This window comes from Candoia aspera, chromosome 5 (genome assembly GCF_035149785.1).
Source record: "Candoia aspera isolate rCanAsp1 chromosome 5, rCanAsp1.hap2, whole genome shotgun sequence".
In the NCBI taxonomy this organism is placed as follows: domain Eukaryota; kingdom Metazoa; phylum Chordata; class Lepidosauria; order Squamata; family Boidae; genus Candoia; species Candoia aspera.
The window spans coordinates 108,816,027-108,960,205 of NC_086157.1; the positions used below are offsets into that span (position 1 = coordinate 108,816,027).

General features: G+C 42.0%; 2 protein-coding genes across 2 annotated transcripts in view; both read left to right on the forward strand.

Annotated features, from left to right (window-relative positions):
- The first annotated feature begins 6,630 nt into the window (after positions 1 to 6,630).
- Positions 6,631 to 93,247, forward strand: LOC134498587 (protocadherin Fat 3-like). The gene is made up of 14 exons (XM_063304744.1): positions 6,631 to 6,699; positions 14,717 to 15,031; positions 18,440 to 18,650; positions 23,500 to 23,749; positions 29,069 to 29,139; positions 30,260 to 30,399; positions 42,185 to 42,460; positions 43,524 to 43,734; positions 59,354 to 63,427; positions 74,455 to 74,651; positions 76,806 to 76,959; positions 82,771 to 83,004; positions 90,511 to 90,900; positions 93,234 to 93,247. Exons 1-14 carry the CDS (start codon positions 6,631 to 6,633, stop codon positions 93,245 to 93,247), a joined length of 6,606 nt encoding a protein of 2,201 aa, XP_063160814.1.
- Positions 93,248 to 95,041: 1,794 nt separating this feature from the next.
- Positions 95,042 to 144,179, forward strand: part of LOC134499267 (protocadherin Fat 3-like) — a 65,247-nt gene continuing 16,109 nt past the window's right edge. The window contains exons 1-8 of the mRNA XM_063305918.1: positions 95,042 to 95,249; positions 96,084 to 96,221; positions 102,773 to 102,916; positions 104,879 to 105,076; positions 106,702 to 107,500; positions 124,063 to 124,197; positions 126,922 to 127,079; positions 139,805 to 140,273. Coding sequence (XP_063161988.1) covers positions 95,247 to 95,249; positions 96,084 to 96,221; positions 102,773 to 102,916; positions 104,879 to 105,076; positions 106,702 to 107,500; positions 124,063 to 124,197; positions 126,922 to 127,079; positions 139,805 to 140,273 — 2,044 coding nt within the window. The 5' untranslated portion in view covers positions 95,042 to 95,246. The remainder of the gene's footprint in view (positions 95,250 to 96,083; positions 96,222 to 102,772; positions 102,917 to 104,878; positions 105,077 to 106,701; positions 107,501 to 124,062; positions 124,198 to 126,921; positions 127,080 to 139,804; positions 140,274 to 144,179) is intronic.

Below are 144,179 nucleotides of genomic sequence, written 5' to 3' on the forward strand. Positions count from 1 at the left end.
AAGCAGGGGGAACTTTTCAGAAATAAGAGAACCGTAAGGGGATTGCAGTTGAATGCAAAGTATTGAACACAGGAGGCTGGGTTACATCACATCTGATCAACAGTCCATCTAGCTCAGGGACGGTCCAGTTGAGGCCTTGGGGACATTTGTGGCCCTTGAAATCTCCCTTTTTCCTAGGAACCTCCATTCCATTTTTTTTTTTTTTACTTCCAAAATCCATGTTAAAATATCAAAAGCATGAGTCCCAACTGTTTGGGGGCCAATGGACACAACTGAAATTTTGAGGATGTTTTGTAGATACTATGAACAAAGCAGATCAGAATTCAGTATACAATATCTTGTGTTCTATAATGGAACAAAGCTGGATTTAACTTCAGGGACCAGCCATAAGTCCATTTTTTCAGCACCGTCGTAACTTTGAATGGTTGCTGAACAAATGGTTGTAAGTCAAGGATTACCTGTAGAGGAACTTTTGCTGTAAAAGGAATTCCAAAGGACATAAAACACTCAATTGCTCTGTTGTATAGAGAAAATAAATACCAAAGACAAAATAGTCAGGGGCACACAGTAACCAAAATTAAATGTAATACATAATTTCTAAATACACTTGTTATTTATTTCTTAGAAAGTTCTGATGACTGATGCTAAAGTCCTTTGCTTGCTTTCCTGGACCTTTTCCAGCTTAATGTAGATTTTCCTTTCAACAGGATTCATCAGGACATGACTTTTCTCCTTTTCCTAGCCACAATATTAAGCTTCAGCCTTTGTTCTAAGGGGACCAAACCCTTTTTTTTTTCCTATTCTGCCTAAAGATTGGAGTTTCCCTGACTATGTTGCCCCAAGCCATGCCTTAGTTGGGGAGATCCTGTCTGAAACAGAGCCATGCATATTCCTTATTTCAGAAGCAAGCTGGATAGCATCATAACAGAGGCATTCCCGTCCTCCTCAAAAGGAAAAATGCATTTTTTGGATGTTCTGATATCTTTGTGTGTTATCTAAAACCAAAGCATTAGATACAGTATTGGGAGAGTTCTTACTCCCCTCTATCCTGCTACTCTTAAACAAAGAGTTGTGTGTAGGTTCATAGATGGCTAAGTGTGTTTGTCCCTAAGTGTGTTTCCTCGCACCTGTTGACAACATTTGTGCATTCATGCACGGTGATGTGTGTTTGTACACAAGAGTATCCCCCCTCCTCAGGATTCAAAAGATTGTACACCCCTTGTTTACACTAAGTATTTGGTGGCAGTACTTTGGAGTGACTGTTTTTAGTACATTTTTATAAATTACTGGATTTTGAACTTAGAACAAAGACTTTATGTGTATACCCATTTTGAGTGTGTTTGTGGGTACATGTATTTTGTTTTCCATTTTTTGTTGTATTCTTTTTCTCTGGGTTTGGTGCACCTTTTGATTTTTATGCTTTGGATTAGATACCTTCAGGGAGGTCCATGGGAGGTCAAAAAAGGCAATATGGCAGGCACAACTGCACAATCAAAGTACTGCCCTCTCTTTAAGCACTTTACATACATGACACAGGCAAAAAGAGGCAGAACCTCAATCACATGGGTATGGCTGCCATCTTGACTTTTTTGACCCCAACCCAACCCTGTTGGGTACCTTGCACCACTTTAGTTGGTGCTACAGTTTTATTCTGCCATTTTTTTCTGACTTGAAAGATGGAATAACTTCTGCTTATTTATTGTTTATTTTTGCCATGCTACATCCTTTAAATTCTTGAACTTTGTCTGTCTTTAAAGGATATGTCACCTCAGTTTCCTCTTGATTAATGACAGAGACATGAGAACAGCAAGAAATGTCCTTATCAATTAAAAAAAAAACCTTGTTGAGCATGTTATAATTTTGAGGATGAAATTCACACAGCAGTTTATAAGCTTCCATTTGGGTGCTTGGTCTATGTGTACAATATATATATAGTCTGTATTAAATTTTATGCAGGAGGTAGGGCTAATAGGAAATCCTCACCTGAAAAGCTTTGGGAAATGACTTCCTGTAAAAGTCATTTAAATTTACAGATGTTCCCTGTGTTACAAAAGGCCTTGTGATCTTTATAAGGTTTTGCTTTTCATTAAAAAAGGAAAGTCATGGTCAGCTAATAGCTTTGCCAGAGCAAATGCTGGTCAGGATGCCCATGGGTGCCCACTCTGGGAGGGGATTGATGAAATATGGGACATGGCGCAAAACCCACAATTATGAAGCAAGTATATGAAGATGGATTTTGCACCGTGACATCACTGTGCACGTGTCATCATTCTGACACAGTCTCAACATGTTGTGGATGTCTATGTGCTAAGTTCTTCCCATCTTCAGAATGATCTTCCGCCCATTCCTGTTATGATAAAGGTCACTTTCCCACTTTCATTTTGCCATGGGCCAAGCACTGGTTCCCCAGGAGACCACATTTGTCCTGGAAGTTTACAGGTACAGATTTCTAATCTAGGGTCACTTCCTAACTAGGCAATGAAATCAGCTTCAGCTTTCAAAATTTTTATTGGTTAGATTTTTATCCTGACTTTTATTCAAGAGCCCAAGGTGGACATCAGCCTTGCAAGGTAGACCAGGCAGGAGACATGGCCAGATATGCTAATTCTACTTTATTGTAAGGTTACATTAACAGAATCTTGCAAGTCTGAAAGCATCTCTCCCCTCCCTTACTTTTACTCTCCAGAAACTAGGGAGGGTCCCTTCTGAGATGCTTTCTCCACCCCCATCACTCCTTTGGACTCAGATTTCATTTATCAGACTATTGTCTAGGCTGCAGCTCTTCCTCCTGTCTCCCAAGGTCACTCCCCCCATCCCTTTTACTTCCCAAGAAACTAGGGAGGATCTCTTCTAAGCCACTTTCCCCACCCACATTCCTGCTGTGGGCTCAGCTGCCTTTTATCTGACTGTTCCTTTGGCTGCATCTCTTCACCCTGCCTCCCAAGGTCATTCCCACATACCATTACAGTGACATATGTAGCACTTTCTCCTGCTGCTGTTTTCCATTATAGCAACCCTGTGAGTTAGATTGGGCTGAAAAAGTGACTGGCCCAAAGTAATCCAGTGAACACTTATGGCTGTGAGAGGACAACTATCTGATCTCACTCCTTGTCCAACAATTAACCAGGGGAAAATGTATAGAGTCTCACTATACTATAGCAGCAGCCTAGATCCATGGTGGACCATCTGCAGGCCTCCATGTGTTCCTGAATTTCATGCCATTCCTCAATTTGATGCCTGACTTCCCACTTTCAGTTGGAATTCTGGAAGTCTAGACCCAGCATGTCTGAAGAGCATCATGTTGCAGAAGCTGGTCTGAGGTATTCTTACATTAATTCTTAAGACTTTTCCCTACCCTTATTTGATAGTTCTCTGTATATCATATTGGACAAGGGTCACCGCTCACACATTAGCCGGAGAAAACATTTAGCACTGAAGATGTAACATTTTTTTCATTTCATTTCATTTTTCTGGTAAATAAAATAACTCCTTCATGGTTTGGGAGAAGCTAAAGAGTAGAACTGGGCTTCATTCAGTTCACTAACCTCTGTTTTTGAATCCACTATTTCCCAAGATTCATTCAGCAGGAAATCACTGAATTATGGTAGTGCAATTTCCCTCTTTTAATTCTCTTCTTTAAAAAAAACTATAAATCCAACTTCATTTTTTTTAATGGGAAAATACTCCACCCCTGATCCATGGTTTCACTGCCTTGTTCCCTGTCATTTTAACCCCGTCAAGGTAGACCAGACATAGAAACCAAAGCCATATATGTAGGTCAGGCCTACCCTCATTGTAACAGCTATAGTAACCAAATCTTGCAAATCTGAAAGTGTTTCCCCTTCTCCCACACTTCTCTCACTTTGTGTGAACTAGGAAGGGGCTTATCTGAGATGTTTTCTCACATGATTTTCTTGGCCTGGGCTCAAGCTCCACTACTCGGACACTCGGCTTGGCAGCATCTCTTCCTCCTGTCCTTCAAAACCATTCCCTGTGCCCTCTACAGCCATCCTCAACCTCCAAAAAAAATGAAAAAGTTGCTCATCCCTGTCATTGAGAGAAAAGGTGAGATTTTGTTGTTGTCTCCCTTCTCCAGCATAGGCTGAATCAGACTTTTTTAAAAGGAGAGAGAGTCCTTATTTAAGCTTATTATTTAAAAATGTGTCAACTCTTACTTTGTTTGACCTTGAGTTGGGCAACATGGAATGTACTCAAGTTTAGACATGGAAACCAAGCTCAAAAAGTATCTCTTGATTAGCACTGTGCATCATAATGATCTTTATGCACACACATATGGACACAAATATTACATCTCACTGTGCTTCCTGCAGTGATACACATTTTGCAATTAATGAACTGTCAGATTCCGAGTCCTTAAAAAGAAATATGTTAGACTTTCTGTGTATGCTAAAAGCATAACATTCCTTGGTCTGTTGATTCATTGGCACGAATACTCCTACCCCATCAGAAATTTATCAAATAAAAAAAATACTACCTTATGTTCTTGGCTTGGCCAGAATTCTTCAGCTTAGCCTCTAATTTTCTATATGCAGAGGATTTGTTTGTAGGAATAATCTGAATTCTCACCTGCAAATTAAAAACTAACCAGATAATTTTTTTCTACCTCTATGAAGTCTAGACCAGATGATTTTTTTAAATAGCTTCACTTTCTATGATTATACATAATAAAGTTTGGCAAATACTCAATAAGTATTATTTGTTGGCAGATGCTGGGAAAGCCTTTAGCCCAGGAGAGGTCAAAAAAGTCACACACCAAGCATTTCTATAAAAATAATTTATTTACAGAAAGCAAAACAAAAACAAAACATATTTAAAGGACTTAGCTCCCTTTGGAGCAAGCCTTGCTTGCCTACATTGCCGGCAGAGAAAAAAAAAAGAGGAAGTAAGAACAAGTCCGGGCAGGTTTCCTCCCCCAGGCTATTTTGCATGAAGCACGTGAGAGGAGACAATCTAATACAACCCCTTCACCTGGCCAAAATGATTTGGCACAATAGCAGCTTAATCTATTAGTAGGAAAACCTCAACATTATTCTCCATGATTTCTCTGGTTTGCATGTATGAGTTATTCACCTGCACAGACCCTGATCAGAATGAAAGAGTTGGAATGGTCTTTGTAGCCACCACCTTCAGTTCTGTGGTCAGTGCAGGAATCCAAATGCAAGCATCCCAGACAGATGGCTGTCTAGCTTCTGTTTGAGCACATCCTGTGAAGGGGAGCCCACCACTTATTATTAATTGATTCCACTTTTGAACAGCTTTCACTGTTAGGAATCATTGCCTAATATTCGTCTGGATCTTGCCTTCCTATTACTTAAATTCAATATTTCATGTCCTGAATTCCTGAGCAAGAGGGACAAGTTATGACCTTCTGTGAGTCACACTTTGAGATATTTAAAGAATATGGTCATGTACCCCCTCAGTCTTCTCTTCTGAAAGCTATCCACCCAGTTCTGCAATCTCTCTTTATTAGAGTTAGTTTCTTGTTTTCTGATCTTTTTCATTGCCCTTCTCTGAATTCGTTCCGGTATCTCTGTGTTCTTCTTAAACTGTGGTGTCCAAAACTGGACACTGTACTTGAGCTGGTTTTTGAGCAAAGGAGAACTTAGTGGAACTAATATTTCCATTATTTCAGAATCTTCTAAGATTTACACAATTCTTGGCAGGACTCCTGCCTTCTATGAATACCATGGCATCACTGTGACAGGTCTGGCTCACAAAACACAACTGTATCCAAATAGAGAAACACATAAGATTCCAAGAACTCCTGCTAAGTAGTTATACTGTAGAAAAGTCATACAGCCATAATGAAAGAATTCCAACAATCAAGTGTTTCAAGTTCAAAACTTATTTTGGTAAGCTATTCAGTCTCTCTTGTTTTGTTTTTTTTTCTTTCTCTTGGCCGGCCTATATAACACACCAGTTGGCCTCCACTTCTGGAAAGGCCCTTGTTTAAAAACTGGTCTGATAGGTTGTCTGACTGAGAATTAACTCTCAAAGATCAGAAAGGGTTCACGCTGTATCTCCTCAGTTCATTTTTAATTGCCACAGCAATACACTGTGAGCCTACAATATTTCTTCTTTTCCTTAAAATATTTGTTCATTTTCCTTTATCTATTTTATTATTTTATTTTATTTTATTTTATTTTATTTTATTTTAATTTAATCATTTACTTTTAGTTTCCCCGCTGAAGAGGTTTGAATAAGGCCTTACTGTTCCTCTTTAATTTAATTTAATCATTTACTTTTAGTTTCCCCACTGAAGAGGTTTGAATAAGGCCTTACTGTTCCTCTGTAATTTAATTTAATCATTTACTTTTAGTTGTAAGCCATCTTACAGCTTCAGTGACCCCATCCTGTAAGTGCCAGCACTAGGAAAGCAAACTTCCCCTCTTGAATGGGCATAATCTTTGCTTTTTTCTGTCTGAAGGTAGGTCTCTTATAAGCACTTCCAAGTGTCTCCTAAACAGGTGGCATACAGGATGCAGGCATACATCCTGTTTGCCACTGTTTGAGGACCAGTTCTTACAGAAACAGACCCTGAAACTATTATAGGTCCTTCGTCATCTTCTAAAGCTTTGTGGGAACTCTCATCTCTTCTCAAGTGTCTTTATGGTCCATGTCTCCTATGGGAAATACCTCTACGATACCGCTGCTAGCATCAAGGGAAATCACTCTGTGGTATGCTGCTAAATGTTTAAGAACTCGTTAACCAGCTCCATTGCCATTACCACATCACTAGCTGCAGAACAGCTGATTGGTGCCCTAGGCATCAAGGCTCACCTCTGCTGTCAACTGGCTTACAGAATTCCAGAAAATTTAACAATCAGCTCTTTTAAGCTGGTGTGAGCTGGCTCCAGTGCACAACTGAAATCACTTAATAAACACCATAGCCTTCTTAAGGCCTATCCAGTCAGGGCAAAAATAAGGGGGACAAAAAGGAAAAAAAACTCTGTGGTGTCCCTGCTATTAGCTCAGTCACCTGTGACTCCTTCTCCAGACTATTTGTCTCCATCTCCACTATCATTGGTTCCATGTTGCTCAATTGACTGATGAGGACCATCCTGTCTCATATGGGCCAGTTCCTTTTGTTTGATGTCAAGGAACCTCAACATTATTTCTTGGCCCGACTGTATTGGTCTCAGGAACTGAAATGATATAGTAGAAGCTGAGCCTGATCACATATGGGATGCAAGGAGGATAGGACACCCACTATAATTTCTCTAAACCAGGGTTTCTCAACCTTAGCAACTTTAAGATGTGTGGACTTCAACTCCCAGAATCCCCCAGCCAGCATGGGGAATAACATCTTTAACATCTGAAAGTTGCCAAGGTTGAGAAACACTGCTCTAAACTCTGGAAGATTCCAGAGAGGCTCTGTGCAAGCAAATTTTCTTTTTTCCTTTCTCCATACGTGGGAAATCCTACACATTATTTCTCAGATTTGGAAAGGTTCCCTGTAGTTTTACTTCGAATCTGGCAAGTCATTAATTGCAAAATTGCTTTTCAGGTTTCATGAGCCATGTTGATACGTTGATCAAAACAGAAAAAAGAAAAGAAAAATCATGGTATAGAACAGAGCAAATAATTTGAATAGGGCTAAAAGAGCTGAATAAGTTAAATTAATAACTGAACTACTGCCTAACATGGAATTGCTGATCATTTATCTGTGGATGGTACCATGGAAATAAATGCAAGATGAGGAGAGAAATAATAAAATCCATATATTTGTCAAAGTTTTTCTTTCTTATTTCAACTTAACATTATACCATTACAGAGGAGAGGCAGATACAGATTTTTACTAGCTTGAAAGTAGCTTAGGTTCTGCTTTTGCAAAAAGCTGCTTATATACCAATTCCCACAGTGACAGTGTTTGATGGTTTCAAGCCAAGATCTTGTATTTTGTTCTGTCTGGCTCTGTTGACCTCCCATTTTATATTGATCGTTTTGTTGGTTAACTGCTGTGTTGGTTTATTTAGTCGGTACTTTCCACACATTTTCTTTTCACTCTTGTAAAAAAAAAATGAAACTGATGGTTCAGAGAGAGAGAGAGAATATCTTTAGGCATATAGTCAGCATGACTGTCATGAGTAAGGATGGCGAGCAGGGGGCTCCCATCCAGACTGTCAAGCGCATGCGTAGCACTGAGGAATTGTTCAGCCATTCAAAGAGACACAGATCGGGACCGCCTTAACCCTTGGGGGTTATATGTCTGGGTTTTTCCCACACTTCTTCAGTTTGTTAGGATTCCTGTTAAGTACTAGCAATAAATATTAGAGACCAGTTCCTTGTCTCAGTGTGTTTCCTGGTTGTTAGGACAATGACTGATCCCAGACATCTAGGGGAGACAATTCCTTCACTCTACAAAGCAGAATGACCATTTTTCCCTGTGATGTGGCCAACCCCCCTGAATGGCCTCCCATTGGAGGTCTGCTTGTCTCTGACATTATCCACCTTCTGGAAGAAATTGAAAACAGAGCTCTTCTGGAGGACTTTGGGATCTGATGCGCTAAATTGTTATGGAATGTATTAATGCTATGTAAGATTTTTTTTATTACTATCATTGTGTTTTGTTTATTACTGTAAGTCACTGAGAGTCTTCTATGATTGCAGCAGGATATAAATGTAATTAATAAAGTCAATAAATAAACATACAAATCAAATTCACAACATAGTCTCCTTTCCTTCCTTAACATAATTCTAAGTAGGAGAGGCTGATCCAAATTAGTAGGGTAGAATTGTCCAGGTACTCTTACAAAGAGCCCATGCATATTCTCTAACATTTTTTCTTCCATTTAAAACAGGGATAGGAAGAGCCCCTGTGAGCTCCTATGTAGCCAACGAAGCCTCCTTTTGCATCTGCTGGTGGTTATTGCCGCTAAATTTATATACACTTATAACACAGACATACAGGGGAGTGAAAGAAAGGGCAAGTGGCAAAGCATACCTTACAGTGGAAAAAAATGTGATTAACATATTTGCATCAGACATCAGCATATATGTATGTAATGGTGGAATTTGCACTGTTATGTTATCTTACAGGTTGTCGTTTTGATATAATTCCAGTTTGCTACAGCCACATATGAATCCGGCATCCTGCAAAGCAAATTTGCATTGTTTGGGGCATACGTGTTATTTTCTGCAAAGCTTTTGGAGCCCATTTAGGCCCCATAAGCAATCTTGGGGGGGGAAGGGGGAGGCAGATGACTGAAAGCCAGTTCTTTGGAAAGTGCACTCTTTGCCCAGGTTGGCGGAGAACCAGGAACAAAGTCATCTGGAATAATAGAGAGTATTTTAAGGCTAAGGGGATGAACAATCTTATTTTGAGTAAACAGGTGTTTTTTAGACCTATCAAAAACCTGTCTTGAATTTGAAAGACCATTCTATTTTACAAGTAAAATGGTTGTTTAAAGCATGAGGCTTTCCTGAGAACTCCACAATGTGCACTTCAGACTCTAAATAGGGTCTTCAAATTTGAGGAGGTCTGAAGTCAAATCATTAGGGAACTGCACATCCCTAATGTTTTTTGAGTGACTATGTTGAGAGCCAACTCTTGAATAGGCGGTCATTTCCTCATTGGTGGAAAGGCCTGCAAAATATCAACATTTCCCCCACCGGCTCAAATGTTTGTAAAATAAACATATGGTTTATATCCTACCTACTTTCTGATAGCATGAATGGAATTCCCAAAGGATCTTTAATTGAAGTGACTGACTAGAGCTAAGCCAGTTTAGATTCAACCATGTTACAGCCTTCATACTTCATTATGACAAAAATACTGAATGCAGTATCCTATAAAAATAATAATGCATTTTTATAAAGAATTGATTTAAATGCACCTTAGGGAGTGCTTTTTCATACCAAAAAATGGAAGGGGCTTGAGTAGTACACAATAAAAAAATTAGAAATGCATGCCTTAAAACATATTGTCAAACTCACATCATTTAGATTTCAGCTGTTTTCATGATTTACCCAAACTTGCATCCTGGTAATGTAGCCAGGCAAATAACAAATGCCAGGCAAGCCAGAACTGGGCTAGTAAACAGGGTTAATTTAATCTACATCTGGAAGACAAATTTAAACCTTAGGTTCTAATAAGTTCACATCATAGTTTGCTGGCCCAAAATAAGCCATAGTTAGTTGTCATATGTCGCTTCAGGCATGCAATTAAATTCAATCCAACTGTGCAAACCATGACATGCTTAGAACACAGTACATAAATCCACTTTCTTAACATGTGTCCAGGGAGACCTAGGGGGAAAAAAATGAATTAACCCAATGCTCCATTTCTTCTTTAACTTCCCCTCTCATATTCTGCCCAGTCAGAAGTTATTGTTTTACTTGGCCTTAAAAAAATAGTCAAAGAATAAAGATTTACAAAAATATATGTAGCACGTAACTTTACCATCAGGTATTAGGACAACAGAAAATTACCTGTTGAAAGACCAGATATTTAGAAGTTGTTGGGAGGTGCCTAAACTGAATGAATGAATGAATGAATGAATGAGATGCAGTAGTGAAGTATGGGTGTAGCTTCATTCGTTACATGTGAAATAACAAGAAACAGGTATATACAAATCAAGCAGATATTCTCTCTTGCTGTGCTACATTATAAATGTTTGCTAGAATCTGTGTCCTTGTGCTGTGAGATAAAGGTCAACTCCACCCTGAGAGCCCTTACCCATTCCCAGCTCATTCAGATCTTTCGCCCTCATCCTTACCCTTTAAGTATTGGTGGATAGATGCAAAGTAAAAAGGAGAGAGATTATGCTTCTGGAGAAATCTCACTTTTGCAGATATCTTTCTAGGACTTGCATAAGAAAAGAACAGTTAACCACATTGTTTGCATTACACAGTTCACAATGGGATAGGGAAAGAAATTAGATTAGCCCCAAACTAACCTGGAACTCTTTGGGGCTAAAACTAATCCTCTCTGAATTAATTGTGGGGGGTAAAGTGACTGGGTTAGGATTTTCACATATCCCAAACCAGGTATGTGTGTCTTGCAAACAAGGCCATTGTTTGTTATTTTATTGGTTTATATGTACAGTCATGGACCATGTTGTTGTTTATTCGTTTAGTCGCTTCCGACTCTTCGTGACTTCATGGACCAGCCCACGCCAGAGCTTCCTGTCGGTCGTCAACACCCCCAGCTCCCCCAGGGACGAGTCCGTCACCTCTAGAATATCATCCATCCATCTTGCCCTTGGTCGGCCCCTCTTCCTTTTGCCCTCCACTCTCCCTAGCATCAGCATCTTCTCCAGGGTGTCCTGTCTTCTCATTATGTGGCCAAAGTATTTCAGTTTTGCCTTTAATATCATTCCCTCAAGTGAGCAGTCTGGCTTTATTTCCTGGAGGATGGACTGGTTGGATCTTCTTGCAGTCCAAGGCACTCTCAGAATTTTCCTCCAACACCACAGTTCAAAAGCATCGATCTTCCTTCGCTCAGCCTTCCTTATGGTCCAGCTCTCGCAGCCATATGTTACTACAGGGAACACCATTGCTTTAACTATGCGGGCCTTTGTTGTCAGTGTGATGTCTCTGCTCTTCACTATTTTATCAAGATTTGTCATTGCTCTTCTTCCAAGGATTAAGCGTCTTCTGATTTCCTGACTGCAATCAGCATCTGCAGTAATCTTTGCACCTAGGAATACAAAGTCTTTCACTGCTTCTACATTTTCTCCCTCTATTTGCCAGTTATCAATCAAGCTGGTTGCCATAATCTTGGTTTTTTTGAGGTTTAGCTGCAAGCCAGCTTTTGCACTTTCTTCTTTCACCTTCATCATAAGGCTCCTCAGTTCCTCTTCACTTTCAGCCATCAAAGTGGTATCATCTGCATATCTGAGATTGTTAATGTTTCTTCCAGAGATTTTAACTCCAGCCTTGGATTCCTCAAGGCCAGCTTGTCGCATGATGTGTTCTGCATACAAGTTGAATAGGTAGGGTGAGAGTATACAGCCCTGCCGTACTCCTTTCCCAATCTTAAACCAGTCCGTTGTTCCGTGGTCTGTTCTTACTGTTGCTACTTGGTCGTTATACAGATTCTTCAGGAGGCAGACAAGATGACTTGGTATCCCCATACCACTAAGAACTTGCCACAATTTGTTATGGTCCACACAGTCAAAGGCTTTAGAATAGTCAATAAAACAGAAATAGATGTTTTTCTGAAACTCCCTGGCTTTTTCCATTATCCAGCGGATATTGGCAATTTGGTCTCTAGTTCCTCTGCCTTTTCTAAACCCAGCTTGTACATCTGGCAATTCTCGCTCCATGAATTGCTGAAGTCTACCTTGCAGGATCTTGAGCATTACCTTACTGGCATGTGAAATGAGTGCCACTGTTCGATAGTTTGAACATTCTTTAGTGTTTCCCTTTTTTGGTATGGGGATATAAGTTGATTTTTTCCAGTCTGATGGCCATTCTTGTGTTTTCCAAATTTGCTGGCATATAGCATGCATTACCTTGACAGCATCATCTTGCAAGATTTTGAACAGTTCAGCTGGGATGCCGTCGTCTCCTGTTGCCTTGTTATTAGCAATGCTTCTTAAGGCCCACTCAACCTCACTCTTCAGGATGTCTGGCTCTAGCTCACCGACCACACTGTCAAAGCTATCCCCGATATTGTTATCCTTCCTATACAGGTCTTCTGTATATTCTTGCCACCTTTTCTTGATCTCTTCTTCTTCTGTTAGGTCCTTGCCATCTTTGTTTTTGATCATACCCATTTTGGCCTGGAATTTACCTCCAATGTTTCTAATTTTCTGGAAGAGGTCTCTTGTCCTTCCTATTCTATTGTCTTCTTCCACTTCCGCGCATTGCTTGTTTAAAAATAATTCCTTATCTCTTCTGGCTAACCTCTGGAATTTTGCATTTAATTGGGCATATCTCCCCCTATCACTGTTGCCTTTTGCTTTCCTTCTTTCTTGGGCTACTTCTAGTGTCTCAGCAGACAGCCATTTTGCCTTCTTGGTTTTCTCTTTCTTTGGGATGTATTTTGTTGCCGCCTCCTGAACAATGCTGCCAACTTCTGTCCAGAGTTCTTCCGGGACCCTATCTACTAAGTCCAGTCCCTTAAATCGATTCTTCACCTCCACTGCATATTCCTTAGGAATATTAGTGAGCTCATATCTAGCTGATCTGTGGGTCTTCCCTAATCTCTTTAGTCTGATCCTAAATTGTGCAAGAAGAAGTTCGTGATCTGAACTACAGTCAGCTCCAGGCCTTGTTTTTACCGACTGTACAGATGTCCGCCACCTTTGGCTGCAAAGGATGTAATCAATCTGATTTCGGTGTTGTCCATCTGGTGAAGTCCATGTATAAAGCCGTCTCTTAGGTTGTTGGAAGAGAGTGTTTGTTATGCAGAGTGAATTGTCTTGGCAAAATTCTATCAGCCTGTGTCCTGCTTCGTTTTGTTCTCCCAGGCCATACTTACCTGTAATTCGAGGTGTCATTTGACTGCCCACCTTAGCATTCCAGTCTCCTGTGATGAAAACAACATCTCTTTTAGGCGTGTTGTCCAGTAGTTGCTGCAGATCCTCATAGAACTGCTCTACTTCAGCTTCTTCAGCATTTGTGGTTGGGGCGTATATTTGGATCACTGTGATGTTAGATGGCTTGCCCTGAATTCGAATTGAGATCATTCTGTCATTTTTTGGGTTGTATCCAAGCACTGCTTTAGCCACTTTACTATTAATTATGAAGGCTACTCCATTTCTTCTGTGGTCCTCTTGTCCGCAGTAGTAGATCTGGTGGTCATTTGATGTGAAGTGGCCCATTCCAGTCCATTTCAGTTCACTGACGCCCAGAATGTCTATCTTTAATCTTGACATCTCACCAATAACCACATCCAATTTGCCCTGGCTCATAGATCTGTTTTACCTTGTTTTTCCAAAGAGGGATGTTGACAGCTGTGAACTCTGTCCTACCACCTCAAATCTTCACAATTTTATTCCCATCGTGCTTTTCCACAAATTAAACCAGGTTAAATCTCCTAGGTGGATATTTTTTAAACGGGTTGTTATTTCCATTAAGGGAAATCTACAAAGCAAGCCTGCATCCCCTTAAAGAATAATAATTAAAATGTTATTTCACAGCTTGTTATAGTCTCAGAGCAGTTTACTAGAGCCAAATTAATAAAACTTATTAAAATAACTGTTGAAAATTAAGTTTTAAGCCAACCTTAAAAGCTGTTTAGGGGGAAGGATGTCTTTAAAATCTTTTTGAATGCTAGCAAGGTAGTCAAATCTCTCAGTTTGACAGGGAGGGAATTCTAGAGAAGGGATGAGTATAGAAAAGGCCGCAACTGTCTTAAGAAAGGATTGTTCTGTATTGGACAGCAAACATTTGATTCATCCCTTGGAACCTAATGTCCTGTCCTAACCTGTAGCTATAACAATAAAGTTGTATATAAAGTTATCTAAGAAAAGTTAATGGAAGGAATTATAGTAGGCTGGACAATATACAGTATGTGGATGTGCAAAATATTTTGAATTCTAAGCATCTCAAATTTGAACCACCCTGCTTTGAGTTCAGATCGCCCCGTCTTGAGGTTCAAAGGTTTTCTCTTGAAGCCCAGACAGGGCATTTGAGGTGGTTTACTGTTTTGTTCATATTTATTTATATTCCGTTAACCTTTTTACTAGAAATGCTCTGCACAGCTCTAACTTTTTTGTTGCTATTGTTACTCTTTCCATTTCAGGTTACAGTAACCGATGGAGGGGTCTCTCCCAAACAGTCTACAGTATGGCTAGTGGTCCAGGTTCTCGATGAAAACGATAACAAGCCTCAGTTCCCAGAGAAGGTCTATCAGATCAAGTTGCCAGAGAGGGACCGAAAGAAGAGAGGAGAGCCCATATATCGAGCCTTTGCCTTTGACAAGGATGAAGGCCCCAATGCAGAGATTGCCTACAGCATTGTGGATGGCAACGAGGATGGCAAGTTCTTCATTGACCCAAAGACGGGCATGGTTTCTTCGCGAAAGCAGTTCACTGCTGGGAGCTATGATATCTTAACTGTAAGCATTCATTATCGGAATGAGCCCGTGCTTCATTTCTCTGTTTTAAGAGCAGGTTTTATTGTTTTTAAGTAGCTTTATACAAGTTCATTCAGTCAGAAAGCTTCCTCAAGCATTTAATGAGGGGAGGCATCTGCACACAGCTCACAACAAATGGATTAAATGGGTCCTCCAACTTCTCAAAAGTAAATGTAGGGTGTTGTTTGTTTGCCCTCCTCTCCCTCCCTCTTTTCTTCCTCTCTCCTTCTTTCCCTCCCTCCCTTCTTCTCTCCCTCCCTCCCTCCTCCCTCCTCCCTCCTTTCTTCCTCCTTCTCTCCCTACCTCCTTTCTTCCTCTCCTTTTTTCTTCCCTCTCTCTTCCTTCCTCCCTCCCTTTCTCCCTCCCTGCCTCTTTTCTTCTTCCCTCCCTTCCTCTCTCCTTCCTTTTTCCCTCCCTCTTTTCTCCCTCCCTCCATCCCTCCTTTCCTTCCTTCTTGTGGCAAGAGAATTTTATTTCCATCTTCACTCTTGCTGGGAATGTGGGGATTTCTAAAAATATTCTTGGCTCTGCCAGTGCAGCTTTCCATTTTGCAACTTTTTCATAGATGTTTAATTTTTAAGAAATCTGTGATAAAAATGTGTGGTATGGAAATGAAACTCCACTGGGTGGCAAATGGGGAATAACCGTAATCTCTTAGCTAACCATATGAGATGGTGGAGGGATTTTTGCTTTTTACATTTTAAGTGTCCTGTATCTCAATCATGGTGTGTAGCACTGTGTTGAGAAATACTTCCCAAGTCATCTAGGTGACCGTTGTTGCCTAAAACAGTCCCTGGAATGGCCATATTTGTTCTTGAGCAGGCTTCAAATGCAAGCTTCATGCTTGGGCATCACTTCCTGGATGTAGGAATGTAGCCATATTATGTGGTCATATGACCATTCTAGGGAGGACAGATAGGAAGAAGACATCTTGAGGATAAGCACGATGCCATTTTAAGCATGTGGTACATCTTAAAAGAAACAAGAATAAAAGATTTGGCCACTGTGTACATTTATAAGTGATTCCACCACTGCTCATTTACTCTTTTTTTTTTCTTTTCTTTCTTGGAGAACAAAAAGCCGGCCTCTGTGGAAAGTATTTTGCTGCCATGAATTCTGCTCAGAGCAGATTGCCAAAATTTGCTCCCGGTAGAATCCATGGCCAAATTCTTAGACGGGCTTTGTATGGACTTGGCAAAAATGAGGAGCAGCAATCTGCAGTGGGGTAGCCTTGCTGCACTGTTGCATCACAAGCAATAAGAAACCTTGAGCCCGTCAGCCTTGAAAGGTAGTCCAGACAAGAAGCACACCCAGGAGTATTTACTCTACTTTATCACAAGGTTACATTAACAGAATCTTGCAAGTCTGAAAGGACATCTCTTCCCCCTCACCTTTACAGTCGAAGAAACTAAGAAGGTTCCCTTCTGAGACATTTGCCACGCCCCCATTCCTTCTGCAGACTCAGATGCCGCTTGTCTGACCATTGTCTACTCTGCAGCTCTTCCTCCTGTCTCCCAAGGTCATTCCCGCACACCATTACAGAGTCACATATTTATGAATCCACAAGTTTTTGTGAATGGATGAATAAATTATTATCTACAGAGGTTTCTGCTGTAATAATTTTTTTTTTTGAAGAAGAAGATTCTTAATTGTTGTCACCATTGTTTGTGTATTGCTTCCTTATGTATTCCACCATTGTTTTTGTTGAGTTACTTAGTGCCCCGACTGGAAAATCTGTATAACTTCCCACCCTTTGTCCTGACTTGGCATTAAGAAGAGTCCCTTGTGCTTTGCTTCAGTGTTTATTATATCAATATATGAATCCAACTCATTTCTCATGAGTCAGACATCTTTCTATTTCAGTTACTTTTGATTGGAAACCCAAGGATTGGTGTACAGCTTGTATACATGAAATAGTGAGCAAATTATCTGACTCACTCTGTAGCTGCTTTCTTTCCTATGAGTAAGGCAGCTTAAAGTCTTGTGTTGCTTGAATTAAATAGCACAAGTTTTCATTAGCAATAGCGTGCTTGCCTTAAACCTCAAATTAAGAACTGGATTTTCAGCTAAATTGAATTCAGGTATCTCCATTCAAATCAAACGTATGTAGGACTCCGCATTGTCTGACTCTTACTGAATATAAAAAATACTTGGCAGGGTGGCCTATACATGAAAGATTAATTGGAATCCATCTTCTTCATTATTGGAAGGAATTCATGGGGCTTGGAAAAGATTCAGTGGAGGAGGAATTTAATTGGATGGCAAACGGTGAAGGGTTGAATGGGCACAGGTGTCTGGTGGTGTGCCGTGCAGGTCGATAGCAGGCCTCCTCTGGCGCATCTGATTTAAAAGCCATAATAGTGGTTGCATGGTGGCAGCAAATTACAGTATAAGCAGGTGGCTTTTCACAACTCACTCTATGCAATGAATGAACTTTGCTTCTTGGGAACTAGTTTAATGGAAAACAACAGACTGTCTGCACAAAGTGCTCAACCAGGTCTGATGAATACTTAGTTGCTGCTTCACACAACACGTGAAGTATGGCTAGTGTTAACCTTGATTAGGTTTTTGGGGTTCTTTTCCTAAGTTAGTAAATTGTGCATACCTAGCCTATTTATGAGCTTAAGGTTGAGTATGTTGTAGGAACCCCCAAAATGGATTATTTCTAAGTTAAACGACTTGTAAAGAAGTTTAGTGGAGATCTGTCCTCCAGCCTTGATTCCTATAAAAAATCAACTTTTAAACAGATTTTTGGTTACAGACAATTCAGTGTCTTCCAGGTCTGTTTTATTCAGAGATATCTTTGTGGTGGGATAGAAGGCTTGTTAAACAGAATAATACCAACAAAGGAAAGAAAACAAAGTTTGGCACTCCCCAAATCTTTATCATTGGTTGGGCTCAGTCTCAAGTTTTAAAAGGTAATAACGTAGATAGGTCTGAAGGGCAATGCATTGTGCAGAAGCGTTTTGCAGTCAAATATCCTTGTTCCCCCTTCAGCAGAAAAATAAAAAAAACACAAACTAGTGGTCTTTGATTAGGTTTAAATACCAACTATATCTTCCAAAATTACTTACCCTGGGAGTCCAGATTCTACACACTTTGGGACCTCATCAACATTTGTTACCCATTGTTTCATCCAAAAACGTTTTAAGAAGAAATTCCATATTCCCCTCTTTCACTACCCAGTGGTCACCCACCCCCTGCTTTAAACGTTTTAGCCAAAAATACAAAATATTATGCTTACAGTGTAATGCAGAAAAACACTGCTCATCTCAGGATTCTAGGAATTCAAAACCAGGGACTATTTTGAAAGCAAAATGGTGGTGAAAGCTTTGCACAAAGAAGTGTGCTAAAGTGTCCTGTCTGTTCTCTCTCTCCTGCTTATAACAGATCAAAGCAGTTGACAATGGCCGGCCCCAGAAGTCTTCTACTGCACGCCTCCACATTGAATGGATCAAGAAACCACCTCCATCGCTCATCCCTCTGACTTTTGATGAACCCTTCTATAACTTCACCATCATGGAAAGTGACCGAGTGACTGAAATTGTTGGCGTGGTCTCTGTGCAACCTGCTAACATCCCCTTGTGGTTTGACATAGTTGGTATGTTGGACCCATATGCAATCTTGCCAAGAGAAGAAAGGAGCATTGTGTAGATTTGGGTTAGGGAAAACTAACAAGGGATTAACTCTCTGGCATTGAAACTGCTGTAACAGTGCTGTACTGAACGTGGCTAATTTAATATAACTACTTTTTCACGCTTTGGTTTTGATGCCTTAGCTAAGCTATATGGCTGGATTGTTTCCTTCTCTTCCATAATACGTGATCGACTTGCAATCCTAATGTTGTCTGTCATTTAAATTCTCTGGCCATTATTTGCTAATCTCATTTCTAAATGTATTTTGATGGTGACTTAATCCAGCTGTCCCTCATTTCTCTCTCTCTTTCTCTTTTCTCCTGGTGCTTTTTATTTCCTTTTGCATTCTGTTACCTTGGTTGTTTTCTTTTTTCTGCTTCCGACTGCTCTGCTTCAAGGTGGCAAGCATGCTCGAGAGATGTTCTATATCCTACAGACAGCTTGTGGGCAGAACTGCTCAGCAGAAGGTACCTTCAGTGCAAACACATTTGCTACAGTTTTATCAACTGCCTTTCTGAGTGGTCTTTTTAATATATATAAGGAGATCGGTGAAGTCAACTGCATTTGTATCTTTCCTAGCATTCCAGGAGAAATCACATGGACTTTGAGCATCCATTTATCAGTGGTTTGCATACTTGTGCCTAATTTCAATCTTCCTTTGTGACCTTCGGTGTTTTATCCTCCAGAATAGCTTTCAAATGATTTGGCAGGGCCTTGCAAAATGTCCAGAAACATTGCCAATTTGGAAATGTTATGGTCCATGTAATGTCAGTCTTTGCAGTGTACTCAGAAATTGCCTATGATTCAAGATGCAGCAATTAGAATGTTACCTAATCCTGGACAGGTGGATTACATCATACCACTTCTGCAGCTGGCTTTGACCTTTAAAGCTCTAACTTGGCCTTGCTCAGTCTGGTGTCCTCCAAAAGTATTGGAGCTGCAACCACAAGAATTCCATGTTGAGAAGGCCATCATGCTGACTGGAAATTCAGGGAGTTGCAGTTCCAAAGTTGTTGCAAGGTGATCAGTTGGGAAAACTGAATAATTTCTCAAGACCTTCTGCCCTTCTATGAATGTATTCTGTGTGCTGAGGTCTCTTCATCTGGTTTGAGGTCTAAAAAAATGATGAGTGGTGGGGCAAGACGGGACCTTCTCTGCGGAAGTACCTACTCCTTGGAACTCCTCTCCAAGAGAGTTTGTCTCATTTCATCCTTACTAGTTTTGAGTTGCCAAACAAAGGTAGAGTTCTTCTGAAGGATATTTCGATTACTCTAGTTAGCCTCCCTTCTAAGTTAGTATTCCTTTTTGCTGATAACTAGTATACATACAGTGCTTAATTTTGAAAGTTTTGCGAGACATGTAATTATTTTAGTATTAGCCATCTTAGAGATAATTGGTTGATAGGCAATTTGTATTTATACACACACACACCCTAAACAGTAGTGTGCATCTGTTAGCAAATTGTACTACAGGTAGAATTGAATTAAATCTTTTACGTGAGCAGAATTCCTTTGGCTCCCTGGAATTCAGCTTAAATCAATTCTGTCAGTCCCAATGATCAAGAAAGTTTCTTTTAACAGTCAAATTGAAAACCACAGGGTGGGTTTTTTAAACAAAGAAGGAAAATGATGGGAGAGGAATCACATTGTATGCCAGATTGGCAGGTGTGTTATAGATGATGGAGGCTGCCAATAGGAAAGATTTGTACACCCATGAATCTTTCTTACTGCTGTGTGTCTCAGCAAGCACTCAAATGCACTGAGAACAGCAGCAGATAATTGCTAAATTGTCTGCTCTTGAATGGATGCTGCATCAGAGAACCAAGTAGGTGTATCTCTGCTTTCTATCTACTGAATGCAAAATCAGCCAAAAAGAGACAAGAATGCCAGATCAGAGAACAGCAATCAGTAGCTTGTATAGATCTTTCCTTCTATAATGTTTTGCAGTCAATCTCTGAATGAACCATAGCTGAGGAACAGAGCATCTTCAGTGTAGAAGGTCCTAGACTGAAACTCCACACCTCCTTAGGTTACTGAAATTAATTTCTAGCATCCCTCACCATTGGTCATATTGACCATGGATACACAGAGTTTAGGTTTAGCAACACAAAGAGGTCCATATATTCCCTATCCTGGCTTTAAATCTTCCGCTTTAGGTCCCAAATAATGTGATCAGGAAGTTTCCCGGGTCAATATGAGTCATTTCTTAAAACAGCTTCACTGGCTATTGATATGTGTCTGGGAATGATACATTTAGACCTATAAAGCTGTATCAGAACTTTGGATCAGGCAATTGAGTGCATGCCAGGCCTTTCCTCAACAGCAGATGTGTCTACATAGACCAGCTTCTGCAGCTATCTTGTCGCATGGAAACAACTATGCACTGCTATTGCACCATAATGTTAATGATGTGTCGACATTTTGCAGTTTTCATCTGCAAAACAGGCTTCTGTTTTTCTAACTTATTCTCAGGAAGCTTGAGATTGGTTGGTTGGTTGACTGATTTGCTTTTTAAAATTTCTCTTGCTGGACTTTTTGAGCTGACATTGTTGGAAGTAGCAGAGAGTATGCTACTGTAATAGTGCCGTTTTCTCCTGCACATCTCTCTGAGTTCCCCACATTGTCCAGTCTGGGAGGAAAAAAAACAATGAAAGAGGTGTTCCCTTGGGATTTCACGGAAAGGAGGCTTTCAAAGTGAAAGATGATTTCACAGTGAAAGAAGTCTGTTCATACATACACACCGACACACACACAGCTCTTGATCATTTCTAAACTCAGTAAGTGAAAGAATACCACACCACTCCCGTGAGAATTTCTCTGCAGTTCTCTTTTCCTTTAAAGGAAATGTTGAAAGCAAATTCTGTTTCAACAAATTGAGTAAGAAATTGTAGAATAAAAAATAGGGGTGGGGTGGGGTTTCTCCACAGCACTAGTAGGTCACACTGTGCAAACTTCATACATCAGGATCTTCTGGAGAGAAGAAACCACAGAGTATTTCCCTGGCATGTGTTCAGTTTGCTTATGGTACCCTGTTCAACTATCAAACACTTGCACTTATTCCATATGCTAGTAAAATAATACTCAAGATTTTATAAGTCAGAGTTCAGCAATACACAGGACAAGAATTGCCAGATGTACAAGCTGGATTCAGGAGAGATCGTATTGTTAACTTCCAATAGATGATGGAGAAAGCAATGGAGTTCCAAAAGGATATATATCTTTGCTTTATTGATTACACTAAGGCTTTTGCCTGCATAAACCACAATAAGTTGTGGATAGTTATTAAAGTGGTGGGTGTATCAGGTGATCTCACCCACCTATTGCAGAATTTGTCTGATGACCTGGAAGTGACAGGATGGAATATGGAGCAATTAAATGGTTTAAAATGGAGAAAGGAGTATGCCAAGGTTATATACTATCACTTTATTTATTTAACTTAGATGTACAACATATGGGAAATATTGGATTAGAAGAAATAAAAATTGGTATTAAAATTGCTGGAAGAACCATTAATAACCTCGGATATGCTGCTGATACCCTTTTGATGGCTAGAATCAAGGAAGACTTAAGGAATCTCTTGTTGAAGGTGAAAGAAGAAAGTGAAAAGGCAGCTCATTTTTAGAAAACCTAAGATTATGTTAACAGGCAGTGCCAACCTAATGCAAATAGGTGGAGAAGAAGCTGAAGTAGTAACAGACCTTATCTTCAAAAATTCACAGGGATGGTGACTGTAGCCATGAAATAAGGTGATGTCTGCTGCCTTTGGAGAAAGATTATGACCAGTCTAGTGCAGAGACATCAAACTGACCACAAGGTCAATGCTATGATTTTCCCAGTTCTACCATGGGGCTTTGAAAGCTGGGACCATCAGAAATTATGCTGGAGAAAATTGTTGTGAATGCCTTGTACTGCATGACGAAACAATCATTCAGTTCTAGATGAAATAAAACCAGACTTCTCATTGGAAGTACAAAGAATGAAGCTAAAGCTTAAGTGTTTTGGACACATAATACAAAGGTGAACCCACCCACCCCAATGTTTAGAAGTATTTAAGAAAACACAATAACAGTGGGTTCCGCCATCTCTGAGGCTCATTCCACCCTTACAAGGTGCAAGAACTTCCAGACAAGTCCTGCTCCTTCTGAGTACCTTTGGATCACAGCACTTTCACAGTTGTGGATTGAGGAGATCCTTCCAAAATTCAGCTCATCCTCATTTCTCCCCAGAATATTGTCTTTCTGGATGACTGGCTTCTGTTCATTCACTCTAGAATTTCAGAAGGCTGCCGTTGCTCTTTTTGTCTCTAAAGTCCTGCACGGGAGCAGTTTGCTGCAGCTTTGATTTTATTTGAAATGCCTGCGGCTACATTGCCTGTGCAGAGATACACTAATAAAAATTCTGCCAAAGAGCAAAAACGAGGAAAAAAGACTATCTTGCATGCATGGCTAGCTCTACTAAATGAATCCTGATGAAGTTCCAAATGCTGTCGATATCCTTCAGTCAAGCTTTGTTTCAGCAAACCTTCCATCCCAGCTGATTGAGAGGTGGCATCTGCTCTGGTTATTAGAAATCTGTACTGTTGGTTTTAAATTTTAGTTTTTCAGCTTTGATAACTCCCAGCATTCTTCAGGATTGGGAGCAGGTTCTAAATATTGTTCATAAGTGAAATACATTAAATAAATTTAAAAAAAACACCTGGAGACTGCATGGGTATAACAATACAGTTTTCTAGACAACAGGAAAGGAATTGTTTGCCGTTGCATTTTTCCAAGGAAAAGATTTTGTTTTAATTTCCCAGTCTATCCTGCACACCTAGATTTCCTGGTGGTCTCCAATCCAAGTACTAATGCCTGGCTGAGGCAACTGCTGGCCCTTCGGGAGGCTGCATGGAAGCCTCACAAGCTTCGGGGAGGCCTCGCAAAGGACCAGCGGCTGCCTAGGCCAGGTGCGCCTCAGCAGCAGCAGCAGGAAGAAGACGGCGAAGGGCAGCTGAGGGCAGCAAGGGTAGACAGCGACCAAAGGCGGAGAAGAGGGGAGATAGCTGGGTGGGAGGAGTTGAAGTGGAGGTGAGCCGGGCAGGGCAGGGCAGGGCAGGAGAAGCGTGAGGTCCTGACCTAACAACGGCGCAATCCTGGTCTAACAACCACAACTAAACTACCGGGACTGCTTTGCTAAGCGGTGTGGTCACATGATGTTTTGCCTAATGACCGCTTCACTTAGGGAGAGAATTTCTAGTCCCAATTAGGGTCATAACCCAAGGACTACCTGTATTACTGTTTTGCCTTCAGTATACCTTTATTCACTCTGAAAGCATTGATTGTAGTTTCTTCTTCAAAAGGTCATTGCTTTGTACAGTTTTGGAAAAGTGATCCATGTCCTATCCTAGATCAAGATTAGGTTCTGGAAAAGGGAAAGGCACAGCTGTAGGATGTGAACTCTAGTTACCAGGAGGATGTCTCATAGCCAGAGAGACCTACAGAAAAGTAAATATAACACGAGAGGGCAACGACAAACTAGTCAGAGTCCAGGGAGCAAAGCAAGACAGCAAAAGCAAAGCAAGGCAGAGAAAGTCATAGCCAGGGTGATTAGTGGTTAAAATGTTGATCTAGGATGGGGAAAAACCCGGGTTCAAGACCAATCTTAGTCATGGAAGCTCACTGCATGACTTTGGATCAGTTTCTTCCTCTTACCCCAGCTTGTCTCACTCAGTTGTTTTGGGGAAAAAGAATTGAAGGAGGAAGTATTCTATAGACTGCTTTGAGCTCCTAAGGAAAGGAGGGATATTTATTTATTTATTAAATTTATACACTGCCCATCTCACTCTACAAATATAACTCTCACAAGTCCAAGTAAGCAGGGTTTCAGTGTACCAGGGAAATCTCTCCAGTGGCCAAGATCCAAGATGCAGAAGTAAAAGTCACACAGGCTTAAAAAGGAGAGCACGATGACCTGACCTATCTTCTTCCCCTGAGGAGCCACCCTGAGACAAGATCATGGCAATCCTTTATGAGAGCTGCTGATGGTCTATCCCAAATGACACGTTGAAATGAACCCAGAGAAGCTCATTAAAAAAAAAACTTGACCCAAATCGTTGAAAGGGGCACCTAGTGAAGCATGTTGGCCCACGATTGAAGCATTTGTCCTCGAAACAGTAAAGCAGCCACATCCTTGGAAGGACTTAGTACACCTTTTCCAAAGTCTTTCCCCGGTTGTCCGCTTCTGTATGTCCGTGCAACGGCTCTACTGCTGCTGGGACCATCATGAAGCAGAGTGGCTGCTCATGCACACCCATCGGCGGATAACCAGGGACAGCCTTTGATGCAGCTGCACTGAACCTTCAGGAGGATGTGGCTGTTTTAATACTCTCAAGAGAGAGATTCCACACTGACCGACCAGCACACTCTGCAAAGTGCTCCGTGCAAATAGTTTGGCCTCGGAAAAGATTTAAAATGATACTTGGGTTTAATTCAAGCTAATCTATGCTTTAATTACTAAGGAAAGGTGCATTTAAGAAGCACCAGCTTGCTTTTTAATTTCTTCTCACTTTTAACTGCTTCTAATTTTTAAACTGCCAAGTTTTCCATGCTGCTGCTTTTACTATTAAGCCAAAGAATACCCAGATACTCTTCCTGTCTTCTGATTTCTCATTATGATTCCAATGAAGCACCTTCAATTAGTACCCCCTCCTCCTTTCCCTCTCAGGGTTATCAGTTAAAACACTATCTTCAAGAAAGCACCCTGTGTCCCAAGGCTAGCCTCATTTTATCACTAATTTCTGCATGAGGAATAAAAGAACCATCAAATCTCTTCTTTGGAAAGGTTCTCCTCAGTTGAAATTAGTGTGAGATGGTCTTCCTTGTCCCCCTAGAAAGCAAAGGGCAGGGTCTGCTTTGAAAAAATGCAATAATGAAAAGCGTATAATCCAATAGAAATATTTTAATGCATTAATACCATTGTGGCTTTAATTAAATGTCAAGAACAGTTATGCTGTTGCTCACCACTGAATGCTATTAAGTGTGCGTGGAGCATTTCAGAAAGAGATAAGTTGCGAAGACATGCGTAGAAGGTTATAAGGAATAAATAAATTTTGGGCGTAAAATAAAATTATGGTGAGGTTTAAAGAGCAATATTCTTTTAAAGGTGGAGGTGGACCTTTGGGGAAAGCTTGACCAGCAGAGGGGACGTGGCTCTTCATTAGAACATCTGTTTGCATTCTTGGCCATCTACAGTCAAACCCTCACCTCTCAGTTTGAAACAAATCAAATTGTGCAGTACAAAGAGGTGGTTGCAGAGACTATAACATCAATCTGCAGATGAAGGAAAACACATTATTGAATGCTCCCCTGTATATACAATCTGCCGGTCTGTGTGTGTGTGTATGTGTGTAAATAAAAAAAAAAGATATTTTTGTATAGAGCAAATCACCACTTTGGGGAAAAGCTGAAGCTATACTTCTTGCAAACATCCTGATTTTTATTCTCTACGAAAGCTTAGAGGGCCCATTTGAGACCCAGAGTCATTCCTGCAAATGCAGATGAGGCCAGAGGCTTGTTCTCTTAGTTTAGTTGCACATCTTTTTTTCTTTTTCAATAAGAATAATTTTTAATCATGAGAAGCCAAGTGTCACATGGAGCCTGATGGTGCTATGGGGTGAATTGAGGGGCTCTTTATGTACATTGGCTTTTTCATACCTCATGTGGCTGATCCCAGTTTCAGCTGCTGGCCTCTAGCTCATGAAAAGGGAAACGTTTAATGTGTATTTAGTTCTTAGTTTCAGAAGCCCAACATCATACAGAAATTCCAAGTTTGACTTAATCACATTTGGTCATTAGAGCTGTATCATTTAATGATGGAATAGACGTATTTCTTGGTATTAAAGCTTATGAATCGTGCATCTGGTAGAACTTAATCAGCCTGCCAAATGTCCAGTTACTAACCTGGGATGCGTGGTATACTACCATTTCCCATGTTTCATTATTAGTGTGCCGTACATCATGGATTCTTACTGTGTCATGCATACTGGTGGATGCCACCCTTAAGACCCATTCTACTTTAGATTTGAAATGTAAACAAATTGCAAAGTAAAATGGCATGTTGTAAAGCAATGTTTCTCAACCTCAGCAACTTTAAGATATGTGGACTTCAACTCCCGGAATTCCCCAGCCAGCTGTGCTGACTTCCAAGAATGCCATTAGATTCCACATAAGCATTCCTAGAAAATTAAAATGGAGAGTGGCTGTGATCCAATGCTTTGTTAAGATGCATGCCCACCTGCCCAGAAGAGGAGGAGGAGGAAGGAGAAGGAGAAATGATAATGCTGTGGATGACATAGTGACTACCTTGGAGGACTAGAGAAGATGGCAGGGACCAACTATGCCAGTTTGCTTTCTGATAAATTGGTAGTTTCCTGGTCATACCAAATATGGTAGCTATTTAGTGAATGAACAATACCCCCTTCCCCACAGCCATTTTTGTGAAGCACACAAGATCTTCTGTGTGCCCAGGACCTCAAACTTTGAAGAGCTCTGTGTCACTTTTTGAAAGGAGAAATAGCTCACAAGAAAAGAACAAGTCTTCTTGCCATAGCAGTTTCTCCACTGGAAGCAATATGTGGTCACTTTGTAGAAGTGTGCAGGGAACGGTCCATAAGTTCCATCACTCTGTTTCAAGCTGGACATTTTTTGGACATCATCCCAAGCGCCATCAACCTATCCCAAGCGCCATCAACCTAGAATCTGGAGCAAATTCAGATTTAGCAAACAGTAAGAAGCTGCAGGGTTCAATGAGGACCACTAGTGGGCAATGGAGAGAGAGACAAGGGAAAAAACCCCTCTAACTCTTTGCTGCCATCTACTGATCATTGAAAGGAAAAAGCTGGGTTCTTTAAAACACCCCAATATTTAAAGGAAGAGGATACTCTGCACCCACTTCTGCAGAGGTAGCACTAGCTAGCTGTCCCTCCAACACACCCCACAAAATGGATTTACAGTTTCTACCCAAAAAAAAAATATGAGAAGACAGATCACCCTGAGAAACATACAACATGTTTGAAAACAATTATGCCTTGATGTCACTGATCACTGTGTTGAACCAGGGTGTTAGGAAATTATTCTTTCTACTTATATAGGAGAAAGGAACTATGCAGTATAATTAGAGGATATCTGGAAGTTGAAAGCCAGTTGGTTTGTTAAGTTCCAGGAGTGCTGGATCTCCTAGGATTGAAGCCATTTTGTGATTTCCTCATTATAGCAAGGAGATTTAAAACCAATCGTGTTTTTCCCATGCCCTAAAAATGTTCAGGATAATTGTTTGGGGGGCACAGGACAGGCAATAAAATTAATCAATTAAAATCTCCCACCCCTTGCTCATTCTTGACAACGTTGTGAGCATCCTGGCACACCATTACCACCTTCTGTGGAACCTGAAGATACCTTGGCTCACTCATTAATCTTCTTGACTTCTTCAGTTAAAATTGGACAGAAACCTTTAGGCAGCCACTGCCCTCTTCCTTTTCCGATCTCCAGAAAGATTTTCTGTAAATTGCAATTAAAATGGATTTAGTTCATTGGAAGGCAGAAAGAGGCAAGCAGGGCAAGCGCGGTTCCTTTTGATCGATGGCATTTTTGAACATAATGACCAATTTATTTAGTCACAAATTATTTATGACTCTCTCATACCAGGAGGGGGGACATCCCTAGTCTTACCAAACCTGTATCTTTTAATAAAGCAGTAACTGGAGAGAATCATCGTACTGAAGAAATGTTTAATTTAGGATAGGTGCATAAAAAGGTGCAAAGCACCTGAGATGGCAGAGAGTTTATGGTAAAATATGAAATAGGACAGCTGGGGTTTTACTCAGAGATGAATAATTTGAATCACAAATATCTGGAAGACAGTGGTGCTTCTAAGAGTCGTATGTTTTGAACTTTCTGGTTCAGTATATGCGACTAGCAACTGTTTTGTCATTGTCGTGGGTATTACATAAACAAGGTTTTGTATTTTGCAAAGACTGGCTGTGCAAATCTTTTGATTCTTGCCCAGAGAGAGTCACTGTCTCTCCCTTAAGTGATCCCTGCCAACCATAAATGGAAGACAGGTTTTGCTTTCCAAAGAACCTTCATCGGTTAGACTACTGATAGACACGTCCCAGGAAGTCAGGGGCTCATGACTTTTGGATGACCTCAGAAGGCCAACTGTTGATTCGCTTAAGGGTCACAGAGGTTTTTGAAGGGGGGAGAGGTAGAAGGCCAACCCTCCCCCAAAGCCAAGACTAGGCCATTTTGCAGTTGAGTTTTGGCAGTGCAATCTTGGGGTGCTGGGGGACTGCGACAATCCACACACCGCTTGTTTCTGACCCTGAGTTAGATCCTGTCTGTGTCTGCAAGGGCAGGAGAAATCTTTGTTATCCACCAGCACCACTGGAGACAGCACCAACCAAGTAAAACGGATATCCTTGGTATGAGTAGTTGATAATCAGGAAAGGAAGCGTTTTCTGCCAATAGCTTCCAGAACATAATTGGAGAACAGAATACTCTCCTTTTGCACTATCAAGGCAAAATATAAAAAGCTTACAGTCGTAACAGTGAATGAGAAATAAGCTAAGGACAGCCACCAGCACTTTCCCTTTGAGAAACCCCATGTGATGCTCACCCCACCCTTCCCTCTTTTCCAAGAGCTTGACACTGCCCTACAGATTTTCCTCTCCTGTATCTGCAGGAGAAAGCTCTTTTCTCCAGTCAGAAGAACTTCTCTCTCCCAGATCAATGGAGGCTCTCTTAAAGCATGGGAGGTGTTTCTGAGCAAAGTTGCCCACTAATTGAAAGAAAGCAAAGATTTGCCTTCAGATATACTGCCATGGAGAGAGTGGGGGCTGTATGCATAAGACTGCCTTTGTGCTTTTGGTGATCCTAACACATGCTTTGCAAACAGAAGATCCTGGGTTCATTGCTAGGCCACCCTAAGTAAACAAGGGGAGGTGGGAGTGGGAAAGTTCTCAACTTGGGGAGCCTGGGCTAGTTAACCAACCAGTTGGACCTGGTTTAAAGCAGCTTTCTATGAGAAATGGTATTTCTTTCGGGAAGTGGATTGTTCATTAAAGGAATCAATGATCTTTAAAAACACGCCAATAACCCTGCTGGTGCTGCTGGAGAAGTGTGACACAGAAATGATACTCAAATCTTGATCCCAAAGGCATATGCAATGAAGATTTGGGAGGGGGGCAGGGTTTCATACTAACAAGGCCATGCATCTTTGTAGGTTAATCGCCTGATAAAACATTTTTGAGAAATCAGTTACGCTCCGCTTGGATGCATTGCTGAGCCTTTTGTCTGCAGTATTGATTGTTGTTTCCTTCTCCCCATCATGTCCCTTGTTATGACATCTGTTTTAAAATAAAGAAATGATGCTCGAAAGGGAAAAATTAGCTTAGAACAAAGACTGCTCAGTGATTACTGCATGTTTTGTGCAGCGCCTCTTTGTAAATCATATCCTGGTCTGTGGTTGGATTGGGAATTTTATTGCCTTGAATAAAAACATTCTGGGAATGTAATTGTGCCTTCTGTTGTAACGACAACTAGGGGGAAATTTCGAGAGCTCTTTCGATGCTGACAAAGGTGTGGGGACCATTGTCGTCGCAAAACCCTTGGATGCGGAGCAGAGGTCGGTGTACAACATGACGGTGGAAGTCACCGATGGAACCAATGTGGCCAGCACTCAGGTAGCATCTGTTATCATGTCTGTCCCAATTCACACGTAGCATTTATTAAAATGTGCTTCTAGTTCATGAATGAGTTCATCTTGTTCTAGTGAACAGAATCTCTGAGAGTAAATCAGCTAAATCATGTATTTGCTTCTTACGTGCAGTTATTACATGTATATCTTGCCTTTCTCTTCCAAGGAATGGGGTTCAGTGTGACAAGTCCCTCTCGTTTTTCTATTCACTAGTCCCATGAAGGAGGTTGGGTTCCAACAGTCTTCTCCATTTGTTGAGACTGCAACATTTAGACATGCAGGGTGGGTGATCTGGAGTTTACAATCTCCACTTACCCAGGGAGTGCCACGTTGAAGAACACTGAGCTGAGAGATAGGAACAAGGTGAAATTCACAAGGCTGAGTGGGTATTGAATCTAGGTCTCCCCAATCCTACTCATAATCATGGAGGATTGCGGTTGCATCAGAGCATGGATGCATTGCTGAGTTTTCTGTCTGCAGTATGCTGTTGCTACATTGGCTCTGGGTTGAGTTTTGTGAAAGACTGTGGTTGCAACAGAGCTTTGTTATCAACATCGCCACTCCTCCACCTCTGCCATGCTGTGTACCTCATACATTGCGTCATCTGCTGTGGCACGGGCAAAAGAGATCAGCAACAATTCACTATTAGGGACTGCATACTCAAGAGTAGTGAATAGATCTCTTATAAATGCATGTCTTTCCATGCTTCCAAACATTTCCGTGACTGGAACACACAAAAGAAAGGGGAAGCATGCTAAAGTAAGTCCTGGCTCTCTTGAATTAGTGGAGGAGGTAGAGAATACTGAAGGTTAGGAGAAGATATCCAGGTCCAAACACATAAGGCTGAGGTCCTATGCCGCCCAGAGTCATGGTCTTGTGAGATGGGCGGCCATACAAATATGATGGATGGATGGATGGATGGATTTTTTTTTCATGTCAGAAGCACCTACCAAGGCACTTCTGTATTGAAAGGATTTGCCAGTGACATCACCATTACCTGGGGGATGCCCAAGGGGCTCCTTTCATGTCCCTGTTATTTTCCCACTGAAGTGGTACCTGTTTATCTACTTGCATTTGCATGCTTTCGAACTGCTAAGTTAGCAGGAGCTGGGACAAGTTGACAGGAGCTCTCTCCATCACACAGCTCACGTTCTCATTGTTTTGAGCTGCCGACCTTAATGGTCCTCTGACTCAGTGTCTTAACCACTGAGCCACTGCAGCCCCTGATGGATGGATGGATAGATGGATTATGTTGTTGTTGTTTATTCATTTAGTTGCTTCTGACTCTTCGTGACTTCATGGACCAGCCCACGGCGGAGCTTCCTGTCGGTCGTCAACACCCCCAGCTCCCCCAGGGACGAGTCCGTCACCTCTAGATGGATGATAGATAGAATATTCTCATTATTAAGTGCATCTTTAAAAATGCCCAGACTCACGGGATTGCCAAATCTTTTTGAACTTGTCAAATCTTGTGAGATTTCAGGCTAAAACAGATAAAATGTCACCATACTTATGTGAGATCAGATTATGTTTTGCTGAAATAGGACATTTGACAATCTCAGAAGATCTTGGTTAAAGGGGGGAAAAAAATAGAACAGAGGGTGTATACTTGGACTGTTGTGCAAAATTGTCAAATGTGAAAAGACATTCAGTCCTTCAATTAATCTTGCCTGGATGAGGGAGGGGAAGTTGGTCAGTCTGACCATCTGTTTCTCCATTCACGCCCAGTATAAAGTACCTACTGTCTGGCCAGCTGATCTTGGATTTTTACTTACTGACTTGTACTTTCTGAGGATGATCCCCATAGCGCCTGTGCATTCCAAATAATATGTTGCTGTGACCAAAATCATTGTTCCGTTGGTTTTTTCCCCCAATAGATTCATGCTACGATTAGAAACAATGCCAGAGAAGAGATTAGCCATTTCCTTATGACCCTTACAATATCTCATTTCCCATCCTAGCAATGTAGCCTTTTGCTTTTTATGCTCAAATGCACCTGCATTTTTTTGTGATACTTGCCAGACAGAGTGTTGGGTGGGGGGATTCTGGAAAAATGGGTAGCAGTTAAAAAAAAAAAGATCCAATAAGTCAATAGGTTTGTAAAGCCTTAAATTATCCTCCTGTGGCATTTTGAATGTTGGCCACCAAGCAACTGAGCTCCAATTTGTGGAATGAAACTACATATATATAATTGGATAGCATTTGCTGATCCTTTTCTTTTTTGCCCTGGCAGTGCGTTTGCTATGCTGTTGGAGGAGGCAAAAGATATTGTCAAAATGCCAGAAATGTTTTCCTACAGTAATGTGATCAGTGAGGTGGATCTGCTAAACAGTTTTAGTTTCTGTAATGAGATGGCTGCCACTCAATTACAGGTTTTGGTTTTCTTTTCTGCCTGAAAACCATGATGATTTCCTTTTCCCCTTTGAGCCTCTGCATATGGCCCATTACTAGTCTAGTAAAGGGAATCAAATGTCGGTGGTTTACAATTCACACAAGGGTTAAGTTACTGGTGTATTAGCTTTGATGGCAGCTAACCAAAAGAACTTAAGGGATCTGAGTGGGCTCTGAGCCCTCCTCAGTAAATTCAGGGAGTTATTTCAGGCATTTTGGGCTAGGAAAATGTGGAATAAAAAAAAATGGATCCAAGCTGACTCCCAAAGCAACTGCTTTGCAATATTGCAGTGTTTGTCCTCACCAGCCATCCTCAACACTCTCAATGTCTTGGAGGGTGGAAAGCCACCAGTAATGCTTTAACGCTGGCAAAGTTCCATTTTAATGCCTCTTTGCAAGGACTTCAAGCGGAATGGTGGTGGTGGTAGTCATGGGGAGAATGTTGATTTATTATCTGAGAATTAGAATGAAGGAACCTGTCGGGTTGATTAACTTCAACAAAGGTTGAGCCAGGGAGCCAACCGAGGCTTTGTCTGCTTCCTCTGCTTAATTTTTCCCTTCTTTTAGTCACGTGGCAGTTTACCACTTTGTATATGCCATCTTTTTTACGATTCCCCCGGTATGTTTGTATTAATCTTTCCCCCACCTGAAAATTCTGGAAATGGAGCATCTCCTCTGCTTAAATTTAACTCATGGATTGTGAACACTGTGGTGCATTCACACATGATACTTGATTGTGCCTCTTTCTAACCTCATGCATTCTTCTCCTTCCTTCCCATACCCAAGAGAGCAATTTAGAAGCCACTAGTCATAGTGTCTCAACCTCTGTGGTTAATACAAATCATGGCTTATTAAGCCACCTTTACAAACTACTTGGCTTGTTTTAAATTAAGTGTAGTAACCATAATCAAACTTTGCAGTTTGAATTAGGGAACAAACCACAATGAATCAACGGTAGAAGCTTGTGTACTTTTCTGCCCTTTTTGCAAAGGAGAAGAAAGGTGCATAGTATACTTCAGAGCTGATAAACATACCTTATCATGATAAACATACCTCATTGTCATGAGTAAGGATGGCGAGCAGGGGGCTCCTTTCCAGACTGTCAAGCGCATGCGTAGCACTGAGGAATTGGTGAGCCATTCCAAGAGGCACAGATTGGGACCGCCTTAACCTGCGGGGTTTATATGGCTGGGTTTTTCCCACGCTTGTTCAGTTTGTTAGGATTACTGTTATGTATTAGCAATAAAACATTAGAGAACAGTTCCCTGTCTCAGAGTGTTTCCTGGGAGTCAGGACACTCATCATGATAAACATACCTCATCATGATAAACATACATTATCATGATAAACATACATTATCTAACTGGAATGATTCTAATGAGAATCACATCGCCAGACACTGCGTGTGCATGTATGGATATACTCCAACATTTTGGGGTCTATATATTACAGGTAAAGGTAAAGGTTTCCCTTGACGTTAAGCCCAGTCATGTCCGACTCTAGGGGGCGGTGCTCATCTCCGTTTCAAAGCCGAAGAGCCGGCGTTTGTCCGTAGACACTTCCGTGGTCATGTGGCCGGCATGACTACACAGAACGCCGTTACCTGCCCGCCGAAGCGGTACCTATTAATCTACTCACAATCATAATCTAGAGCAAACTAAGACATTTTTGATGGACACCATGGGTTTCAGCTTCGGAAGAAACTTGCTTGCCTTCTATTTGTATCTGCTTGGATTTAATTGTATTTCTTCAGGTCTCTCAAAGTGGAGATTTTTTTTTTCAATTCAGTACATCACACTTAGAAATGCCCTGAAAGTTGTTGCCAAATTTAGAAGCCAAAAAGGTTCAAAGGGTCTTTACTGAGATTGCTTTAACCGTGTGAAATGGGAATTATGCAGGGAGAAGGAAATACTTCAAATTGTGGCAGTGTCTCTTGGCTGTAAATGTGATTGATTAGGTCTGATGCCCAGAAGGAGGCAATGAGGTGACAAACCTATATCATGACTACTTCACTTGTTTTTCTGTGGGTGGCCTGGGGAAGAATGGAAAAGAGAATGCCAGTGAAAGGGAAATGTTACAACAACAAAACACAAGTCAGCAACAGGGAGGTGCTCAAACCCTTATTTCTGGCATTTATTTTCTGTGTGTAAGACAGTAACCTGGGTTGAGGAGTCCTTGGTGCTCTCTGAGCCTTGTTGTTTTCTTGCAGACGTTTCATTGCCAGACTAGGCAACATCTTCAGGTGGCACTGAAGGTGTTGCCTAGTCTGGCAATGAAACGTCTGCAAGAAAACCACCAGGCTCAGAGAGCACCAAGGACTCCACAGTTCAACCCTGAGCTACGAGTACTGTCTTTGATTAGTAACCTGGGTGCCCACCAAGGAGTCCAAAGTGGCATAAGACATCTTTATAGTAGGGTACAAAAGGAACAAAAAGTATAAAACAGATCACTATTCACCTTAGAAAAAGTCTGTGATTTAATAGACATCTTCACAGCATTGCTTATTAAGAGTGTGTGAATGGGAAAAGGTTCCAGGTGTCAAAGCAAACCCCCAACCCCTTCATTTATATTTTTCCCCGCTAAGGGAAGGTTCCCAGCAGACCTTTCTCCCAGGGGCATTTGTGATGACGTTGTTCTACAGCCCTATTCTTTTTTCTTCCTTTCCTTGATGTTTAAACCTTCCGGACACCAAGTGGCAAGCTGCAAAATCAGTCCTGTGATTTGGTGTCCATCTCTTTAAACCAGGGCAGTCCCTTTGGCCAAGAGTTGTGCAATAGGATTTTGTGAGCTGAACCTTTCACGTCCTTCTGAGGTACAACAGATGTCTTTTTGTATCATTTATAATAATATGGCAGAACCTCAGATATACAGAATGTAGAGCTGCAGGCAAGTGAATTCATTATCCAAAACACCCACTGCTTGATGGGTTACCCTTCTAGTACAGTCTGATCTTAACCCCCTTGCAATTTACCAATAAAATATATAAGCCAGATACAGTTATTTTTATTACTCGATTTATTGCCAGCTCTTCTCAGTCATGGAAGCTTGACGTGGGTCTCAAATCCACACAGCAATGCTAATATTAATAGAATTATAAATCTATTATAAAAAAATAAATTGGCTTGCCGAGGGCCATGATGTCTGGCTAGGATTTTTTCTCCAGGCTTCTTCAAATCCAACTGTCTAATTGATCACTGTGACTCTTTTGCTGCCACTGGTTTATCTCTTCAGGTTTATAGGGCAGTCCCCCTTAAGGTTTGTGTAATGTGATGAAAGTAGGACAAGAACAACAAGAAAGTTCTGTGGAGTCCTTGGTGCTCTCTGAGCCTTGTTTTCTTGCAGACGTTTCATTGCCGGAATAGGCAACATCTTCAGTGTGAAAAGGGAGAGGGCCTTGCTCTCAGTTTATATACCGTGGCTTGCCCTGCTTGTGTTGGTGGGAGTGTTGTTCTTTCCTTGGGAGTTCCTTGATTGGGCTGTTGTTTGCTGCTGGGTTGACTGACTGAGTTAATAGTTCTTTGATTGAGATATAATGTACTGTTTAATTGTTCATCTGGAGTTAATCCTAGTGTTGATTTTTACATATCTGGGTGTTGATTGCTGGCGAGGAGGTGCTCTCGTCTTCTGGCTTTTCTACTGTCTCTTCTGAATGGCATGTAAATGTTGTTTACCTCTGTGTGACTTCTGATGGCTGCTTTGTCTGAGTGCCAGGCTTCCAGAAATTCTATATACTATGGTATATAAACAGAGAGCAAGGCCCACTCCCTCTTCGCACTGAAGATGTTGCCTAGTCTGGCAATGAAATGTCTGCAAGAAAACAACAAGGCTCAGAGAGCACCAAGGACTCCACAGTTCAACCCTGAGCTACAATTATTCGCTTCGATTGGTAACAGTAAAGATCTACTTGCAATCCCTCACTCTTTCCCCTACAGATTGTCAAGCCAATCACAGCAATATGTCATCAGATTAGAACGTAACTGAGATGTTGCTGACTTGTTTCTGAACCCAGGCCATGACCCAAACAGGCAAGGCTTCCAAAGTTTCAATTGTTCAAAGGGAAGGATCATCTAACGAGATCAAACCTATATCCGCCTAGCCAATACATAACAGAGTTTATTGCCAGGAACAACAATTCCCTCCTACAGAAAAATAGCTTTAGGGTAAGTTATATACTTTAGAACCTAGAGGGGAAAAGATAATGGGAAAAAATTGCTGGGATTTCACAAATTTGGCTGACTTGAATTGTCAAGGTCATTAGCTGTGGATGGTGTCCCCTGGGTCATTAGCTGTGGATGGTGTCCCCTGTTTTCCTCGTGCAAAGACCTTCAGCTCTAACGAAGGGTTTGTTCTTGCATATAGTTTGTGTAAATAGTATTCTCAGCATTTTCTTCCTGATGTCTTTTGCAGAAGCCCAAGGAGAGAGAGTTTCTTTTTTCCAGTAAGAATAATGGGAGGGAAAGGGTTTTCTTTCCCATTTTTCCTCCCCTAAAACACAGGACAATCTCAGCATCTTGTTCCATTTGGCTTCTGCTACCTTTTGCAAAAACCCAACAGGAAGGAAGAGAAACCAAGTTCTCAATGGGAAGAATCAAGCCATTTTTCTTTCCTTTCCTTTTCTGCCAGATATTTGTGAAATAATGTGATAGCTAGCATGTTCAACAAATAAATAATTCAAGAAAAAAACAAATTATGAAAAGCAGCTATTTCCCCTTTCTCTATTTAGTGATTAGAGAGGAAGGAAATAGACTTCTTTTTTCCTCCCAAGAGAAGGGAGAAGGAGATAGTCTCCTGTCCAAGAGCTGGGATTTCAATAAGAGGACATCTACCATCATAGAAGGAAGGTATTATGATACCTTCCCTCTATGACGGGGTCCAAGAGGCAGGCCTTCTCTGTAGTGGCGCCTGCCATTTGGAATATCTTGCCCCTAGAGTTGAGATGGGTTTCCTCGCTCCCGGCCTTCTGGAAGAAATTGAAGACTGGTTCTGCCACCTTGCTTGGGATGGGGAGGGTAACAGCTCCACCTGGGGGTGGTTAGCGCCATAGCACCCCCTATCAATTGCTATTCCATCTCCTCTTGGATTTTATACAGTATTCATTATCCTATTTATGTTTTTAGATTGTGATTGAGGTTTAGATGTTTTTATTATTGCTTTTATTGTAAACCGCCCAGAGTCCCCCATTGGGGGAGATGGGCGGTAATATAAATTTAACTAACAAATAAATAAATACCTTGCAGAAGAAAGTAGGCTTTATTACTATGCAAAACAGAGTGAGAAGAATGTTTTTATATCCCATAGAAACCAACACACACACACACACACACATACACCTTCTCCCTGGCAGTCTGACTCCCCGACTCCTTTCCTCTTGGGCCAAAGCAATGCATGAAAAATTGGAATTCTTGAATTTTTCTTCAAGGGCACCTGAAGCATTTAAGCGATGCCTTAAGGCATGAGTTCTGATGTCCGTCCCTAAAGTCACCATGAGCTGTTAACCCCACATTTAACTAAAATCCTTGGTCATTCTGGTCAATTTTATTTACAGATTTTAATTTCTGACTGAGATGGCTCTGTTTCTTTTAGTGTGGCCAAATTTTGTCATATGATATGTAAGATGCATAGCAGTTTGATCAATATGCCCACACAATTAACAAACTAATCAGTATTAGTGTTCTGTGTGCAATGTGTTTTATGGAGTGGACATTGACCATAAGATGACTGATTGATAGATAGATAGATAGATAGATAGATAGATAGATAGATAGATAGATAGATATTTCAGAGGCATGCGCACACATGCACACACACACACACATACACATCAGAGGGAAATATATATTGAATATAAATGTGAGGAATGAATGAATGAATGAATGAGTAGTGAATCAAAATTATCTTGCCCTCACAATGGTAAATAATTAGGGGGGGGGAACTAATTTTTCTTCCAGATAAATTTCTGAGCCAATCCACTATGTCTTCTCCCTCGCATACAGTGAGTCTGGGACTCAGTTTTTAAAGAAAATCTTTTCTCTAGGAATGATGTGTCATATTGCCTTTGATTCCAGACTTCAAGATTCAGTGAATTTTAATAAAAGACATTGTGGCCAACCTTGTATAAACTCCATAATGGAAAATGCACACACATCCCTCCCCCAGAAGACCATTGGTACTTGGCAGAACTCATTGCATTAATCCGATTTTGAGAACTCATTGCCTGCCCTTACTGAGACCCAAGAGAATTCTTCAATCTGTTTGGGCATCAGAATGTTTTCTCCTGGAGAAGCATGTGCCATGCCCCTGAGAATTCACAACTCCAATTGTTGTCATTATATAGGGAAGTTACGATCTTGGATGGTATAGTAAACTGCCAGTTTGTCTAATATTTGGACAACAAATAATCCAATGTGAACATGTGTTGGGGTTTTTATTTTCCTGTATATTGATAGCATTTTTTTTTGCAAAATACAGGAAGAAGAAAATTCAGAAGGGTGTGAGAAATGCCATTCAAAAAGGCAAAAGAGAAATAAGGGTTTGGTTGCAGTGGTATAATACTGTATATAAAATATTCCTTTTTTTTTCTGCCGAAAGTTACTTTCTGGGTGGTGGGAGACCCTTTGCCAAGTCCCCTGTGATTTTAAGAAGTAGTCTATACCATAACATGAGCAGCTGCTACTCATTCTGTGTTGCATAAACCATGATGTTTGAGTGCACAGATCCTTTGACAACTTTCAGTTTATAGTCTGCAGCTTTTAGATTACAGTCTGCAGCTGCTGCATATTGGGGACACATATGCGTCCATGACAAGGTGTCTACTAAAAAGTGAAGCCTTTTACATACAGAGAGGGACTGTATTCAGTGTTTAACTCAACGTTACTCCATTCAGGGTTTCTTTGGGGGAAGAAATCCTTACCTCCTTAAACAGTGTTCCTCAACCTTGGCAGCTTTAAGCTGTGTGGACTTCAACTCCCAGAATTCCCCAGCCACCCATGCTGGTTGGAGAGTTCTGGGATTTGAAGTCCACACACCTTAAAGTTGCCAAGGTTGAGGAACACTGTCCTTGAAGAAGCAGAAGGGAAGGTGACTTCTTATGGGAAAGCAAGCTAAATCCCTAACGTTATTCTCAATTTTGGGGAATTACACTTCAGTTATTTTTCTTAGTAAGCAATCATAAGCAAAGACCATCCACTTTGGCGCTATAGATTTTGCAGGATAGCTGTACTCTGCTTTTAACAGATCTCGGTATCACTTCTTTCCATTCCCCCAGCCTGACAAAACAACTTCTCCCTAAGGCTACCCCAGCTTCTTAAGTAACATATAAGAACCTTAGCTCAGAGCTTTATTATGTCTGCCTTCTAGACTGTTCCCAAGATGGATCATTACAGACAGGCATGGAGAGGGGCAATTGTTTGTGTATTTTCTGGTAAAATATTCAACAGATGTCATGAAATTTTGCTAATGTCATGGAAAGCTAATGTTTCATGTTTCTTGGAGGACTACCTCTTCATAGAATATTGCTGTATTAGAACATACGGTAAGTAATTTCTTAGGTAGCTGCCCTGCTTCTCCTTGCACTTGTCCATTGTAAGGGACTGACTACTCACATCTCACCAAGCAGAGCCTGCTGGCTTGTTCTACTTGGGAACAAAGGACAAACACAGCCTTTAGTTGATATAAACAAGGTACAGATAATCCTCACTTAACAACCATTAGTTTAGTGATGGTTTGGACTTACGACAGTGCTGAAAAATCTGACCTGCAGCCAGTCCTCACACTCATGACCATTACAGCATCTCTGCAGGCACACGATCACAATTTGGGGGCTTGGCAACTGGTTCTCATTTATGACTGTCACAGAGATTCACAATCACATGATCGCCATTTTCAACCTTGATTCACTTAACAACCACATGGGTTGCTTAATGCCCACAGTGATTCACTTAATGACCGCCACAAAAGGTCGTAAAATCAGGTCAGATTCACTTAATGATCGCTTTGCTTAGCAACAAAAATTCCAGTCCCAATTGTTGAGGTTAAGCAAGGACTACCTGTAGTGGCAGACAGAGCAACCCTCCTTCATTTTTCCCTAATAGTTCAATAAAAGGGAAAATGCCCTAGAAACCTTTTCAAAGGACATGAAAAATTTGAAGAAATGTTCATGGGTGGATTGTGATGCTGTACTGGTTATATGGTTAAGGGGTGTGGGTGAATCTCCTATCCTTTGTTGTTCATTCATTTTTCCAATGATGGTCAGCTACTTGGGTTCCCACTCTTGAGTTAAATCCCAACAGAAGACACCAGGAAAAAAACTGCTCCTGTGGAGATTTTCCAGTCATCATTAAGTCCTATTCCTGAGAATTTCTACTTCTGGAGAAATTCATAGGAATCATCCATCCAATTTCTCTGTTCTCAGTTAGATGGAGAATGTTGAAAGCCAGGCCTTTGTGTTTTACCTAGCTCAGTGTTTCTCAACCTTCAGAACATTAAGAAGTGTGGACTTCAACTCCCAGAATTCTCCAGCCAGTATGGCTGGCTGGAGAATTCTGGGAGTTGAAGTCCACACATCTTAAAGTTCCCAAGGTTGAGAAATACTGAGCTAGCTACTAGAGCTGTCCCAGGAAATATCTGGAATGATCATCTTGCATATGATTTATTGAGCCAAAGAATTGGAAATGTTATACTTGGTTTAACCCCTCTGTTTAATTAATGAAATCCAAGGTTACAGCATCTTCAGCAGATGGTTGTTCAGCCTTTTCATTAAGGTTTCCACTCAGAGAGGAGGGGAAAGGAAAGATCCCTACCCCTCTAGGTCAGAAATGGGTCACTGGATTCCTCTCAGGATCATGAGTAGCGCCTTAACTTTTATTTTCTGCCTTTTAAAACTCTCTGTCAGCCATCGTCTTAAATACCTCCATGGTTTCCTGCTATTTTGAGGCACAAAATCATAGTGTAACAAATACCCTGTAATAGGATTAATGTTCGATATAAATCTAACCTAACTTAAGCCCAACAAATTGAGACTTGCTCTCAAGTCTTTTCCCTTTTCTGATGGACTATCCCCTTTCAGATATTTGAAGAATAGTATCACATCCATCGTCAGTTGTCTTTTCTTTAGGCTATACGTGCACAGATCTTTCCATAGAAGCAGTGCAAGACCTTTTTGGAAGAAGGAATAGAAGATGGGGATAGTTCAGTGGACAGTTAAGTTCAGCAGACCTCTTTCAGTTTTAGATAAGTATGAAAAGGCAAGTGACTTTCACACATACATCAGAAGCTCTAAATCTGGTAATTAACTACTGTTTTGATGCAATCGTATGCCCTTTCGACAAGAGTCAGTATATGTTTATCTTGTTCTCTTTTTTTCCTTTGATCCTTAACTGAAGGTATTGATCAAAGTTTTGGACAACAACGATAACGGTCCAGAATTTTCCCACCCAAGCTATGATGTAATGATTTCTGAGGACATCCTTCCTGACACTGAGATCCTTCAAGTAGAAGCTATAGACAGAGATGAAAAGCACAAGCTCATCTACATCATTCACAGCAGCCTTGATTCCATCAGCATTAGAAAATTCAGGATGGACCCCAACTCAGGAGTGCTGTACACTGCTGAGCGTTTAGACCATGAAGCTCAAGATAAGCACATCCTCAACATAATGGTAAGCACAGAATATTAAGCTGTGCTCTCCAACACAATTGCCAGCTTCAGTAGGTGCATGCTATAGTCTTCTGATAAGGGAAAAGGCTTTAAATTTGGTAAGGAAGCAGTAATTATTTTTCTTCCTTGCACGGCAATGCATTTCTTCATTGTGGAGGGTTTGTGAGGTTTAAAACGAAAGAAGGATTTTTATCTTACAAAATGCTTGTGCCATCTTGAAGGCAAACATGGTGGAAACCTATCATCTCCCAGTGTCTGGGCCCTTTTATCAGAAGTAACTTTTTAAAGTGTTTCTTCAGAGTCTTAAAATTATTTTGGAAACTGTTAACGAAGCGCCTATCACTTTTCTTGCTGTGCTCAGTTCTTGAAAGCCAAGTGGTCTGCCTTATCGTATATTTCTGCTGGATCCTTTAAAGGCAGAAGATAACTGATTTGCTGGTGCCTAAATTACATGGTAGAAATTGTCCCACTGTGAAGTGTGTGCTGATTGTTAATGGGACAATAACTTTTTTTTCAAATTTGATCTTTAAGAATTTCCAAACTCATGTTGAATTTCACCTCTGGTGCCAGAAGCCCTAAGAAATGTTATCAGATTACTGGAATTGGATTCACTCTAGTGACTAAAAGGCACCTACCACTTAAAATTTCCCATAATGCCCTGGAGTGATGATGTGTAAGAGCATTCTCAGAAATTGAACATGATGAGCACCTTGAAGCGGCCAACTATAGATGATGGAACTGCTGCCCACCATCATTTACCTGGTAGAGTGAGGAGTAATCATGATCTTTCTGGGAGCAACCACACAACACTCCTCAAACTAGGAGGCATGCTTGTAGTTCAACTTGCAGGACAATGTTCTCCTGTATCCAGAGCTCTTCACTCTGTAACAGGGCATATTTAACATATTAATTGCGTACTTGCACAAGAGTCCTAAGACTTACAAATGTCCTGGAGCACATTAGGAATTTTAAGAAAAACAAGAGATGCAAACTTAAAAACTAATCCACATTCCACTTGGGCAAAAGAATGACATACTCAAGAAATTATTTCTTCTTTCCTCCAGGTGCGAGACCAGGAGTTCCCCTATCGACGTAACTTGGCCAGGATCATTGTAAATGTGGAGGATTCCAATGATCACAGTCCCTACTTCACGAGTCCTTTGTATGAAGCCTCTGTGTTTGAATCAGCTGCCATTGGATCTGCAGTTTTGCAGGTCACTGCCCTGGACAAAGATAAAGGAGAGAATGCAGAGTTGATATACACCATAGAAGCAGGTTAGCAGGCAGAGAGTTAAACAACCTCTACAACTTTTTGTGCTCCAAAGTTTCATGCTGTAAGGCACTGTGATGTAATGCAATTTTTTAACTTTATAGAGTTAAAGTTTAGAGAAATGTAATCTTAAAGGAGGTAGGTGTGCTCAGGTCCCATAGAAATCAATGAATTGCAGTAACTTAATTAGCCCTAATAATTAACTCATTGGCTTTTATCTATTTTGCCTTCAAGACAGGATGCTTTATTAAGCAGCTGCCTTTATTTGCCTTGTGGTGCATATTATCCTTCTAAAAATTGTTAGCATTATTTTTGTTGCTGATATGGCTGCCTTCCTAAAGCTAATTTAGTAAGAAATAAGCCATCTGGAATGCAATGGGGTTTTAGATTAAACTATCTTATGAGTCACTTCTGAGATGATAGCTCCCTGCTTGCTTCTAAAGCAGCAGATAAAGAAATGGCCAGGATAGAGTCAAGGCTTGTATTTATTTAGAAATCTTAAGCCAGATGGACAGTCTTTTCTGTCCACTTGGCCCCTAGGCCCATCCACATTGGACAGATAGACAGACAGAGACGTATATATTGTGCATGTCTGCGGTGAGTCCTCTGACATTTGATGGCTGATCTGGTAGTTTTGGATTCTTAGAAAGAACCCCCTTTGGAGAGTGGACTTAGAACTATGATCAGGTGGGCATGGAGTTCTTTTTATTTGATATTATTATTTGATCCCAGGGTGAGCTGCTACCGCATTCTAAATCTCATTAAAACCATTTTTAAGACTGTCTTACAAGTTGCAGCAGAAATGAGCTAAGTAAGCAAGGAACGCTTTATCATTCCCTACCTGATACTTCCATCCTTCAGTTTCCTCCTCTAACCCACCGGTCCTATGATTTGGGCAAGTATGTATTTCCCAGGCAACTTGGAGAAAAGTAGTTGGTATAGGTGGAGTAGGGATTAAAGAGAACTCCACTAAAGATACTTCTGGGGGTGATTTGGGTATTTTGCTGCTAGTGATTCCATACTGATGAATTACGTGTATCTAACTTTCTCACTTGAAAAAAAAAAGTAGAGTGATTATGTTTACTTTTCTCATTATATGTGGTGTCCAAGGGGATCTGTATTATTTTATTAACTTTTTAAAAGTTTGGTGTACTACAATGATATTACTCTGGGCTCTCTGAAAAATAGAGACTTCTTTCCTGGGATTTCCTGGAATAATCATGTGAAGACTTTATGATTAGCAAGCTGGTTAAGTAATCTGAATGGGACAATTATTAGGTAAACCCATAGCTGGCCTCAAAACTAGCACTCATGAGGATTTATCCAACTGAAAGAGCCTCATTAATGTCTTTAATGATGAGATTATTTGGGTAGGATATCTACTATACCAGAAGACAAAAAGTGAAAACACTATCTTGATGAGTTGGAAAGATAGGCTGAAAAACAGAGCGGCATGATAGATTCAGATGCAAAGTTTTTTGCATAGGAAACTAAAACCAAATGTGCTTCATAAGAAGGGGATGTACCTGTTTTAGCAATGATGTGTGTAAAAGAATATTGGAATCCTAACTGATCACGAAGTGCAATTTTACAATACCTCCATGGAATAATATTTTTTTCAAGGCACAGGAAGTAGCATTGTACTCAGCTTTGGTCAGGTCTCACCTCAAGTACTGGCATTGGACTTTTAAAATATTCCCCCAAAATGAAGCAGGTTCAAAGGAGAGAGCCAGGGTCAGGGCACTGAAAGAGACACCGAGGGAACTACAGTAGGTATAGGTTAGAAGGCTGGGGATGATATATGATAGCACTCTTCACATAATGTAAGAGCATTCTTATGAAAGAGATCAAGCTCCAGAGTACAGGACAAAAATTGCAGAGAACAGATACTGATTAAAATTGAGGAAAATGTTCCTAACGTTAAGACACTGGAACAATTAGGCAAAGAAGTGGTGAGCTTTATTTCACCAAATGTCATGAGTACTGATGGCTAGCAGGAGGGGGCCTCTATCCAGGGGAGAAAACGCATGCGTAGTACTGAGGAATTAAGCAGCCATTCAAAGAGACAGAGATCAGACCCGCCTTAACTTTCGGGGTTTATCTGTCTGGGTTTTTCCCACGCTTCTTCAGTTTGTTAGGATTCTGTTTAATGTAGCAGTAATAAACACTAGAGACCTACTCCTCGTCTCAGCGTGATTTCTGACTGTTAGGACACCAAATGTGTTTAGTAAAAGGCTGAACAGGCATCTATCAGGGATGCTTTAAACTGAATCCCTGCAGTAAACAGGAATAGCCTCTTCCAACTCACTGGCTCCTCCAACCCATGATTCTGTAGATCAGGAAGACATTGGACACCTGGCCCTTCCAGGAAGCTCCAAAAAAAGTTCCTCAGTGCTTCAAGGAACTTAGCGGCATTACAGATTGTTGATTTAAAAAAATAAAATAAAGAAAAAGATTGTTGATCTTCTGGCTATTTCATACAATTTAGAAAATGAATGCACTTTCATCTTCCCAAGTCTGAGCTGCAGAACTTTTAAAACAGATTTTTAATTTTATAAAACAGAATGAAGGTTTGCCCAATTAGAAATCTCTTTTAAAAGGAGACAAAGAACTAGATCAGTCCCACCTTGACCCACTAATCCTGGTGGTTTGGAATTACAGACATTTAAGCTCTCCCCTCTGACCTCTTGTGAGATGTCCCCCCTGCTGCTTGGCCTCTGAGGGCTTTGCAGCCGAATGACTTGCTCATCTTTGTGGTGAACGGACAGAGCGATGCCATGGCATCAGTTCAACATGGTAGAAAGAAATAATAAAATGGTTCTAATAATGAAGGATGGAGGCACAGGACAGCAGCCAGGAAGTGGGACGGTGTGAGGCTTTCCTCCAGCGCAATTGTGCAGAAGCTTGAAACCTTTTAATGAGACTTTATCACTCCATGACTATCACTGATTTCTTTTTCATCCCTCTCTCTGCCAGCAATTTGAAGCTTCAAGCCTCTGTTTCAGATAAGAATATGAATTCCCACTGTTCCATTATCCACAGATGCTCCTGGATGCGCTGTAATATAGCTTTTTAAGGCTGGCGTTTCTCTGATCCATGAAAGAATGTGCAGAGAAGATGTTAATTTTAACTGATGTGTTCAGCTTATATGCATGGCTTTTTACTTCTCAGGACATTCAGTTAACATGAACACTGCACTGGATAATAGAAACCAATAATTTCACACTTAATAACCTCGGAGAGGCCCCATCTTTTATAAATGCATGATTCCATGGGCTGGCTCAAACATCCTATCTGAGAAGTACTATACATGCAGTGCAGTAGTCCCATTGACAATATGGAGCATACATTCTCTCTTTTCCCTTTTAACTCAATCCATTGTTAACACTTTTTAATTTGTAATTCAAGTGCAGACCTTTGAGGGGAGCATCAAGGACTAATATGCTGTAATGGTATGTGGGAATGACCTTGGGAGACAGGAGGAGGAGCCACAGTCTAGACAAAGGTCTGATAAATGAAATTTTAGTGCAGAGGAAGATGGGTGGGTGACGAAAGTGTCTCAGAAGGGACCCTCCCTAGTTCTGGGGAGAGTGAAAGTAAGGGATGGGAGGGCTACTTTCAGATTTGCTGTTAATGTAACCTTACAATAAAGATAGAGCTAGTGCTCCTGGGTGTGCTTCTTGTCTGGACTACCTTGCAAGGCTGACATTTGCTCTTTGAATGGCATATCGGTTTCTGCATTGCAAAAAGTAAGTGGGATCAAGATAAAAGCTAAATTGGATTGAGTTTAAATCTAATTAAAATTAAATTTGCTTCATTCTAAATGGCTAGTATGTTGGTATGACATATTTTGTTCTTCTGTCCTATTAAGAATTCAAATTTGGTGTCAACTTTCAGAGAGGTCCTGGAGAGTCAAATCAACTCTGGAACCTCATTATTACCCCCACCCCCATCATCGCCACATGGCAAGAAACAGGATGAGTTTGACTATAAAGGCAATCCTCGTTATTCACAGGTTCCGTATTTGCAAATTCACTTCCTTGCATTCGCGACATTTTCACGGTTATTCGCAGACATGTGCAGAGCAGCAAAACTTTTGCATCATCGCTCTGGGGCACATCTGCCTTCTCTCAGTGATCTCACTGATTAAAATGGCCATCAGAAGGAAGATTTTTTTTATATAAAACTTACATGCTTCATCTTTGTTTTTGTTTTTTTTCAGGACTTTATTTGTTATACACACACACACACGTACATGCATACATACAAACACTTTTAAAAAGGTGTCTTTAAATGGAAATACACATAAAACAAGGTTATGTATCGATTGGTTGATGATAGAGGTATGACCAGAAGTAGTACGAACCTAACCGTGTTTCCTTAGCAGCAATGGTTCAGTGTTCGCTAATTCAGTATTTGCATCAATTTTATAGAACTTAACTACAACAAATAATGAGAATTTAGCCTACCTGTAAAAGAGAATAGGGTTATGCCTCTCTGAGTGCGTAGTTTCCAGCAGGAACCTTTAAATCTCTTGCATAATTCATGATCCTCCAGTGCCTTTTGTTGGAGCAGAGTTTTGTTCCAAATTTGTTGTTTTATCTGTGTAACCCATACAGTGTCATGAGTGCTGTTGAGCTAAAGTCATCAGCGCAATGGCACTCATGACAATGACAAGGAAATAGGTGAAGGGGTACAAGTTAAGTAGCCATCAACCTACAACGACTAACGGCCAACAAACAATAGCCAAATGAATCACGGAGCCACCCAAACCATCAGCGGCAATACAACGGGGATCGCCCAGCTGAAAGCAATCAGCAGAAGAATGGAAACCTGATGATGGGCGATCCCGGAAACCCTCACCCACCGGCAGGGCAACGCATGGGACAAAGGGGGGTGACGTGACCGTGAGCGAGGGGGCGCTGACCGGCGCGGGGTATTTAAACCCCGCACCGGCGCGCTCCTGTCACTCTCAGCTTTTTTCTACCAACGCTGTACCTGCCCTGCAATAAACCAGAGCCTGATTCGCAAACCAGTGTCTGATTGTTATTCAGGGGGAGGCAGCGCATGACATAAAGCTGAGAGTCATAAACTCAGCCTCGCCGAGCCCCACCGGACGACAACGAGCCGCGGGAGGAGTAGACGGCGAGAAGACCAGCAAGATGAGGCCGGAACGGCGCGGGCAAGGAGGGCAAGCCGCGCGGCAAGAGACAGAGGAGGACCGACCAAGGCCAGAGGCACCGCGGACTCCCGGAGCCATGGACGCCCACCCAACCCGACCCGAGCCTCAGCTCCAACCCCAAGGGGAGATGGCGACGGAGGCAACCCGACCGCGGGAGGGAGCAGCACGACTTCCGAAACCAGCGGAGGACCCCGCGCCCCACATCGCACCCCAGCAACGGGCGTGGAGCGACAGCCCCACGGCGCTCGACACGGAGGAGGACGACGGAGACACCCATCAGACGGCGGAGGAAGCGAACCCGCGGCAGAGGGACGATGAACCCCGCCGGCAACCCACCCCCGAGGACGCGCCAACGGAACCGGCCCCAGCGGCGGCGCGGGCTGTGGACGAGGAGGCACGAGCTGAACTCGCGGCCATGCGGGCTCAGCTGACGGAACTCCGGACCATGCTCCAGGCGCTTATGCCCCCCGCGCCACCCAACGACGTCCCCGCACAAGCCCACACCCCGAGCGAAGCATCGAACCCACACGGGCCAGCGGAGGGCCAGCAGACGGCACAGGCGGCCGACACCACACCCCGAGAAGTGAGAGGCGGGGCCGCACAAAACGCCCGGGCCCCAAAGGACTTCCCCATCTTCTTCGATGGGACCCCCACAAAACTCTCGTTTTTTGTGACCAACGCTAGGGAGTTCATGGGGAGGCATGGACACTCCTATGACTCCGAGGCCGACAAGATCGCCGCCGTGGCGATCAAACTCCAAGACAGGGCGGCGGACTGGTACGTCCAACTGTACGAGTCCAGCTCCCCCGCCCTCGCCACCTTCCCTGCTTTCATCAAAGAGATGAAAGACTACTTCGAAGACCCCCTAGCCAAAGTGCGGGCGAAAAGTGCACTCCAAAGACTTAAACAGGGCACCCGCACGGTCCCTGACTACGCCCTGGAGTTCAAAGCCCTCGCGGGGAAGGTCAGCGACTGGTCCGAGACCACCCTGCTGGAAATCTTCAAAAGGGGGCTCAACCGCGACGTTCTCCAATGGGCCCTCTACCGCGACGACCCAGAAACGTTACACGGGTGGATCCACCTCGCGGGGAAAGCCGAACACGCGCACCGCACCTTCCTCATGACCACCACGGAAGACACAAACGATGCCGGGAAAAAGGTACCCGCACCACACGGGGGGATGGCCGGCCCCATATACCCTAAAAAGAAGTTCAACCGGGAGCCCTGTGGGAGGTGTGGCAAATTAGGGCACAAGACGGCGGATTGCTTCGCCAACCGACCGCCGACCAGCGCGCCCAAGCCCACCCCGAAAATTAGCCCCAAACCACCCAACCCGGGGCTGCCGCCTCACCGCCGAATGACCGTGGCCACAGCGACACCGAAAGAGAGCTGGGACGCTTACTGGGGGGAAGAGGACAATACCGACCCCGACCAGCCGGCGGGAAATGCTCCCCGCCTGCTCTGAGACGCGTGGCGAGGCAGGCGGTGGGACAGCAACGCGAACCACCCCAACGAAACGACAAAAGCTCCGTAATATTGGCAGCAATTCAACTCTCTACCGGAAACGGAGCCACCACGGCCGCGGCACTAGTGGACTCGGGGTGCTCAAAAAACCTCATCCACCCCGACCTAGTCGCCAAACTCGAACTCCGCTGCTTCCCCCTCCCCACGCCGCTGGCATTCCACCAGCTGGACGGCTCTACAGCGGGAGGGAAACCAGCCACGCTACAAACCGAGCCGGTCACCCTGCAAATGGGCACTCACACTGAGCGCACATCGTTCGTAGTCACGCACATCGGACGGCCCATTGCAGTCCTGGGGATGCCATGGCTCGCGAAAAACAACCCGCGGATCAACTGGGCGACCCGCACCTTCACATTCGGCGACGGCGAGTATCGAGCACCAGTTCCAGCCGGCAAAAGCAACCCCACGGTAGGACGAGCGGAGGCGACCACACAAGACAACGCCGCTAACCCAGCAGACCTACCAGAACAATACGCCGACTTCTCCGAGGTCTTCGGAGAGGCAGAGGCTGACCAACTACCCCCTCACCGCAAGACGGATTGCCGGATCGACCTACTGCCCGACGTCCCCTTACCTCGACCAAAAATCTATTCGATGACCCCGAAGGAGATGGCAACCCTCCGGGAGTTCATCGATAAAAACCTAGACAGGGGATTCATAGAGCCAGCATGCTCACCGGTCGGAGCCCCCGTCTTATTCCGGGAGAAGAAAGACGGGACCCTACGGCTCTGTACCGACTACCGGGGCCTAAACGCGGCTTCCCTGTCCAACAAATATCCCTTACCCCTGGTGAAGGACATGCTCGCCCACCTGTCCACGGGCAAAGTCTTTTCCAAATTGGACCTTCGCGAGGCGTACTATCGCATCCGAATCAGGGAGGGGGACGAATGGAAGACGGCGTTTAACTGCCCCCTAGGCGCTTTCCAGTACAAGGTACTGCCCTTCGGACTCGCGGGGGCCCCTGGGGTGTTCATGCAGCTCATCAATGAGGTACTGCATGAACATCTGTTTAAAGGGGTCCTGGTCTACATCGACGACGTCCTTATTTACACAAAAACACACGAGGAACACGTAACCTTAGTCAGGCAAGTCCTCGACAAGCTCAGAAGGGCGCAGCTCTATGCGAAGCCTACAAAGTGCGAGTTTCACAAAGAGCGCCTAGACTATTTGGGGTATCGAATCTCCGGGGACGGCATCGAAATGGACCCCGCAAAAGTCGAAGCGGTGCTAAACTGGGAGCGGCCCCGCAACAGACGGCAACTACAGAGCTTCCTGGGATTCGCGAATTTCTACAGGTCATTCGCCCGGGGGTTCGCTGAGATAGCCCTCCCCTTAACGGACCTCCTCAAAACCAAAGGGGTGGGGGACACCCGACGCGCCAAGAACCCAGGCACAGTGCTGAATTGGACTCCCGCGTGCCAGACCGCATTCGACAAGCTGAAAGCGCTGTTCACTACGGAGCCAATCCTCGCGCACCCGGACCCAGAACGGCCGTTCGTGGTCCAAGCCGACGCCTCAGACTTCTCCCTGGGAGCCATCCTACTACAGAAAGACTCCACGGGGCTCCTGAAACCATGCGCCTACCTGTCAAGGAAGTTCTCCGAGACAGAGAGGCGATGGCACGTCTGGGAGAAAGAAGCCTTCGCGGTGAAATCGGCACTAGAGACATGGCGACACCTACTCGAGGGAGCCACCCAACCATTCGAGGTCTGGACGGACCACCGGAACCTCGAGGCCCTACGAACGCCTAGACGCCTTAGCCCAAAACAGGTCCGATGGGCCCAATTCTTCAGCCGCTTTGATTTCCAGCTGAAGTTCATGCCGGGCAAGAAGAACTTCCTGGCCGACGCCCTCTCCCGACTGCCCCAAGACGAAGAGCCCGCCCCAGACACCATTGGGACGGTCCTATCCGCCTCGCAACTGGGGATGGCCGTGACCACCCGAAGCGGCGCACGGAGGCAGCTCGACGCTACGGCGCAGCCGACGGCGGGACAACCGGCGACGGAAAGAAGCCAACCGCAACTACCAGGGGGAATGCGCACGGACCTCGCCGCCGCCCTCAAAACCGACCCCTGGTTCCTGGCGAACCCCGACAAGGTAACGATGGCGCAAGACCTGGCATGGGGGGAAGGCAGAATCTACGTCCCGGACTCGCAACGCCAGGCGATCTTGCATAGGTCACACGACGCCAAGCAAGCGGGACACTTTGGGTTCCTCAAGACCCTACACCTAACACGGCGCCAATTCTGGTGGCCCGCGCTCAGGCGAGACGTAAAAACCTACGTGGCGTCCTGCCCAACGTGCGCTAGGGCCAAACGGGCACCAGGCAAACCCGCGGGGCTATTGCAACGGGTGGCAGAACCCTCCCGCCCATGGGAGGAAATCTCTATGGATTTTATAGTGGACCTCCCACCCAGCCAGAAGAAAACGGCCATTTGGGTGGTGAAGGACTACTTCTCAAAGCAGGCCCACTTCATCCCCTGCACGTCGGTCCCATCCTCACAACAACTAGCCAAACTCTTCCTCATCCACGTGTACAGGCTACACGGATGTCCCGCACGTGTGGTGACCGACAGGGGCACACAGTTCACCTCCAAATTCTGGCGGGCCTTCCTGAAGCTGACGGGGACCCAACAGGCCCTATCTACGGCTTGGCATCCGCAGACGGACGGAGCCACTGAGGTTCTTAATGCCACCTTAGAGCAATTTATACGATCATATACGAACTACCACCAAGACGACTGGGCTGAACTGCTCCCGTTCGCCGAAGTCGCATACAACAACGCCGTCCACACGAGCACGGGGAAAACTCCGTTCGAAGTAGTCTCGGGGCGCGACTTCGTCCCCATACCGGAGCTACCTCAACCCCCGGAACCACAGGTGGACGCCAGCGACTGGGGACGGAAGATCGCGGAAGCATGGCCAGTAATCACGGCGGCGCTGAAGGAGGCACAGGCTGCTTACAAAGAGCAGGCCGACAAGCACCGGCGCCAACAACCGACGTTCCAGGCGGGGGATATGGCCTATCTATCCACCAAGTTCCTAAAGTCAACCCAACCCTCGAAAAAACTGGGGCCTAAGTACATCGGGCCGTTCCGAGTCACGCAAATAGTGAACCCGGTAGCAATACGCCTGGACCTGCCACACAACCTCCGGAGGCTCCACCCGGTGTTCCACACCAGCCTCCTAAAACCGGCAACCACCTCCCGATGGCACCCAAGCACGCCACAGCCCGCACCACTTATGATCGACGGGCAACACCACTTCGAGATAAGGGACATCCTCGACTCCCGCAAGCAACGAGGAACTCTACACTATCTGGTCAGGTGGAAACACTTCCCCCACCCGGAATGGGTGGCGGCGCACAACGTTAACGCGCCTGACCTGACCAGAGCATTTCACCGGGCATACCCCGACAAACCGCAACCAAGGTCAGCAAAACCAAACCCCCCCCCGCAGGCCTCCCCCCGCCTCCCGTGCCCCAAGGGAAAGGGCCCCCCCCAAGCCCGCGACTTGGGTGGACCTTCCCCCCCCCCGGGACTCACTCCCCCCGCCCCGGGCCCACGGGGTGGTGACAAACGATCGCCAGCACCCTCCCCCCGCCCCCCGGCCGCGGGGGAGTGGCAAGCAAGTCAACAGGGCAACCTGGGGGCAACACCCAGGAGACACAACAAAGGCGACGCACTCTAAATAAGAAAAGAAGGGCCCTACCTGGAGCTGAGAAGCACCCGACCAGCCACGCCTCTCGCCTCGCCGAACTGAGCCAAACAAACAGGGTGTGGTTGGAGCATGCGCACGCCAGGTCAGAACCCGAGCATGCGCACCATGGACACACCCTGGGAAGGCACGTGGTAGAGGGAGGAGCAAAGGGAGGGGCGACAACTACTCCGGCGGGAACTTTGAAAAAAAAAAAAAAAAAATGTGGCGTTTTGACAGCTCCACGGGGAAAACCCAGAAACCCGAGGGAGAACACTATTCGGAAAGGGGGCAGTATGTCATGAGTGCCGTTGAGCTAAAGTCATCAGCGCAATGGCACTCATGACAATGACAAGGAAATAGGTGAAGGGGTACAAGTTAAGTAGCCATCAACCTACAACGACTAACGGCCAACAAACAATAGCCAAATGAATCACGGAGCCACCCAAACCATCAGCGGCAATACAACGGGGATCGCCCAGCTGAAAGCAATCAGCAGAAGAATGGAAACCTGATGATGGGCGATCCCGGAAACCCTCACCCACCGGCAGGGCAACGCATGGGACAAAGGGGGGTGACGTGACCGTGAGCGAGGGGGCGCTGACCGGCGCGGGGTATTTAAACCCCGCACCGGCGCGCTCCTGTCACTCTCAGCTTTTTTCTACCAACGCTGTACCTGCCCTGCAATAAACCAGAGCCTGATTCGCAAACCAGTGTCTGATTGTTATTCAGGGGGAGGCAGCGCATGACATACAGTCCCTCTTAGAGATGAAGATATATTTTTAACAAATAACAATTTAACTTGCTGCTTCCCCATCTACAGAGTCTGTGCCATGGGAGAAGCATCTTGGGCATAAAAAATCTGGACCAGTAGACAGCAGCAAAGGAAATAAAAAACTTCTAACTCTTTGCTGACATCTGATTTTGTACCCCAGATCTAGTAGCCTTGTTTCCTTGAGCTGATAGTACGACTGTTTGCCCTAAGATAGGTATTTAGTCCGAAAGAGATAGAAAACTTGTATTCTGTGTTCTTGACCTCTCACACAAGACACGTTTTTTTTCAGTCCAGGGCAGGAGGACACTGAGGCAATAAAAGGTAAATTAATTCCAGTCACCCTATTAGGAAGTTATTTTAAAAATGATTTAAAACAAACTTTTCTGAATCTATGTTGTCTATGCATAATCCTAACCTTGCCAAGAATCATGAATCATCATGAAGATTGACATGCATGCAGATTTATAGGAAGAGAGGGGAAGGAAGGAAGGAAGGAAGGAAGGAAGGAAGGAAGGAAGGAAGGAAGGAAGGAAGGAAGGAAGGAAGGAATATCCTTGGGAAACAGAAAAAAGCCTTCCTGCTTGCATGTCAGTATTTGTATCCTAAATGTAAATTACATTTACATCCTTAGCATCAGAGAGAACAAAAGAGTAATAACGAGTCAAACACCCCTTTTTCAGCAAAGCTATTTTCTATGTTTGAAATGCCACAGGGACAGAAAAACTGCAACATACTGGTCACACCAGCAAGTTGAAATATGCCTTTGCGTCAGCGTGCATCATGGTCTGCACCAACAGTGCATAAAAGCATTAAGAGACTACACACACTTAGCAGGCCAGCCAGCATAAACACAGCCCAGAGTCGCTTTTATAGTGAGATGGGTGGAGGGTGGGTGTGTGTATGAATAGGAAGGAAGGGAGGAAGGAAGGTCTCTTGTATTTGTAAATGGACACTCAAGTCTCCATGAACAAAAAGGGACAAGACAAGACAGCCTAGATAATGCAAGACAGACTGACAGACACCAGAGGAAAGAACTCTAAAACCAAATCAAATCAGAGCAAGCAAAGAAGGGAATATTTGGAAGGGAAAAGAGATAGCAATGTACTGTTAGGATGGGTTGCTGAGTTGAGCTGTGCTTCTGCATTCTTTGTTCCATTGATTGAGAAGAGGAAGATGCTCACTGCATATGGAAAGCATCCTGAATCTCAGTATCAACAGAACAGCCAAGCACAGAATGCACATACACCTCTGAAGCAGATTATCTAAAGCAACATGCACTAGTACCCTTTAGATTTCCCTAATTTGTCTGTGATGCTCATTAGTAATGTATGCTCATGCACAAAAAACATCTTTAATGGTATCAGCTTTGCTGTTGAGGGCCACCCACCTGAGATCCAGCTTCCCCACAGGAATTTTAACCAAAAGTGTTCTAGGCCATCAAGTAATGGCATAATGAATATGAATGACTAGCTCTTTAAGTGGCTTGTGTAAATCCCCCCAAAATCAGCTGTTCTATGCATAAAATAGTTCAGGCACAAACTTTTCTGCACATCTCAGCTCAGAATCCTTTTTATTTGAGAAATAAGTAGTTGTTCCTGCATTCAGCAATGGACTTGTTTGCCTTTCTGTAGTACGTTACACCTGTTCACTGATTTTTAAGAACTTTTGTGTCTATTCTCTGATTGATAAACCTCTGATAAACTTTGAAAGGTCAGTTGCTTTCAGATTAAAGTCCATTATATAAAAGATGTGCAGAATCAGAGGCCAAGAATATAATCCTGTGCACACCTGTTTGGAAGAAAGACTTATTAACCTTAATGAAAGCCAGATACGTTTAGAGTAAGGGAGCAGTCCCATGAACTTTTATTTGAAAGTAAGTCCTATTAAACTTCTCAGATATAAAATAACCTTGCAACTTGGGTTACATCATTCTACAAAGAAAATGCCCTTTATAAGCTACAACAAGCCACTGCATGTTGGGAGGTAAGGCTCTTTTTTGAAAGTCATCAATCAGCATAGCCTGCTGGCTTGGTTACTCTTGATCTTGGGTGGGTTTTGTGGCTTAGCTTGTAGCAAGAACTCAACCGGTTTGGGTCCTTTACAGTTCAAGCATCTTGAATGAGCCCAGGAAACAAGTTAACTTGATAATCTAATTAAGCATGGTCAGTGGAGGTAGCCTGTGATTACAGCAAGGATGGGCGGTCTTCGGTTGGCTGCATTCAGTCTTGCGTGGGATGATCAGAGGAAAAATTAGGTGCTTAAAGTGGAAGGAAGCAGGATAAAATTAAAAAAAAAACTGGCATTAGCGTGATCTCCTGTTATCTCTGCTCTTCCAACAAGATCTGTTAAGGTTGGCATGCCCCAGCCCCCATCAATAAAGCAGGGCCAGGAGGTATGCCTACTCTGTCACCATGCTTGCCCTATAGAAGAACATTTTCCCAAAATTCAGATGGTCCTCACCTAGGCAGCCTTTACAAAGACTTTGAGACCATTTTTAATGTTTTCAGTGTGAGTTACCTCCAACACAATGTGTTTTTAATTATTTCTGTTATATTTCTATGGGGCTTTTTAAAGCTCTCCATTAGCTTCCAGAGTCACATGGCAAGTAGTAGCCCTACACAATAAAATTATCCTATCCTAACCTTTCCTATCCTAAACCAATCTATCCTATCATCTGGTGATAAATGTGCATCATTAGTCTCCAGTGACCTTATAACAACATGAGAATCTAGAAGAGCTTAGCATATGCTATACTTCTCCAGTAAGGTGTATTGTGACTTGTGCTTGCAACAACCATATGTTTTGCCGTACTAAAATGTGAGCAGAAGGCTGGTGGATTCAAAGGCAGTAAACACACAAATGAAATAAAAGTGAAAGCATTTATTAAGCAAACCATAGCAAAAGTATAATTGCAAAATACAATATAGACAGGAAATATCCACAGATAAGGCAATATAACAAGACATGACACCATTCAGTAAGGATTGTAAAAATCTCAACTGCATGTGATAACTAGGAGCAATCCATCCTTCTGAAAGATAGCTAAGGATGTTTCCCAGATTATTCCAGTTAGCGTATATCAGGGTTTCTCAACTTTAGCAACTCTGAGATGTGTGGACTTCAGTTCTGAGATGAAAAGAATTCTGGGAGTTGAAGTCCATACATCTTGTGTTGCCAAGGTTGAGAAACACTGGTGTATATCACCTTTCCCAGATAGGCCTATGTTGTTGTTTATTCGTTTAGTTGCTTCCGACTCTTCGTGACTTCATGGACCAGCCCACGCCAGAGCTTCCTGTCGGTCATCAACACCCCCAGCTCCCCCAGGGATGAATCCATCACCTCTAGAATATCATCCATCCATCTTGCCCTTGGTCGGCCCCTCTTCCTTTTGCCTTCCACAAGGCCTATACTGAGTCTCAATTCTGAAAGCTCATCTAATATTCTTCAGCAAGTACTCATCCTTCTAACTCTGCATATTTATTATTTAGACTTCTTGCCTAATGATTATCAAATGTTTATGTGAGATAATATCAGCTCATCCATCCTGTTCTCCTGATGGGGTGGCTGACCTTAGCAAAACCTTAAAAAAGAGAGAACATTCAATGACTAGTTGGGGTCAGGAAGTGTAGATTCCTGTGTATTTTGTGGGAAAGCTAAAGATTTAACTAGCCATGTAGAAGAGAAGGCATTTTATACTGAATTGTCCTAGGCAGGAACTTATGAAAAAAAATATTATTTGAACAAGTGAATTTCCATTTGAATATGTCAGTGTGGTTTTAAAAATCTGTGACTGTTTATTTATCAAGATCTTCAGAGAGCTCAGAACAGTACCTGAAAACCTAGACCTGGGATTAGCGAGGACATGTTGAGCTCTATTTATGTGGGCCCTGATGTTTTTTCCCTGTGGTCAGATGAGCATTGTGTATGCAGTGCCCGATTATGACTATGAAGCCCAAACTTTGTTTAACGAACACAGTTTGCTTGTTTTTTTTAAAGGGGAGGGGGACTTGGTCCTGTCCCCAAAATTATATAGAAAAGAAAAATCCCAATCTTAATTGTACATATTATGCAGTTCCACTTTGTATCATCAACTCACTTTCTCTCTCTCTCTCACCACACACACACACACCCAAACACACACGGCACTTGGGCACTGAAGATTTGCCCACTCTTGATTTTTATAATACAACCATGCTTGAAGTATGACCTTCATCAAATGAAAACCCATTCCCAAGAAATGAGCCTCAAAATTGAAAGAGAAGAAATAGGTTGTGAATTGGTAGCCTACAAATTTAAGGATTGGTATGGTTTTATGGGTCACACACATAGTACTCCTAATGTGACATCAGCAGGGGGCCAATGAATGTTCCTCAGCTTCCTATCTTATAGTTTGATTTCTCGTGTATAAATTTCACATTTAATTTTTTTTCCTGCTTTATTCTTTCAGGGAACACTGGAAACACATTCAGGATTGAACCAGTTCTAGGCATCATCACCGTGCTGAAAGAACCAGACCTGGCTACAATGAGCCAGTTCGTCCTCTCAGTTAAAGCAGCTGATCAAGGTTCTCCCCCATTGTCAGCTACTGCCATTGTCCGCATCTCTGTGACTATGTCAGACAACTCCCACCCAAAATTCACACACAAGGAATGGCAAGCTGAAATAAATGAAAATGTTGATTTTGGGACGTCAGTTATCCAGGTCTCAGCAATCAGCCAGTCTACATTAGTCTATGAGATTAAAGATGGCAACATAGATGGAGCCTTTGCGATCAACCCTTATTCTGGAGTCATCACTAGCCAAAAGCCTCTTGATTATGAACGCACTTCCTCTTACCAGCTCATAGTGCAAGCCACAAACATGGCAGGGATGGCATCCAATGCCACCGTAAACATCCAGGTAGTTGATGAAAATGACAACCCACCTGTTTTTCTTTTTTCTCAATACTTGGGCAGCATCAGTGAGGCTGCACCTGTAAATAGTATAGTCCGGAGCATAGGAAACAATCCACTAGTGATACGTGCTACAGATGCTGATAGTAATCAAAATGCCCTTCTTGTCTACCAGATTGTTGAGTCAACTGCTAAGAATTATTTTACAGTAGACTCCAGTACAGGTGCAATTAGAACTATTGCTGATTTGGATCATGAAACCATCGCACATTTCTACTTTCATGTTCATGTTCGAGATAGTGGCAGTCCGCAGCTTACTGCAGAAAGTCCTGTTGAAGTTACCATTGATGTAATGGATGTCAATGACAATCCTCCGGTGTTCACTCAGGCAATGTTTGAAACCATCTTGCTTCTACCAACTTACGTTGGAGTGGAGGTTCTTCAAGTCAAGGCTGTGGACCCAGATTTAGAAGTCCCATCTGAAATGACTTACAGCCTGATTGAAGGGAACACAGAGTATTTTCTCATTGATTCAATTTCTGGGGTATTAACTATAAAAAACAACAGCCTTTCCAAAGATCATTATATGCTGATAGTGAAAGTATCTGATGGGAAATTTTACAGTAGTGCTATAGTGACAATAATGGTCAAGGAAGCCATGGATAGTGGTCTTCATTTCATTCAAAGCCATTATTCTACATCTATCCTGGAGAACAGCACCAATGTCACGAAAGTAGCAGTGGTCAATGCAATTGGAAATCGTCTTAATGAGCCCTTGAAGTATAGCATATTAAATCCAGGGAACAAATTCAAGATCAAACCCACTTTAGGTCTTATTCAAACTGTAGGCCTCCCATTTGACAGAGAAGAACAGGAATTGTATGAACTGGTGGTAGAGGCTAGTCGTGAGCTGGATCATTTGCGGGTGGCCAGAGTGGTTGTCCGAGTTCTCATTGAAGACATCAATGACAATGCCCCGGTATTTGTCGGACTTCCGTACTATGCTGCTGTTCAAGTTGAGGCTGATCCTGGCACTCTGATTTACCGAGTGAGGGCCATTGATAAAGATAAAGGTGCAAACGGTGATGTATCTTACCTACTGAAGGAGGACTATGGGCACTTTGAAATTGACAGTCACAGTGGGAGTATCACATTGAAGGCACCTTTTAATTCTGACTTATCTAATATAGAATATTTAATTATTGTCATTGCAAAAGATGGAGGCAACCCATCACTGTCTGCATCTGTGGAATTGCCCATTACGATTGTTAATAAAGCCATGCCCATCTTTGACAAGCCCTTCTACACAGCCTCTGTAAATGAAGACATAGAAATGAACACCCCAATTCTGAGCATCAATGCTACCAGCCCAGAAGGTCAGGGTATCATTTACATAATCGTAGATGGTGATCCCTATAATCAGTTCAACATTGACTTTGACACAGGAGTCCTTAGTGTCATCAGTCCATTAGACTATGAAATCAATCCCATTTTCAAGCTGACGGTGAGGGCCAGCGATGCTCTTACTGGTGCCCGAGCTGAAGTCACAGTGGACTTAATAATCAAAGATGTCAATGACAATGTTCCAGTTTTTGACCACTTTGCTTATAATGCCACCTTATCTGAAGCCTCTTTGATTGGGACTCCTGTCTTGCAGGTCATAGCTACTGATGCAGATTCTGACAATAACAAAATCATTCAGTACCAGATAGTCCAAGACACTTTCAATAGCACAGATTATTTTCATATTGACGGTACAAGCGGCCTGATCCTAACAGCCCGCTTGCTGGACCATGAACTGATGCAACAATGCAGCTTAAAAGTAAGGGCCACTGATAATGGATTCCCACCTCTAAGCAATGAAGTTCTAATTAACATCTACGTGACAGATATGAATGACAACCCTCCCGTTTTTAATCAGTTGATTTATGAATCATACGTCAGTGAATTAGCTCCTCGGGGTCATTTTGTGACATGTGTCCAGGCTTCTGATGCAGACAGCTCCGATTTTGATCGATTGGAGTATAGTATCTTGTCTGGAAATGACCGTACCAGTTTTGTAATGGATACCAAGAGTGGCATCATCACGCTATCAAATCATCGGAAGCAGAGGATGGAGTCAATGTACAGCTTGAACGTTTCTGTTTCTGATGGCTTGTTTACCAGCACGGCTCAAGTCCATATCCAGATTCTTGGAGCTAATTTGTATAGTCCTGTGTTCACTCAAAGCATTTACGTGGCAGAAGTCAGAGAAAATGCTGTCCCAGGAACCAGAGTAATCCATGTAAAAGCAACAGATGGAGATTCGGGCATATATGGGCAGCTGAGTTACTCAATTATCAATGATTTTGCCAAAGATAGATTTGTAATTGATAGCAAAGGGCAGATCATCACCACTGAGAAACTCAATAGGGAACTCCCTTTAGAAGGTGATATCACTATATTTTTAAGAGCTCTTGATGGTGGAGGGAGGAGCACATTCTGCACGATCCGAGTCATAGTGGTGGATGAAAACGACAATGCCCCACAGTTTATGACTGTGGAATATAGAGCAAGTGTCAAAGCAGATGTTGGGAAAGGTCATTTGGTCACCCAGGTCCAAGCATTTGATCCTGATGATGGCGCCAATGCCAGGATTGCCTATTCCCTGTATAGCGAAGCCTCTGTTTCTGTTGCGGATCTCCTGGAAATTGACCCAGACAATGGATGGATGGTAACCAAGGGGAATTTCAATCAGTTGAAAAATACGGTGCTATCCTTTTTTGTCAAAGCCGTTGATGGTGGCATTCCTGTGAGGCATTCCCTTATCCCTGTATATATACATGTTTTACCTCCAGAAACCATCTTGCCTTCGTTTTCTCAACCCCAGTATTCCTTTGCAGTGTCAGAAGATGCCCTAATAGGGAGTACAATTGATGCTCTGCATGTTTTACCTAATCAAGGAGTCATCTATAGCACAGTTAACGGTGAATTGACAGGAAACAACAAGGATGGAGTTTTTATTATCGAGCAAGACACTGGCATTATAAAACTGGACAAGAGGCTTGACCATGAGACAAATCCAGCCTTTCATTTTAAAGTGGCTGCAACCCTACACCTTGACAAGGTGGATATTGTGTTAACAGTGGATGTGGACATTAAAGTTATAGACATTAATGACAACAAGCCTATTTTTGAGGCCACCAAGTATGAAGCTATCATCATGGAGGGAATGCCCATGGGAACTAAACTTGTACAAGTCAAAGCAACTGATGCAGATTCTGGGGCCAACGGTCAAGTCACCTATTCTCTCTTAACAGAACTGGATGTTGACAGGATCTCTGAGGTGTTCACTATTGACAGTAACAGTGGCTGGATCAGCACCTTGAAGGATTTAGACCATGAGAAGGATCCCACTTTTGCCTTCACTGTGGTTTCCTCTGACCTGGGAGAAGCCATGTCCCTCTCATCAACCACCTTAATCTCTGTCACTGTCACAGACATCAATGATAATGCTCCCATATTCCAGCATGAGATGTACAGGGGGTCTGTGAAAGAAAGCGACCCACCGGGAGAAGTTGTGGCTGTCCTTAGCACTTGGGATGAAGATACCTCTGACATTAACCGCCAGATTAGCTACCATATTACAGGTAAGTTTCCTTTCAGAGAAGGTGTTATAAAAGGAAAGTGTGTTGGGGCAGCTTAAGCTTTGCCTGCAGATGGTTCCTCATTCCAGCCCTGGTTTCTCTGGTTGAGAAGAATGTTGGGTGGCAGAAATGAGCAGATCCAGATTTTTCAGGTGGTCCTCGTTTAATGACCACTCCATCAGCAGCCATTTAAACTTGCAACAGCACTGAATAAGTGGTACTTACGACCAGTCCTCAAAGTTCAGGCCATCGTAGCACCTCTGCAGTCACGTGATCACGATCCAGGTGCTCAGCAACTGGCCCAAATTTCTGGCCATCGCAGCAGATTGCGATTTGTGACCTTCCCTGCTGACTTCCCACAAGCAAAGTCAGTGGGAAAGCTGGCAGGAGGTCAGAAGCCACAATCACATGAGGTCCTCGTGTAACAACAGTCATCAGGGTCTGCCAGAACTGCTGTCACTGAGCAGCACAGTCCCATGACATCGCGCTTTATGACCGTATCGCTTAGCAACAGAAATTCCGGTCCCAATCGCCATCATTAAGTGAGGATTACCTGTAAGACAAAACACGCAAGTCCAGAGTGTTCTGTAAGTAAAGTACCTCTCTCCATCTCTAGCCTCTTAAAAACATAATGGGTAGAGAGAAATTCACCCTTGGTGTTACAGGTATAAGGAAGTAAAGCAGAAAAATGTAGTGTGGCAAACAAGGAAACAGAGACAGGAAGGAAGCAAGAGAGATAGCAGCAACTGTGTACTGGCATGGTTTTACCGGGTAATTAAGGTAAAGGTCTAAGAATGAGAAGCACTGCAGGGCTAGATCAAGCCATATTGTGTGGACTGCCGTCTCCCTTAATACCATCGACTGGCCGTTTGTCCTGGTGCTCTCCAAATCCCCCAGAGTGCAATTTAGTAGCTCTTTCAACAGGGGAGATGCCATAGTGCCACTGAGAGTAAAGATTCTGGGTCAAGCTGGCTAAAAACTCAAGACCCCTGGGACCACAGCTCAGATTCACAAATCCTATTCTTCTCTTAGGGTATTTGTTCAGTTTAACCCTTAAATAGTGAACAAAGGAAGAATGCAACATTAGTAAGGAGCTTTTTAATTGGTTAGGTTCATGCTGTACTGCCATGTAATGGGCTCTGGTACCCATTATGGTTGATAAGCAGGATTGTAACACTGTGCAGTAAGCAGAGACAGTGAAGAAATCTGTACTTCAAGATTGGCTGAGGTCAGGGAGGGTGGATTTTAATTAAAACCTTCTTTGGATTTCTAGATAGCAAAGATCAGTGCAATACTCATTTCTTAAAGGCCAGAACTACCAGTGGAAAAGAATGGATGCTCGCTTCGTATGGATTAAATAATAATCATAGTTGATCTGCAAGGTGGGCTGACTTTTATAAAGACTGTGGCCACAGAGAAATGGTGGACAGTCCCATTCTTGGCAGATTTCTTTCTTCATTCTCCTTGTGCTGAGGAATGATTGTACAACTGCTTTTCATATTTGCAGTTTTAACATGTACACTTTGTGATGCACCAAGCCGATTGCAGTCCAGAGACAGATTTGTGTATCTGCCTATCAATAGGTTTTTGCAGACCAAGACGTGCAACAAAAATAGGCAAGTTTACTGTGTGTCTTTGGGAAATATGGGCAAGGACAGCGAGTAACATCAGATGCATCATGATGCCATCATGCAAATTATGCAGATTACAGACACAGGCACAAGGCATCATTTTGTCATCATGGCAGCTTCAACCAGAGGCCTATGCCTATGCATTGCTTTGTTACTCAGGTCTTTGATGCAGGTGTTTTTGCACACCCTTGTGTAACTCCTGGTTTGGAAGACCTGTGTGCGAATGCCTGCTCAGCCCAGATATCACAGTGTGACCTTGAATAAATAAATTCTCCCAGGGTTTCGACCAAGAGTTTTTCCTACAACACTTGGGAAAGTTGGGTGTTGATCGTTCAACCTTCTGCCTTCAAACTGGAAGTCTGTGATGAACTTCTGGTTTGTCTGTCTCAAGGTTAGCAACCTTTCGATGGCTGGGGGTTGGACAAAATATTTCGGGGGCAATGATGTAGAGTTGGGGGCATATCACACATTTCAAACATGTGAGGCAAGTCAAAACTTTTGTTCAGACATTTTCTTGCTTTTTTTTTTAACCTGCATTAAAGCCTCTGTTATTTTTATGTATTTTCCTTCTCCCCATCAGTAAATACCTTGGCAATTTTGGTTGGTCATTAGATTCAGCAGGACACTTGGAGCTCCGTGGGCTTCAGAATAGTAGTTTGGACACCAGAGGCATCCCAAAGCCTTAGGTTGCCTCCCTCTCTCCACTAAGCACAATATAATCTCCTTCATCAGCAGTTCCTAAAAGTCAAGCAGTTTTCCTATCTCTTACTACCTAAAATTCCTTGTCCCTTTTTAAACCTGGAGATGCCAGGCATCTCTGCCAGTTCTATGTTTTATGTTCAGCCAAGTTCTTCTTAAACCAGATACCGTGGTGGTTTAAGTGGTGGTTTAACCACCCAGCCTGTCTGCTGAAGTTTGTTTGAAAAAAGGATGATGGGCTATTATTAGGTCCCCTGAGAATTAATTGGCCTTTGCCAGTCACACTGAATTAATAAAAAGGGGAAGGAGAAGATGACAGGTGCCATTCAGCAATCTCTTTTCCAGTGGCACAGGATTGTCCTTTAGCTGGCCATTGAAGCAAATGGGGTAGATTCACTTCCATGGCAGGGAAGAAGATAAATAGGAATTGTCCAAGGTGTATTTCTTGTTAATCCCAAGATGTTGTTTCCAAACACAGGAGTGATTGTGCACCCAAAGCAAAGAATAATAAAGGCTGTGTCATACAGCTTTCCAAGATGGGTGGAAGCATTGCTATCCCACTGAAACATCTGCTTGCCCTCATTAAACAGAGGCCGATCCATGCCAAGCTTGAGTCATGTGGTGCATTTAGATGAAAACCACAGCAGCAGACCTCAGGACATTTTTACTAGAGAATAGTAAGGCTGCCCTCATTTACTCTCAGTTGTGATTTTAAAAAGTGCATAAACTCCATGCATATTCTTAGCAAATTCACAATGTATAGGACATAATAAACATCCGTGTACCCTTCTGAGAACAAACTGGCTGATCAACTCTTGAAAATAAACAATGCATGGTGTGGTGGGGCTTCTCAGCAATCCAGATACCTGGAGCAATCAGAAGTCATATAGAGTCTAGCGGGATTTTGCTTCCGAGTGAACTTACAGAGGATTCGAGGCCAAATCTAATTTAAACAGATTGTGAGGAGGGGTAGCAAATTCCAAGCTCCGACCCCTCTCATTGTTATTTCAAATTTTATGTTGTGTTACAGTCGCTAAAGCTGGTTAGATAGGGATTTCCGAACAGTGCATGTTCAAGGGAATTGAACACTGCCTTCTCCAAGGGAATTGATTCATTCAGGTCTTTTGTTTGTTTGTTTTTTCCCCAAAGGAGAACTTTATTCAGTGTGAAAGTAAAATCTTTTCAGGCTTCTAATGTTCTCTCTCTACTGTTCTTGCTGTCATTTGCACATGATGAACAATTGATTTTAAGCTTAGATGGAAAGACAGTCATGGAACTGCCAGCAAAAAAATGGGGAAACGTGCTGTCTGGTGTGGCCAGTTTCCTTTTGAAAAAACAGGGCCGTAATCTTGGGCTCATCCCAAAGGTATATTTTTGTTCTGCTGATGTGACCCTGGCACATGCAAATTGCACAGAATTAAGGGTATCTTTTATGGGAAGGAAGCGCATTATCCAGAGACCTCACAGCATGTGTCTGTAGTGTCTGCTGAACAGATCTGCATTTACAAGCAGAGACAAGCAGGGGACTTAACCCTTTTCTTGCCATTTAGAATCTGAGGCTTAGCTTGATGTGGGACTCACCTCCTTTCCATGCTACTTTTCAACCCACTAAGACCAACTTAAGAAAAGATGCCTTATTTTCTGGTAGCAGGAAGGGAGAACATTCTTTGCAACTCTATATGGCCTTTTTGCCTGGAAAAGGATAATCTCTCACTGATTACCATACCTCTTTCTACAGGGTTCAGGGTTTTTTTTTATATTTCCCCTTTCAGGAGAAATAGAGAATACTGGCAAAAAAAGACATGGGCAAACATGTCTGGGCTGAAGGATGCATGTGATCTTAAGTACCAAGCCAAGGGTTGTTTTCAGAAAGTGGCTGTAATCAGGGAAATAATGGGTAGGGCCAGAATCGGAAAGACAGGATATAAATTGATGTTGATGCATGAAATATGATAATAAATAACATATCCGGTAGTAGCCAGTCAGAGGCTTCCAAGAGCTTGAAAAGGGCATGTTTAGCACATCCATCTGGATGTCCTTAGCTTTCCCCTTGCTGTTCCTGTGAAACCCATAGCTCAGTTTCTCTGTGTGAAGATATGAAGTCTGTTCTTCTGTCCCTCCTTCAAAAGTACTGTGGATCCTTCATCTCAGAGGCTCCAACATGAGCACTTTAGCCCAGCCTTTCTCAACCTTTCGACCCTGGAGAAACCCTTGAAATATTTCTCAGGCCTTGGGGAACCCCTGCACATTCAGGCTCAAACAGAAGCCAGAAGTTACAAAATTATTATATTCGTTTCATGGGTAGGCCTGTATACATTCACAGTGTTCTTAAATGAAAAATAAAGAATGAAACTTACCTCTTTAATGTGAAGTGGCCTGAATTTGAAATAATTTTTTAAATAAGTCATGATCTCCCAGGGAACCCCTAGTGACCTCTCGGAGAACTCTAGGGTGCCACAGAACCCTGGTTGAGAAACCCTGCTTTAGCCAAAGGTTAACCCAGGTTTCCCAAACCAGGTTATCCCATGGTGGAAACACCAAATTAGTCATTCACTTCCTTGAATATATTTATCAAATTTATCAAATTTTGTCACCGTCTATCTCCCCCAAAAGAGGAACTCTATATATTTAGAATTATTAGGATAATTATATTAGGATAATTCTAAATATACTGTATGTCAGCTCTTTGAGGTAGGCATGGTCATGAAAGAGGAACAGCTGGATTTCAGGAATGTTCTTTATTGCTTTCAGAGTATTATAACTGAATCTTGAAAGCCCATCAGAGTTCCTCTCTACTACGACTTATACCTAACAAAATCAAGGCAGAGTTGTCTTGAGTTCCTCTTTCACAGGACTTAATAATCTTGTTGCACCTCTTCCTTTAACGGTCCTGGCTTCCCCTCCCCATTCTCAGAGGAAGACCAACATTCTTTCCCAAAATAATCTCTTCTTGAATTGTATTGTAATGTTAAATCACCATTTCTAAATGAATTGCTTTGTTGGGTTGACCCATTTCAGTTATTTTGTTTGGCGATGCATCCTGTTGGACTATTGTATATAGTTGGGCTAGTTAGAGGTTTTTAAATTACCCCTCAAGGCTTCATTTGTTGATTTGTTCTATTTTGGAGATGACAGAAGAGGACCATTCTTCAATATATTAGGGAGCAGTCATAATGTTTTTACATTGAATTTATTATTATTATTATTATTATTATTATTATTATTATTATTAGTGACTGGACCTATTTTTTTAAATAAGGTCTTCATCCAGGTGTGGCCCTTGGTTTGAAAAAAAAAATTATACTGTGCATGGCATTTGCATGACATGTAGAAAGGACACAGAAAATTGAGTTGTTCACATAGCCATACCTGTATCTTTGATCATAGGAACATAATATCATGTCAAGTCCCATATTAGTCCAGCAGTTTGTTTCTTGCAATGGTCAACCAGATGTCTTTGGGCATGCTTACCCACAGAAGGAGACATACTCCTCTTCCATAGTTGTTCCCTTGCAACTGGCATGTGGAGATAGGTTTCCCCCAACCAGAGGTAACACTGAGTCTTTGAGATTAGCAGCCCTTGACAGACGTGTCCTCCGTGAATTTATCAAAGTTAGGTGTAAGAGGATAGACGCCAAGAGGCAGAGAAGGAAGATGCCTGAGAACCATTTATTGTGTGCCTTAGTTCATTTTGCATCCCAGGTCCTTTAGCACAGAAGGCACAGAAAATATTCTGGGATCTGAAACATATTGAGCTGCACAAGAAATGCTTCTTAATCAGTTTAAGGATAACCTTTCCCATTTGTGCAATATCAGAGACAGATCCTCCAACGTGCCATCCTGCAGTTGTGTATCCCCAAACTAGTGTACTTAACAACTCTGCCAGTTGGGAAATTCTGGGAATTGCTGTTCCAATCCATTTGAAGGCCCAAGATTTGGCATGTTTTGGAAGAACACTGTTGGCAAAAGCGCACCTGCAGTCACGGAAAGGTGACCAAAAGATACAGCCTCATTCCTTCTAGCATATTCCCCATGAAGTTACACACCCATTTAGCATTGGTTGGAAGTGGGGCCTCTATTTGTCTCCCTTTTAAAACTGGGATTCACAGCGACAAATAATGTTATCAGTTTGAAGTTGAATAGCTTCACATGGTTTACTTAAGGCCTGTCTGATATGAGCCTGGCAAACAAGTCTCTTGAATAAATTAAGACAGTAGAGCAAGCATTTATATTTTGTCAAGCTTTATATATACATAGCAGTCTGTTGCTGATGTTCATCCTTGGTCTGTCAACTTTAATGCAGCAGTATCAGATGTCACCAAGCTGCAGTTGCTTTAGAAAAAGCTGACCAGGGTGAAAGCTAAGATGTGTTTAGCCCAGAAAATGGGCCCATTGCTTTCATATTAGTTATTAAGATATAAATTCTAGAAAATAATTGCATGGGCATACCACTACATTGATTTCCTAAATTGTTCAGAAACCATACATTATTTAAAACTCCTGCATTTTGAGGATTTTTAAACTATGATTTTTCTACTGGCCAAACACTGGGATCAGAGCCCGCCCCACAATGAGCACATTGTGTAAGCTACCACATTCCACTGGGATCAATTTGTGTGTTTGGTTTTTCATTGCCAAAGCCATTCTGTCATTTTGAGGCTCAAAGGGCTGTTCTGTAAATACAATCGTGCATGAACCATTTACTTAACAAAGTCTGAGTTGAGTAAGTGGACCACTGAATTAAAGGGGGGGGGGGATAATTAATGAGAATGGTGCTTAGTGCCCTCTGAACACTCTATTAAATTTACCTCTAAGGAAAGGCAGTGGCTATGTACAAAATGTGGAAAATCCATCTCAAGCGAGAAATATAAAATCATACAACTGCCTACTGTACTCTTGGGAGAGCTTATATGGGGCGGGGGGAATGTGTTCATTCTTTTCAGCATTTCATTAGAAGTTTCCCATTCTCTTCTGCCTCTGTGTGTGTGTGTGTGTGTGTCTGTGTGTGTATTCATTCCCTGTTTTAGCAGGTGTTCCTAAAATCCATGGAATCCTTAATGCTAATGAATCAATAAATCAGCATGTTCCCATCACTGGGATTAATAACGGGTCAGATTCCTGCAAGATGGAAGTGCCTTCTCTATTACACATTCATAGCCTCCATTCACCATGAGATGTTTGACCAGCTCAAAACTTAATACTGTTGTAAATTCTGTTTATGATCCATCCATTCTCCAAAGCATTCCTATAATAATGTAACCTTCCTCATTCTCTCTCTCCCATTTTGATCCTTTGAACAACTGTCTCACTTTGCTCACAAAGCTTACTTAGTTTGGTTTCTGAATCAACCCAATTTCTGGGTTGGAACACCCTGAACTATAAACTAACCAATGGGTAGGTTTGGCACAATGTGCTAAGCCACAAAGAAGCCAAACAAGGTTAAAAATAACCATGTTTAGTGTGTACTGTGTGTGCAGTTGCTGAGTCCTTCACAGATCTGGCAAATATAGTATATGGAACAGCTTAGGCTGCGAAACCATGATGGTTCTAAAGGGCACCCCATTGGTTAATTTCATGTCTGAACATAGATTCAAACCTGGGTCTTCCCAGTTGACATTTATTTATTGAATATTATATATGAGGTTATTGCATATTACATATTTCCCTACATATTCAAGATATTTGAGACATTGGTTCTTATTGCCATAGCATTTCCTTGCACCCAGGTATCACACATATGAATCCTTTGCCTATGCAATGCTTCACATCATTAAAACCCTCCATGAAGGGAAAGTCCCCAAATGTATGATGCACAGATGATCACCAGAGGTAGAAATGATCACCATAATGGCAAGGGGAAAAAAATCAGCATGCTGTTAATCTATGATCTGTAGGAACTCACAGAAAGTTTCACAGCAGACATTCAGGACTGTAGTTAACTTGACTTTTTAAACTTTCTGTGTGTGGTTTACTCCTGTGTTTTGAAGAGTTTATTTTTCTTGGGGATCTGCACACTCCTTTTATGTAGCCGAACATGTCTAACTTTTGTAAGATGCACTATTTGGTGTGGGGTATTATTCAAACTTGAAGTAAACAAGAATGAGAGATTTGAGAGGGAAAAATGCAGATCCTGTGAGCTTTAAAGCCTTTGATAAAGTTGGGCTTTTTTTTAAAGTAACGCTTGGATGTTGTAATGTAAGCAGAATGTAAGAAGAAAATTGCCAGTAGATTTTTTTTTAAAGGAAAATGTATTAACATTTGCAGTCAAGATTCTTGTATTTTAAAAAAATGCACAGAAAAATGAAATAATTAGAATGTGTTTAAGACACCAGTACTGCTTCATATGTTAGCAGAAAAGTTAATTAATCATTAGAGAACTAGATTTGCAATCAGGCATAAATAGGACTGGGAGAAACAAAAGGCCTGAGTCACAGATTCCCATGCACGGACATAACACACACTTCTTTTAACCTTAAGATATTTAAACCATGTTGCACAAACAGATGATTACTTGGAACAATATTTCCCAAACCAATACACTCCAGAGGTGTTGGGCCAGTTACGCCCAGAACTAGTTAACACGGGCAATGTTGAATTCTGCTTATTATTTACATTACGGCAAGTAAAAGATGCTGCCGTCATTGGGGTTGGTGGTCCAGATCAAAGGTTGACCAAGCTCCCTGAGAGATGCCTATGGGAAACTCAAACCAGAATATCTCCATTGAAGACGGTTACTGTATGTTGCAGACAGAAAAATGTAACTTTTAACACCAAGTCATAAATAAATACTGGAAATATTAATGAATATGGATCAGGATCATTCTTTTCTATTTATTCCTTGTATACCTCAGTGTTGAAATGGTCCTATTTTCCCTGCAGAAGATGATGATAAGACAAGCATTCTGACTTGATTTTGTCGCCGTGCAATTTAATGATGTGGAAAAGTAATATCACTGTGTTCAGAGTCATGCTTCTAGTGTAATAGCAAGCTGATTAGCTTCATCCCTTCTCTTCCTTGCTGGCTTTTTCCTCTTGTATAAATTTACTCTAATTGCCAGCCTTATCTTGAAGCTCCTCTTTAAACGACCTCTTGTTAGGTCTACTTAAGGATCATGTGTCTCTGCGTGTTTGGCAGGCTCTGGAAATCTGCACTCACACACAACCAAACAAGAATTGTAATGAATACAGAAACAACACCGGCAGTGTGAAAAAAAAGCTTCCATTAACAGGATCTGCTGCACTGCCTTGATTGCATAATCAACAGCTAATGAAATTGTCCTGGTAACCAGAGTGAGGGGGTTGTAACACATCCCCTCAAGACTGAAGTGGAAGAGAATTGTGCCACTGTAACGTGGGGCCTATTGATTGTTCACTGTTTGAATCTGATTACGCTTAAGAGGAGCAAAACAAGGATATCGTCTCCAAACTTGGCTCAGATGATTGTTATTTCCATAGAAAGTTGCCATTTGCATTCAGTGTGGGAAATACAAGCATCTCAACATGTTGTCAAGATGAGTGCAGGAGGATGTGGACTATAGTTAGCTAAATTGTTCTCAGCAGGCTAGAATAAGGTTGTCAGTCTGCCATGTTGTATTTTCTGACCGAAGAAACGTTCTTTAAAATTGGCTAGGAGCTTGAGAAGCATCAGGAGGATAGCTTGCAAAAGAGAACAAGCCTCCTGTTTTAGTAGTTGTATCAAAGATAGGATTTCAGCTCTGGTCTATCTTTAGAGGGCAATGTCTGAATGATGAAAAATATATAGAGAAGGAAATCTAGAAAATAGAACTGTTCACTTGCAGAAAGGAATATTGAAGACGGAAGCCATTTCGCATCATTCAATTATGGCATAGTGTTGACATAACTCATGATCCAGAGTTTGGAAGATCCTACAGAATCTCACACCATGTGTTTCACCATCTTTATTCTTTCTTCTCATACATGAATTCCTTTCTCCTACTTTCTGTTACCTGTGAGTCATCTTAACTGAAATTACAGTGACACCACGTTTGCAAGAATGAGCTTCAGTGGATCGTGGTTAGTTCATGCACATATATAAATGATAGCTAGCTCTGCTATCATATGGTAGTCATAGCTCTATAAAGAAAACCCATGCATGAGAGGGAGGTAGGGGAGAAAGAAGAAGCACTGAAGCTTAGCAGAGAAGTTCCTATTGAGTCCCTAGCACACCAAATTTGCTAATCATGTTTAGGTAGTACCGCATGACATCTTCTCTGATCTTACAGAAAAGAATAAAATATAAGACAAGACAAAAGTCCTAGGGCTACTTTTACAAGTGAAGATGGGAAATATCTGGGCCATGCTTGAACAAGTATCTAGATTAGACCTTGTTTTAAATACGACAGTTCTTAAAAGCATTTGGATTCTTTTTTTCAGATCAAATTTTGAATTACCAGCTGCCTTCCCACCAGCCCTTCCTTTTCCCAAAATACCTTTTTACTTCTCTTCCTATTCCTTTACCTTTTGACACTGCAACAGTAGTGTTTGGTGGGGGCTTTTCCTCTGTACTTCCTGTCTGTTCCCTGTTATACTTCCTATGAATCCATGACAGATCACAAAGCTAACAAGGATCCGTTTTAGTTCTTTTGCTTAAGCAGAGGGCATTCTGAGGAACCTTTAGGATTTAGTTCTTTATAGGACTTCTTAATATCCATCCTGCAGCAATTTGTTTTTCCCCCACAGGAGGAAACCCCAAAGGGAAGTTTGCTCTTGGCCTGGTTCAGAATGAATGGAAGGTGTATGTCAAGAAACCTCTAGATCGAGAAGAACAGGATGTCTACCTGCTGAACATTACAGCCACTGATGGGCTGTTTGTAACACAGAGTGCAGTGGAAGTGATTGTCACAGATGTTAATGACAACAGCCCTGTCTGTGATCAGGTTAGTTGGCAGCTTTTTTAATTGATGGACATTAAGATAGGTCAGACAGACAGACATATAGAATGATAAAACTGAAGAATTGTGTTGGAGGTATTGTGTGTCATGTTTCCAATGACAACCCATCAGAAGATGGCCAGTGCAGTCTAGAAATGGATGAGGGATGGGACACCAGTGATGAGCAGTGCTTTTGAGCCATAGCAATTGCTCTGTACAGTACATGGCATGGGAAAGATAAGCAGTGAGATGGCAATGAAGAATGAAGGCTGACATTCCATACAGAAGAGAGATGAGGATCAAAGTAAACTCTGAAGGTAGATTTATTGAGCTGTCAAAGCTTTGTGGTAAGTTCACCTTTCCCTAAGGCAAGATTAGTGTTGGGAGAGGTTTAGTTAATCAGGATTGCAGAAGGGCTCAAAAGAGTCTCAGCAAAAGGGATGTGGCTTTTTAGCCCATCCACCTTTCCACTGACACATTCAAAGCCATCCCTGAAACTACTAAGGGCCAAAATTGTTACATGCTTACCACACTGCAAAACTGTCACAACCCATGAACCATCACAAACCAGTCTTCCCTTATTTGATGACTTCCCAAAGTGCTGACCTGCAATTTTTGTCATTCCCAGCCATTCCCTTCCCACTCTTGTACCAATAATAATAACAATAACAATAATAATAATAATTTATATGCCGCCCGACTCCCAGTGAGTCTGGGCAGTTTACAAATTGTTAAAAATGAGAAAGCAACACACACAAAAAGAACAAAGATGGCAGAGATAACAAACCCAGATAGGAACAAAGAAAAGGGGGCATCAATCTTCCTTGCCAAAGGTCTCAGGGCCCTTTGAAATACCAGCAGTGTGGGGGCTATTTGAATTGGGGGGGGTCATTCCAGGGGGCAGCCATTGCTACAGAGAGTGCACAATTCCAGGGTCCTGATAGACAGCATTGATTAAGGGACCCGGAGTGTGCCAACTCTGCCAGATTGGATTGGCCAGGCAGATATTATGGGAGACAGGCAATCCCTCAAGTAACCAGGGCTTATGTCATATAGGGCTTCATAGGTAACAACCAGTACCTTGAACACACCTGGAAGCAAACTGGCAACCAGTGCAGCTTGCAGAGATGTTACATGGCCTACTGAAGCATGTTCATCATAGCCTGCACTGCTGCATTCTGAAATTGAAGTCGAAGCTTCTGGTGGTCTTCAGGGACAGCCCCATGTAGAGCACATTGCAAGAGTCAAGCCATGAGATGACCAGGGCATGAGTGACTGGCTGAAGGAAAGGGTGATCTGACTGATCTAGGAAAGGGTGCAGCTGGCATACCAGATGAAGCTGTGCAAAGGCCTTCCTAGCCACAGCTGCCACCTGCTCATCAAGCAGGAGCTGCGAGACCAAGAAGACCACTAAATTGTGCACCATCCTTGAATGGGGAAGTGCCACCTCATCCAAGGTCACGGGTGGAATATCCCCATTTGGACAGTCCAAACACTTACAACCACTTGGTCTTGGTAGGACTGAGTAAACTTGCCAGCCTCCAGGCACTGGGACAGAACCTCAACAGCCGCATATGGCTGGCCCAGAGTTGAAAGAGGTAATTGGATATCATCATCATACTGATGATACCAAACCCCCAATTGGTGGATGACCTCTACTACTACTGGTGTCAAAAGCAGTGAAGTGCCATCCCCTTAACTTAGCTTTGACCCATCCTGTCCTGCTTTATCTCTCACCCCTTTATATCCAGATCAATGGTCTCATCTTCAAATCAAAAGTACTAAATGTATGAAAGGAGGAGACCAATCTTGTACACCATCCCTACGCTCTTTAAATTACATGGAAGGTGTGAATAGGCGTCTTTGTTCATACCGTTGTCTCCATCCATGTTTTTCCATATGATTGAATCTTTCCATTTGAGAATGCTGAGCTTATGACCATGCAGCTTGCCTATGTTGGATGCCCAGTCTTATTTTCTGCTGAATATGCAAACCTTGGAAATGAGGTGAGTGAGATCTTCTCACTCCATGCATTCAATTTTCCAGGATTTGAAGAAGGAAATAGACCTCCCATGTTATTTATTCTTTCATAGGTGTTATTTATTTTTAATAATGAAATGTTATTATCAGTGTGATTCACCATTCTTTTTTGGTCTTAAGGTTACATATATGGCAATATTTCCTGAGGACATTCCTCCAAACAAAATCATCCTTAAAATGGGTGCACAAGACGTAGACATTGGATCCAATGGTGAAATTCGCTATTCTTTATATGGCTCCGGAAACAGCAAGTTTCTTTTGGACTCCGAAAGTGGTAAGATGATGATGATGGTGGTGGTGATGATGATGATGATGATGGTGGTGGTGGTGGTGGTGGTGATGGTGAAAAAGAAGAAGAAGAGTTTTTACACAGATAATTTCTCTGTTTATTTATTGTGGAAATTAAAGCTACTGAGGGAGCCTGCTGATGTCTCTCCCTCAGTCCCAAGGTGCCTCCTTCACATTGCTGCCAAAATATGCTGGCTGCTTCCAACATTTTACTTCCCTTGACCAAATTGCAGATTGCCTAGTAGTTCTAAAAACAGAGCTTATGGAGAAGACCAGCATTTGTCCCGCTTAAGTTGCATCTTTCGCTTCCCTTCCCTGTTTGAAGTGTCTCTCTCTCTGTTTGGTGCTGAGAATATTTTGTATTTCTTTCTCCAGTTCAGGGTTTCTCAACCGTGGCAACTTGAAGATGTGTGGACTTCAACTCCCAGAAATCACCAGCCAGCACACTAGCTGGGGAATCCTTGGAGTTGAAGTCCACACATCTTCAAGTTGCCAAGGTTGAGAAACACTGAACTAGTTAGTGGTGGGCAGAACATCCAGGCAGGCAGCACCTTAACCAATAAATGAGACTGTGGTAATTGTTGCTCACCTGCTTGCTGGTGTGATTGGCCACAGGTATGACTAACCACTATTTATTTATTTATCTATCTATCTATCTATCTATCTATCTATTTATCTAATTTATCCCCGCTCATCTCCTCCCGTCAGAGGCCTCTGGGCAGTTTACAACAAATGATTAAAACCATCAGAATAATAAAATACAATAAAAATACTATAAATAAAAATAAAGAATAAAAATCCAAGCGATGAAAGATCTAAAACAGTCCAAGTGTGGGAGGAGTGGTCTATAACAACCATCCCCATGGAGATCTATTCCCCTCTCCACCTCAAGCGAGGCAGCAGAACCAGGTCTTCAGACTCCACCAAAAGGCCAGGAGCGATGGGGCCAATCTCACCTCCGGGGGCAGCATGTTCCACAGGGCGGGAACTACTGCGGATAAGGCCCATTGCCTGGACCCCGCCAGATGAAATTCTCTTATAGACGGGGTCTGCAGCATGCCCTCTCTGTACGATCGGGTGGGATGGGTTGATGTAATGGGGAAGAGGCGGTCCCTCAGGTAACCTGGTCCCATGCCATGTAGGTCTTTAAAGGTAATAACCAACACCTTGAATTGGACCCGGAAGCAAACTGGTACCCAATGCAGCTTGCGCAGCAGTGGTGTTTCATGTGCCCTTCTGGGGGCACCAAAAACAGCTCGCGCAGCTGCATTCTGGACCAGCTGAAGCTTCCAGATACTTTTCAAGGGTAGCCCCATGTAAAGCACATTGCAATAGTCTATCTGAGAGATAACAAGGGCATGAGTGACTGTTTGAAGGGCCTCCTGGACCAGGAAGGGGCGTAACTGGTGCACAGCACGTAGCTGCATAAAGGCTCTCCTGGCCACGGCTGCCACCTGCTCTTCAAGCAGGAGCCGTGAGTCCAGGAGGACCCCCAAGTTACACACCGGGTCTGTCTAGGGCAGTGCAATCCCATCCAGAACCAAAGATGTTAATGTCCCGGATACAGAAGAACCATTAACCCACAGCCACTCGGTCTTACCAGGGTTCAGTTGAACCCTGTTGTTCCCCATCCAGGCCCCCACAGCCCCCAGACACTCAGAGAGGGAGGTCACGGCATCACTTATTTCACCCGGGATGGAGATATACAATTGAGTATCATCAGCATACTGATGATACCTCATCCCGTGGTGACGGATGATCTCACCCAGCGGTTTCATGTAGATGTTAAAAAGGAGAGGGGAGAGTACTGATCCCTGTGGCACTCCACAAAGAAGGGGCCACAGGGCCGATCTCTCCTCCCCTATCAACACCAACTGGGATCGGTCCTGGAGGAAGGAGTGAACCAGCGTAAGACTATGCTACCCACCCCCAACTCCCTGAGCCGCCCCAAAAGGATACCATGGTCGATGGTATCGAAAGCCGCTGAGAGATCAAGGAGAGCAAGGATGGATGCACTGCGTCCATCCCGCTCCCGCCAGAGATCATCCATAAGTGCGACCAATGCCGTTTCCATCCCATAACCGGGCCTGAAACCTGACTGAAAAGGGTCTAGATAATCCGTTTCCTCCAGGACCCTCTGGAGCTGCAAAGCCACCACTTTCTCAACCACCTTCCCCAAAAAGGGGAGGTGGGAGACTGGACGAAAATTGTCCAGAACAGTAGGGTCCAGCGATGGCTTCTTGAGGAGGGGGTGTACCAATGCCTCTTTAAAGGCCGCCGTAAACACCCCCTCTCCCAAGGATGTATTAACCATCGCATGGACCTAACCACATGTGACCTCCCGGCCTGCTTTTACTAGGCAGGAGGGACACGGGTCTAGATGGCATGTGGTGGCATTTACTGTCCGTAGGATCCTGTCCACTTTCTCAGGTCCAACAGGATCAAACTGCTCCCAGATAACTGGGTAAGCCTGCTCCCCTGGTATCTCTCCAGACCATGCCTCACGCCTGGAGTCCAACTTGGAGCGGATTCGAGCGATTTTGTCCTGCAGATACTCAGCAAATTCCTCTGCACGGCCCTGTAGGTGGGTCGCTGAACCCACCTTCCCCAAAAGGGATCGAGTGATCTTAAACAGGGCCATCGGGCAGCATTCTGCAGATGCAATAAGAGCGGAGAAATATTGACGTTTCGCCGCTTTTATCGCCACAAGGTAGGCCTTAATGGCGGCTTTTACCTGTGTTCGGTCGAATTCAGTCTTCGTCTTCCTCCAGCGGTGCTCTAGGCGTCTCTTAACCCTCTTCAGCACCCTCAGCTCCTCCGTAAACCACGGGGAGTGCCGGGTTCGATGAGACAAGAGAGGCTGCACAGGCGCAATCCTGTCCAAGGCCCCGGCCGCCTCCCTATTCCAGGCTGCAGCTAGGGCCTCCGCTGGACCGTGCAGCAGATCACTGGGTATAACCCCCAGCTCCCTCTGAAACCCTACCGGGTCCATCAGTCGCCGGGGGTGGACCAATCAAATGGGTCCTACCTCCCTGCAGAGGGGGGTGGCATAAGAGAATCTCAGGGCCACCAGGGTATGGTCTGTCCATGACAATGGGGACAGATCTATCTCTCCCCTCAGATCACATTGCCACTGCTCTGACAAGAAAACCAAGTCTGGGGTGTGACCATTGTCTCGAGCTGGGTCCCGAATTATCTGGAACAGGCCCATGGCTGCCATGGTAGCCATGAACTCCCGAGCTGCCTCTGAGGCACACCCCAGGGATGGCAGATTGAAGTCCCCCAGAACCAGAAGCCTGGGGAACTCCACCACCAGCCCCAAGACGGCCTCAAGCAGCTCAGGCAGGGAGGTTGCCATGCAGCAGGGAGGTTGGTATAGCAGCAACAATCCCAACTGTTCTCGGGAACCCAACTTGAAGAACAGGGTCTCACAACCAGCCACTTGTGGAGCAGGGCCCCTGAAGGCCACAAGAGGCTCTTGGATGACAACAGCCACCCCTCCTCCCCTGCCCTGGGATCTCGGCTGGTGCCATACCATAAACCCAGCTGGGCACATTTCTGAAAGGGGCACCTCCCCTTCCGCGCCCAGCCAGGTCTCAGTAATACATGTCAGGTCTGCCCCCTCCTCAGTGATCAAGTCACATATGAGGGGGGCCTTGTTATTAACTGACCTGGCATTAAGAAGCAGCAGCCAGAAACCAGGGCCCCTATCAATCTGCTGACCAGGGCCTGGGTCTGAGCGCAGAGGGCCAGAACACGCCACCAGTAACAAACACCGGGGGCGTCTTCCCCAAAGATGGCCCGCCCTCCGGGTCCCACCATAACGTTCCCTACCCGTCACCACCTCAATAATGAGCCCCGCCATGTTGCCCCCAGTGACTCCTCATCCATTATCCCCCACTCCGGGACCTTGGGAGTCTCTGGCTCTAAGTAGGGCTCCCTCCTTCCATTCATACAACCTTACAGTCAATCTCCCACAGGGTGATGGTAGGCCCTCCGGCGCACCATCTTCCGCTCTCGGCGCCGTCAGAGCCCAACCCTCACTCCTCCATTCACTATGCCCCCCCTTGAACTCTCTCACTGCTCAACAGGGGGCACTCATTCATTCTTCACCCACCCCCTGTCTCTCAGGGGGTGAGTGCCCTTTCACACAAACACACTCCCAGACTCCCCCTCTTGTCTCTCACCCTGGGGGAGAGTCTCTCATTCACTCTGGAGGGCCCTCACAGCTTCCAGCCGCCTCAGGGGTAGTTGGGGGGGATGGGTAGCTTTTTTTTTTTTTAACTCCCCACTCCTCACCCACACGGTCTGCTACCCCAAGGCCAACAACCGGTCACTTCTTCTCCGGTGCAGCCCAGAGTCCACTACTGCACCGTTGGCCCAGTTCGCTGCTGGCCCGGTCCGCCACCGCGTTGTTGACCCAGTCTGCCACTGCACCGCCGGCCCGGTCCGCCACTGCAGTGTTGTGGTATTGCGGTGCCAGCCCAGTCTTCTGCCGCGCCGCTGGCCCGGTCCGCTGCCGCCCAGCCCAGTCCGCTGCTGCTCCGCCGGCCCAGTCCGCTGCCGCCCTGCCCATCACAGTGCCGGCTTGGTCCGCCGCCACGCCACCAGCGCAGTCCTTTGGGGCCCGCCCTTTTGTTAGGGCCCAACCGAGCTCGCCACACCTCACCACCCGGTCCACTGCTACCGCTCCCATCCGCTCCACTCCGGGGGTTCTACACCCCCCAGTCTGTCCAAGGTGGGTGCAGGGGGACCAGAGCGGGGGGGTGGAGGCGGGGGATCAGACGCTAAAAAGCTATTAATATAAAGCATCTCCTATCTATGATTACTCTTCTGCCTGAATGAAGCCTATATGTTACTTCTAGTCTCAGAACTGTAGAGCCATGCATAAAAAATTTTATGCATCAATTAGAGCCATGCATAAAAAATGCTTCTTCATTTTTTTTCTATGAGGTCTCCTTCAGTTTGACGAAAGAAGTGTAACTTGCAAAGTTGCCTTGAAAGGAAGAGAGAATTTTTCTAGCTGGAGTGTGGTGCCTTGGCACTTATTTAATGATGAAGTGGCCAAGTGTTCTCTTGAGTGTCTAATCTTCCACTATGCAATCATCCCTTTAGCAACTTAACACTTTCCTGGTTCCTGATACTTCAGTTCCCTTATTACAGTACACCTTCCTCCATCACAGATGTTATGCAAACTTTTTTTAACAGTCTAGGAGGAGATACAAGGAGGGGTTGCAGTGAAAAGGCATTCAGATAATTTAGCAGCAGCAACCTGTTATATCAGTGATAGAAATGTGCAGATTAGCTAAAGTTGCTGCATATAACTTGGCATTCAGAGATCCAGGGAGTGCTGCAAAGGAGATCTTGGTGAAGAACATCATGTTTCTATGAGTATTTGCCTTTTTGAATTTTTTTTAAAAAATGGAAGACCTTAAGAATGATAACCTCATAAATGGTACATGGACAGTGGAATGGATATTGAATGCAGGTCAGATTTCACTGGTTTGTGCCCACTGCGGATCCACCGAGAGCCAAATTCCCAGATTCTCTCCCATAAAATTCCAGGCAGAATTCTTTTTGGTCCCTAGTTAACGGCAAGCAGAGTGTTATAGAGGGTAAGAGAGGAGAGAGAATTATTTTTTGGAAGTTCCCTCCTATCCGGGTCTCAGGAACCAAGCCATTTTAAGATAAATTACCTTGTAAAAACAAAATAATAGTGCTGGTAATGAAATAATGAAGGTATTAACATGCATTTACTTTTCCTTGTTTTCCTTTTTCTTCCTTTAATTTATTTTAGGGGAGCTCAAAACCTTAGCTCCATTAGACCGTGAAAAAATCCCTGCCTACAATCTGATTGCCAGGGCAACTGACGGGGGAGGGAGGTTCTGTCAATCAGAAATCCATCTGATATTGGAAGATGTTAATGATAATCCTCCGGTGTTTTCCTCCAACCATTACACTGCCTGTGTCTATGAGAACACTGCCACCAAAGCTTTGCTGACAAGAGTTCAAGCCAATGATCCTGATGTAGGTGAGTATAGGATGCTGAAAAGAATACTAATTAGAAGCAAGTAGATAGAACTTGGTAAGCGGAAGCCTTTATTTTTCTTGCAATATATGCATTCTCTTTTAACGGCAATTAAAAAACTCAGAAACAACACAAAAAACTCAAGTTCTCAAAGTTCTCAAGTCTGGATTTGATCCCAAAACCCAAAGCAATATTCAGCTCACGTTCATTGGTTAAATAGTGACTTTCCCCCAAAATAGAAGAAAATCCACGGGAATAAGTTAGAACACAGATGAGCTGCACTCAAGGTCTCAAGGCAGAGAACTGTTGCAAGGGATGTGTTTTCACCGTTACCTGGAATCCCTATATGACTGTGCAAAGTTGCAGTGCAGCACAAGGGGAGGCTTTTATTAGGAGTGATTGGGGGAGCCTTTCAGATAAGATACCTGTCAGTTGCCTTATGGTCATCTCATAAACTTCGTAAGGCAAATGCAGGTCACCTTTCTCCTGGAGGATTTTTGCTAACAAAAGACAAACTCTAGGCAGGATTCAGTTGATGCCAGAGTTCATCCCATTGCAGGGTCCAGTCACAACAGAATGTCCAAGTTCATTCTCATCAGATTTGCCGCAGAATCCACTTCCTTTCCTAAATAAAAATAAGATTTGTCCTTGGAATCTTACCTTTCATTAGGATGTTTGAAAACAAAATGTGGAAATTCAACTTAACATCTCAGCTCAGACTAAGAGAGAAGTGCTGCTAAAAATGTTTGCATTTGCAGTGAATTTTCAAATGCAGATCAAAACTTCAACGCACACATAAGATGCATAGATTTGCCTGCATTTCCCATCCTGCCATTGTCTCCTTTTGTGGCGGCTACTTAATGTCAGAAATAAGGAAGAATGGCAATGAGAAAGAGAAACAAAGGGTCAGCAGATTTTATAGTAATGATGAATAGTGCAGATTTCATTTTCTAACTTTTGACTTGTAGTTAGCTATTAAGGTCAAATGCAAACACAGGATGCTAGGAATAAAACATGACAGTATTGATATGTGAATATTAAAAGAAAGATCTCTTGATTCAGCAGTCTGTTAATACAGCTATAAATCCTGTACTGAAGACATGAAACCCTCTCTGCATGCGTGCTCATCTTTTGTGAGCGAGCATGCCACTTTGCACAGTGATATCTGCTTCAAAGGTATATTTTTATGGGAAGACAGCAGGAGGGGAGCAGAATGAAGAGGAAGGCAGGTGCTCTATGCAAAATTCTGTGTTCCACTTCCTGAATGCTCCAAGGGCGTTTCCAAGCCAATCAAGTCCAGAATGCCACGAACATTTCCTGTTCCAGAAAGAGCCCATTCCAGGAGAAAAACAGAATAATCTGAGGAGCACCACCAGATAAAAAGTTTTGCATAACTTGAGAGACAGGCTTCTAATTAGCATAGTAGTTTACCAAATGCTTGGTAGATTGTTTGAAAATTCTGAAACTGGGAGGTATCCTTCAACTTTATGCTTGTTTTTTTTCAAACAATACAACCCTTCCTCCCTCCCTCCCTTCCTCCCTCCCTCCCTCCTTTCCATATCCCATCACAATCAAATAAAACTCTGACAGTTCACAAGACCTGTAGAAACTAAAATATCCATGGTAAATAAATAGAAGCATCTGAAATCAGTTAAAAACATATGACAGTCAGAAGTTGCTTCAGTCACCCCCATGGATTCTGCCCATAAAGAATGATTTTATTAGTAAGATGCTCTGCAAATTGATCACAATGGTCAGGTGGGAAGCATTGATGCTAGATCCTCCCTGAAAGGGAATTACCCATGCCTGCCAACACAATGAGAGGAGAACGTGCCATGCTATAGACTTGAACACTTCATTTTCCTCCACTGGTGGCACTACTTTTGCCACTTCAACTCTTAAAGGTCCTTGGTAAACCAAGTAACTAACTAGGATCAGCCAACCAAGAGAGGTCCTCATGGAGAATCTCATCAACTGCCCAGGTTTTGCCTGTTGCCAGTAGCTCACTAGCATTTGATGGAATTTCCTGCCAGATTTCCAAGAAACTTCCCAAGTGCCTGGTGGAAACCATTTAGATCCATTAGGCACCTGAGGTACACTATCTCAATGGGACTACTCACCCTACAGAAGTGCTGGGTGGTATTCAGTTTCATCTGGACCAAGGCACGATCTGACCACAAGAAAGGGATGATGGACATCCTCTCTGTATCCAGATCCCACAGCAGCACAAATGCAATGTAGTGGGTGATTGCCTATGTTTTGGGCCAGAAATTATCTGGGACAAACCCATGATTGTCATAAGTAGTACAAACATTATTACAGTGATTGATCAGAGCTGGTTGCCTGGACTTCCCCAAACTCTGGCCCCAAGGTATGGAAGTTATAGTCCTCCAACATCAAAAGGCAGGAGATGCTAACAAATAGTGACTTGGACAAAGTCTATCCAGTAGCTTCCATGGCGGAGGGTAGAACTGAATCATGTTCTCCCTGCTTCTAGTCCAACATCATAATCAGCTCGCCAGATCTGCCATTGCAGTGCAGCATGAACTAAGGAATTTGAAGCGTATAAATAAAACAAGTCAAAGAAAATAATAGGTGTTTTCAAGGAACCATCATTTCCAGTGGATAATGTTTCCCAAATAGAGCTTGTTGTGGAAGTAGCTGTCCTTATGGGGAAGATAAGTCTGATTACGGACATTTCATTTATTTTCTCCCTCTTCTTAGGCTTTTTAGTTGTACACTGGGGGAAATGAAGGCATATTCATTAAGTAAAGCAGCAAATAATGACACAATATACCACTGAGGAAACGACCATAAAAGCTGTCATAATCTGCAAGGGGTGGACAACATACCTTGCATTTGGAATTATAGCCTCACCCTATCATTTTCTGTGGGTACAAGATTATGTAATTATATAGTAAAGTAGATCATCATTCTGGACTCCCTTTCTCTTTCAAATGGGACAATAAATTCTAGCTCTGAGACGATACCGATGTTGGCTCTAGATGGGGTCGCTCTTCCTTTGAAGGAGCAGGTTCTCAATTTGAGGGTCCTCCTGGACTTGCATCTCACATTTTCAGTTGCTTGGTTGAGCTGGTGCATCAGTTGTAGCACCCACCAGGAAGCTCTAGAAGTGCAGGGGAGGTCAAACCTCTCAGTCTTATATCAGTGCACAGATGTTCTGCCAAGTGTTCAGGGATCAGCTGTTCAGACAATGGGTTATTTTAGATCCAGAGACAATAAGCACACAAGTAGATAAAGAGATTTTAAGCTTCATTATTAACTTAAGCAAACAGAGTTAAACAGAAACATAGTTTAGGCAGATTAAACAGAAGCATACACAGCATAATATAAAGAAAGAAAAATCATAACATACCAAGCAAGTTTAAACCAATCTCCCATAGGCTGTCAGGAGCCCCTTAATAAGGACAGTGGAGATACCCCAGGGTGGCTCAATTTCCACAGCACCCAGTGCTCAGGTCTGTGCAGAAGCTCCCAAACTCAAAAGACAATCCTCAGGTTTTTATCAAAGTCTGGCCCTAAAACCCGGTGAACCTGGTGACCCTGTTTCCATGGTACTGAGGCTGCAGCATCTGACCCTGACTGGGTAGTTCCCAGAGTCTGGAGCACCTGCTTATGACATAATCCAAGAGCCTGGGAAGCTGAACAGATAAACTAGTGCTTAACAAAAACAATCTGGGGGTTTTCTCTTCTCCCCGCTATTTCAAACAGAAATAACAAACAAGCCAGCTACACATTAATATAACTCAAAATAAACTCTAAGCTTCTTCGTGTGAAGGAGAAAAATCAAAATATGTCACTTAAACTCCTTGAAACAACAAACGCCTTCCGCGTTGCCACTGCAACGGATGAAAGAGGAAGACTTGCACTGAAACGGTGTGATGCAAAAGTAGAAAGTCTGTGATGCAGCAGGAGCCTGTGAATGCCTGTGCATTGCAACAGCGCAACATGAAACTAGTGTTGTGCCAGTGTGACACAAAGGTAGCACTGAGACAGCACAACACAAGCCCTTCTGCTTTTGGAGTGCATCATGGGGAAGAGCTGATGATGTGATGCAGCAGAAGCCTGTGAATGCCTGTGCTTATTACCATAAATTACAAATAGTAACAAACTCTACGTTTGCCTTTGAAAACAATTTGGAAGCTGCTATAGGTATAACATAGAACAGTCAAATTGTTAGTGGGTAAGAGCTTCTGTGTCAGTATTACACCTGTCCTCCAGTTGCTGCATGGGTTGTCAGTAGGCTTCTGGGCCCAGTTCAAAGCACTGATTTTGACCTATAAAACCTTATATGGCTTGGCTTCAGGATTAGGAACTATCTCCTCTAGCTGGAATCATCCTTGTCTGTTGGCACATGTAGGGAGGGAATGCTGTAGGTCCTGGCCCAACATGAGTTTAAAGTGGTGGGACCCTATAGGTACTGCTTCTTTATTTTGGCTTCCATGCTGTGGAACACCTTACCCCCCAGAAGCATATCTGGCACCCTAAGTAAGTATTTAACTGTACTTCTTTTATCGACTTTGGTTTCTGTTTCTTATGGTAAGCCAGGAGTCATATTGAGCTGAGTGGTATAAAATACATGTAAGAGACAAAGATAGACAAAAGGATGCATATACTTACCAATTATTGATTATGTGCCATCAAATCAGTGTTGACTCTTAGTGACCACGCATAAATTTTCTCCATGACAATCTGTCCCTAACCTGGTCTTTCAGGTCTTTCAACAGTGTCCCTGTCGCTGCTGTTACTCTGTCGCTGCCATAACTGAGTCCATCCACCTTGCTGCTGATCGTCCTCTTCTTTTTCTTTCCACCTTTCCCACCATTACTGCCTTCTCCAGAGAGCTGGGTCTTCACATAATATGTCCAAAGTAGGGTAATTTGAGGCTAATCATTTGTGCCTTGAGTGAGAACTCTGGTCTTCTCTAACACCAAATTTCAAAAACATCAATACTTTTTCTATCCTTCTTCAAAGTCCAAGCTTTGCTTCCACAGAGTTTCAGAGGGAATACCATTGCTTGCACAGTTCTGATGATCTTTTTGATGTTCTGATCAGTAAATTATGAGGGACAAAATATCAGATTATGATTGTCTGAAACCTTTCATTAACCAGATACATTGGATTGATTGAAACAATTATACAGATTTGAATGAATATTTTGAGTCAAATGCATAAACATAGGCCCCTTGTTCACAATGGGGTAAAGGAATTATGAATTCTTCAGTTATTGATAGATGCCCAACTAGAAACTATGGTTTAATAGATTTGGGACAAGCTGACTTCATATGGATTCTTACGGATTCAGTATGGACTCTTATAGTGATTTGTTCCAATTCTTTAAATCAAGAAATGGGGAATTACAATTAATGAAAAAAGCCCTGGTTTGTTGGTTCATTTTCATAAATAGATAAACACAGCATCTTCTCTTTACAGTAGGGATATAAAAATAAAAATTTATAAATACTCACGAATAGTAATTGTAGCTATTTGTTACTCTGATTTATGTAACAACTCACTAATAACTTATCTGACACTGGGGCCAGAGGGAATTCATGCAATAGGAATAAATAATAGTAACGATGGATGATCAAGCTATTTATTCAATGGCTTGAATCTGTAAGGACTTTAAAACACCAGTGAATCAAGTAGGCAGATAATAAAATCATAATTTAAATACTACTTATCTTTAATAACTGCAGAAAGTTGGGAAATACATCCTGTGTGTATCGACATGTAGATTCTAAATGGTAAAATTATAATTGAAATACATTTCTTCTTAATGACTTTTTCAAGGTTTCATGTCATTGCCTTTGGGTAAATCAAAAAGGGTTTCAAAAAATATCCCTGTTCCTTGGAGAGTGTCATTTAATCTTTTGTAATATAATTTAAACAAGTGTTCGTATTTTGTTCTTATGATTGCTTTTTATGAATATGCCTAGACAACAGAGCATCCTTCCCCAGGCCTTACTAAGGAAGGAACTGTGCTCCTGCCATGTCAAGCGGAAAATAAATGTATTCTTCATTCTGATCCATGTTAATTGATTTTATACAATACATTTCTGTCATAGCAAAGAAGAATTGCCCAGCTTGATGGCTGAACCTATTTGATCTTGCCTGAGCTGATAAAGGTGGTGAGGTTTAGAGCAATTTTAGGGCTGCAAAATCTGGATGACCACTAGATGGCAGCAAATGGATACAGATAACTCTAACTCTCTTAGTTGCCATCTAATGGCTGTCTGAATTTTCCCAAGTTATATGTGTTAGCCCTTCCTGATTAGTATGTAAATGAAACACTCCCAGGAATTTTTTTTTTTAAAGTTCCCAGAAGAAGGCACTATTGAATCATTTTCATACTGATGTCAAAAGATGTGGATGGCCATGAAATCATCAGAAGCCGGGCTCAGCTTGAAGGAAGCTTTATCTTTAAAGTACACCAAATTTTGAATTAACAAAGTATAGCTAGAAGTAGGATGTGTAGTTTGTGTTTGTGAGTGATTGATGTCAGGCAAATAGTTTTGGCTTGAAAACAGACGTGTTCCTATTTCTCAGTTGGCTTCAGAGGAAAGGGAACACTGACTTTAAAAGAGTGTTGCGTTGTTCTTTGTTTCCCTTTGCCATTGCTAAGTTGCACAGATAAAGCAACAAAATGGAAATTTGCAGAGCTTAGTTTTTGCATTTGGGTTTAATTAGGCTTAAAGTGATCCCCTGCTGTAGTATAAAGGATTGCCCTGATTTCACTTTTAACGTGCAGATCTTTATCATTCCAAAGTCAGCTCAAGTGGGCTGTCTTAGTGAGCAGATATTTCCCGTGGGGGGGGGGGAGGATTGGGTAACCCAGGAGCCCCACATGTCCTCTGCACCCATTTTCTTTCAAACCCTCTCCAACTATATCTGCTGAAAATCAGTGGTAAGGCTTCTCAACATTCTGAGTAAGCTTTAAAATAGGGTAGTGATAGTGCATTTTTTTAAGAGAAAGAAAAAAAACTGAGTTCTTCTCCCTCTCCCAAAATAGGAAAAAATAAAACCTCCTGGTTCCACCCATGTAAGAGGCATTTGCCTACTGAGTCCCCCATCCATCAGAAACTGCCACTGCTGTTGTACACCAACCTTTCCCAACACCACAGTCTGCCAGTATTCTGGGACTTCAGTTTCCAGATCTGTGGGTTAGAAAGTCTCAGAGATGCAGTTCTAACACATTGGACCTAGACCAAATTATCACAGACTGCTTTCCCAAGATGATTACCAGGGACAAGACAAGACAAAAAAAAAAGGATGATTACCAGGGACAACATTTTTGAAACAATGGCAATTCCAAATAGCAGCTAATGGTGGTTGGGCCAGATGGGAAATGGAGCAGGAAGTATCTCACGGGTCTGCTGCTGATAGCACTGAACTTTGTGCAATTAATTTGCTGTCCCATGTTGGCATTGTGGCCTTTTCTGCATCACTGAATTAAGAAGAACTGCTGTTTGCTCTTCTTTTTTTCAGGGGTGAATAGAAAGATTGTATATTCCCTGGCAGACTATTCAGAAGGCTTCTTCTCTGTCGACAAGTCCTCAGGCATCATCATTTTGGAACATCCTCTGGACCGAGAACTTCAGTCTTCCTATAATGTCACCATTAAAGCTTCTGACCAGAGCATTGTACAGACCCTGTCATCATTTGCCACCGTTACAATTACAGTTCTGGACATTAATGACAACCCTCCTGTCTTTGAGAGAAGAGATTATCTGGTTGCAGTGCCTGAGGACACCTCACCAAATGCTGAGATTCTTTTTGTTTTTGCTACCAGCAAAGACATTGGTACAAATGCAGAGATCACCTACCTCATCAGGTCTGGTAATGAAAAAGGAAAATTCCGGATCGATTCTAAAACAGGTAAGTCTACCAAAATAAGAAGCAGGCTTATAAAGCAGGTTTTAAAAGAATCCTTTTGTTTTATAGTTGGGAAAGAAGTCACAGGTTTTTTGCACTGCTTACATCACTGCTTATATTTAACTTTTGTTTCTTTGTACTAATTTATGCTTCTTCATATGAACCCGGAAGCAGCAAAACAATATTACAAAAATACTGAAGATCTCCATTGTGCTTCTTAAACTTCAGTATAGAACTTAATGGCTACAATCCTAATTTTCATTAACCTGGGAATAAGCTCCGTTGAACTCTGTAGGATTTACTTCTGAATAAGCAAATGTTGGATTTTGCTATAGAAAAATAGCATTTCCAAGCCAGGTATCTGCCCTGCATAAGATTTCTATTGCCTAAGTGAAGAACTTGGCATCTATTTCTGTTAGTCAGTTATTTTCAGACCATTTTTCTAACCTTGTACTGTTACTTTCTGGGTTTTAGCTATCCCACCCAATTGTGTGTCATCTGAAAATCTGATAAGCAATACCTGTAGCTTTTCATCCACTTATTAGAGAAAATTTTGAAGATGAGAGTACCCAGGAAGGATCCTTCTAGCACCGCACATGATACTTCTCTCCAGTTTTGAAGAGCAACCAGTGATGAGTACTCTTTGAGTGAAATTTTCAAGCCACCTATGCACCCATTTAATTCTCACACCATTCATCCCACACTCAGGTAGCTTGCTAATCAGCTTGTCATGAGGTACCGCCAAGGCTGTTTCTATGCGGTGTGCAGGACTGAAGCAACACTAAAATGGATAAGCTGAGTCTTCCCAAGAATATTTGTAGTTAAATATGCATTTCCTTTCTAATGCCTTGTCCAAGAAAGGGATATTTGCAACTGGGTGGTAGCTGCCCAAACTCTTTAAGATTTAAGGAGGGTAAGATAGGCTGTAGGTGAAAGAAGAAAGTGCAAAAGCTGGCTTGCAGCTAAACCTCAAAAAAACCAAGATTATGGCAACCAGCTTGATTGATCACTGGCAAATAGAGGGAGAAAATGTAGAAGCAGTGAAAGACTTTGTATTTCTAGGTGCGAAGATTACTGCAGATGCTGACTGCAGTCAGGAAATCAGAAGACGCTTAATCCTTGGGAGAAGAGAAATGACAAATCTCGATAAAATGGTTAAGAGCAGAGACATCACACTGACAACAAAAGTCCGCATAGTTAAAGCAATGGTGTTCCCCGTAATAACATATGGCTGCGAGAGCTGGACCATAAGGAAGGCTGAGCGAAGGAAGATCGATGCTTTTGAACTGTGGTGTTGGAGGAAAATTGTGAGAGTGCCTTGGACTGCAAGAAGATCAAACCAGTCCATCCTCCAGGAAATAAAGCCAGACTGCTCACTTGAGGGAATGATATGAAAGGCAAAACTGAAATCCTTTGGCCACATAATGAGAAGACAGGACACCCTGGAGAAGATGCTGATGCTAGGGAGAGTGGAGGGCAAAAGGAAGAGGGGCTGACCAAGGGCAAGATGGATGGATGATATTCTAGAGTGACGGACTCGTCCCTGGGGGAGCTGGGGGTGTTGACGACGAACAGGGAGCTCTGGCGTGGGCTGGTCCATGAAGTCACGAAGAGTCGAAAGTGACTAAACGAATAAACAACAACAACAAAGATAGGCTGTGCTACTGTTGCTTTCAAAATGGTGTAAAGAACCTAAGAGTGAAAGAAACAGCCAAGATCCAATTCTGATTTGTGAATTATTAGTTGAATTTGCAATTAGAAGTGTTGGGTCCATTTGGGTCAAAGATTTGTTTCAGTGACTGGTTTGAAGAATCAGATCAATTTGATCTGAAGATTTGATATGGCAAGATGAAAGTATCTGTACATATGCACGAAGATCTGTCAAATCTACAAATCAGTTTGAAGGCCTAAGACGTTGTCTGAAAGTTCAGTTGAGGGGAATGGTCTGGAGCATGGAAGATGGAGTGAGGTAGTTGTGCCAATGATGGGAATTCATCCACCCTTAGGAGGGCATTCTGGAAAGAAGGTGCTGCCAGTGAAAAGATCCTGTTTGTGGTTGGTGCCCATCAAATTCCATGCAGATTTGGAAACCTACTTCTAGTATCAAAGAAATCACAAGGGAAGCAGCATACAGAAGATGGTATTTGTATGCATTTGTGTTTATGCAAAGGCTCTTCTCACTGACGACAAGTCAACTGAACAAAAAAAAAAATAGGTCCCTTCTATATTCTTCCATTGCTATTAGTAAGAAGGACAGATAGGTTCAGTGAGTTAATCATCAATCATGCTTCTGTGCAGGGCTTTTTTTGTCCCCTATTCCCTTTCTTTTCTCTCAGATCCTGAAATCTAGTTTCTTAGTCAGAAGAGATTTTAAAATACTACTCAAGGGCTCTTTAAGCTTTAATGTTTGTGAGAGCTGGAATGGCATGAACAGATTCAGGCTTCCCTGGTGTAGGAACAGAAACAAAAGTTAAAGCTCTATTTTAAAGGAAGGCAAGAAGGTAAATCAATTAAAAATGGTGACATTTAATTACCAAAGAGGTATTTATTATGTGTTAATGAATGACAGCTTCCCTATCAACAAATCAGCAGTAGGCACTAAAGACTCTAAGCAATCCTGTAATTATGTAAAATATCTGATGAATTTATTATTATTTTTTAAAATCTTATCCACAAACCTAGTGGTGATGGATGTTTTATGCCAGTTCTTGTCCATGCTGACAAATGTACAGTAACTTTTTGGAAAGAACTGCATCTAAGCTTCCCAGTACAAATGGTTGGGGAGAAATAAGACTTTTGGCCAACAGTCTGAAATCAAGGCCAACCTTCAGTGGTTGATATGAAGATACCCAAAGGAGACAGGTGACAGTGGGGTGGCTGAACCAGATATTCTTTAGAGGCATTTTTTTTTTTTTGTTCTTCAAATTAAGCCATAAGGGATAGGGCAACCTTTTGGGGACTGGGAACACATTTGGAAGGTGATCCTTTCACCAATGTCTGCTGGGAGAGGAGTGGCCTGTTCACAAAATATCCCTATACCAGAAGTACGCTAGTGAGATCATTCTATTCTAAACTGTTTAGCTCCCCAGGATGCTGTCTGCCAGCTCAGCTTATCTTTGTCTTTTTCTACGTGCCCCTTCCTGTAATGGTTGCCGACCCCAAGCACTCAGACTCACAAGAGGATGCTAAATGAAATCTGATTTATTTAGGAAATCAAGGCAGATACAGAGAAAGCTGAGAATGATAGAAAGCGCGCCAAATACAAACTAAAAACCCTCGGCTGCAAACGTAACCCCACCCCCCTACCAGCAGAGTCATCACCCCCAATCCCAGGTGCCTGTAACCGTCTTCCATCCAGCCTGGGAAAGCAACCTTGAACCCATGAGATAACCCAAACACATTCCAAGCCCGCAGCCAACAGATAAGCATTCCCCGAGCAGGAACCGTCCTCCCTCCAGAGATCAAACACGTATCAGGCTAATGACATGCGAAACGTTACGATGTACCAAGCACATTGAAACGGTGAACATGACACTTCCTAAAACTGTATTAGGGTTTGGATACCAGCCATTTTTATTTTCCAAGAGTGCATCTTCGGAATGAAGCTGAAAGTAGAGACTTGTGTTTTGTAGTATGACAGCTTCCAGTTTTTAATTTTCAACTAAAATAATGTTTTAAAAAAATAGGTTAGGTGAGACAGAGCCTCATAATCATCTGTTTAGCCTTACAGTGAAAAAATATGGATCAAGTGCAGGTAACATCTAAAGAATCATGTTCCTGTGACAATTGTATTTCTAATTCTAATATTGCTGTGCTTTAATAAAAGGAAATCAGTGACTTTTGTGTCAGCACAGATCTCTTCTTTCATTCTTAACCGGCTTTGCTCCTTCCAACATGAAGAAAAAAAATTTTTTATTATTATTATTGTAAACCGCCCAGAGTCCCTTTTGGGAGATGGGTGGCGATACATTTGATTAATAAATAAATATCAGAAGTGGCTTTACTATATTATCTGGGTTGTCACTGTTTGTTTTGTGTTTTTCTACAGTCACTGAGGTTGCTTATATTTGCTTTCGAAAAAGAGGCTGTGACCTTAGGAATGTATATGATGTTCATATTCTGTCTTCTGTCTCCAAGGGTCCATATCCGTAATTGAAACTTTGGACTATGAAACTTGTAAGGATTTCTTCCTTGTCATTGAAGCTAAAGATGGGGGCAGCCCAGCATTGAGTGCTGTGACAACAGTGAATATAAATGTGACAGATGTTAATGATAACGCACCAAGATTTAGCCAAGAAGTCTATAGTGCAGTCATCAGTGAAGACTCATCGGTTGGTGATTCATTAATAATGGTGAGTTCTGAGTTGTAATTCCCATGTCACCAGGGTAAATGGCTAATTGTAACTGACTACAGGTTAAACTTTCTTAGTGGTAACAGATATTGATAACTTTGAAAATCCTGTAATTCTTTGGCAGGGATTATGCAGACAGCACTATCAGGAGAAATGTAGACAAAAATGTAGGGGTCTTCATTGGGGGTGTAAAAGAAATCTAGTACTGAGATAGATGGACAGACAGACAGAATTCTTGACTAGCAAAGTTAAAATTAAATGTGTTTGTATCAGGAAATTTTTACAGGATCAGTGTATGTTTTCAAAGTTTTGTTAAAATGCAGGTTGCATTAACCGGATTCACTTACTGTGCTAAACCATAATATGGTTTGTTTAGTTTGACATAGCATGCTGTGTAATCAAGCCAATTATAAATCATGGTGAAGCAAGGCATGGGTTAGTGTGATGTATGAAGCAAGTCTTTAAATTGCAAGATGATTTAATTGACTGAATTAACTTCCTAAACTTGCAAATAGCTCCCCCATTGGTTTTCCCATTCAGACATTTCTGGTCTAGCATGCGGTTAATCATGGACTTTATTCGGGAGAGACCGATGGGACAAAGTAGTTCTTTTTGTACATTCCAAGGGGAAAGTACAAAATATGCTACCTATTTCAGATAGTTATCTCTATGGAATCCTGATAGACCATAAGTGCCAATCTGATGTATTTTTAAGTACATCCTGTAATAGGATTTAACTATATGTACATTTGTGGTGATTTGGTATGCCATGGAATTTATCAATTGATTAATCATCGTTCTCCCTTCTATTTCTAATTTCTCATCTTTCCAAAGTTGATAGCTGAAGATGTGGACAGTCCTCCCAATGCACTGATTTCTTTCTCCATTATCAGTGGAGATCAGAATAATGAATTTTCAATTGATCCTGGCTTGGGGCTGATTAAAGTTAAAAAGAGATTGGACCGAGAACGGGTAAGGTCATCCTATTTCATTGCTTCTCCATTGCCTTCCTCATGCAGCTAGTATTAATAATTGATAAATACTTACAAGTTTCTGTTACACCAGTAAAGTTTTCACAAGATTATTCTTTGGCATTTTCCTTTTGCATTTCTGATTGAACACCCTCCTTTCCCAGTATCCTAATCCCATTTTGAAGTATTTGCCACATTTCTGACAACCTTGATTGTAGAAGCTTGGAGTTCCTATTGACAAAAAAATCAATACTAATGAGATAAGAGAGAGATTTGTGCAGGAAAGAGATGATTGAGGCAAAAAGAAACATGTAGCTTTCTGTGATGTGTTTTCTCAAGAATTAGTAAAGCTCATGTGATATAGTGGTGTAGGTGTTGAACCAGAACTGAGAAGACCCAGGTTCAGGTCCACCATCAACCACAGAAAATCACTGGGTGACTTTAGGCCAATCTCTCTTGGTCCAATCTTCCTCACAGTGATTTTGTGAGGATATGTAAGCTATCTTGAGCTTCTGAAGAATAGGTGGAACATAGATCTAAGATATAAACACGTGATTTAAAATATTCTGGGAGTGCAAGTTCTACTGACATAACCCATTTCCACTATTTTTTGAGTTTCTGTGCCCCTGATTATTGTGTGCTTTATGTTTGCTTTGTGAATGAATTAATTTATATACAGGGCTGGCTGAGGACCTCAAGGAAACCTGCTGAGGATAAATACAGGGAATGGGTGAGGCTGGTGGGACAAAACATAATCAGGACCTTGGAGAGCTCAGTGTAGGGAAATACAGGCTTGGTTAACTCTCAACTCAACATGAACAACTTGCCTTTCATCACTCAGCTGAGCTCATACGAAGACTAATAAAGCTGAAGAACCAGTGATTCCTTAGCTCCAGTCCTGCTTACTGCTGATTTTGGACTGAAAGGGATCATTACCCTTTCTGACATTTGAGACTCCTGCATAGCTGGGAAGTTGCAGAAAGAGTCTGAAACAAAGATTTTGGAAGACAAATCCTCAAACCATAAAATCATCATAATGGATACTGTAGTAACCTGGAGTTCATCACCTGAGTCTTTGTTAGGTGCTGAACCCAGGGATATGACAAGACTCTTAAACTCCAGAATGAACAGAAGAGCAGGCTATTTGGGGGAATAGCACTGAACTACAATTTATTGCTATGGGAACAATCCCAGATACCTCTGACTCTTCTTTCCTCTATTGCAGCTTCAAGTCAGACATGGGAAGTTTTTCCTTCTCCTTTGAATTATTTATGAAGTAAATGTGGTTTAAGGCAGGGGCAAAACCTGCCAGAATGCGCCACTGAATATCAGGAGCATAACACGGAACATTGATGAATGTGGTTTGTTGCTAATTGCTCAGCAGGAAACAATGGAAACTGATACATTAAGCCTAGTGTTGGTTTAGCATCCTTATGAAAGTCACAGTCCCACTCCAAACAACAACCAATAAGGCCAACTGTATGAATTAAAAATTTCACCTTTATCCCTCTGCTGATACTATTATGTTGTTATCCCATTCGCTGCAGTCCTTGGTCATCCAGTCATAATATTTTTAAAAGTACAACTTTAACTACAAAAAGAATGTTTGTTCCTAAGTTTAGGAAAACAAGCCAGCACTGTAAACCAGGAATAAACATTCATTTGCCCCTTTGGCCTCATTCTAAATGCTCTTTAAAAGCTACTCATTCATACTTCAAAGCATGAGTCTGTTCCTCAATTTGGCAGCCCATTCCTAGGGAGCAAGCAAGAGAGAGATGTGGCAAAGTTAGAGAAAAAGGAGGACAGATGAAAGAGGAAACCCTGCGCAATTACAATTTAGGTCCCACCTACAGCTGCCATCACCTTCACTTGCCACCTGCATGCCACCACCCCCAGATGATTCAAGAAAATGAGTTAGCCAAAATAAGTTTTACAGCTCCACTCTGAACCACTGTTAACACTGCAGTTTGTCTGAGTTCAGGCAGGAAGTTTAAAAAGATCAAAATGTTCCAGGTTTCTCCTAAATGGCTGTGTTAGAGGAAGACCATGATTATGCAAACTGACCTCTGTGTCAAAGACAGCAATCTGATCTAGCTGCAAAACACCAGATTGCCACTAGGTGGTGGTCAAGAGGTAATGAAAACTATCTCCTGCAATTTAGTGGCGTTCAGATGTTTCCAGCCCTAATCTGACGGTCCTAATGTAATAGACATTGGCATACAGTTAACACAAATGCAGTACTATTGTGCCAAAATGGAATTTATCTCTGCATAAAGTCCAGTTCATCCCCTCATTCTTCTGCATTGTTAATCAGGCCATATAAGTCTCCTTAAAGAGCAAGTCTTCCAACCACACAATGCTTTTGTGAGGTTCTTGGCCCTTGAAACCCTAACAGCAGTAACTCTCAATACACGCCATATAGGATATATGGAAAGTTCTTTATTAGGATCTGGTTCCAAGCTCTTTCAAAGCTGCGAATGATTTTTGGCACCTAAAGCTTCTCCTAAAAGCATTTCAGTTGCTCTCCTACTTCCCCCCTCCCTTCTACTGTAATTTACTATCTGGTAACATTCCCTTTCGATTTCAGCCTCTCACCGCCCTTTTCCCTCGTTCCAAAACATGCCAGGCATTCGACCTTGAAATACCCTTTCATCTAAACATCTCTCTAACGGCTGGAATGGAATGCATGCCTTCTCCCCCCTTTCCTTGCTCTCCAGTGCCCTAAGCTACACGTTTCTAATCTATACAGGTGTCTAAGCTCTACTTCTCCCTTACTATTTAACCCGTGCTCAGGTAAGGCATCCAGATGCCATTAACTGTTGCTTCTGAATTGCTCCATCCTGACAGCTATCATGATGTGGAAAACCAAACTAAAACCATCAGAAAGTGACCCCACTTTTTTCACAGAAACAAATCTTGCATGGGAAAGTAAAGCTTCATTCTCATAGAAGTTTGACTCCTGAAGGCCACATGCACACATCGACGTAATTTTCTTTAGAACAACATAAAAGTGGTTCTTCTGGGATGATGATGATGATGATGATGATGATGATGATGATGATTGATTTCCCAATCCACTCTGCAGTCCTGGCATTTCCTGGTTGTCCATGTACTAATCCAGGCCAGCCCTGTTTAACATTTCTGAGATCAGCCAAGGTCAGCCAGGTGCTGTGTTTTCTTGAAAGAAGAAAAATATCTCCACTTGGAAAAAAAATACTCTATTTGCCTCCAGGCTGCTTAATGCGAAAGAAAACATACTTCCCATATTAATATCACAGCAGGCTAGAGCTATCAATATTTGAATCACCATTATAAATAGTTTGCCAGCAGAATGCAGGCAAAGCAGAGGGTGGGTGGATCTGTTGCCATCTGTGGACTATGGGAAAAATCTTGAGGAAGAATTAGGCAGTTACATTGGAATTAAGTGGGATGTCAGCAAAACCACCAGCACATAAGTCTGAATGTTCTGAATGAAACCTTGAGATGTTTTATACCCTAATCACACACACCTAAGAATGTAGCTTCAAATGACAACCAATACTAGGGTTGTACAGAACAGCAGTGTGAGATCCCAGGAGTTAAGGTGGTTTAAGGTGACATAGGCAAGTGGTATGTTCACACCCCTGCATGCTCCAGAGCATATTTTTGCCTTAAAAAATGGGTCTGGCCCATCATCCTGTACTCCACCCACATTGCTTCCCCCCATTTGCCAGTAATATATATTTGGCAAAAGTAATCTCATCAAGTGTGTATTTCACTATTCTCAGCACCCCTCACTTCTCTGGCTGCTACCTGCAGTAACTGTGAACACCATTGGAATAACACCACATGACAGAGAATAATGCAGGGTTGAAGCAAACATGCTTTTATCCAAACTGAAGCCAGTGGGTAGCTTCCAAACAAAGATAGCATTATAATGCATTAATGTCTTTCTCTAGATTATCTTCTTAATGTCTTCTCAGGCAAGAAGTCTGAGCGCTTCTTGCCCAATAGCTCGAACATCAGAGTGAAGGTCTTCACACAGATTTATGTATACAAGGATCTTACAGTCATTATCCATCCTTTTTTTTTTTTTTTGGTCCCTTCGAGTCATTGTTGACTCCTGCCAGCTGCCTGGACAAGTCCGTGAAGTTTTCTTGGCAAGTTTTTTCAGAAGTGATTTGCCATTGCCTCCTTCCTAGGGTTGAAAGAGAGTGACTGGCTCAAGGTCACCCAGCTGGCTTTGTGCCTAAGGCAGGACTAGAACTCACAGTCTCCCGGTTTCTAGCCTGATGCCTTAAACCACTACACCAGACTGGCAGTCTATCCATCTAATTAGCATCATTAGATAGAAGGTTTTTTTTAAATAGTACACTTACCATCTTACTTCTGCAAATCCTTTAAGAACCTTGCATTTTCTCTGAATGTTTATATATTTTAAATCTAGGAAACCAAGCACTCTATTGGTATGAGAGACTTCTTGGGCACAGTTGTTCACAAGGTTGGCTTAAGCCTCCTGCTATCACAGGGAGCACTGGAGCCATGGTGTGGTTTTGAGAAACGAATTTTGGAATCCATTCTTGTAATATAATTGATTGTGCTGCCTAAGTCTATATTTGATAACTGAAGGTTTAAAAGCATTTTTTGTGCATAGATACTTCTTTAGACTATAATGGCTGATATTGAATTTCTTATGTAAGATGCTTAATGTTTATATTTTTAAGCACTCCATTATGTGCAGCTTGCTTGCATCATCTCATGGAGTAATTTTAATGGACTGGAGCCATTATGTTTATGGATTCCTTTGTTAAAAATGAAAAAGCATTTGAGTCACATTGCAGCAGAAAATACAGAAATGCCAGTACACAAAAACCAGATAATGTAGCACAGAATCTTGTATTAGACCACCTGGTGCCCTTGAATGTTGAGCACTCTGGTCGCCACAACCTTTGCCTATAAAGGTTGAAGATGATGGGAGATGAACCCAAAACTTCTTGAGGGCATCAAATTCTCTTTCACCCAGTAGAGGATTTCATCTGTATATGAATTTCTATGGTAGAATCCAAAAGGAAGAAAGCAGATTATACTTCTTCTGCTTATTGAGGATGTTCTTTGAACTATAACTTTTGGGCAATCAGACAATCTCTACGTGGCTTGCAGTGTTCCAGTTTTTCCTGCTGCGTAACTGATCATCTAGTTGATAAAACCATGTTCTTGCAAGCATCACAACTGCATGTCTGGGAAGATGGAAGGCAAATAAGCAAGCAGTGTTGTAATTTCTTTTGGGAAACAGCTGTCTTGATCAGAACTGTGGAAGATTTGAGTCTTTCCCCCCAACAATCTGCTGTGTGTGATAGTGTGAGGGTGAGAACAGAATGGAGCAGTGGATGTGCATGCAAATAGGCATGTGCACGCATTTATGGGCCGTGGTACCACACTCGTCACCAGTCCTGTCCATTTGCAGGGCCCCCAAAGGCTCCACAAATGTTAGTAAACGGTCTACTCAAAAGGTGCGTCATCCTCACCTTACTAGACTGTCCAAAACTCTTCCTCTGTGAAAGAGAGAGAGAGAGAGAAGGGGAAATGAAGCAAACATCAACTATTAAGCAAATATTATAATCAGTCCCATAGGGACGCGGTGGCGCTGCGGGTTAAACCGCTGAGCTGTCGATCGGAAGGTCGGCGGTTCGAAACCGCGCGGCGGGGTGAGCTCCCGTTGCTCGTCCCAGCTCCTGCTCACCTAGCAGTTCGAAAACATGCAAATGTGAGTAGATCAATAGGTACCGCTTCGGCGGGAAGGTAACGGCGTTCCGTGTCGTCATGCTGGCCACATGACCTGGAAGTGTCTATGACAACGCCGGCTCTAAGGCTTAGAAACGGAGATGAGCACCGCCCCCTAGAGTCGGATTCGACTGGACTTTACGTCAAGGGAAACCTTTACTTTACTATAATCAGTCTCAAGATGGAGATCAGAGACCAGATAAATTAAGGTGTCAGGAGCATTTGATAGGAAAACTGTATCCAACAATCCATCTTGTTCCTGGCTTCTTCCAAGTTCCTCTTATTTGTGAACTGTTACAAGACTGTTTGCTTTCTATTCAGCAGTGCTTTGTCATTATTTGAAAAATACACCCTGCATCATGGTCTGCCTAGAAATGTGGCAATAACTGGAGTTAAACGTGAGGACAACACAGGGCCTCTGAGCCACTACTGGAAAAATGTACAGACTAATTCAGAGTAAGAGTTCTTGTGTGCCTTTTTTTGAAACTTCCCTCCACTGCCAAAACACTACTAAAGAAAACCGTCCTTTACAAGCTGACAGAAGCTTCATTTTTTTTCTCTTTTCTTGACCTTCTCTTTTTCTATCATGCGTTTGTTTGTTTGTTTGCTGCTGTTGCATCAATAAAAAACAATGTGAGTCTTCGCCTGGAATCGGAAATGGTAAATCCATTCTATTTCAGAATTTTCACCACAATTTCTGTATATACTGGTTGTAAAAAAGAGAGAGAGAGAAGGATGGGATTTGGAACCTTTTCTAGACTAATTTAAGGTTTTTGTTTAACATTTGTGCAGGTTTCAGGATATTCATTAGTTGTGCAGGCCCAAGACAGTGGTAGCCCTCCTTTGTCAGCTTCAGTGACGGTCAACGTTGACATTTCTGACGTGAACGATAATAGTCCTGTCTTTACACCTGCCAATTATACAGCTGTGATACAAGTAAGTTGACCCAGAACATCCCAAAAGGCCTTCCCTTCTGACCTTTAAGATATAAAGATGTTTGCTTACTGTTTCAATTGCGGTTGATGATTTATCAGCCTGCAGTGCATTGAATCATATGTTTCTTTACAAGGAAAGGATTAGAATGTTATTTCTTAATTACCTGAGTAATACATTTTCTATTTATAGGGATAATTAAACACCAGGTCCTACTATAAGGTAGTAGGGTGATACAAAAGGGTGCTCTGAAAAGATGTGCTAAGTAGCAGTTTAGTAGCTGCAGTTCCCTGCACACTTAATTTGGGAGTAAGACCCATTAAATCAGTGCATCTTAACTGCCAAGAGATTTGCTCTACAGAATAAACTTATCATGTAGGATATCATTATCAATTCCAGATTTTAAATTATACAGTGATTTAGGCTATTGTAATGGTATGTGGGAATGACGCTGGGAGATGGGGAAGGGCCACAGCCAGGGAAACAGTCGGATAAGAGGCAGCTGAGCCCACAGAAGGAATGGAGGTGTAGCAAATGTCTCAGAAAGGACCCTCCCTAGTTTCTTGGGCTGTACAGGCAACGGGGGAGAAATGTACTTACAGACTTGCAAGGTTCTGTTAATGAAACTTTATAATAAAGTAGAATTAGTTCATCTGGATGTGCTTCTTGTCTGGACTGCCTCATAAAATGGACAGTTACTCAGAGTATATCACATATCTAATCTTGGTAATCTTTACAACAGCACCCTAGGGTTACTCACTGTTATTCCAAATTGGCTCAGACTAACCGTAGTTAAGAACCCATCCCACACTATAGGATGATCTTCCAGACACACAGTTTGCAAACTGTAATCTAAAGTAGTTTGTCGCCTTTTGTTTTCTTTTATGTCAACCCTCATACTCATCTCCAAGCATTAGTGCAGCTGTAGTTTATCAGCAGTGAGATCAAGTATGCCACAAGCCACAGTTACCGTAAGCTGGTTCATAAATGGGAATGAGACTTTTTGTTTGTTTAGGAGTCCTCTGCAAGGATTCCAAGTCTCAGACACTTTAGATCAGTGTTTCTCAACCATGGCAGCTTGAAGACGTGTGGACTTCAACTCCCAGAATTCCCAGCATAGCTGGCTGGGGAATTCTGAGAGTTGAAGACCACACGTCTTCAAGCTGCCACGGTTAAGAAACACTGTTTTAGGTGGTGTTGTTGCTTTGTATTGGAATGCAGAGTTTTCTTACACATGGAGAGTAGGGTAAAGTGTGATGAAGGACAGATTAGTGCAGGTCTGTCTTCTGGAGTTACTCGTTCCTTTATCCACATTCACACATACATTCTCAAACAGTAATAAAACACTTTGGTACTACCAACATTACCAGCTGCTCACACTTTATGGTGCATAGCATAGATCAGTGTTTCTCAACCTTAGCCGTTTTAAGATGTGTGGACTTCAGCTTCCAGAACTCCTGCTGGCTGGGAGTTGAAGTCTACACATCTTAAAATAGCTAAGGTTGGAAACACTGGCGTAGATAGCAGAGAAGGGACATACACACTGGAATAAACAATTTCAGAAAGTTGGCAAAGATGATTGAAACTAGGCTGACAACCAGGAAGGATACCCCCGTTTTTCACTGATAAAATATAATAATAACCTAGAGCGGTGTTTATAAAATAGAACAGGTTACTGGAGATGGAAATGGAAATGCATCCCTAATTAAGGGTTGTAATTCTTGCTCTAAGTGGTCATCTAAAGAAGTCTATAGGCTATGCTAGCAGGACAAAAGTGGGAGGCAAGTACACATTGTATAACAGATGGCAGATAGGAAAAAAGAAACGTTGCTATAAAAATGCCACATTCTCACATGTTGCTCAGCAATGTGCCAAGATATATAATTAAAATTCTCTCTCTCTCTCTATCTCTCACTTTCTCTCCCTCTCTCTTTTTAACACTGCATTATGTGTTTATGCACAAAGGAAAACAAACCAGTGGGAACCAGTATTCTGCAACTGGTGGTCACTGATAAAGATTCTCTGCACAATGGCCCCCCTTTCACCTTCTCTATCCTGGCTGGAAATGAAGAGAAAGAGTTCACGCTTGACCAGCGAGGCATCTTGCGATCTGCTGTCATCTTCAAACGCTTGGTTGCCACTGAATATGTGCTCTGCGTTCAGGTACCAAACAATTTGCCCATACCTGCAAAAAATGGTAGAACTTCTTTCTTCAGCCAGAGTTTTTCCTGTCCTTGTAACTATGAGCACTTACATACAATATCTTTAACCATCTTCCTTGTTAAAAGGAAAGAAGTATATTTTGCAACATGTTCTAAATTTTACTGAACAGGAGCAAAGTCCTTTGCATGAAGTGAAACTTTGGAGCCGATAATTTTAAGGCTGTAATTGTTTTTTCCTATAACCCCCACAAAAACACTGTTTTACTCTATAAGCCAAAAATCAAAATTCTGATTGTTATCCAAGTTTAAATTCTGTGAGCATTCTGTGATCTACGTACGTAAAGAATACAGACGTCACTCAAATCCATTTTGCCTCCATAAACAATTATATCCTGTTCTGGAGCTTGCAAACTCTGGCTGCAGCTTTTTCCATTTGGGAAATCGATAACAAAGAGAAGATTTTCTCTTGCAAAAGAAAGAAGGGGAAGGGGAGGAAGATGCCCAGCTGTTCTCTACCTCCAAATTATGCACAGGCCACCTATTATAACTGGGTGTTCCATTTTTACCAAGAAAGAACTGGAAATGTGAAGTTCTTTCAAATTCAACATTAGCAAGCTGGTATGCTTTCAACTAAATTCTTTTCGTTCTACAGTAGACACTTCCACTGTTGAAAGTCTAAAGGGCTTTTCTTAAATATTTTTCCCCATTATTTTTATGATAGTCTGAGGCACAGCCTGAAAATGATCAATGACACCTTTAAGTGACGTTCAGGCAGCTAAACCCAATCTTGATTCTTTGTTCCAGAAGACAGGTGTGGGAGGGAAGAGTAACTACAAAGCACAGTGGTTTGTGAAAAAAGAGTGTTTCAGTGCTAGAGTGTATATTTTACTTGTGGAAATGCTCAGTTCCATCTCAGCTCAGCTCAGGATCCCAGCTAACAAGGTGGAAAAAGGTCTTGGCTTGTGATGACAGAGAGCCAGTTGGCATGAATTACATTTATCTAGATAGTCAGCTTCCTATTAAGCTGGGCATCCGGTTATACAGTATTATTTTCCCTCCCATGCACCTTAGTTGCAAATATAATAGGGAGAATAATGGCCCCATCCTGAACACATGCATCCGGATATAAGTTTCACTGAGCAGTAAATTCTGTTGAAGGCATAGCATTCAATTTTATCTTAAAAGGAAAAAAAATAAACTGCTGGTGGGGTAAGAGGTAGAAGAAAGTTTAAGTTTTCTACCTTACCTTTCTTATTCCCATAAGGACAGAATTGGGACCTCCTATGCTTAAAATGCTACAGACTCGGCTGTGATTAAAAGTTCTTTTCCTGTACTAGATTTAGGATGTACTTAAAATCTCGAGGTTTTTTTTTTCAGTGCTCATTGAGTACTATATGACAAGGGCAACATGATGGGGAAACTTGCAGATGTACTTTGCTATGTATGAAGGGTTTATTTGTTTATTTGTTCTGCTGTGGATTTGGCATCTGAGTTGTTCTATGGAGACTCTGAAATTCTTCTGAAGAAAGAGCGGCCCAGATATTTATAGATTCCCTTATTGGGCAGCATTTAAAGTGATGTTTGTGTTGCATCATTGGGTCTTCAGTTTGTCATTTCTTGAATTAGGCAAAGGATTCAGGGAAGCCTCAGCAGGTGTCCCATACCTACATTCAGATCCGGGTGATTGAAGAAAGCATCCACAAGCCAACAGCCATTCCCCTGGAGATTTTTATTGTTACTATGGAAGATGACTTTCCAGGAGGTGTTATCGGAAAGATCCATGCAACCGACCAAGATGTATATGACGTCCTTACCTATGGCCTGAAGTCAGAACAGAAAAGTTTGTTCAAGGTTAACAACCATGACGGAAAGATCATTGCCCTTGGAGGTTTGGACAGTGGGAAGTATGTCCTGAATGTATCAGTCAGTGACGGGCGGTTCCAGGTACCCATGGATGTGACAGTCCACGTTGAGCAGTTAGCGCAAGAGATGTTGCAGAATACAGTCACCATCCGTTTTGAGAATGTCTCCCCAGAAGATTTTGTGGGGCTACATATGCATGGATTCAGGCGCACTCTGCGCAACGCTGTCCTCACCCAAAAGCAAGATAGCTTGCACATCATCAGTATTCAGCCTGTGGCAGGTAGCAATCAGCTTGACATGCTGTTTGCGGTTCAGATGCACTCCGGGGGCTTCTATAAGCCAGCCTACTTGATTCAGAAGCTCACCAATGCAAGGCGACACTTGGAAAATGTGATTCGCATCACCGCCATCCTTGAGAAGAATTGCTCTGGACTGGATTGTCAGGAGCAGCATTGTGAGCAAAATCTGTCTATTGATTCCCATTCCCTGATGACCTACAGCACTGCACGGATTAGTTTTGTGTGTCCTCGATTCTACCGAAATGTGCGTTGCTCTTGTAATGGTGAGTGCTACTCCCCATCTCCACCTTTCTTGTTCTCCTCCATCCTCCCCATTCAGAGCTATTTTTTATTTCTGTGACTAGGTAGGCAGCTCAAGCCAGATACTTAAAAGAACCTTTGTAAAGCAGAGTGCTAAGAATCTATTTCTCATGCTTAGCAGGAACGTCTGATGTTGGCTGAGGTCAAAGGAAGGTGGTAAACTTTGACCTCTCAGGACAAAGCTAGCCAAACTTTCAGGATATGGCCCAATCAAAGAGGTCAGCCAGCTTCATGCCGTGGAAGAGGATATGGGATCTGGGGGACCAAATTTGGGGCCTTGAAAACAGTGGTTGTGTAAGAACAGTCCCAGACAGTCTGCAGTATTTTCAGACTGATGAGGACAACTGACCTAAGCGATAAAGTTTAAAAGGACTTTGACTCATTCTCTATTTTGCCAGAGTAATGAAAACCAATAAAGCATGTCATTAAGTAATTGAGACCAAAGAGAGGGTTCTTGACCTTTCCCGGAGTATACTCAATATTGTATGGCCCCTCGTTTATTTTTGTTGTTTTTTTATCCACACACATGGACCCTGAAAAAATGATCTGAAACTTCTTACTATTTTGAAGGTGACATAAATGACCAATGCATGCAGTTTTGCAGTGTTTGCTTTTTTGCTGAGTTAGGCACTGTAAAAATGTTAGAGCCCTGTTGGATTAGGCCAAAGGGTCATCACTGTGGTCAATTAAATGCAGGTTATATTTTGGGTGTGCCCCTTTGTTAGAATTTATACCTAATAACTGCCCAGAGTCCCCCGATGGGAGGAGATGGGCAGGGATAAATTTGATAAATAAAAATAAATAAATAAATAAATAAATAATAAAGGCAGGATAGAAAAGGAAGGAGGGAGGGAGGGAGGAAGGAAGGAAGGAAAAACCCTTGAGCAGAAATAAATCCACAAAAGTGATACAAACAGAATTTTGCACAGCTTAAGGCTGATGTGAAGGAGGGATGTTCATTCTTAAAATATGTATCTTAATCAGAAGCCTATTCCCACTGACAGATGCCATGGACATTCATTGTTTATGCATGCCAGCTGTGGAGCAATTTCACCTAGTTTACCTTGATTAGCAGACATAGCTACAAAATGCAAAATAGGCTGAAAGATGGGTTGGGCATCTCAAGGGGTTTGGACCTTTGTGTTGGTGTGGATAGCATTCAAAGCAGTAGATGGAACAGTCTAGATCCTTTTACTTCAGTCTGTAAAGTTTAAGTTTCAAGTTGCCTGAGCTAATCTCATAGACCTTAATGAAATTATTCGGAAGCTTATAGAATCAACCAGATGCCCCAAGCAAAAAAAGATGAGTATTGTATTTTTCCCTCTGCAGAAAAAGGGAAGAAAAAAACATTTCCCCATTCTGGAATGAAATTGCTGCATTGAGCTTTAATATGAGCTAAATTCCACAGATTTTGCAAATTAGCCTTATTAGTTATCCCTTTCTCCTGTTGATATACTTATTTAAGCCTCCTTTTAACCTAGTTGTTTTCTTTTGTTTCCACTCTGTTTGTCATCTTGCCATCTTTACCCTTCTTCTTCTTCTTGTCATTTTTAATGTCTTGTTTTAATGTTTTCAGTAACTGTGAGCAGCCCAGAGTTGTTGTGAGTTGGGCAGCATATAAATTTAATATATTATTATTTATTCTATTTGTATACCACTGAATCAATAAAGAATCACAGCAATTTACAGCAGTCCAATAAAAACATACAACCAATTAAAACATCTACAGTAAGCAACCCTTTATAGACTTCTTTGCCGAAAATGGATAAAAATGGCCTGCTGATTTCAGGATTCATTGATTAAAAAGGTTATTTATGGGAAGAAGGGAACTATGATATGCAATATGGAGATGGTAATTATTAAGTCTGTAACTATTGCAAAGAAGTTTGAAAGTCACTTCTTTAGATATCTTTCTTTTTCTTGCTCTTCTGTTATTTACTTTTTCTTCTACCCTTTTATAATCTTTCTATTTCTTCTTCTATGTTTCTGTAGTTTTTTAAATCTTTGTAAAATCTTTTAATAAAAATTATTTTTAAAAAATCTACAGTAAGCATCTTAAAATCAAAATCATAAGCAATATAGAACAATGATACCTAATATTAGAAGAATAAAAAATAGCACAACCAAAATACAGGACAAAAATGGAATGCCATACAATGAAATTAACCATGGGAAAAATTAACTAGTCAATAAATGGTCCACAGAAGGGTTCTTAAGCAGCATAATTCCTACAGTTTGCCCAGAACTTTCAGTAATATACCTTGGAGTCAGGATTGGGTAACAATGAATGCTTGTGGATTTCATTTGATTTTGATGTTAACATTTGCCTGAATTATTTATATCCCTAGTATATACCCGTTTGAAATATTCTTCAAGGCGTTCTTTAAAATTTCACCTTCAAGTCCCATGATTTTTATCCCCATTAAATTGTTCATGATATATGTTCAGTTTCAGTCTTCTTTCTTTTCTTCTCTCCATTCTTCCCTCTCTTAAAAATAGTCAAATAAATAAATAAATAAATGTTGTGGCATTCTTTCCAAAAGTAAAAACTATTCTTTTTTTTTTCCTGAATAAAAATGTACATAATCCATCACAATTGATTTAAATGGGAAACCACAGTATAATTAATCTTCTTTTGTGATGCAAAAGTGACCTTTTATAATAATACATTTTTGAAGTATGTGGCAGATTATATTTAAATGAAGGACTTGGCCAAGCGTCCAATTTGTCTTATTCTGCCATACAGACAGAATATGGCTAGATGTAACTCCACCTCTGTGCAAGCAGCTTCAGTTAAGAAATCTCCTTCCATGTCCCTCTGTCCCCTTTAAATAGCAACTTCCCTTATTTATTTTAGTCATGATCTATCTGTATGTCACTACTGGGGAAATTATTGTATATCCTAACCTGGTTCTTGAAGCCATAGTCCATATACTGTATACTGTGGTTTTGAATTCTTTTTGAAACTAATTCTAACATTTTTATTATTATTTTCATCATTTTTATTATCATCATTTTTAACATTAACAATCAGCTAGCATACTGTTGAAGCTGAGGTCAAGAAGTCTCCAAGTTGAGCTCAAATTAAGCTTTTTCAGGTTGAGCTCTTGGTAACAGTGTGAATGCATCCATGTAGGTTTTTTCAGCAACACTATAGAAATGGTTTTCCATTGTTTTCTTCTGGGATTATTTTTTAACTTCCCAGCCTAGTCCACAAGAACCAGTGTAGTGTAGTGGTTAAGGCGTCAAGCTAGAAACCGGGAGACTGTGAGTTCTAGTCCTGCCTTAGGCACAAAGCCAGCTGGTGACCTTGGGCCAGTCACTCTCTCTCAGCCTTAGGAAGGAGGCAATGGCAAACCACTTCCAAAAAAACTTACCAAAACAACTGCAAGGACTTGTCCAGGCAGTCGCAGAAGTCAACTGCATACACATACAAAGGCGTACACGTACATACACACACACACACACACAGTCTAGCCTACAGCCCTAGAATTCCTTATTGGTTTCTTTTCTAAGTATTGACCCTACTTAGTTTCCAAACCAGGATATATCAGCCTGATGCTGCCACCTACTGAGATCATGGTTCTTATCCTGCTTTGTTACGATGATTTGGATGGCGCTGGCCTTCCATAAGGCTTTAAAATTTTGTTTTTTCCTGAGCGCTGGATTAGGGTGTTGAATGAGCCTGTCTGGAAAATTGATTTAAATTTGTGAACATGCTGTGTTTTTTACTTCTGTTTGTGTGGTTTTATACCATGTTGTCATAGTGCTTTTATGTTTATTGCTTATCTTTTATTTTGAATCCAATGTTAGCTATGTAGTGTTACATTTTACGAGTTCGGCAGGTATACAAATAAGAGAGAGAGAGATCCCTGGCCATTATTGGTTCAGCCAATATGTTTCAGATTCATGTTATAATATTGTTTCAAGGACAAAGGGCTGTTCAGAAGAAGGGTGAAATGTAAATATGAACAGATGCACAATAAAGTGTGGTTGAAATTGATAAGAGACAATTGTGTTCATGCCATCCTAAGTTGGCTCCCCCTTTGCAAATGATAGTTTCCAGGTTCACCATGAATCCTGATTCACACATAATGGCAAGCCATGATGTGATATGTTGGGTATTGTCATATCTACAGCCAAGCCAGCTCATCCATTGTGGCATGGGGGAGGTGCACATGATCCCCAAGCTGCGGAATTGCCTACAGAATTATCTGTCACAAAATTTCAGGGTCTTGATTGCTTTATGAACCAGTCTGCCAACCCAGCTTGCCTTTTGTAAGGCTCTTAAGAACTTAATGTTGGGCATTGGGCCAGACTGTTGAGTAAGCTCACCCCTAGGAAGCAAGGGGATATTGGTTAGCATCTTCAATTGCCAACTTGTCTGCTGTTTTGTTACGAATTGTTTCTCTTTTTAGGATTGCTTTTAATTTGTCATTGTGCTTAGACAGCCATACAGGTTGAATAAATGAATTAAATACCGATTTTCATACATACTCTGTAAAAACGGGAGATTCCACTAAAGCTAAAGTAACAGTTATGTTAGAGCTAGAGGGTAATCTTTAAAGTAGGCTTTACACACAGTTAAAGACAAAGAGAAGCTTCAACCCCTTCTGCTACCAAGGACTCAGGAAAGAAATGGAAGTTTGTGACTCATATAGGCGCACAGCAGCTGTGCCTTCCTTGCATCACCACCACCACCACCTAGGGCGTCCTTCAGTCCCCTCACATCCTGGCTTAACATTCTGCGTGAACTTGAATTGTGACTCCCACAAGCCTCTAACTGCTATGTCAGCTTTTTAAACCCATTCTCTAGTAATTTTCTAAACCACTGCAGGAACATTTACAGACTTGTGGTTATGGTCAGATGGATTTCCATCTCCTAGAGGCACTTCTGAGAACCACAGTTAGTGGTGGATGTTCATGGTAAAGGGAAGTAGGGAGTGGCAGTCTATGACAGTGATTTAACCGTTCAGGAAGTTTGCTGACACTGCTGCACAGGGTACACTATAGTTTAAATACTGGTTGTCATAAGTCAACGTTAACACTGACAGAACACCACTTTCTAGCATGACAGCCGTTGGTTTTACTGTCTGGAAAATAACGTAAGATATAATTGGTTGGGTGGGGAGGGAGGGAGGGAGAGAAGAGAAGAGAGCAGGCTCTGTGTTTGGGGTTTCTGCTCTCATTTTCTAGCATGACACTTCTAAAAAAAGCCCTGGCTTGAACCTAAGCCTTCACTACACCACCAGTAATCCAGTGATAAGTACCATGTTTTGAGAATTTTCTCTAGTCTATGTTTTAGTTGGCTTTCTTCTGATGTTACTGAGAAAAAAGCACTGCGCTCACAATATAAGCGAACAGTTTAAGGTCTTCTTTTTGCTGACTCTGGGCCAAGGCTGAAAGTGAGTCGCTCGAGACCAGCTGAATGTGTTTGGAGTTGAGCTAAAATGGGACATGGGGCTTGGCAGAGCGGTCATCGTCACTGTCCTTGGACAAAGGATGGGGCAAATAAAGGGTCTTCTGAACCAGCAACAGCATCCTTTGGGGTGAAGTATGCAGCCATGTTCTTTCTGATAACATATGGATCCTCACAGCTTTTTGAGGCTGCAGTCAAACGTGGAGTGACATGTCAGTTGCTAGTGGCATCCGTGAAGTAGTGTCAAAATCAGCAAATGGCATGTTGTCATTCAAGCCCAGCCCATTTTGAACATTCATGTAAGATATGTTAGGTTGCGTGTTTTATTGCTCCATCCAGACATTACTGTTCTTTCTGTTTTATTATGCTGTTTTCGTACTGTTTTTAGTGTTGCATGCCACCCAGAGTTGCTAGGGAGGGAGGTCACCTTATAAATGTGACAAATAAACCTTACAAATTTTGAACTCATCCTGCAGTGGTAATCCATCTGTCATCCTCCAAGTAAGTTTGGACAAAGAAGTGGGTGGGCCAGGAGAAACTTAATTAAATCTATCCAAGAATTTCAGTTATAATTAAATTAAAATAATTCAACCACTCAGTTGCTTGATTCTGCACAGTCCAGTTTTAACATTAGTTTACATTCAACGGTAGAAACAGTCCAGAGAGACCTTACTCTGTGTACCAGGTTATTTACTTAACTCCTATCTATCTATCTATCTATCTATCTATCTATCTATCTATCTATCTATCTATCTATCTATCTCTGAGAGCTCAAGATGCCATACATAGAAATCTCCTAGGTGCCTGCAAAATAATTGTTTTGAACTTTTTGAGCTTGACATTTCATACAACATCCCATTTTTGAGTGTAAAACTATTTCAGGTATGAAATGGGCCACTCATATTTTAGAATGGTTTTGAGCTAGGGATAGCTCTGAATCATTTCTATGATGCTCAAAGAACTGGTTTTGCATTCAAAGTGGTTGTTTTTCACACTCAGGACAGGGTATTCTGCAAAGTTTCCAGCTTGAAATGGTTTGAAACAAAACCTTTTGCATGCCTCTACAGTCTTCTTCCCTTAACAACAAACCTGTAAAGTAAGTTGGACTGAAAAAGCTAGTGACCTAGAATCATTTAATAAGGTAGTCCTCACTTAACAACCATTCGTTTAGTGGTGGTTCACATTTATGACGGTGCTGGGAAAAATGACTTACAACCGGTCCTCACACTTATGACCGTCAGTGTCCCCATGGTCATGTGATAATGGTTTGGGTGCTTGGCAACCAGTTCAAATCTATGACCATCGCAGCATCCCGTGGTCACATGATTGCCATTTTCTACCTTCCTGGCCAGCTTCTGGCGAGCAAAATCAATGGGGAACCACATGATTCGCTTAACAATCATGTGGTTTGCTTAACGTCCTCAGTGACTCGCTTCACAACTGCCACATAAAAGGTCATAAAATCAGGTTGGATTCGCTTAACGACCACTTTGCTTAGCAACTGAAATTCCAGTCCCAATTGTGGTCGTTAAGTGAGGACTATCTGTATGTTCAAGCGTTCAGTGAGGATTTGAACCTTTATCTCCTCAGTCTAAATCCAAAACCATCATCATGATGTTGCAATGTTGCACGAGCAGTAGGACTTTTTATTCATCTCCTCTACTGCAGCAGAGATGTCAATAAACACAATTCTTGAACATCTCCAGCACTCCCAACAAAACAAATATTAAGGGTAAGCATGAGGCTTTGGGGGAAGGGAGAATCCTTCTCCTGGTCCATCTGATGGAAGAAATCCATCCAGGGTCATTGATTATCGGAATCTACCCTTAGTACCAACATATTTTCAGAAGTCCCTCCAGTTCTACTTCGGTGTTACATCTTGGAGCAGTATAATATTTTGGCTAGATTTATTGGGGGTTTTGGGCTATGCATCTTGGAAATATTGTAATGAATAATCCCTGTGCACATTGATTTTCTACTATTTGTGATGCTCTTGCATGTGGTTTTTTTCCATTCTCACAATGCTAAATTGTTCCCATCTGAAGCCAGGGCACGTTCTGGAAAGCAATTAATGTCATCCTTTTCGTGTTCTGCATATGATCTTACCTGTAGTGGCAACAGAGGATCAGCCCAGGATAAATGCCATAGATAGGTGTTTTATAGTTCAATAATCAGGGTTGATAATTGAGTCATCACAGGGGAGGGAATGACAGCTTTAAAAAAAACACACACATGTGACTGCAGTCCTTAACTGCTAAGCTGTTCTTGGGAAACTGCTGTTTTCAGCTTTAAACCAAAAGAAATTAGGGATGAGCATTACAGACCTTTCTTTGGATGTGCCAAAATTCTGAGTTAGTATCTACAACTGTCTGTATGTTTGTTTGTTTGTTTGTTTGTTTGAATTTATTTGCTGCCCAACTCCAATGGACTCCGGGTGGCTTGGGTACAGTTTATGAAGTTGGCTCAAAAACTACATTATGAACATTCATACATCTGTGCACACACATCTTTCATATGCACAATTTGCATACACATGTTCCAGGGTGCATGTGAGTGGTGTGCAAATTTTTTTCCATAGTAAACTGCAGTTTTATATGTAAAGATGTATGTTCAAGTGAGTACACTATGCAGGAAATAAAGAAATTTTACTGCAGTCACATATCTATATAGTATACTGTATTCTAACATAAGTATATTTATGTATACTTTCCCATAATATACACAGTTTGCACATGTTAAAAAGTGTGAACTGAGCAGTGCAAATTTCACTACACCTGCCATTTTGGATTTGCCTATCTGTTGAGGAGGGTAGAAATCATTATTCATATTAATGCTTGCATTTCTCCTACATCACAAAAATATCACATATTTTCTCCAGCTCATTTCTTTTAGCCCAAGTAGGACGCATCCATTTTCTTATGTTCTCCAAGTAACTATTTTTTGTTTCATTTCCAAAATAGAAAATGAATCACTGCAGTAATACTGTATTTTTTTTTTAAATGTTAAGCATATAAATAGACATCTCATGTATATGTGTGAATTAAGAAGAAATGGTAGGATATATGTTATTTGGCCAACCCGCTCTAACCCAACAGGAATGCATTCTTTTATTGTCATTACAACATGGTGTAAGAGCATAATCCATATGACAAGCCCAATTAGATGGAATCTCAAAGAGTAGTACTGTGTTGCTATGCACTGGTTATCTTGTTTTGTTCGGGAATCAGATGGATCAATTTCATTGTGTTTTGAAATGTGATTTGTTAGGGTTTTTTTTACTAGCTGCTTACTCTAGTTCCAAAGATCAGCACATTCATATAACATTGGTTAAATTATTTAACTTACAAGTTAGGCAAGACCCATTTCATTTCAGGAAGATTTACTCCCAAGTAAAGAAGCCTTGGATTGGGTTCTTACTCCTTTTACCCAGGACCCCTGAGAAATACCATTAATTTTTTCCAGGCTGGTCTAGCAAGAGTAATTTTACCTCCATTCCAGTTGTGAACATTGCTTGGTGAAATAAAGACCAGCAGAAAACCACTGGACTTCAAAGTAGGTACTCACACCTTGGCCATAAATCCCCAAAGATGGATAACATCCTCTTGAGTGCTTTAGTGGTTTTCTAGTCTGTGCCATTGTGAAATCAACCTGAAAATGCAGGTTAGCAGGGAGCCATGCAGCAACACAAGATTTGTAGCTTGGGGCCCACAAAGACAGACATAAAATACTCTTTCCAAAGCTTTAATAATTTAAAAGTTCTTATGATAGCTGTAAAATTCACCTACAGGAGCCTAGTAAAAAAAATGAGAATGCCTCCATTGTTTCTCTGTCAGGACTACTCTTCGTACTTTGAGAAGAGTACCTAATGGTGGCTTTGTGCAAAGAATGAGTTGGGTAGCAAAAGCAGCATCACAGTTTGGACAAAATGGGATGAAGCTATGGATGGGGTCCCTGTTGCCTAAGAGAACAGTTTTTGAGGATATAGAAGCAGGACAAGGAGAGAAGAGGGGGCACGTAATTATACTAACTATCTTGGCTCCCGAGCTTCTCTAATTGCTCAAAAGAGGAGGCTGATCCTATGCCTCCTTTCTCTCTGGGTGCCTATCTGCGTTCTTACTAATAATTTCAGAAATTCTAGTTCTAAAATTCGCATCCTAACATCAGCTTAATGGCACCACTGAGAACTGAATGGCAAACAAAAATCACAAGGCGAGCACAAACGTTTACTACTTTGAAAAATTAATTTTGGGCATTTCTCTGCAGAGTTCAAAATGATGCACTGCCAGTCTTTCAAGGCAAGATTGGGAAACAGGAGTCACCAGGAGTCTTGTAATGTACTTCGTTGCAGTCAGGGCATTGCAACAGAATCTTGAGAGCCTGTCAAAGGCCCTCTCTACTCCAACTTATACCTGACAAAATCAAGGCAGTCTTATTTTGAGTTTCTTTCTTACACTTCCTACTTTTTCAGGACTGAGATATCTTTTCTTTAACAGCTCTACAGTCTGCTGACATTCCATCATACACTCACAGTTCTTCTCCCCGCCCCTTTTTATTGTCATGATGGTCATGTCGAGCTTATGTCAGCCAATTAGCATCAGTGGCTGAGTGGAGAAGATGACCAAACCAAACCAACCCTTGGCTATCTCAGAAAAGCTAAGCAGGGCAGACTTGGTTAGCACTTGAATGGGAGACTACCAGGAAATCCCAGGGCTGTAGAAGCTCAAAACAATATGACAGTGGCAAATCATTTCTGTTTCTTCATAAAGAAAATAACATATCCAGATTCATGTAAACAAAATGACTTGAGTTTTATTTAAGGAAGACTATTTTTCATCTATCCAACTATAATCATCTGGCTACTCCAGGTTTAAGCCTGATTCCTGGACAGATTTCTAACCCACTAAATGTTTGTGACTGATCAGACTAGTAGATTTCAAAAATCTACAACGTGGCCAGCAAACCTCATTCATACTCCCTCAACTTTCTTTAAGTCAGATGTCCTTACAATAGGACCCGAGTCTTGGAAAAGTTGAAGCTTTTTCCTCATGCATCATTGCTCAAAATCTCATAAATGTGTCCATGTCAAGCAAGCCTCCGCTACTTGGTGGAATGCCGTTGGCTGACTCAGAAAATGTATGAGGCATAGCACAGAGGGTTAAGAAGGGCTGGTCTCTTCCTTGAAGACCTTAACCAACCACATTTCATAGCCCTTCGTGGGACAGTCATGGGAGTGTCTTGATCATAATTAAGCTACGTCTTTAAGAAACAGTCATTATTTACCTAAACCCTATTTGGGGCTAGCATGGAGTTTTGTGGTTCATGTAGAGTCCCTCTGGGGTGAGTTCCAAGGGATTACATGTGACGGTTTGCCTGAACAACTATTGGGCTCTGTGGCCATTATGCTTTGGGTCTACGCATGTTCAACCTCAGCACAGCCCGTGAATTCTTCCACTGGAGGCCCACTTGTAGGCCTTGACAGCATTGCCCCTCGCACACAGGCTCCGTTTCCGCCTTCTGCCTAACACGATGAAAACATTGGAACCGTCAGGCACTTGGGGGGTGCCAGCACATGGTGATAGTTGCACTGGAATGTTGTGTCATACAGAGCTGTCACATTAAATGATTAGCTCCTTCCTATGTACCTCTTGGTAGGAACTCGCTCTTTCTCAAGTAGGAAACAATCGAAACACGGCAAAGATTGATTACAAGGCTGCACATTGATTTTATTGCTTGGTGTCAAAGATTTTGCCAGAGGTTAAAAGGTTGTGAAAACATGCCATGCTTTGTTCCAAAATCTCAGCAGGCTTGTCTTCCCACAAGCCAATGTATGTTCATGACTCTTGCAGCCTTTTTGTCCACGTAACTTGTCTCTCTGTCAGCCAGAGAGACTTGTTGAAAATTATTGCCTGACATGACATAAAATTTAATTGTGTTCTGAAAACAAATATCCTATGCATACAGATCTGTACGCAGTGCTGATGTGATACCATGATACATGAAAAGGGCCAGCAGTATCAGCTGGATAATCAGAAATTTCTATAGAGACTATTTTAGTTATTCATTGTTGGTTTTTGGAACAAATACATTATAACCCTGCTACTGAATTCCCTGAGCATTTCAGAAACACATGGTGAGAATAAGGATTGTCTCCACATTTGGAAGAGAGACCATAATGTTTAACCACTATTGTTGATAATATTTCCAGGGAGAAAGCAACCTTGATAATGAGGATAAAATCAGTTTATTGACTTTGTATTAGATTTCTACGCCCAGCTTAATGGCAACGCCAAACCGATCTGATCTCAAAAAGCTAAACTGAACTTATTTTGTTTAGTGCTTGGATGGAAGATACTAGAAAAGATCAGGCTTCTAGGCTAAACTGGGAAATCCCCCTCCCCAAATCAAATGGTATAATGGCAAGCTACTTCCGTTTTGGCCCCAAGAAACATGGAATTGTCCTTGAAGGCACTAAGAGTTGAGTTTCATTCAAAGAAGACTTTACCTTGACATTCCTATGTTGCTGTTTCTCTGTGAATCCTCCCCCCTCCCATTTTATCTTGACAACACCAAACCTGTAAACTTGATTGGGATGAGAGATATTGATCCAAAGTCAGCCAATGAACTTCCATTTTTAAACAGGACCACCAGTTAAAAGTGTAGTGGGTGTACAGGTAGTCCTCAACTTACGACCATTCGTTTAACAGTGGTCCGAAGTTATGACGGCCTCAGAATGGGTACTTTACAGCATGTAAAGCACTTCCAAATTTCACAAAACATCACCCCCCCTGCAGTCCCATGATTGCATTTCAGGTGCTTGGCAACCGGCTCACATTTATGACCGCTTGCAGCATCCCGTGATCACATTTTGCAACTTTTTTGCCACTCTCCAGCAAAAAACACCCATTGGAGAAGCCACATGAATTTTCAGCATCTTTTATAGAACAGCATCTGATTACTATAAATGAGTTTTATAGTACTCGTTTATTTTAAAGTTAATTGACTCTCTCTACTGAAGAAACTGGGCACCTTTCCCCATCCTGATGCTCTCCACATGTCTAAGGCACCAAGTCCTTGTCATTCATTCATTCATTCATAATTTGGATTTGTAAGGTTAATGATGAAATGCCTCAAGGCAGCACACAGGACAAGATGAAAACACTACAGTAGAAAAAGAATCAAATAGCAAACAACTGTCCAACGAGTATTTAAACAATTAAAACAATCATATTATACTAGCAGGTTTATGAAACCCCATGATCTGGGGCCTGCTGGAAGAGCCAGTTTTATGGCCTTCCTGAAGGACAGCTGGGGCTGGGCCATGCAGACCTTGAGGGACTGCTGTTCCTGAGAGCAGGAAGGTTGATTGAAAAAGCACACTTCTGAGTTCCATAAGATGACATTTTGTAAACTGATGGGACCTGTCTGGGAGTGTGGCAGTCTGTAAGTGGTAAAATAAATATTAGTCCTGGCAGTATAAATTAGATCAGCTTGCCTTGAAAACAATCCAAATGAAATTCGACACTAGCTCTGTTGTAACCTCCCCAGGAGACACTGCCACAGCCAGGAGGCCTCTACCAAAAGGACTCTTGACTAACCATGTTGATTGCAGAGGGACATGGAGAAGGATCTCTGAAGACATGGGATTCCTGTAGGTGTGAGTGATAGTGTAAAACATTAATGTAATGCAATGACAAGGCAAACCTTGTCTACCTACCATTTCCTTTATGCTCTGATGTTCTCCCTGCCCATTTTGCTCTAGATGCAAGTTGACAGACGCAAATACTTCTATTGCTCAGGGACTTTTCTCCCTCTTTCTTAATTTGCACTTAATCTTTGAGCCAGTCTAGGAGACCCAGAAGCAGCACATGAGTAGAACTTGGCCTTTGCATGCACTCATTTCCCCTGAGTTCCTTCGCTTCAAGAATTGGGAAGTTTGATACCATGTGTTTGCATGGCTGTGGAGGTCATATGGTAGGCGAACATTTCAGCATTAACTCAGTAGCTCAGACTGTGTCCAAATTGAATTCAGTTGGTAAAGATTCTCAAAGCAGCAGCCATTGATCTAATCCATCTCCCAGCATAGTTACGGTGACCATCCATCCTGTATTATAAAGGACAGTCCTTTATTTCAAAAAGCTGTCCTTTAGATTGATTTATTTTTCACTTTTGTCCTTTATTCTGGTCATTTAACTTTGACCGTACAAATTAACACTACAAATTGCAACACTTAATACACAGTCTTTCACATTGAATTGCCTTTTTAAAATAAATTTACATTTACTGTTTGATTTTAGAAATTTTACTAGAATATGCGTTTTTGTAAAGTTTTACTTGGTTTTGCTCTTTGTAAAACAAAGTTATAAACATTAAAAAATATATTCTTATGAATCTCTTTCAGATTTCCCCCTTTTTCAGGGTTCTTCTTTCTTTTTTTCCAAGAAAATATGCTCACTGTATGCGTAGTACAAATTTCTTTAAATCTTGGAGTGTTATGGTGGTGAATTTCCTTTTTCTGAGAACAGCAGCCAGTGATGTGGCATTGAGACCTATTCATTGTCCTATCCCATCCCTCCCCTTCAGTTATATGCAGTGTTAGGGATACCATTTGCAATATTTATCCAGATTTTTTAATTCTCCAGTTTTCTTTTAGTTCCCCTAAAGAAGAGTTTCAGACCAAGCTTGGCCCTTTTGTAGCATACTCTAAAAAGTCTGCTTTAGGATACAGGCATGAGAGGCTCAGAGCAGACACGAAATCTGCTTTAATTTAAATGTAAACTAATTAAATTAATTTAAAATACACTTTCTGTTATTACTCTAGGTGTACTAAAGCATGTTCATTTCTTGTAGCATTAAAAATTGTAGCTTGGTGGCAACTTCTGCAGGCATCTGGGCACCTAAGTTAGAACGTAGTGCCTGTCCTTGATTTTAACCCCAATTGTGACCCACCATACAGGAGTTTACTAGGCAAAATCAGAAGCTTTGTCAAACTCATAGCAAGGAGCAAGATACAAATGACTGCATTTAGCTTTGTTGGTCAAAAAGTTTAAAAGCTGTTGCACCCTTGACTGAGTCATATTCACGGTGTTCCTCATTTTCATCTAATTTTGATCAAAATGAATGAAAATAGTGCAATCCCCTTCTGAGCTGCACATGCTCAGCATGTTGATCTGGATGGCTTTGGGGAAAACTAGTAAAATTTTGTAAATTAATAAAATGGCTTTGGTTCCAGGCATGGGGTTAACGTTTATGATTTGTTTGAGGCCTCTGTTTTGTTTTGTTGATTTTGCTGTTTATCAGATTATCTCAATCTGGACTGTCTTTCTGATTTTATGTTTTCAGCTTTTATGGTTTTTTCCTAGTTTTGTATGCTGCCCACTGGAGTTGGGCGGCCAATAAATTTAAATAAATAAATAATAAAACTGCTTGAACCTATATGAAGCATTGACCAAGGATAATTTTCCTTGGATTTTTTATGGCAGTCAAATCTGGTTTAAAAATTGACTCCACATGATACCTCCTTTGCAGCTATACTATAATTCTCTCCTGGGTTCTCGCTAAATTTAAAAGTCATCCTTTTTTCACTGTCCTTTTGGTCATTAAAAAAAAACATTTTGAAATACTACCTAGATTTGTAATTACTATCTTGTTACAAGGATGAACCCCACAAAATGTCCCATTGAAACACATTTTCTCATCTTTTCCACTCTTCTTCACTCTTCCATCCTGTCCACTTATTCTCTCAAATTATTTTCTCAAATCTCTTCACTAATTTTACCAGAGAGCAAAACTTTCCAGTAGGAACTTGCAATTTACAAACCATTTTTACTGACATATTTACCTGGCATCTTCCATTCAATCGTATAGGCTCTAGCTATGTTTTCAGGCTCCTGCCCTTTAATTTAAATATTTATCGGTTCTTTTATTTAGATTTAGGTTCTGTTATTTTAATTGCATTTTGATTGCTGCATCCAATCAGAGGTCACAGTGCTGTCAAGCCGTTGAGCTACCATTCATTCATACACTGATTCAGACTTTAAGATTGTTTAGAAGGAAGTCCGGAAATAGTCTTTCACTCTTTTTATTAAAGGAAGAGCCATATTAGGGAGGAAGTTCACCTTGGGCTCTAATCATGCACCTTCCTGAAAGATCTCTGTTTTGCTGAATTCACACACGCAAAACTGACCTTTTCATTTTTGCTCAGCCCTTGATAGAAGGGCTCTGGTTCCAACTTGTCAAGACTGCAGAAAGCTTTTGTTCAAATATAGCTCCATAAGAAAACTCTGGTAAGGGAAGGAGACAGGAATGAGCTCAGTAGAGATGGAAGGGAAGGAAGGAGAAGTAAGGGGGAGGAGTGCATAGGTCTGAAGAGAGGGGAAAGAAAGACACCAGGAAGCTTCCTGAGTTGGGTCTGAATCATGACATACATATTGGGCAATGAGGTGTTTACACCAGCCTAGAATTGTTGCATAGGAAGTAAGGGCTATCAGGTTCTTCCAGGCCAGAAATCTGAAGGCACGAACTCCCCCACATCAACCAGCCACCACTTAAGTTTTATTTTTCTTCAGAGGCCTTCCTCCACCTATATCCACCTCCTTAGGTTAGGCAGTTAGTTACCGGAGAGAAAAACTTTCCGGTAGGAACTTGCAATTTACAAACCTTATTTATTGACATATTTACCTGGCATCTTCCATTCAATCGTATAGGCTCTAGCTGTATTTTCAGGCCCCTGCCCTTTAATTTATATATTTATCAGTTCTTTTATTTAGATTTAGGTTCTGTTATTTTAACTGCATTTTGATGGTTGCTTTTTTGTTGTGTGTTTTCCTGCTGTGGGAACTCCAAAGTAGCCTAGATGTCAGGTTCAATTCAAATTGATGATGGGGAGTCAGCTAAGATGAATGTGGGTGGGGAGGGAAGTGCCCTGTTTTAAGCTTTTCCACTGTCCCAGCCTTTGCTGCCTTTAGAGGCTGCTCATGTCTTCAGAGGACTCAAATCATGCTTTTGTCTGGTCTGAGGATCACGTAAGGGAAAAGTTAATTGACGTCTCACATTACTTTGTCTGTGAATAAAGTGGGTCTGTTTCTTTCCTTCTTGTGTATACAACAGGAGGATTGTGTCCAGGTTCTAATGATCCTTGCACAGAAAAGCCTTGCCCAGGAGACATGCAGTGTGTAGGCTACGAAATCAACCAGAGACTGTTCATCTGTCAGTGTCCACCTGGGAAGCTTGGAGAATGTTCAGGTAGACTATTTGTCTGATGCTGTATCATTTTGCTCAGGTCTTTAAGCCCTGTCAATCTTTCCTTCTAAGCCCTCTTCAGCTCAACATCTCAAAATGGCCCATTATTTGTCTAGAAGATTTATATGGCCGCCTATCATATGCAGTAATCCCAGGCAGCTTACAAGAAAGTCAATGAAAAGTCGCCATAAAAACACTTCATAACCTTCCCACAATGGTGTCATGATAACCCATAGGCCATACTCTCTGGCTCATCCCCATCCTTGCCTGGTTCTTGGGGAAGAATCAGGTATTTTATGGCCTTTTATTTCTTTATATTATATTTAGGGAAGCTTGGACTGATAATTCTGTAACTGGTAACAATGGTTACCAAAATACTGAAAACTGTCTTTGCAAAAAAATTGAAACTTTTGTCCTAACTGTCTAAGATGGCAATAAATATAATAATAAAAGAAAAAAATAGTTTCATTATTTTTCAGAAATAAAAAATTCCTGGAACAGAGAAGTGTATTAGTAATTCTTGATGTTCTGGAAACCCCTGAAGACCTGGTTATGCCACCAGGCCTTGGAGTCCCAGAGAACTGGATGCATGTTTAGATGGCTCCACTTTGAGGTGGACATACTCATTCTCTCTCTGCCTGGGGTTTGTACATGTTTTAATTTTAAGTAACTTCTAATTTTCTAATGTTGACTTTTTATATTTTTTAAATGCTTGTTTTATATATGTATGGTTTTTTAAAAAAAACATTGTTTTGTACACTGACCAGAGCCACTTCTTGTGAGATGGGTGGCTACTGTATATAAATACATATACATACATGGTGAAAGGTGAAAGGTCCCCTGTGGAAGCACCAAGTCATGTCTGACCCTTTGGGGGGATGCGGCTTTCGCGACATTTTCCTGGCAGACTATAGCGGGGTGGTTTGCCATTGCCCTCCCCAGTCGTCACCTTCCCCAGCAAGCTGGGTGCTCGTTTTACCGACCTCGGAAGGATGGAAGGCTGAGTCGACCTGAGCCGGCTACCCAAGAATCCGGCTTCCGCTGGGATCGAACTCAGGTTGTGGGGAGAGTTTTCGGTTGCAGTACCGCCACCTACCACCCTGTGCCACACGAGGCTGTTACATACATACATACATACATACATACATACATACATTCTTAGGAGGGAAAAAAAAGAAGGAAATGGGTAGAATGGATGGGGCTATTTGAGTTGGACTTGAGATGAAACTGTCCAGCTGCTAAAGAGGTCTCTTGTGTGAGGCCATGTGGTAGAGCTCGTAACCTGGAGATAGTTAAGTAAGTGGTTCAAAATACTAGACCCTTCTAAAGGCTGGCTTAATGAAATGTGTCAGCTCTTACCCTTTGATTTAGCTTTGCATCACAAGGGAGGCAATGTTTCCATATGGTCTAAGTTCAATTCGTTGTTTAAAATTGAATCAGCACATTGAAACTGATGATAGACAGTTTTAACAGCCAGAGAGAGAAAGAGAAGATTCTTCTTCATATTTTTTTCCTTTATTTTGAGTGTTTAGTATTTCATGATTTTGCTTTTTAAAAAAAATTCTGGGGGAATTGTTTTTCTTTCCTTATTTTTCCTCATTTCATATCTCTTTTTGTATAATAGATTTCTTTTTTAAAATCTATAGCTTTCATACCATACTAATACAGTTCTGTAGTTCTGTTGCTATTTAGCTTATATACATCATTACAAACTAATAACTAAGGCTTTCCAAGAAATGGTAATTGTAATTTTTTAAAACTTTAATGACATATTTTAAAAGAAAAAATACTAGACCGCAATGAGCCAGATGGAAATCTAATGGACCATTTCTCAACCTTGGCAACTTGAAGATGTGTGGACTTCAACTTCCAGAATTCCCCAGCCAGCCATGTTATTTTGCTTCCATGCTGGAATTCTGGGAGTTGAGGTCCACACATCTTCAAGTTGCCAAGGTTGAGAAATGCTGTGCTACAGTGATATACTGATCAATCCCTTTGCTTGCATCACTGAGAGTCCTGCATTGGGTCAGGACTCTCAGTGACTTACCCAAGACTTCACAAAATATCCCAGTTTCATTATTATTTGTAACTGCAAAAACCAAGTGGGTTGGGGAAGTATTCGTAGGTTATGGCATCTGGGCAATAAGCTGTGCCTGATTTGATGAGCCACAAGTTGTACTAGCCTACCACAATGGTATACTCGGGGAGTCAGCAGGAAGCAGGGCCACAGTGTTGCAACGCAGGCCCTGCCCATTTTGATGCGCATCACAATGTCAGATGCACATCAAAAGAGGACGGAGCAATCAGCACAACATGGCTTTTGTCATTCTGATAAAAACAACAAGGGCCTGCAGATGATGCTGGACCACCACAAGAATACAAAAATGATAAAAAAAATATATTTTACGTATGGTCTTGTTCATTCACCACAAACAGATTAGCATCGTTTTATGCACAGCAATAATTCTTACTAAGAAAGAACAGTTCCTGCCTTATTAGTTCATTAATCTTCGTTAGCATAAGGTATGGATACCACAGGGACAGGTTTTTAAGCTGTCAAAGTTGTGGTTTGTTTTTAAGATTCTTCCTTATCAGCCTTGTTAACCATGCATCTTCCTTAATTAACTTTCTGTTCCCCCCTGGTAAGGGATAGGATAATCTCCAGTGTTTGGTTTTGGAAGGCACAAAATAAAACACTGTAATCTGTTTTCTAAATGGTTATTTCAGGACACACTTCCCTTAGCTTTGCTGGGAATAGTTACATCAAATACCGGGTTTCTGAAAATAGCAAGAACGAAGAATTCAAATTGGCTCTCCGTCTGCGGACTCTGCAAAGCAACGGAATTATAATGTACACCAGAGCAAATCCCTGTATAGTTCTGAAGGTAATTAAAATCAGTTTTATCTTTTCCCCCAGGTTTTTTTTTTTTTTTTGGATTATATGTTTCTCTCTCTCTTTAGACCCTATTGGAAATGTGGTTCCTGTTTTGGCAGGAAAAATCCAGCCTTTTCAGTTTTGAGAGTGATAAAGAAAGCAAGCTCAGTTTTAGCAACAATGATGGAAATGTCTTGTTTCTGTGAACTGCATTTCTATTGAAAGAAGCTCCAGGATGAGTAAAAGGGTAACAGCAAGACGGAGTAACTTACTTTGTACCTTACTAGCTGTATCTGCCAAGGCCAGGAATGTTAGAAGAATTTTGCTGCAGGTAGATTTGGGCTTTTCATTCTAATGGACCGGTGATGCAGGGAAGAATAGCAAAAACAAAGTCTGCCATCTATTCTTCCCAAGCAAAAAATCCATATCGCTTTTGGAAAAGTAGGAGATGGCCAGATTCTTCCTTTTTCATAGCCAAAATACCCTTCCTGCTAATAGCAGCACTAGGATCCCATCAGAGGCTGATTTGTGTAATGACCATGTCATTGTTTGACATGTTTAGTTGCCCGGTCAGTTCAGGAAGCGCTGCAGTCTTGGAAACCCTGCATTGCTAAGAGCATGTAGAAAGTGGGGTTTCTACAAAAAAAAACAAGATACCCAGACTCTGTCTAATTTGAGTCTTGGCCCTTTGATATGCAAGATATGTAGAAATGACCCCTCTCTCTAAACTCCACTTTAGAGAATTAGAAACTGCAGCAGGGCAGGGGGGAGGCATAGCGTGCTTCTGTGTGGATAGACTGAAGTAGCTTTTTAACAGCTATTGTGGTTCATGTTTTTAAAACTATGATATAGAATGTGTCTTTTATGCAGAAAATCTGAGTTTAAGCCCTTGGTTTCTCCAGTTTCATAAGGATCAGGTAATAAATGATGTGAATGATGTAGATTAATTGAGGTAGATGAATATACTGTAGCTCCCAAGTAGCCTTTGCTGAGCTAAAAAGACAAGTAGCCCAACTTGGTATAAAGGAACTTGGTGTGCTCTGATGCTAACCCTCCTTTGAGGGTTTTGGAAGGCAGAGATCTATAAGGGTTATTTTTTTAAAATTGGCAAGTTTCAGATCATGCAATGCAGGTAACAATTTGCATATGTAACCCAATAGCATGATGTGTCCTAATTCACAAATACCACCAATCATAATGTGGTTGGCTTGTTTATGGCTGAGTATGATGTTTGAAGCCACCATTGTGGCTTAGCATGATGGGTCAACTACGCTAGTATGGTTTATATAACAAACCTTGGTCAAACCATGATTAAAATTCCTGGTTTAGTATCATGCATGAACTAGGTTTGGGTTAATTCAGAGTGAGTCCATGCTGATGTTGAATTTTGTATAGTTATTCCTATCAGCTGTATCCTCAATATCTCAGGACTGATAGTAACCGAAGCTATTTAAACATTTTGGCCAAATATAAACATGAGTGTGCACCTTCCAGGAAAAGAAGCAGTGATGTTTCCTGGCTGCTAAAACTTGCTCCAGTTAAGAGACGTTCTTGCATCTGTTCTGGCAGAGACTCGGAGCTGACTCAAACACTCTTCAAGCCTCATGGTACAGTCCCACCTGGTGGAGTGCTAATTTGCTAGCACAGTGGGGTCAAGTTCCTCCAGCGTATGACTTCGTTCAACTCAGGCCTATTTACTGTAGCCACAGGCTAAAACAAAAGCAACATTCAACAAAAAGCAAAGCCAAAATAGTAACAGCAGCTATTGCAAAGTACAGAGCAGACTCCTACTTCTCACTCCCTTTACTCCAGGCACTTTTCTTCCTTCCACTCATTGCTAGAGCAAAGCAGCATCTGGAGCAATAAACCAAAAGGGTAGTTTTCAGCAACCCCATTATTATGCAGGTAGGCCATTCCAGGTCTCTGCTCATTCATTCTAACTGTTAGGACTAAGCTACTGCAGCACACTGAATTTCCCGCTTGTAGAGCAAAGTAGAGCATGGTCTGATATTTAAAAAAGGGTAGATTATGGATTTCTTCCCACATGCCTGCTTTTGTTCTTCCATGAGCAGAGAGCCTAGCTCATTTGGAAAAGTACTCTTCAGTGCCTTTTCTGGTGAAGCTTTTTTGATCAGCAAAGTCTCTCAGATGTCAGGGGAAGACAGCTTGTTTTTATTATGCATACATTTTGACTGAGTTCACATAACGTTGGATAGCTTGTTATTTCACATGTTGTAGGAACCCAACTACTTTCTTAGCATCTTGTGGGAACCAGGCTGTTGCATTGCATTGCATTATATATTGTTTGGCCATTGCACTATTTGTGAACATAACAATTGTGTTGAGTTAACGAGGGTTTAAGATTTAGCACATAAATTATATTTGAAATCAGAACATCTATGCCACCCTACTACATGTTCTATCACTAAGCTGGTTCCATATTTCATCATCTGGAATTTCTGCTGTCGCACTTGCTTTAGCCTTTCTCTGACAAACCTGGGTTGAGGGCAACATAGCAAGTTACAAAGCATACAGCAATGCCTTAAAGCAAACCAGACATTAGTTCCATCTTGTCCAGGATTGTAGCTGCTGACTAACAATAATTGTTTGCAGTTTCTCCAACCCTATTTGGACATGTTGGGATTTGAACCTGGAACTCTCTGTATGCAAGGCAGGAGCTTTGCCAATGAACCAGAGAGTTAGCCAAGATGGTAGAGCAAAAGAGGTAGATCAAGAGGTATCTTCTCTTTGCTGATAATTTCTTAAAGTGCAAAGGGTTGAGAAACCAGTGAGCAGTCCAATGTTCTGATGAAAGCTGAGTTCAAACTCAGTTACCCTGTAGGTTCTGTGCATTCTGGTAGGAGATGGTGTAGGATTCCAACCAGCAGGGGAAATCAAGATACCTAGAAGCACTACTTCTGTGAAGAGACGAATGTTTGGTTGCTAGGCCTCATGGTGGAAAGAGCTAAGGGAGTACTGAAGAACTTTAAGGCTCTCCTACTGGATACTCAGATTTGATTCATGATGTCCAGAGCATTTGCCTTTCCCAGATGGAACATATGCTGCCTGTGTAGTCAGGTTTGTTGTTCTTTATTCGTTCAGTCGCTTCCGACTCTTCGTGACTTCATGGACCAGCCCACGCCAGAGTTTCCTGTCGGTCGCAAACACCCCCAGCTCCCTCAGGGATGAGTCCGTCACCTCTAGAATATCATCCATCCACCTTGCCCTTGGTCGGCCCCTCTTCCTTTTGCCCTCCACTCTCCCTAGCATCAGCATCTTCTCCAGGGTGTCCTGTCTTCTCATTGTGTGGCCAAAGGATTTCAGTTTTGCCTTTAATATCATTCCCTCCAGTGAGCAGTCTGGCTTTATTTCCTGGAGGATGGACTGCTTTGATCTTCTGGCAGTCCAAGGCACTCTCAGGATTTTCCTCCAACACCACAGTTCAAAAGCATCGATCTTCCTTCGCTCAGCCTTCCTTATGGTCCAGCTCTCACAGCCATATGTTACTACTGGGAATACCATTGCTTTAACTATGTGGACCTTTGTTGTCAGTGTGATGTCTCTGCTCTTAACTATTTTATCGAGATTTGTCATTGCTCTTTTCCCAAGGATTAAACGTCTTCTGATTTCCTGACTGCAGTCAGCATCTGCAGTAATCTTCACACCTAGAAATAAAAAGTCTTCCACTGCTTCTACATTTTCTCCCTCTATTTGCCAGTTATCGATCAAGCTGGTTGCCATCATCTTGGTTTTTTTGAGGTTTAGCTGCAAGCCAGCTTTTGCACTTTCTCCTTTCACCTTCATCATCATAAGACTCCTCAGTTCCTCTTCGCTTTCAGCCATCAAAGTGGTATCATCTGCATATCTGAGATTGTTAATGTTTCTTCCAGCGATTTTAACTCCAGCCTTGGATTCCTCAAGCCCAGCATGTCGCATGATGTGTTCTGCATACAAGTTGAATAGGTAGGGTGAGAGTATACAGCCCTGCCGTACTCCTTTACCAATCTTAAACCAGTCCGTTGTTCCGTGGTCTGTTCTTACTGTTGCTATTTGGTCGTTATACAGATTCTTCAGGAGGCAGACAAGATGACTTGGTATCCCCATACCGCTAAGAACTTGCCCCGATTTTTTATGGTCCACACAGTCAAAGGCTTTAGAATAGTCAATAAAACAGAAATAGGTGTTTTTCTGAAACTCCCTGGCTTTTTTCATTATCCAGCAGATATTGGCAATTTGGTCCCTAGTTCCTCTGCCTTTTCTAAACCCAGTTTGTACATCTGGCAATTCTCGCTGCATGAATTGCTGAAGTCTCCTGTGACGAAAATAACGTCTCTTTTAGGCGTGTTGTCCAGTAGGTGCTGCAGATCCTCATAGAACTGCTCTACTTCAGCTTCTTCAGCATCTGTGGTTGGGGCGTATATTTGGATCACTGTGATGTTAGATGGCTTGCCCTGAATTCGAATTGAGATCATTCTGTCGTTTTTTGGGTTGTATCCAAGCACTGCTTTAGCCACTTTACTATTAATTATGAAGGCTACTCCATTTCTTCTGTGGTCCTCTTGTCCACAGTAGTAGATCTGGTGGTCATTTGATGTGAAGTGGCCCATTCCAGTCCATTTCAGTTCACTGACTCCCAAAATGTCTATCTTTAATCTTGACATCTCACCAATAACCACATCCAATTTGCCCTGGCTCATAGATCTTACATTCCAGGTTCCAATGGTGTGTTGATCCTTAAAACATCGGATTCGCCGTTCACCGCCAGCACCGTCGGCCGCTAGCCGTCCTTTCGGCTTTGAGCTAGCTGCGTCATCACGTCTGGGGCTAGTTGAACTCATCCTCTGTTCCTCCCCAGTAGCATTTTGACCATCTTCCAACCTGGGGGTCTCATCTTCCGATGGTATACCGACATATCTCTGGTTGTACTGATCCATTTAGTTTTCACGGCAAGAATACTGGGGTGGGTTGCCATTACCTTCCCCAGGGATCGCATTTAGTCTGACCTCTCTGTCATGACCTTCCCGTCTTGGGTGGCCCTTCACGGTTTAGCTCATGGCATCATTGAGGTGCTCAAGCTCCAGCACCACGACAAGGTAATGATCCCTTGCTGAAGGTGTAGTCAGGTAGGGACAGAAATTAGTTAAACATATCACAAGTTGGTCCCCTCCCCCCCTCCCTCCCTCCCTCCCTCCCTCCCTCCCTTCCTTCCTTCCTTCCTTCCTTCCTTCCTTCCTTCCTCTAACCACTGATAGGATCTGGTCAGATAATATGTGTGGTAATAGGCACAGTATATTCATCAGTATGCATTGTATAAGTATATCTGGTCAGGTATTAAGTATATTTACATATTCAGTAAAATTCAATACAGATGAGTGTGCGGTTGTCATCTGCTACACCAATCAAGCCTTGCCTGAAATATTCATTGCTGAAGCAGCAAAAAGCCTTGGAAGTGATCCCAGTGTAGCAGGAGCTGTAGGAAGTAATATTTTAATAAATCTACCATTTTGCTCAAATGAACCTGAAACGTAATCCTCCTAACTAAATATTCCCCCGGATGGGTGGGTAGGCAGTCTTTTGCATTCAGGAACTGTGCCTGCAAGTCTAGGAAAATCCCCAAAGGACCATTTGATGGTTTTATTACCTATGCTGATACGCAGATATGGTTGACATCCAAGCACCTTTGCTAGGCTAATATTCTAAAATGATTTATTAGGGCCATTCATCTCATTCTGCCTATTTGGTGAGGCAATGAAAGTGCACCAATTTGTGTATTGGAGTTCCTGCCTGCCTGCCTTCCTGGCCAATTTAATGACTGTGTCTGTAGGTGTGCGTAGGTGCATGTGTGTCTATATGAATTATTGATCTGGGTTTTTTAATTTATGGTTTGGATTTACTGCATGTGTCATTCTGAGACCTTAGGCTAAAAAACAGGGATATGGAACTTGGTTCAAGGAGAAGCGACACAGGAGCTGAACAGCTGCGCTCCCCAGAATAGATGTGGTGGGACACAAAGGCAGGCAGAGCCAGCAAGGTCTGCTGGGGCGAGTTTGGCAAGATGGTGGACAGAGAGTTGCAGTGTGAGCCCCACTCCTTCTGAACAAGGGTAGAACACCTCCACACATGCACACCCTGCAGATGCTCCTGGGCAGAGCCAAGGTAAAACCTCCATTTGCTTAAATTCAACATTGTTGATGTTATTACTCCCAGAATATTTAACCATTCTCCTTCTCTGCCATAATAAACATTACAATTCCCTAGCAATTTTTGGAGGAGATTTGGAAGAGCGCACCTGAACTTTTCAGCATATGAATGTGGCCTTGGGGCCTGGGTCTGTGCATCCCTGCTGGCTGTGTGTTGTAGAAGTCGTGGTCCTCGTCTGCAGAGCTATTCTCTCCCAAAGGTTTGGGACCTGAACCCTTGAGTGGAAATACGATAAATCCTAAAAAAATTAATTTAATTTAATTTAATTTATTCAATTTAGGCCCAACTCCAAACCAACCCTGGGCAGAGTACAATACCTAACAGAATAAAAATAGGATATACTGATTCTGAAATAAACATCAAGAATTGATGGCAAATCTGGCTAACCATATCCACACACAATCTGGCAGAGTCCCTAACCCAAAGCCTGGGAGAACAGCCAGGTCTTTAAGGCTTTCCAGAATGCCATCTGGGTGGAAGCCACATGGACCTTAGGGGTATCTCATTCTAGAAGGCAGGCACCACCATAGAGAAAGCACACTTTCTCTGGCAGAGAGAGAAGGAGCGTGTGCCAGCTTCTCACAATGGGGGCATCCTTAGAAGCCTGCATGAGACCGTCTCACAAATAGTCAGGTCTGAAATTATGTATGGCTGAACCTGGAGGGCACCAACCTTGTTGGATCATTTGAAGTTTGATACCATGGGAGATACGAGATTCGTCAAGTTAACGAGCCCTATGCCATGTAGCGCTCTATAGGTCATAACAAGCATCTTGAATTGCACCTGGAGGCATAATAGTAACCAGTCCAGCTTGCAGAGCAGAGTTGTCACATGGGTATACCAAGATATGCCCTTATGGCTGCGCTTCTGCATTCTGGACCAGTTGAAGCTTCCAAGCCCCATGTAGAACACATTGCAGTCATTTGACTATTGAGCACTTCAGCTGCTACAAAATGTAGGAACTTGGCTATTTACCAGTGCAAAGTAGAAGGATTTCATGATGTCTGTGTTGAAAATCCTACAGTGGTTGCCAGCTGTTTTCTGCACTTAAAGTGTTGGTTTAACTTTTAAAGCCTAGATGATTTCAGTCCTGACTATTTGTGAGACGATCTCATGAAGGCTTCTAAGAATGCCCCCATTGTGAGAAGCTGGCACACGCTCCTTCTCTCTCTGCCAGGAGCATCTGCAGGGGGGGCTCCAAAAAGTCAAGGTGGCTTGCTCAACCACATTGAGTCAAAGCCTTGTCCCTTTTGTCCACAAATGTGATACAGGTAAAAAAGGGGACAGAGCTTCAATCACAAGTCATTAGTGACATCTAGACATTTTGGACACACATCCCTCCAGGGACACTGCTGCTCTCTTCCTGTAGAACATCTAAAAAGAAGGATCTTGTTCACCAGCCCTTTAACAGACAGCGGCTTTGTAATTCATATTTTAATGAAAAGTGTAGAAAGGTGGTGGAAGGAAGGGAAGGGAAGGGGTTACTGATTTCTCCCTGTAATCCCAACATACTCAGAGTTTTCTGGCCGTAATAGCTAAGATCAACAGAAGTATATGAAGACAGTCAGTACATCTAAGCCCAGATAGGTTTCCAGATTATTTGTTTATTAACTTGTCATTTCTGTATCTCCTTTCCTTCAGGAACTCATGGTGGTATGCATGATAGTCAATGAGCCTGTATGGCTGAGAGTGGGCTTGAATGGGCAGCCCAGCCCTAGTCCAGTTCTGTTGCCACTTCACTACCTGACTTACTATAACTGTCTCTAAAGAAGCCAACACTGCAAGATGTAGAATTCCTCTCCAGCTCAGATTCAGATTCAAGCTACAGAAAAATACCTTCTCATAAATCAAGCACAGACTTTCCAGAATATCAGCTTGATACAACAAGAATCCCTACTTTAAAAATGCATGATTGTGTAGACATTGTCGCTTGAGAATTAGAAATGTACAAGGGAATGTTGGGTCGGTATGGAAATTAGAAAAAACAATCCAATTTGGGGAAACAATCCATTCTTGTTCAGCAATAATTAATAATCAGCTCCTTGTGCTGTTTTTCAGGATAGACTCCACCTGGTGTCCTATTATGTCATTGCAAAGAAACTCTTGATTCACCATGTGCTATGTTGGAAAATAACAAAGACAGTATTCAGTAGCCATTTTAACTTTGCAACAGTAAAATTTTAGCAGGATTATTATAGAAATTCTAGAAAAGAAAGTATAAAGAGGAATCAAGGTGGGAAAACCATTTGCTTTTTGTCTGTGTTTTTCTAAGAATGAAAAACAAACACATGCCCTATTTTGCACTCAAAATGGAAGCATTATTGGGGAAATAGACGCATCAGAAAACTTATATCTGAAATGCATCCTTGGCATTTCATGTAGGTAGACTTAAAAGCATATGAAATCTATAGAGATGTATGATGCACTTAGCCAACCTTGGCTGATCTGGAAAGATCTAAGAGTTATACCTGGTTGGTAAGTGGTTGGGAGACCACAAGAAATGTCTGATAGACTAGACTGAGAAGCTGAAAGAGCGTCTCAAAAGAAGGCAATGCAAAGTTGCAGTAGTATCCAAGAAAAATATATGGCTATGCAGTCATCAAGAATCAAGCTCAGTTCAAGGGAAACTTTATCTGCTTTAAACACAAAATATACAGTACTTTCTGGACATTCTCTTTAAAAAGCATGCAGGAGAGGTGATATTGATACTAAAATCCTGATCATAACAGTAGTTCCTACTGTGTTTCACAATTTGCTGTTTTCCATTACATTTTACAGGTAAATTAGTATCATGAAAACTCCTGCTTCCCCTTCAGAGCTGTTTGTTTGCCACTTTTGGACATGGTGAAGACAGATGCTCCCTCTTTTAACCAAGTCACAGGACAGCTATTTGTGTTCCTCTATTTAAGTTTTTTAAAAAATGATTTAAAAATAACATTCCGTCAAACCTCCGTTTACCAGATCTCAATGCAAGGGTCTTCCTATGCAATGAACTAAATTTCCCTGGCAGTGTACAGAATGACATCACTGCATAAATGTTGCATTTTGCCTGAGTGATACAAAGTGCATCACTTGTGTCCATTTACATCGTTTGCATAATGATCAGGCAAATCATGTAATTTGTGTCATTCATTTGCACTGAATCTTCATTCAAAGGACGTACATTGTCTCAATGACCTTCTTTCATATTTAACAGACACTCTTGAATAACTGGGACTCCCTCCCCCATTAGTCGATTAAGACAAAATTTCATTGTGAGTTTCTTGAGTGTGTTGCCATTGGGCTGAGATATAGATAGATAGATAGATAGATAGATAGATAGATAGATAGATAGATAGATATAATTTTTATTAAGGAGTTTAACAATAATAAAGCATAATACAAACTGAAATCAGAAAGAGGGATAAGAACAGGAAAAAGGAAGTAAAAAGTGAAAAGTGCAAAGGAAAAAAAAGGAAAAAAGCAATATTTAAAGAAGTGGCTTCCAGTCTTCATCATAACAAGTACAAACAAACTTAGTATTTCTCCACCCCCTAAAAGGTTACATGCATGGATCGCTTGTTCCCATAACCCATCCCTTATCCATTTGCAAATCTATGAATCATTAATGTTTCCATCCAGATGTTGGCAAAAAGTCCATAAAGGGTTTCCAGAGTGTTATAAAGATATGTCTTATTTTAAAAAGCATGCAGGAGAGTATTCCTTCCTTTTGCTTCTAGTCCTTAATTCATTCAGATGCTGTCATAGGATTTGACCTCCCTTCAATTTTTCTTTCTCCCATCTCAAAGGTTTCTTCAAGTTTTTAACAACCTTCATTTGTAAATCTAGTAAAAAGTTATTATCCGGTCATTCTCTTGGCTTATCATATGTATTTCCATTTTGTCTGTTATCTCTGTCTTATAATCCAGAATTTATTTATTTTCCAGTAAATAAAGAATTTCTTTATTTTCCTTTTTTTCTTTTTTCCTGCATCAGGTAATATTTGTTTATCCCCTTCATCCTGTCGATCCTCCAAAATATTCCCTCTCACATCTTTCGTTTCTTCTTTAAAATCTTTTGCAAATAATACATCTATATAAGCAAACATTGTTGCTGACATTGTAGCTACTAGTTTCTGACCCCATTCTTCAAAACTCTCCTGAAATGTTTCAAATGTCATAGCATTGTCTATCATTTTATAGGTTCCATGAAAGACAGGCTTTTCTCTTTTTTTCCCCCTTCCTTCTTTCTCCTGCCTGACATCCCCTCTAGTGTTTCATTTCTAAAATTGCAAAATCTCAAATTTCTATTGTTTATTTTCCAAAAGACTAAACAATTTATATTCCCACGAAAATTGTTTATTATTTCCCAAATCTTTGAGCAAAAGTCCTAATATCCAAAGTTGTCTGGTCCCTTCATTCATTTGTAACTTTCTTAGATTAAGTTCTTATTAAGATTTTTGCCATTTACATGAATTTCTTTAAATTCTTTAGGCTGTTAATTTGTCTTTTGTACTGGAACAAAGGTTAACTCACCAGGTGGTTTTTCAAACTCGTTGCTTTGAAGATCTCTTTCAACTTTAAAGTAATTACATTTTAGAAAGTGAGGCTTAACAAATGTAGTGTCCTTAAAAGGCTCCATTGCAGTTGATAGTTTGATGGCTTCCTTCATCTCCTGACACTCAGACCCGTGGGAAACCACTAACCTGCAGTCTCCTCACGAGGAGCTGTTGTCCAGAGCACAAGTAGGCAATCTCTCATCTTCTCCTTTATCCGGAGAGGTTCTGTTAGACCAGGCTTGTCACCAGTCCGTCGGTCCTGGCCGCATCATCATCTCCACTTCTTTGGAGACTTCTAGTTCACCATTTCCTAACTTGGAAGTCAAAATCCCCTTTGCTGTTGGGCTGTTTTAAAAACATAAATGCCCTGCTTGATAGGACCCCTGGCCCAACTAATCTAGCCATCTGTTCTCATATCGCCAGCCAACTGCACAAGGAGCCCACTAGTCTCCCAGCAGATGGCCTTCAGAGGCAGTCCCACCACCATCAAGGCTAATTATTCCCATGCTTCCTGCAATGCCCAAGGAAATTGCAATATAAGATCGCAGTGTGAGGTTCTGTACTGGGCCATCAAAGACCCAGGGATTCCTGAGTTTTGATTTGCAGACTGCCTTCCTCCTAAGAGAGAGAAGAGAATGTTTGGCATCCCCTCCCCTCCAAATTAAAGGCACATTTCCTAACACAGATAAAGAAAGAACAATCTTTGGAAGCACACTGTTAGGGTTTTTCTTAATATGGTACAGAAACAGAGACTAAGGCTGTATTTGTTCTTCCCACAAAACTCTTTTATTGCACAAAATTAAACTCCTATCTTATTATACTATATTCTTATTACTATAAGTTGACTACTACTCTATTTCTATTCTTATTTAATCTATACATTTCTATCTCCCTGTTCTATTTCTATGTTCCTATTACTGTGTTAGCACTACGTTTTCTTATCTTAACTATTTCTTCCTTAAATCTTTCTTTTTCCCCCAGGTCTTCAGCTCTTGCAGCCAATCTCAGCCCATTTGCATGTGAAAACCCTTTTCAGTCCTTTATAGATTTGCAAATGGGCTTTTCTCTTTCTTCCCCCCACCCCCACCCCCAGCACTCACAGTCCTCTGTTTATGGAGCTGGTTTGTAGAGCTCTGCACTTGGACTGCTGCATGGAGTGGGCTTGCTTAGGTTTGCAGACTCTGGTCCCCATTTTCCTCCCCATCTCTCAACTCTGCCTCTCAGTGGTCTTGCAGCTCCAAGAATTGAAGTTTTCTCTTGCTGTCTGTTGGAGTTCCTCTTTCCAACTTCTCTGCTGCTTTCTGGGCTTCACTTTTTTCCTTGACACACCCACACCCATCCTTGTTTTCAGTTCCTTTTTTATCAAAAAACTTTCCAGTTAAGGAGAAGGTGGGGCTGTTTTAACCCTCTTTCTCAGGTAGCCCCAAAACTCTGGAATCCAGGAAGAAACAATGCCTGCTCACTCCAGGTGGTGAGTTCACTCTTCCATACACACATTACTAATATTTTAGGGCAGTGTTTCACAACCTTGGGAACTTTAAGATGTGTGGACTTCAACTCCCAGAATTCCCCAGCCAACATGGCTAGCTGGGGGATTCTGGGAATTGAAGCCCACACAACTTAAAGTTCCCAAGGTTGTGAAACACTGTCCTAGGACAAAGGGTGATGTCAAGCAAATATTTGCTCCCATGTTTCAGCCATCTATGTTTCTCATGGTTCTGGGACATGGAACAGCCCGTGTAGCCATGATCTGAGAGGCATGGAGAATCATGTGAAAGGGAGCACCCCATTTAATGCTTGAAAAATAATAGGCAACTCTTTGGCTTGACTCAGAAGTAAACCAGGGAGCAAAGCTTATGTTGCCAGTTAACTGGCCAGACTCCGTATGTGACTTCAGCTTGGTAAAATAAGAATTTAAATTTGCTGGAAGGGCTGGGGCAGTGACATCTCTACCGTTACAGGCTCTGGTTCCCTGACATTTCACTTTCCATTTGCAGATTGTGGATGGTAAACTGTGGTTCCAGTTGGACTGTGGCACTGGCCCGGGCATCCTGGGCATTTCAGGCAGGACGGTTAATGACGGGAGTTGGCATTCTGTCTTCCTTGAGTTGAACCGGAATTTCACCAGCCTCTCGCTTGACGACAGCTACGTGGAGAGGCGCAAAGCTCCCCTTTACTTCCAGACGCTGAGCACCGACAGCTCCGTTTATTTTGGAGCCCAGGTGCAAGTGGACAATGTCCGAAGCTTAACAGACAAGAGGTCCACCCAGGTCCTGAGCGGCTTTCAAGGCTGTTTGGATTCCATCATCCTCAATAACAACGAATTGCCCCTCCAGAACAAACGCAGCAGCTTTGCGGAAGTGGTGGGACTAACAGAGCTGAAGCTGGGCTGTGTGCTGTATCCTGATGCCTGCGAGCGCAACCCTTGCCAGAATGGAGGAACATGTATCGGTGTGCCCTCTGGTGGTAAATATTCTCATACTGTACTTGGGATTTTTCAGGGCGGGGGGGTGAGCTTGGTTGTGCCTTCGGCTTCTCTGCCAACTCACTGTCCATTTGTCGATTGATTTTGAGCTGCAGAGAGAGATTGGAAACATCCTGCATTACTTTCTGCATAGCATTAGTTCACAGAGCCATCAATTTAATAATATACTCCATTTGTCTTTGGTCAGACATATTGACTCATTGTGTGTTGGGCAGCATCCCCCAAATAATTCACAATAATTCTCTGCACTTTTTTTTTTTTGCACTCTTAATTGACCTGAGTGCCCCTAAATCACTCTTTCTCTAGATGATCGATTAGGGTTCTGCATTGCAATCAGTCATTCCAATGATCTCCTAACCTGTCCAAGATGCTGTGCTGTGGACCCATCCAATGGGGCAATGATGATGATCACAGTGATAATGATTTGTTTTCTGATCTGAGGGCAAATCTATTGATCAGAAAGTCTAACCCTCTTCCTACTGCTACTCTCTCCTATTCCTCCATGAGATTAGACACAAGTGCCAAAGTATCATGTGGAGCAATAATTTCCCTTTTTCCTGAACCTGTTCTATTTTTATATTCTTGAAATATAAAATAGAATTTTATATTTCAAGAATATAAAATTTTTTTATGAGCTTTGAGGAGGGATTTGATTTTTTATGAGCTTTGAGGAAGGATTTGATTCATATCAGGACAGTTTTTACAGCCATCCACTCCTCCTAAGGTACATTATAGTCTATTCCTTACTTACTCCAAGCCACCTCAGTATTGGAATCCCTGTGGATTTGTACCACATCCCTACCACATATACAACAAGGAACATAGAAGAAGAGTCCAGTGGTTGGGTGGGTCCTTCCTGAAGGTATGTGCCCTTGCTTGTATTTGAAGCTCATGCAAATGAGTTTGCATCTAATCCTACTGAAACAACTTTGTGGCCCTCTCCTTGGGAAAAAGAATGAAACAGTATCCTACTGCATAAATTGGGTTAATCCCACTTGCTAGAAATGAATTCTCAGTGGAAAATGCTTTTCTGTGTTATTGGTGATCTACCCATATAAATAATCTAATACTGTATGTACATGTGCATGTGCATATCCTACCAATGAATATATTGTAACCCATTCTGCCATTTTTCCTACTCTGTACAAACACCGTATCTTTGGCCATCCCGCACCATCCCAGCCCTGCCTTTAGCTTGTTTCATTTGTCCATTCAGGCTTCTTTGCACCTTCGTATTAATACTGGCTATCTCCTAGATTACGTCAATCATACCGGAAGTGAGCTCAAGGACATGCTTGGCAAAAAAACAATGATCGTGTACAGAGACCTGAACACTTCAGCATTAGCACATTTGATATGCAACATCAGGGCATGTGTTAATGCAAAGTTGTATGTGCAAGACTTCTTCATTTGCAAATGTGAAAGCAAGGAAAGCAGGATGACAAGAAGCTTTTACGAAAACAGCTAAATACAATTATTTATGTTTCTGCATCGTGAAGATAAAACCAATGCCTAACTTTCACTTGCAATTTTATAAATTAGGTCAAGCATTCCCCGCATAAATAAGCAAAGTAAAAGGGGGACTGGCTTGTCTTGCGATCGATCTTGCTGGACTCTGTTGATAGGAATGTGCAGCAAATAGCATGATGTTCAAATTGAAAGCTTTCTACCAAATCACTTGAAGATAAGTCCCCTTTTACTTCATCCCTCAGCGGATTGAATGCTTCCCATTTACATGGGCTGCTGGAAGGGAAGAGCATCTTCAAATGAGGGTACATTTTATTAGGAGAGACATACAAGCAGCTCATATCCCAATGCCTTGCTGCTCCATTTTGTGTTCTAAAGCTGGTTAGGCGTTACTGCTGCCGTGGGAGAGCCAGTGCGCCAAGGGGATTGTTCAGCTTCCTTACTCGCAGTCTGCTCTCTCTCTCTTGTGCACATCTCTTTCTGTTGTCTCTTGTTAGGAAATTTATTTCCCTGGGCTTTTATTTCACAGTCTCAGCAGCGTATGTAAATAAAGGATTGTAATGGTGCCATAATTCTAAAGCAGCGGCCCTTAGCTATATATCAGCCAGTCTATAAGACAATCAGCTGCCGCACCCAGTACGAGACTTCCTATCCGTTCCACCCCCCAAACAAAATAATTTATTAACCCAAGCAGTCTTCTGTATATAAAAAAGGTATATATAATTAAAATGAGTCCAACAGAAGACTTTATATTATGTCAGATCATAGATCAACCTGTTGGCTAAAAGAACTGGCCGTGGCTAGAACAGGTCTTTTCACACATTACTCGGGGACTGCCAACTGGGTCAGTCACGGAGAGAGCTTTGGAAGTGTGGGCCAAAGAGACATGTGTCCCATTGTAATTTGCAACTAAAATCCATGTGAAAATGTGCATTTCAGTACACATTTTTAAACATAGTTTTTCCTCAAAATATGCACCTCTGAATAGTTTTTGCCCCAAATCCTTAGGTTGTTACTTTTTAAGCAAGAATGCATAAGAAGGTTTGGGAAGGCATTTGGTAACTAATGCCATTCCAAGGCATTTTGGTCTGATCAGCAGGAATTTTCAGGCATCCCTAAGTCATAATCATCCCTGATTCCTCTGTGGGTGTGTCTCCAGAATGCACACATTTATGAACTCTAGATTATTTTTATTTCCCCTTCCATTTTTAACTGAGTACATGCAACCCATCGCAGCTGTAAATAAGGAAATGTATGAACTGTAAATAAAGGAAGTCTTTGGTATAGGTATAGATAGAGATATATAGATCTATAGATATAGAAAAATTTTATTGAAAGTTTTAACAACAATAATATGAACTCATACAAAGTAAAATAGAATGAAAGAGAAGAAAGAGAAAGGGAGAGAAAAAAGAAGATAAAAATGCAAAAAGAAAAAAAGAAGAAAAATAGAAAAAAGATATAAAAGATATAAAAGATACGAAGAAGCGGCTTCCAATCTTCTTCATAGCAGTTCTAAGTACAATTATAAATTATAATAAACTCTCTAAAGTTACATCATGAGTCTCTTCTTTCTATAATCTATCCTGTCTAATCATCAAAACCATTAATAAAAGAAGTCTAATGTATGAACTACCTGCAAAATAAAATCCAGGAACCAAAACCATTGATTAACTTCGGCAAAGCAAGGAAGTTTTCATTCTTTTCAGAAAATATTTGCATTTAGAATCTAAATTAAACAAGTTTCAGTCCCAGTAGCTGGGCTGGGGATCTCAGAAACCATTGGCTGTTCAGGGTTTTTTTTTTAAAAGTGAGACATAGTAATTGACATCCTAATGGCACCATCCCATTTATTCTGGTTATTGTCAGTGGGCAGATCACTGGAATAAGTTCTGTGTGATGTAGCAATTGGTCCCTTATGACTATTGTTAATACCTACAATTCAAAAGAATTAGCATCTTTGGAAGCTCATTAAAATAGAAATATAAAAACTGACTGCAGTTAGAAACCCTTTTACCGGAGATGCCAGTCATTTTTCTATCAGCAGCTGAAAAAGATGGTGATAGAAAAATTGCCCTTGTCATCATACACATGTTCCTTGTTACATGTTAACGATGCACAGCACCGAACATAAAAAGAGCAGTAAAAATGATGGGTAGTGCTGAAGCTGCTGTTGGGCCACAGTTGCAGCTGGTGATTAAATCTGCTTCCTCTTCATTTTCCATACCCCTGAAATTCAAGGTACCATTAAATGGGATGTGCGTTCAAATTTAAAGGGCCTCGCTTTTGCTTCTTTTTATCTTGTATCAAGATACTGGCATTCTCCAAAATGTTTGGAAATCCTTGCAGCCCGTCTATTCCATGCAGCGTATAGGACACGCTTGCACTTAGTCATTTGGGCAAAGAAGAGGTCCAAGAGA

Bases quoted from the DNA above. Each gene is read 5' to 3' on its own strand.
- LOC134498587 (XM_063304744.1), top strand. From the start codon at position 6,631: ATGGTCCATGTCTCCTATGGGAAATACCTCTACGATACCGCTGCTAGC. The intron at 23,750-29,068 runs GTGAGCCGGGCA...TGTGTCTGCAAG, and splicing joins TGGGAGGAGTTGAAGTGGAG to GGCAGGAGAAATCTTTGTTA. The intron at 30,400-42,184 runs GTAGCATCTGTT...CCTTAACTGAAG, and splicing joins CCAATGTGGCCAGCACTCAG to GTATTGATCAAAGTTTTGGA.